General features: G+C 46.2%; 1 protein-coding gene across 1 annotated transcript; it reads left to right on the forward strand.

The window, feature by feature from the left end:
- Positions 1 to 9,261: 9,261 nt before the first annotated feature.
- On the forward strand, positions 9,262 to 120,082 carry KNG1 (kininogen 1). The gene is made up of 11 exons (XM_029617365.1): positions 9,262 to 9,566; positions 12,495 to 12,608; positions 17,109 to 17,196; positions 17,778 to 17,950; positions 22,080 to 22,187; positions 43,059 to 43,140; positions 76,674 to 76,825; positions 98,461 to 98,568; positions 112,343 to 112,378; positions 113,691 to 113,774; positions 119,342 to 120,082. The coding sequence occupies exons 1-11, from the start codon at positions 9,378 to 9,380 to the stop codon at positions 120,080 to 120,082; spliced, it is 1,875 nt and encodes a 624-aa protein (XP_029473225.1). The 5' UTR covers positions 9,262 to 9,377.
- Positions 120,083 to 120,774: the final 692 nt, after the last annotated feature.

Raw genomic sequence — 120,774 nt, forward strand, 5'->3', positions numbered from 1 at the left:
TAAGACTTACCTCCAACAGTTGAAGGGGTATTCCCAGGAGTTTGACAATATCGTCCATAATGAAACTGCCACTCGCTCCAGTATCAATGAGAGCAGTGGTGGTGAACGTGTGAGCCTTGATGCCCAGGGATACTGGAAGCAAAAGCTGAGGGCCAGAAACAATTGCGCCCAAGCTCGGGACCCCCGCTGGGCTCAGGCGTTGCAGTTTCCCGGACAGACCGGGCAGAACTGAAGACGATGTCCAGAGGTGCCACAGTAACGGCAAAGCCCTTCTTTTCTACGGCGGAGATGTTCTGTGGAAGACAACGTCCCGGTTCACCTCCATAGGTTCCACCGTGGAGGAAGGTGGTGGTGCTACGTTCCTTGCAGGAGTGCAGGGTGCACATGCAGGGCATACTGGAGAAGAGCGTGGAGTCTTTACTTCTAGGCATCTTTGCCGGAGACGATGATCGATCCTTCCGGCAAGGGAGATCAGGTCCTCTAGAGACATGGGAGTCTAACGGACGGAGAGCTCATCCTTTAGAACAGATGAGTGTCCATCTAGGAAGATGGCTTGCAGGCAATTCTCTTGGCACCCAAGTTCTGTGGCTAAGGTTCGGAACTCCACTGTGCATTCAGAGAGGGTCCTTGACCCTTGACGTATATTATGACTGGCGATAGCCATCCGACCAGGATCTCTAAAGGTCTGCTTGAAGAGAGCAATGAAGTCAGACATCTTGGAAAGGATGGGATCAGAACATTCCCATAAGGGAGAGGCCCATGCCAGAGCCTTCCCTTCCAACTGGGACAGGATGAAGGTGACCTTAGTGATCTCCTTCAAAAACAAGGAGAGTTGGAGAGCAAATTGCATAAAGCACTAAGGAAGCCACAGCAGGAGTGTGGATCCCCATTGTATCTAAGAGGTGCAGGAAGTGCCAGAGTTGCTCAAGGAAGCATAGTGGCCGGGAGGCCCACAGGATTGACCATAGCAGTCTCTAGTAGCTGGGAGCGTAGCTCCTCTACTGAAGAAGCCAGCATCTCAAGCACTTGGTGATGTTGCTGTACTGTAGCAGCAAGTCCTAGTAGGGCCCTGGAGGCGGGACACTCCGCCGAGTCCATGGCCTTGGCAACCTGTTGCACTCGGGTGTGGACCCTTATCCTGTGGTAGTACAGGGACTGTCCACAGGGGGCAGAGCACGGAAGGAGACAGAGGCAGTGTAGAGCTGCACCACTGGAAGCACGAGGTCCCCCCGGGAGGAGCCCGTAGGGACTCGAGCCACTTGGACTTAGGTGGGCCTCGCAGAGTCTCCTGGGAGAGTGCAAGTCCGGCGTGCCCACAGATGCTAGAGGAGTGCTATCGGGTTCGAAGCTGGAAACAGGTTGGAGGACAGCAAACCAGAATAGAGATGGTGATGACAAGACAAGGGACAGCGCCAGAATCAAGCAAGGTCAGGCAAGCAAGGTCAGAGTCCAGAAGTCAGTCCGAGGAATGGTCAATGAAGCAAGGGTCAAGATCCAGAGGTCAGGCAAGGTCGAAGAGCAAGCTGAGGTCTTTGGCAGGTGGCAGTCAAGCAGGCAGGTCAAGAACAAGCTGAGGTCTTGGGCAGGCGGCAGGCAGGCAGGTCAGGAACAAGCTGAGGTCTTGGGCAGGCGGCAGGCAGGCAGGCAGGTCAGGAACAAGCTGAAGTCTTTACCAGAAGGACAGTCCGAGATAAGACCGGGGAGACGAACAACGAACACTGGAACAAGCAGGGCTAGGAAGCAGGAACAAGCAGGAACGGTACTGGAACAGAAGGATCCTGGAACAAGACTAGGAACAAGCAAGCAGGAACACAAGCAAGGGCAATCTCAGGAACAAACCGACCCGATTGTCAAGGCAAGGAAGTGAGGCCAGGAATTTCCTTTTAACATGAGTTCAATCAGGGTGCGCCACGGAACTAGGCCCCGCCCTGGAACTTACATCAGTGGCTGGTCTGCGCGCGTATTCACGCGCGCAGGGGCGTGGTTAGTTGCTGTGACGCTGAAGCGTGGCATGAGGCCTGGCGTGCAGCCGAAGGCCTGGCGACCGCTGCCTTGGGACGCCGGGACCTAGCTGGACTTGCAAGGGCTTGTGGAAACCTGAAGGTGAACGGTCCCGTGCTCAGGACGACCGCGGGTGGGGTGCATAACAGCAATATTTTCAAATTGGTAGAGCATTTTCTTGAAGATTAAAGGGCAACCAGTCATAGCTTAATCAGTTTGGGAGTCATATATTCATATTTCCTACAACCTAGAATTAAACATACTGCAGAGTTCTGAATTTTTGGGAGCCCAACGCAAATAATATTGCAATAATCCAAGGTGGATAGCATAAGAGCTTGAATCACTTCTTAAATTCTCAGCAGAGAAAATATATTTAAGCCTACTGACTCACCACAATTTAATCACTGCCTTCATCTAACCCTTAAAAGTAAGAGAAGAGTTAAAGACTACACCTAAAGTTTTTTTTATTTAAGATACTTTTACCAATATACAAAGAATTAACTATGCATGGAAATACATGGATAATAATATAAAATAATAATAAAGAAAAAGTAACAAATATAAGTAATAGTAGAAGATGATCGGAAGGCTCATCTGCATACTGCTCCCAGAATCCCCCAGGTGAGGAGTCCAGAGGTCACCGCAAGCGATCCAGAGATTGAATTCCACAGCCCCAGCTTCCAGAGGCCCCATACCCTTTACAGTAGAAGAGGACTGGAAGGCTCATCTGCATACTGCTCCCAGAATCCCCCGGGAGAGGAGTCCAGAGGTCACCGCAAGTGAACCAGGGATTGAATTCCACAGCCCCAGCTTCCAAAGACCCTGCACCTTTTGCAGTAGAAGAGAACCAGAAGCGAATCTTAGACCCTTCAATAATTTGAGTGAAGATCAATTTAATGGTGGTTAAAAAGGATTGATAATTATAGCTTTGGAAAATTTTTGTACTTATAAAAGTTTGTAGAAAGGTGATATAGTGGGATATATTCTTTAGAGTTTGTGTGTGTCTGAGGTAATAAGCAAGCCAGTGATAGTTAATTCTAGTGTCTGTCTTTCCCACCCACTAGACCCTTGTTTAATCATCCCCTTGTAGGACACTAGCTGATTAATTGGTAAATTCACTTGTAAATATAAAGTACTCTAATTCCAACTCCCTTAGTATCCTAAACTTAACTAGTATATTAATTGGTAAATACACCTGTAAATTTAAAGTACTCTAATTCCAACTCCTTTAATATCCTAAACGTAACTAGGAACTCAATAAAATTAAGATTAAGGCAGCAGTCCAGCAGCAAGAGGGGGCTTTCCAGTCTTTTGCATTGAGTGTCACATGTATGATTTTTTACCCACCGGTGAGAGATTGTGGGGTAGATTTTTAAAAACGGCGCGTTCGCGTACTTTTGTTCGCGCTCCAGGCGCAAACAAAAGTACGCTGGATTTTAGTAGATACTCGCGTAGCCACGCGTATCTTCTAAAATCCAGGATCGGCGCGCAAGGCTGCCGATTTTGGGCAGCCGGCACGCGCCGAGCCGCGCAGCCTGCCTCCGTTCCCTCCGAGGCCGCTCCGAAATCGGAGCGGCCTCGGAGGGAACTCTCTTTCGCCCTCCCCTCACCTTCCCCTCCCTTCCTCTATCTAACCCACCCCCCCGGCCCTATCTAAACCACCCCCTACCTTTGTCCCGGAGGGAGACGTAAATCCACGCGCACCAACGGGCCGCTGGCGCGCCGAGACGCAACCGGGGGCGGTTCTGGAGGGCGTGGCCACGCCCCCAGACCGCCTTGGGCTGAAACCACGCCCCCCGGGCCCGCCCTCGAAACGCCGCGTCCCACCCCCAAAACGCTGCATCGATCGGCCACGCCCCCGACACGCCCCCGACAAAAAACCCCAGGACTTACGCGAGTCCCGGGGCTCTGCGCGCACCGGCAGGCCTATGGAAAATAGGCGCGCCGGCGCGCAAGGCCCTGCTCGCGTAAATCTGGGCGGATTTACGCGAGCAGGGCTTTTAAAATCCGCCGCTGTATGTGTGCACTTGGTGCAAAGAGCTCCTGGCTCTCAGGGAGCGAGTTCGATCTCTGGAGGCTAGAGTAGCAGACTTGGTGGAGCTGAAGCAGACAGAGAGGTACATTGATGAGACCTTCAGGGACATAGCAGCCAAGTCCCAACTTCAGACTGGCAACCCTGGTGCTGTCTTGGAGGAAGAATGTCTCATGATCGGAGAGCTTCAACCTGGTGCAGCAGGAAAGGATCCTGTAGCAAGGACCTGCTCTCCAGGTGGTGCATTGTCCTCTCGCACCGAGGATGTGTCTCCCAGGGCTACTGCCCAGGAGGAAAGGGTTAGATCAGCTGTCATAGTTGGTGATTCAATTATTAGAAATGTAGACAGCTGGGTGACTGGTGGGCATGAGGATCGCTTGGTAACATGCCTACCTGGTGCGAAGGAGCCGGACCTCATGCGTCACCTAGATTGAATTTTAGACAGTGCTGGGGAGGAGCCGACTGTTGTGGTACATGCGGGCACCAACGACATAGGAAAATGTGGGAGGGAGGCTCTGGAAGCCAAATTTAGGCTCTTAGGTAGAAAACTGAAATCCAGAACCTCCAGAGTAGCATTCTCTGAAATGATCCCTGTTCCACGTGCAGGTCCCCAGAGGCAGGCAGAACTCCAGAATCTCAGTGCATGGATGAGACAATGGTGCAAAAAAGAGGGATTCAGTTTTGTAAGGAACTGGGGAGCCTTTTGGGGAAGGGGGAGTCTTTTCCAAAGGGATGGGCTCCAACTTAACCAGGGTGGAACCAGGCTGCTGGCACTAACCTTTAAAAATGAGATAGAGCAGCCTTTAAACTAGAACAAAGGGGAAAGCTGACAGTCACTCGGCAGTGCATGGTTTGGAGGGAGGTATCTTCAAAGAATACTAATGACGTACAGTGAAATGCTAAGAGAAATTAGGAAAGCTAACCAAATTGTTTGTGCAGTAATAATGGGAGATTTCAATTACCCCAGTATTGACTGGGTAAATGTAACATCAGGACATGCTAGAGAGATAAAGTTCCTGGATGGAATAAATGACAGTTTTATGGAACAATTGGTTCAGGAACCAATGAGAGAGGGAACAATTTTAGAACTAATTCTCAGTGGAGCACAGGATTTGGTGAGAGAGGTAATGGTGATGGGGCCGCAAATTTGAATTAATGACTGGAAGGGGGACAGTAAGCAAATCCATGGATCTAGTAATCTTTCAAAAGGGAAACTTTGAGAAAATGAGAAAAATAGAAACAAACTGAAAGGAGCAGCTACAAAGGTAAAAAGTGTGCAAGAGGCGTAGACATTGTTAAAAAATATCATCATAAAGGTAGAGTCCAGATGTATTCCACATATTAAGAAAGGTGGAAGGAAGGCAAAATGATTACCAGCATGGTTAAAAGGTAAGGTAAAAGAGGCCATTTTAGCCTAAAGATCTTCATTCAAAAATTGGAAGAAGGATCCAACAAAAGAAAATAGGATAAAGCATAAGCATTGGCAAGTTAAATATAAGACATTGATAAGACAGGCTAAGAGAGAATTTGAAAAGAAGTTGGCCGTAGAGGCAAAAACTCACAGTAAAAATGTTTTAAAATATATCCAAAGCGGAAAGCCTGTGAGGGAGTCAGTTGGACCGTTAGATGATCAAAGGGTTAAAGGGGCACTTAGAAAAGATAAGGCCATCATGGAAAGATTACATAATTTCTTTGCTTCAATGTTTACTGAAGAGGATGTTGAGGAGATACTCATTCTGGAGAAAGTTTTCATGGGTAATGATTCAGATGGACCGAACCAAATCACAGTGAACCTAGAAGATGTGGTAGGCCTGATTGACAAACTAAAGAGTAGTAAATCACCTGGACCAGATGGTATACACCCCAGGGTTCTGAAGGAACTAAAAAATGAAATTTCAGATCTATTAGTAAAAATTTGTAACCTACCATTAAAATCATCCATTGTACCTGAAGACTGGAGGATAGCTAATGTAACCCTAATATTTAAAAAGGGCTCCAGGGGCGATCTGGGAAACTACAGCAAGGTTAGCCTGACTTCAGTGCCAGGAAAAATAGTGGAAAGTGTTCTAAATATCAAAATCACAGAACATACAGAAAGACATGTTTTAATGGAACAAATTCAGTATGGGTTTATCCAAGGCAAGTCTTGCCTCACAAATCTGCTTCACTTTTTTGAAGGGGTTAATAAACATGTAGATAAAGGTGAACAGGTAGATGTAGTGTATTTGGATGTTCAGAAGGCATTTGACAAAGTTCCTCATGAGAGGCCTCTAAGAAAAGTAAAAAGTCATGGGATAGATGGTGACGTCCTTTCATGGATTACAAACTGGTTAAAAGACAGGAAACAGAGAATAGGATTAAATGGAGGGGGGTGGGCAGTGGAGTGCCTCAGGGATCTGTACTGGGATCCGTGCTTTTCAATATAGTTACCACCCAGGAAAGAGATCTAGGCGTCATAGTGGATAATGCAGTGAAATCGTTGGCTCAGTGTACTGCGACAGTCAAAAAAGAAAACAGAATGGGGCAGATGCAAAAAAGGTGTGCTGAAAGCGGATGCTGAGTGTTCAACGCCTGCTTTTCTAATGCGCCCCCAGGCACCTCTCCTAGGGGTGCGATGCAGTATTTAAATTAGGGCTCGTGATGTCAAGGAGGTACTAGGGGCAATTGCGTGCCCCTAGCGCCTCCTTGAAAGCATGTGCCAGAGAGAGGTCCGCTGTCCACGGCTGTCTGCTGGTTAAGAAAACCAACGCTGAATTTATCAGCATCTGTTTTCCTAACCGACGCACATCCACGAGTTAGGAAGTGGACACTGATGAATTCAGCATCTATTTTCCAAACGTGATTGTTGGCACCCGTGTCTGACCAATCACCTTTCAGAAGGCTGTCCTGAAAGGGGATTGGTCTTTTCACTGACATTTGTCAGTGAAAAAGAACAATGGGCAATAAGTGAAGGAGTAAATCAATTAATATTAAGTGCCCGACACTTTAATATTGATTTATTCACTCCTTATGGTGTCGGCAGTCAAGTTCAGAAAATGGACGCTGAATTTATTAGGGTCCGTTTTCCTAACCAATGGATGTGCACCACTTAGGAAAACCGATGTCGAATTTATAGATGTTGGGGATCAAACAGCTCCCCTATGAGAAAACACTAAAGAGGTTAAGGCTGTCAGCTTGGAAAAGAGACGGCTGAGGGGGGATATGATAGAGGTGTTTAAAATCATGAGAAGTCTTGAACGGGTAAATGTGAATCGGTTATTTATTCTTTTGGATAAAAGAAGGACTAGGGGGCACTTTCCAAGCTGAAAAGTCCTAACCTCTTTAGTCTTTCCTCATAGGGGAGCTGTTCCATTCCCCTTATCATTTTGGTAGCCCTTCTCTGTACCTTCTCCATTGCAATTATATCTTTTTTGAGATGCGACGACCAGAATTGTACACAGTATTCAAGGTGCGGTCTCACCATGGAGCGATACAGGGGCATTATGATATTTTCCGTTTTATTCACCATTCCCTTTCAAATAATTCCCAACATTCTGTTTGCTTTTTTGACTGCCGCAGCACACTGAATCGATGATTTCAATGTGTTATCCACTATGATGCCTAGATCTCTTTCTTGGGTTGTAGCACCTAATATGGAACCCAACATTGTGTAACTATATTTAAAACTTATCAGAAAAAATTCTTTTTCCCTAAATGCACAATTAAACTCTGGAATTTGTTGACAGAGAACGTGCTTAGTGCAGTTAGTGTAGATGGTTTTAAAAAAGATTTGGATAAGTTCTTGGAGGAGAAGCCTATTACCTGCTATTAATCAAGTTGACTTAGAAAATAGCCACTGCTATTACTAGCATCAGTAGCATGGGATAGACTTAGTTTTTTTGGTTACTTGCCAGGTACTTGTAGCCTGGATTGGCCATTGTTGGAAACAGGATACTGGGCTTGATGGGCCCTTGGTCTGACCCAGAATGGCAATTTGTTATGTTCTTATGTAGATTTTTACAATGTACTCTCGCCCTAGCAACTAAGTAGAGAGTGCATCAAGCTAGGGCGAGAATACATTGTACAAATCTCATCTTTGTTTCCCTTTCCTCACTCCAAATCACATCAAAGTTTCACTGATGTGTACTATGCTGTTCGTACCTCTGACTGTGCATGTGAAACTGCCCTCAAAACCCTAGACCACCACCAAAACCTCACCTCGATTTACTAGTTGACCGTCCTCCAGTGGTATAAATAGTTGACTAATACATATGCTATCCAAGAGCTTCTCTCTCTCTTTCTCTCACTCTCTCCCTCTCCCCACAATATTAAACACTTCTCTCCTTTGACTGCATTTTCAAAATTTGTATACACATCTCACAATGCATTAGTTATTGCTGGCATTACTGCCCTAACGCGATTTGATAAAGGACTCTGTGAATTTGGAAATTGTACTCCTAGCAGAAAATGAGTGTGCAAATAACTGAAGTGAGAAAATCAACCAGCTTCTCAAGCATTGCATTTGCTCCCTTCTGATAAGAAAGTCCATTATTTATTATAAGCATGCAGGGAACAGTAGAGAGTAATAATGAAATTAGGTTAAAACAGGCAAGATTTCAGTATTTCACCTGCTGATAGTGACAAGCTAAGCCATTAAGTAGCATATGAAACCATCTCATGGAAAGGCATCTTTTTACAATGTGGTGAAAGCCAGAATAAGAAAGCACCACCTTTCCACCTGAATTCCCCAACCACAGGGAGACATGTGGAGTGGCCCAATGTCACATCTGAGAGTCAGTGACAGAGGGGAAATCTCAAACTCAGGCCTGTCCTAAATCCTAGCCCAACGCTCCCAACAGTCAAAAATGAATGAATCATAATCATGAACAGCATTGTGAGGGAAGAACTAATCTAGTTAAATAGGTCTCCTGTACTCTGTGCTTGGACATGAGAATAAGAGACACAAACATCAGAAATCAGGAGCAAAACAAAGGTTTCAGAAAATGCCCTGTGTTCTATTGCCCTCCACCCTTTAGTTTTTCCATGTTCTGCTTGTTTAGGGAGGCAGTTATCAATGTGCAAATGTTTGCTGGTTCTTGTTTTCTCCACATCCAGATGGATGACCTTCACATTCACATGGTGTCGTCAAAAAAAGTCCATTTGTATAAACTTACTGGACTATTTGCACTTGCTGCAACAGGATAAACAGCCTGACCTGGCTCACCCACCTCTCCAGGGCATCGCTTTGTTTACTCTGCTGCAATTTGTAAAACAGGAAAGTTTTATTAAGCCACTGTCGCCACCTGCCTCTTTCACTTGTGTTGGGGTACCCCCCACCACCATTTTGTGGGACTTAAACCTAATTATGAAGCTTTTAGCTGTGCTGCTGCTTTGCTCCCAGCTTTTCTCCAGTAGAGCGGACCCACTTCTAACTGAAGATGCCAGCTGCAGTGACCCCATCATATTTCATGCAGTGAACATGGCGCTGAGAAGCTACAATGCAGAGAAGAAGAACAGCAACCAGTTTGCTCTGTATCAGATTACAGATGCTAAGGTAAGTGAGTAAAATGGAGGCATAGCTTGAAAGTCGGAATGACTTAGGGCAGAGATTCCCAAAACCGGGGTCCGGACCCCAATAAGTCTTGAAGGACTTGCAGGCAGGTTAAGAGTAACTCTCTACTGTGCTCAGTCAACCATGTAAATTAAAAAGCAAAAGAAGGACAGTGAGACAGGAACGGGTACCTTATTGCAGAAACTCAGTGTCACATTCACAGCCATAAAGAGTGGAAAAATATTACAGCCTGGTTTGGATTTTGAAGGTATTTTAATTTGAGGTGGATCCTGGGAATTTGTTGTCACTCAAAAAGTGGGTCCTGATTTCTAGGAAGTTCCCTATAGACACAAAACTAGGGTGAAAATTTTACAGAGAAAGAACACGATATGGGTCTTGTTACAGGTTCTAACTGGTTGGGAGAAAATGTTGATAGGTGATTACGGGTTCAATGCCACATTGTGACAGCATACTTAGTATATGTCTGTCCACTACAGATTACATTGTTATGTTCGTGGATCTTGTAAAGCACAAATCTCTGATAATGGAAAGTCCACATACATGAGTGGTATCATAACTATTGCTTCTTTAATATAATTGTTTAGTATTCCCAGCTTTCTTACTAAAGTTTTCACCTAATGGTCATTTTGGGGTTTATTACCTTGATCAGTAGCATAGTTTGGGTTTGGGGGATTTCTTTTCATGCCCAGAACTGTCAATTGGTGATCACAGGGCCAATGCATAACTGATACTAGGTCAACTTGGAAAACCAACCACCTGAGGAATGAATATCAGCACCATGAATTTTTTTTTCCACATTTTCTGTAGGAATTCATTGCTTTTCTGCTTTTTCAGCAGATGTGAGGTTTTCAAGGAGCTACTGAAAGATTTTGGGGCTACTTCTAATAAATATATTTGCAACATTAAGCATCTTTCAAATAATTTAAAACATTAGTGGTGTTACCTACCCTACTTTAGGGTTCTCTGATGGATATAATATTTTTAATTTAAGATATTTTGTACTGTTTGAAGCTGTTTTTAGGCTGCAATATTGCAGAAACTTATTTCAGAAGAAAAATTAGACTTCTATCCCAGACAGCAAATATCCAAGAGCTACAGGATAGCTGCATCTGACAGCAGCTGCCATTCTTCCTGTGATGGGAACATGTGAACCTTTCCCAGCTCTAATTTGCACCTTAAATGCTCCTTGACCGACATTTTTAAATTCATGATGATATTATTTGCATTTATTTTGAATGCATTGACTGTAGCATCATCACTGAGGTCTAGAAACAGCAGGTCCATTTAATACTAATTCTTTTAGTAAATTACTCAAATACAACCATGCCTTTAGTATAAATATTTCTGTTAAAAACATATACATTCTTTTCAATGAACAGTTTTAAACATAAAAATATATCAATTCAAGATCTATGGAAAACACTTCAGATTATGAATTTGTATCTCTAAATATAATTATATAGAGAGGTAATGTACTAACTCACAGACGTTCCTGTGAATTTGTTCATACACAAGTTTTCTACTCAAATATATGAGCTGGGTAGAAACTTGTTTGTGAACCTGAGCTCCCGGAATGGCCAAAAACAGATAACTAAATCTTACTGAGGTGGCGCTATCGCTTTGTTGTGGCAGAAACCAACCTGTAAATGCATCTTCGCACACCAGTTTTTATTGAATTCCGAGTCATCGAGCCGCTTTGCGTGATATTGTATCACAAGAGCTCATTGACTCAGAATTTTAGTAAACTGTTGCATTTAGCAAATTACCCATGAAAGTTTACTGTGTGCCAGGGGGCCATTTTACGATTTATTTTGAAACCAGCCCTACGTGTGTTAAAACATGCTTTAAAAAAAACCTGAAATGCTGGTGGCTTTCTGCCTTTCAGGTCATTTTGCGTGCTTTAACGTGTGTAGGCCCCCAACTGGAAAACAAATCGCAGCTTAGTATATCATCCTCTTTGAACCTCAAGGAGGGCAAGATCAGAGTTTGTTTTTTGAAAAATTATAAACAAAGTAAAACAAAACCCTTAACATGTGTGTGACTGTATAGGACGTCCAGCTCAGCTGCTGAAAACCAGGGATGGGAAGGTTCCATTCCTCTCATGCGCTTATCTACAGCTGCAAGGGGAATATTCTTGAATTTCATGGTCTCAGTTGGAAAGTAAAGTACAGCTTTCTCAAAATATCTTCCATTAGCTTCCAAAACCATAGCTAAAGATTTGATCATTTTATGTCTAGGACGGTGAGTTACATTCTTTCTCTGAACAATGTTCAAATTCTCTATTCACCTGATCTATGAATTTGGAGATACCATTGCGTTGCTGTATATAAGGAGCTGATTATTTTAGTATCAGCTGTTACCTAGTGCTATCTACTTTAACATTTGTTTGACATCAGAATGGCAGAAAAATCGTCCTGTATTACTTGTAACCATGCTTCTCAATTGTGGGGGCCACTGAAAATGTATTTCTTTCGTTTCCTTTCAAATGCATGTAGGGCTTTCCACTAAAATGTTTTGTATTTACATGGCAGCTTTGTGAGTACTCTGCACCCAATATTTATACATAATTCTGCATAAATATCCTGACACTTACACAACACTACCCATATTGATCCCAAAGAAAGTCGGCTAGTCTACAATGGGAAAATTATCCATTAGTGACCTTGCACACCAGCTTTCACACCGCTACACAAAACACTTAAAATCTGTATTAAAGGAATTGAATTCCAGAAAGCTCTGTCTGTGTGCTCAAGATACAAATAGAGGAGATAGTATTATTAATTTGCAGTTAATCAAGAAATAAAAATAATAATGCTAATTCAAATAAATTTGACATAAAAATGCCAGTTTTTTTACCTCAGCTGATGATGTGCAGCTTTTTTAATTCACTATCCTCCCCTTTTTCCACAGGCTACAGTTGGCAATGATACATACTTTGTGAGCTACAAGGTATTTGAAACCTCATGTGAAGCCCAGAGTAACAAATCGTGGCAAGAATGTGATTATAAACCAGAGTCTGAGGCTGTAAGTTTTGACTTCTCTAAAAGCACCTTTTTATCAACAGCACCCATTAAGAAACTTGGTCACAGATGTGATACAAAATCATGAAAGCACTTGAATGGATAAATGTGAATTGGTTATTCACTCTTTCTGATAATAGAAGGACTGGGGACACTCCATGAATTATCAAGTAGCACATTTAAAACAAATCTGAGAAAATTATTTTTCACTCAATGCACAATTAAGCTCTGGAATTCATTGCCAGAAGATGTGGTGAAGGCAGTTAGTGTAGCTGGGTTTAAAAAAGGTTTGGAAAAGTTCCTTGAGGAGAAGTCCATAAACTGTTATGAATTAATATGGACAGCCACTGCTTGTTGCCGGCTTTAGTAGCCTGGGATTTATTTTTTGTTTGGGTACTTGCTAGGTACTTGTGACTTGGATGGGCCACTGTTGGAAACAGGATACGAGGCTTGATGGACCCTTGGTCTAACCCAGTATGGCATATCTTATGTTCTTGTGCTTTTTATTAGCATGTGACATAACAGTGCTGACCTAGTAGCAGCTCTGACATGCAAGAGACTTGAGTTTGATCCTTGGTTGCGGATCCTGCTCCTTAGGCAGATGACTTCAGTTTTCTGCTTATCCTCACTTCTTCTCTCTTATCTCCCCCCCCCCCCCCCCCCCTTCTCGTGAGCTCCATTTATCAGGCAAACTGCTCTGTGTCCTTCTCTTCCACTGCTGATGTCAGACTTTGCACGTAATACTTTGCTGTACTATATACCTGGAAAAGCCTTCCCAAGCTGATGCATCACGTCTCCTCTCTGGCTATATTCTAGTCCTGCCTAAAGCCTCACCTTTTGAACATTGCTTTTCAATCTTAATCCCTGGTTTTTTCCTAAACTTGGCCGTCTCAGTTTTAACTGTGATCATTATAATAAATACATTTCAAGAAATCCCTTATTTGCTTTGTCTGCGTGTCTTGATTCAATTCTAAGCTCCATGGATCAGAGATAATGCTGTGTACATCTAGTGGTGCTACAGAAATGATAAGTAATGGCAATAGAATAGAGGGTAGGAGCACTGGAGAGGTAGTCATTCCAGCTCTTGGGAGGGAAAGAGCCTTGGCCATCACACAACAGTGGCATCTACTGGCCAAGTTCAGGGTACGGCACACTGAGTCCCAGAGGGAATCATTTTAACACAACAGATGTAGCAAATGATGTCACAGCCAGTGCACGTGGACCACGGAGTGATGTACAAAACACAGACATCTGCTTTCATTTTTATTATTCATAAAATGGAGAAAGAAAAAAATTTAGAAATTTTGACACATTGGTGCCAAAATGGAGAGGCAGAAGCGTTGTGATATGAAACCTACAGAAGAATAAACACGTAGAGCGGAATGCTCAAACTGCCCACATGGCAGTATAATCTATGTGTATCTTACCTAGTATTTTCACATGTAAATTTCTTTAAAAATCCTCGGGTAATTGGCCAAGCATGTGCACACATTCACTGGCATAAAGTCACATGTCCTTTTCAGAGGGCACAACATATACACACACACTTCCGTGCACATTTTTTAAAAAATCAGAGAGTGCATGCATATGTGCTGGCTCCACTCCCGACTCTGCCCCTTCTCCTCATCACGCATGGAACTAAGTTATGGGTGCACTTTTAGAACTGCCAGGGCTTTGAAAATTACCCACATAAAGTATAGAACATCCTTTCTGTTGTGACCTGTGTGTGTAGGAAACCTGTGTAAAATGTAAAAGGCACTTTTTTCCAGCACAGATGAATAAATGAGATATTTGAACAGAACCAAGCAAAACCCTGAGATTAACTTGTGCTATAAATGGAATGACTGGGGTGCATAGCACTATCCAGAACACCAAACCAGCATGTCGGCAATGTCATGCACAGTTTCTACAGAAAAGAATGGCTGTATCTTACAATTGACTACAGTCAACGACAAATGTTTGCTATGGAAATCTATTTAGGACACATTTGACTAGGAGAATATCTGACTTTATAAATAGTGTAAAAAAAACCCTCAGATTTGATACCTTCCAGATGGTTTATCATTTTGAAGGTTATAAAGTGCCCTGATACTGCTTCTGTAGCAAAATGTTGGCCATGTCTGCTTTTGTTCCAGCGCGTTTCTTTGTTACTCTCCAGTTCCTGCAGTTTGTTTATTTATTTATTTATTTATTTATTTATTTATTTATTTATTTATTTTTATATACCGAAAGTTCCTGTATAAAATACATATCACTCCGGTTCACAGGTAACTGAAATAACTACCGCCGAGTGGCGGTTTACAAGGAACATATCAAACGAATTTATATGGAATTACATGAAACATATTAAACGATTTATATGGAGTTACGTGAAACATAACAAACGATTGATCTATAATAGGTAGATAACAAACTAAGTTCAACTTTGAATACATAAATTAAATTAAGCAAATAATAAATAAGGCAGATAAACATTACATTGATGCTATAGGACAGGAGGGTAGATTATTTCTTGATCTTAGCTCTCTGGAAATGCTTGTAGGAAGAGCCAAGTCTTGAGTTTCACTTTAAAAGTGGTATGGCATGGCTCAAGGCGGAGGTCTGGTGGTAGCGAGTTCCAGAGTGACGGGCCCGCTGTGGATAGGGCGTGTTTTCTCAGGGAGGATTTTGCGGGTTGGGTGGTCAATCTGTTTTGGTATGCTCTTCTCGTCGGCTTTTTAGACGTGTGTAGTTGGAGCTGGAAGGTTAAGTTAAGTGGGGAGATGTTATGTAGGGCCTTATGAATCATCATGCTGCTTTTGAATTGAATCCTGTATTTAATGGGAAGCCAATGGAGGTGCTGTAGGATCGGGGTAATGTGGTCTTTTTTTTTGGTGTTGGTGAGAATTCTTGCTGTGGCATTCAGGACCATCTGGAGTTTAGACATAATGCAGAGGTAAAGTGATTTGTTTAAAAACTTTTTTTTTGTTTACTTGAAGTCTGTTTTGAACATTCACCTGAAGATTTATATAGCATATTTAAGGAGATTTTTTGACCAGTGATTGAGAGCTTGGTAAATGTTTACACTTTGTGCTCTTTCCTGAAGTTATTTTTTTCTCTTTCTTTGGGTGATCTGTATATATTTTAAATAAGAATTTTGTCTGAATTAATGTATAATATTACCAAGACATTCTTTCCTTTTAATCCCTCGTATGAGCTCCTCTAAACGTGTGATTTCTTTCTCGTGGAATATTTAACTTCCAGCTTTGGTGATGCATTATAATTGCCAAGGACACTTTTTATTATTTCTTCCATAAGCCAAAGTAGAAAAAACCCAACAAGGCTTGATTCAGTAACAATACATTCCAGGTGCACATTTTTAATGTTTACCTCTCCACTTAATGGGGATAAAATACTGCTCTCCATCGGTAGAATTTCCATCTCCGGAACAGGTTGAGAACTTATCACTGGGATTGTTTACACCAGTTCATTTCCATTGTGAATCTCCAGGCTAGCTCTCAGTTACACATAAGGCCTCACTCTTATTACCCCAGGAACATGTGGCATGCAAGTTTGGGAAAGAGCCACCCGGAGATGGGGTGGGGGGGGATGGAGGGATGATGCTGGAAAGAAACCACAGTAGATCAGGGCTTCCCACAACCAGTCAATCAGGATATCCACAATATATCTCATGCATATTCATGGTGGCTATCCTGAAAACATGACTACCTGTAGGGCAGGTCAGGATAGGTTTGGGAAGTCCCGCATTAGATGATCTTTGGGATTCTTTTATGGGGAGTACAACTTGTATCTAGATTGCCTATCATGTAATATATATCTTTCTCTTACAATTAAAATTACATTTCCAGGCTAGCACAGCCCAATAGCTCACGGAAGTGCTCTGCATTGTTTTGTGGAGGACTTGACTCAGGTTTTCCATTCTCCAAGCCAGCCAGAACTATGGCTGCTGAGGGAGCAACATTCAGAGATCCTGGAAGGAGGAAGCTCCAGTCATTGCACAACAGTGACACCTAGTGGCCGAACAGGGCCCACATGCCAGAATACAGAGAAAGCCCTTTTGCATCGTCCCCTGTCTGAGGATTGTCGTTGCAATGACCAGGTCAAATGAATTGAAAGAGGAATATAAAATAGGGCAGGGAAAAAAAATTTGAGTTGTTGCAAATTAAGTTGTTGCCCAATGGAAGATGGTTCCAAATGAGCTGGAAGCTCAAATGGATCAAGAGGTAACTTTCAGATCCAGAAAAAAAAAAATTAAAGGTCTGTCCGTGCCTCCTACCTTGCACGTTGCCTGGTTTTAGGACACAGCATGTATTTCATTAACTCAAAATTTCACATACAACCCATTCAGTTTCTTTTTGTTATTAAATAGGGGATTGGGTTTGACAGAAATGCATACAGAAGGCATATATCGTTGGTAACTATGAAATGGCTATCTTCAATGCCTTAATTAGTGATTGACACAATAAATACAATAAACATAAGATGTTTTGCTTTGTCTTTCTAGCAAAGAGGCCAGTGTACAGCCCAGGTTTACATCAATAAACCTGAGAAAATTGACAATATTCTCCATCAGGACTGCAATATTATCCCAGGTACTGTATGCAAGAATGTAACGAGGAAAACCCACACAGCAAATAATTACAAAACATTACAGCTATAAGAATCAAGGAGCATTTTTTTTAACGTTTCTATTTCTTTTCTGTTTCACCATTAATAGTATTATAATAGCAACAATTTTCATATCAATAGTATCTCAATACAATCTACATGAAAGGCTTGCAGTGTATTGTATCACCTGGAGTAAATAAATAATTTTCAAAGGAAGTGGGGATAAGGAACTTTGTTAATACTGCTAGATTTGGAAAACTGGCACTTGCTCAGAGTCACTAGACAGAGAATCAGTAGCAGATGGGAGACTTACACTGACATCTTCATTACTAGTGCTCCGTAGCAAGGATTATAGGCAGCAACGGTAGAAAAAACTAAAAAGAATTTATCAAGAGTCACCGGCTCTTATCCCAATATATGATTAATGCTCTATTCCCAGCTCACTACCAAATAAAGCCAAAGACTTGTTTTCACATCTTGTTAAACCATTTTGTCCACTAGGATCAGAAAACTCAGAATTGGGAACACTGACACCGTTTCAGTATTGTTTTTGTTTTTCTTTCAGCTGAAAGCCCTGTGGTCATCGCACACACACCGTGTCTCGGATGTCCACAGAGCATTCCAGTCAACAGTTCAGACCTTCTGGTGCCTTTGAGATCTGCCGTTCAGAAATTCAATAATGAGAGCGAACACCCCTTTCTTTTTGAGTTTGGAGAGATAAACAATGCTACCAGGCAGGTTTGTATTTCACACTTAATTTAGCCTTGCAGCTCCAGGGGGAGAGCGGGGGTAAGACCACCAGCATGTGAATACATTGCACTGCATTGCCGTAAAAGTTACCCCCAAAGGTAGCCAAATCGGGAGAACAACTTATTTACAACTTATTTACAAATACTTTTCTCTGAGTCTCAGAGTCAAAATATAGCAGGAAACAGAAGGGTCCAGAAGCAATAAAAAGCTGAATTAACTTTCCACTGAGTTTTAGTTTAACTGACGATGTCACACCACATGTTGAGAAGAAGAAATTTTGTTTTCCAGTGGTGGGCTTTGTGTCTTCAATCATGGTTTATTTTCTTAAATAAAAAACGAACTGGTCAGTTAACCCTGTTCTGCCTCTGCCTTTAAGGAGGCCGAAATTCAGCTCCAGTTAGCTGTTTACATTCTGACTTAGCCGGCTACATGGTGCTGTACTAACATTCGGTCACGAACACCGGCTGAAGAGCCCATGGAATTGGGCTGTGGGAGACTTTCCATGCAAGAGCGCTGGCGGCGAATAAAGGAGGGACTCTGTTTTAACTGCGGCATGGCGAGCCATCAAATAGCCACATGCCCGGCGCGACCGGGAAACTCCTGGGCCCTAAGACCTGAAGGAGGTCTCATCCTGGGCCTAACCTCACCTGCACCTCCACTAACCCTACCAGTGGCGCTAACGTCTGCGGCCGGTGAATTCCACATGTTAGCTCTGGTAGACTCTGGCGCCGGCGGCAATTTCATTATGAAGAGCCTGGTGGAGCACTTGAAGATTCCACAGGTCCGTGTTCCAGCTCCATTGGTCATCTCCTCGATCCAAGGTAATCCCCTCCCGGGACATGTGACACACATCACGGAACCCGTCCAGTTGAGGGTTGGACTCCTCCACCGTGAGCGGATGCCCTTCCATATCTTGGAGCATTCCATACACCCTGTCGTCTTGGGCCTCCCCTGGCTCCAGGAACACGGTCCCCAGTTCGTGTTCCTGGAAAACCTTGCAGCTATCCCACTGGGGGCCAAATTGTCACGGCAATTGCCTCCAATCGGTGATTCCAGTCTCATGCTCCACCGCCCTCACCAGCCTTCAGGGCCTGCCGGCCTCCTATGCTTCGTACGTGGATGTCTTCTCCAAGCAAAAGGCCGAGATAACTTCCGCCTCATCGGCCATTTGATTGTGCCATCAACCTCCTCCCTGGCACTGAGCCTCCTGGGGACGCACCTATGCCATTTCGCCTGCGGAGACGCAAGCCATGACTCAATATATCAAAGAGAATCTGGAAAGGGGCTTCATTCATAAGTCAACGTCCCCAGGGGGGCTGGGTTCTTCTTCGTTGGGAAGAAGGACGGAACCCTTCGCCCTTGCATCGACTACCGGGGCCTGAATGCAATAACGGTCAAGGACCGGTACCCCTTGCCCCTCATCTCCGAGCTCTTCGATCATCTGCTAGGTGCAAGGGTCTTCATCAAGTTGGATCTCTGAGGGGCCTATAATCTGATTCGCATCAAGGAGGGTGACGCATAGAAGATGGCCTTCAACACCCGAGACGGCCACTATGAGTATCTAGTGATGCCGTTCAGGCTCTGTAATGCCCCAGCGATGTTTCAGAACACCATGAACGAGATATTCCGCAACCTCTTGTATCGGTGTGTGGTCGTGTACCTGGATGACATTTTGATTTTCTCAGATTCCCTGACCATGCACCATCAGCACGTCGTCTAGGTACTACAACGTTTAAGGGAAAACAGACTATGCGAAACTCAAAAAGTGCCTTTTTGAGCGGGAGTCCCTGCCCTTCCTGGGGTATATTGTCTCCAGTGAGGGATTCCATATGGACCCCCAGAAGCTAAAAGCCATTTGGGAATGGCCACAACCGTCCGGACTGAAGGCACTCCAAAGGTTTTTGGGTTTCGCCAATTATTACCGATCCTTTATTCCCCACTATGCGTCCATTGTTGACCCAATGACAGTCTTGACCCGGAAAGGTGCGGACCCCAAAAATTGGCCTCTGGGAGTGAAGGCCACCTTCCTCAGACTCAAAGAGGCATTCCTGCAACAGCCGTGCCTTCGCCATCCGGATCCGCAACGGCCGTTCGTCATTGAAGTGGACGCATCCTCAGAAGGCATAGGGGCCGTTCTGAGCCAGACTTCGAAACACCACAAGCTACATCCGTGTGCTTTCCTCTCTCGCCAGTTCTCTCCAGCAGAGCGGAACTACGCCATTGGCGAAAAGGAGCTCCTAGCCATTAAAGTGGCCCTAGAAGAATGGCGTCCGTGGCTAGAAGGGGCACAACACCAGTTTATGGTCTACACGGACCATAAAAATCTTGAGTACCTGCATCGAGAACAGCGACTCACTCCTCGACAGGCACGTTGGGCGTTATTCTTCACCCGCTTCAACTTTGTCCTATGCTATAGACCAGCCGGGAAGAATCTTAAGGCCGACGCCTTGTCCCGTGTCTTCGAGACTACAGAAACATCAGAGGATCCCCAGTTCATCTTCGAGCCATCACGTGTCCTGCTGACGCCACCACGGCCATCCCTCCTGGGAAAACTCTGGTTCTGCTGCACCTGTGAAAACAAGTCCTGGCGTGGGCTCATGACTCCCATTGCTCCGGTCATCCGGGACAATATCGGACATTACAAAAACCCTTCGCCGATACTACTGGTGGCCTAAGGTCAACAAGGATGTCCGATCTTATGTAGAGTCCTGCCAGTCATGTGCCCGTCATTAGAGGATTCCAGGTTCGACACCAGGTTTGCTTCAGCCACTACCCGCTCCCTCAGAACCATGGACCCATCTTGCGACGGACTTCGTGGTCGATCTGCCGTCATCCAGTGGGAACACTGTCATATGGGTGGTCATTGATCGGTTTAGCAAAATGGCACACTTCATGCCCCTTCCAGGGTTGCCGTCCGCACCACAGTTGGCCCAGCTGTTCGTCCAGCACATTTTTAGACTGTATGGTTTACCCAGAAGCATCCTCTCGGACCGAGGCCCACAATTCACTGCCAGATTCTGGAGAGCCCTCTGCCAGAAGTTCGACGTCACCCTGGACTACACTTCTGCTTATCACCCTCAGACTGCTTATCACCCTCAGCCGCCCGACGCCTCCTTGCGGCGTCAGGCGGCTTCCCCCGCGGGCTGGGAATCCAAGATGGCCGTCACCATCTTAGGCGCGAGGCCGCGCCTCCTTTCTGAATTTAAAGGGACCTCGTCCCTTTAAGTGCCTGCACTGTTTCCAATGAGCCAGAGCAGAGGAAGTATTTAAGGAGACTTCCTTTGCTCATTCCTTGACTTGGCAACAGCTTCCAGCATTGTTCGAGTCTGCTTGCTTCGGTGAGTCTTCTTTTGCTTTGGATCCTTGCTTCCTGGTTCCTGTCTCATCTCATTGATTCCTTGGTTCCTGACTTCGGATTGGCAAGCGGTGATTCCTGGTGTATGACTTCGGACTGGCAAGCGGCGATCCCTTGGTGTGTGATCTCGGACTGGTAAGCGACGACCCTCTGGCACTTGACCTTGGACTTCTTCTGGACCATCGTGTCCAAGGGCCCACCTAAGTCCCAGCGGCCCGGGTGCCTACGGGCTTCTCCTGTGGGGACCGCGGGCTTCCAGAGGCGAAGATCCAGTTGGCTTCTCCGATGTCTTGACTCTTCGTCTTCACCACAGTTGCCTCAGTCTCCAGTGCCGAGGGTCAGCCGGTCACATCTTCTGTCTTGCTTCGCCACCCGACGGGAGACCCTAAGGATCCTCCTAAGGTATACCATCCTCCCGTCGGCCCAAGGGTTCACTAGCCTGAGCATAACAACAGAGATCCGTGGGTGTAACATCTTAACAATTCTAGTCTGAAGAAGGAGTAAACTTATATAAATCAGCAATAGGAGCAAACAAGATAAAAATGCAGAATAGGTCTAAACTTGGAATAAATCAACAATAGTTAAGAATATGAGGTAAAACTAGGCAAGAATATAAAGTAAGAATACGAAACATCTCAGGAAAACAATAAGTGTTGCAGCATGTTCAGACATTCATATAAGGTGCCAAGTAATATATGCAATCGGTTTAGAACTTCAGGGAGTCCTAATGAAAATTATATGAATTTTATCTTTTTTTTTTAGGTGGTGGCTGGATGGATATATGTAATTGATTATTTAGTCAAGGAAACAAATTGCTCCAAGAATGACTTTCTGGAATTAAATCCATTCTGCAAGCACCAGGAGAATGGTGTAAGTGATATTTGTGAAGAAATGACTTAGACTGGTTATAATGTTGTTTTTATCATTGCTGTTAGCTGTAATTTGAAGCATGGCCTGTGTCACAGAGACTACGTGCCCACATATTTAACACACCAGTGTAGCAAAAGAGCCTGATTAAAATGGGAGCAGAGGAGGTTCACCAACCCAAAGATAAACACCGTCCATGGCAGGGGTAACCACATTGAGTCAAAACAATCACTTTGCCCCATTAGTTCTCTGACAAGTCACTTTTTCAAGCCAACTGTATCCTATGGGCCATATTTAAGGCATGGGCAGCAAGGACTGAATGAAATTCAACTCTCTTCCTCTAGGATTTATTCCTGTATGTCAGGGGTTGCCAACTCCGGTCCTTGAGAGACACAGACAGGTCTGGTTTTCAGGAAATCCTCAATGAATATGCATGAGATAGATTTCCATACAATGGAGAAAATGCATGCAAATCTATCTCTTGTATATTCATTGTGGATATCCTGAAAACCTGACCTGTTTGTGACTCTTGAGAACTAAAGTTGGTCACGCCTGCTCTATGATTTTTCACACTTCTGAATTTCACAGATCAGAGACCTCCATTACAGTGCTTCCCAAACTTGTCCTGGGGATCCCACAGCCAGTCGGGTTTTCAGGATATCCACAATAGTATGCATGAGATAAAATTGCATATACTGAGTTTCCATGATATGTAAATTTATCTCGTGCATATTCATTGTAGATATCCTGAAAACCGACTAGCTGTGCGCTCCCCAGCATAGGTTTGGAAAGTCCTGCTCTGTTAACAAACAGTGATAATAAGTTTCTTGATTGCATGGAGGCTATGATTTCTGCATATATTTTCTCCATAACCCTGCAGATGAAATTAGATTACAATAGCAATACCAGCATACAAAACCCCCCAGATATTTCAGTCAGCAAATAAAAGTAAACACAATCCTTAAAATCCCCCTTTATCATTCTTTTTTTTTTTTTTAAATCATTTTTACTTATGCAGCATACTCAATTATATTCCAAGAACAGAACTTGAATAAGAAATGAAGCATGCATAATCAGAAAGGAAATAAAAATCTAAACATAAAGCTTCCTTATAGCCCTCAAAACATATGGAGTGAGGGGACTACAAAAAGCATTGTGCATTCGTTTGAAACAAAATGGAAAATTTTAACAAAATTTCCCATTTTGTTTCAATGTTTTTAAAATGAAACAAAAGAAAAATGAACGAAATTTCATATATTTTCATTTCTTTTGTTATGCTGCCACAGAAAAAACGAACCACTCCCGGTCTCTCCGAATTCTTTTCTCACTTTGAGGTTCTTCATAGGGCAGGAATAAACTTGGCTGAGGCCAGCACTATTTTTTAATTTCATCTGTACATAACTATGCTGGCCTAGGCCTAGCCAATGCCATTTTGTAAGGCAAGATTAAAAATGGTGCTGGCACCATTTTGCATGGAATAAATTAAAAATGCCGCTAGCCTTTGTCCACTGGCACCATTTTTTTTATCGTAGTACTGGCAGGGCAAGAGCAACCAGGGATTTAGGGCGGAGGATTCAGATATTGCTCCTGCTTCCATGGTAAAAGGATTCAGGGGTTGAGGGGAATCATGAGGAAGGACTGGGAGACGCTTTTTTGGGACATTTTGGGGCTGACATTTTGTTTTATTCTGCTTTTTTGTAGAACTTTTACATTTTAAATAAACAAAAAGACACACAAAACAACAAACATTCAGTGATAGCCATATAAATCAAGCTGGGTAAATCTGGTCAGAGAATATCTTTCCTAAAGTTATCTGGATAACTTTATACGGATAACTCTAACCAGATATATTCATCAGAGGGATAGCCATGTTAATCTTGTGTAGCAAAAATGACAGGAGTTAGGAGGCACTTTGTAGACTAATTTATTGAGGCATGAACTTTCTATGACAGAGTCCACTTCATCTGACGAAGAGGACTGTCCTTGAAAGCTCATGCTTCAATAAATTGGTTAATCTATAAGGTGCCACCCACCTCCCGTCATTTTCAGGTATATTCGGCAGAACATTAAACTGGATTATTTCTGCTGAATATCTAGTTAAAGTCATCCAGATAGCTTTACCCAGATAACCTTCTCATTCATCGCTTCGATGAATTCTGACCTCACTACTTTTAGCACTGAACAACACTATCTGTATGGAAGTTGAGGAATACAATATTTTTAAATAAATAAGATATTTATAGGTCTAACTAGTTCATTTATTCTGCAGTTGCAGCGTATTTGAAAATGCTACAAAAGTTATAAATGCACACAATTCTAGACGCAGCTATTGTAGGAAGCTACCAGCTGTACCCAGGGCAGATTTCCCAATAGGCAGATTAAGTAACTTCATAGCGGTGATCAACATGGGGGTGGGGGACCCACAAGAGGTATGCTTCAGTGGCTGCTCCTGTGTAACTGTGTCATTATTTAGGGCCGGCTGACATGTCATCACATGGGTGGTGTTGGGGACTCCCTCAGAGTTGGCTGTGACTTCAGAAGGGGACTTCCCCTGGTAGGCTGCAAATTCAGAAAGGGGCAGTTGGCTGTCCAAATGCCTATGAGTGGCCAGGAGATTAAAGCCACTTCTGGCTGTGCCTCATAGTCTTGAAAATAGCTGGCTCCTTAACTGTAGAATGAGGCATGGTTCTCTACTCCCCAAGTGAAGAGAGTTAAATGAAGAGTGTACTCTCTCAAGTGTGTTTTGTCAATAGGTTCCCAATTGTGCCATGCATTTGCTCAGGGGGTGGACAACTCCAGACCTTAAGAGCCACCGACAGGTCTGGTTTTCAGGATATTAATAATGAATATGCATGAGATAGATTTACATACAGTGGAGGCAGCACGTGCAAATCTACCTCATGCATATTCATTGTGGATATCCTCCAAACCAGACCTGTTTGGGGCTCTACAGGACTGTAGCTGGCCACTGCTACATTTGCTCAGTAGCTTTTCAGGTATTCCCCAGACACTACTATATTTACCAGTATCCTAAATCATGCGGGAATTGTTTAGTAGGAGGGACAAATAGTGAGATAGAACATTTGCAATCATGTCTTTAACAACTGATACCTCGGAGGGGAGGGGAAGTGACATCATGGGCTAAGATGGATGCCTGACCCATAAGCTCTGCATAAACATTAAAATAAGCAGTTTGCAGGAAAGTTGAGAGCCCATACCCCTGGGAAATCAGTGCCTAAATAGCTGAGCTAATATGTCAAGAAGAAAGAAAGCAGCTGAAATAAAAAGTTACTTTGCAGCAACTGCGACCTCGAGAGTGGCCTGGGTAATGAATCCCTCCCTCTTGCTCGTCGGAGGAGAGTGAACATGCATGCACAGAAAGCATGGAAGGGGAGAGTTCTGCACGCGAAGAGATGACAGCCTGGTTCAAAGAACTTAAGAGAGATGTTGCATCAATTAAGAATGAGATGCTGGAGGCTATAAGCGAATTAAGGGGAGAAGTGAATGAAACTGACTCTCGCATGGACGAGGCAGAGCAGCACATGGAGGATCAGGCTGCCAGAGTCCAAGAGCTGCAAAAGGAAACAAGTGCACTGAGAGAAGTGAAAGAGGAGGTTTGTGACAAGGTGGTGTTACTTGCGCCAACCGCGGCAGACCCGCATCCTAGCCCCCTCACCTCTTTCAAGCTAATCCTGGTCCCGGTCCCATGTCTCTAGTGGCAGTAGACCGCTGGCTCCGTCCTCGGGCTGCTCCTGGTGCCACCAGCTTAGCTACAGACTCTGCAACCTCTGGACCCTTCTCAGCTCCTGGTGCTCCGAGTCGGGCCTCTCCGTGTGGCCGGCGGAGAGACGCTGCTCCTCGGTGATGCGCCTCTCCCTAGGCGCGAGCGCACATCACTGAGTCTTAAGTAAGGCCCGCGGCGGGAAGAGAACCGTGGCCCCTGATGATATTAAAGGAGCACCGGTACTTAAGCCTGGGCTCCGCTCCCTAGCTATGCCTTTGCAACAGGTCTCCTCGCTTATCGAGCACTCGTTGCCTCCTCGTGTTCCTGGTTCCCAACTCTCCTGACTCCATTCCTGTTTCCTTGTTCCTGTGTTCCTGATCTTCAACCTTCCTTCGGATTGACTTCATGGTTTGACTCTGCATTGCCTACTTCGTTGCCTTTCTCCAGCCCCGAACCTCTGCATTACCTGACTACTTCGTTGCCTCTCTCCAGCCCCAGACCTCTGCATTGCCTGACTACTTCATTGCTTCTTTCCAGCCCTGGACATCTGCATTGCCTGACTACTCTATTGCTTCTCTCCAGCCCTGGACCTCTGCATTGCCTGACTACTCTGTTGCTACTCTCCAGCCCTGATCACTGCATTGTTCGACTAAGCCTTGACTCTCTCCTCGTCCAGACCTCAGCCTGCTTGCCACTACTCTCTGTTTGCCGCCAGCCCTGAACCTAGCCTGCTCTACGATGCTCCTTCAGTCTACATCCTGGAATTGGCCAATTCAGGTTTTGGCCTGCTCTTGCTCGGGCATCCCCTGTCTGATTTTGATCCTATTGGTGCCCGGGTTCCCAGGACTCTGCCTCATCCAGTATAGACTGTTACTCCTCCCTGTTGCTGCCTCCAGGCTGAATTCGATCATCCATCAATGACTACATACAGAGGCCACCTAAGTCCAGCCAGCCCTGGCACCCAAAAGCTCAATCCGCGGGGAACGAGGGCTGGTATTGGTGAAGCGCCAGCCGGCCTCTGTCCTTCAGCCCTCTCTGCCTGTCAATGGTGGGGACCCGTAGGACCCTTCCTACAGGTAGCACCAATCCCACCTTGGCCCAAGGGTCAACCTCCGGCGCAACAGATTGCAAAGGCCATGGACTTGGTGGAGCCACGTGCCCTCCAGGCCATTCCTGGCCTGGCTTCAAAGGTACAAGACCAGCAGCAGTTTCTGAAGGCTCTGTCCGCCTCACTAGAGCATCTGCACTTACGACTAGATGCCATGTCTATTACTCCAGTTCCAGTGAAGGCTTCCTCTTCATCACAACCGTCCACTTCCACTCCCAGAGCTTTATTAGCCCTGCCAGCAGCGCCTCATTTCAACGGAGTCTCTAAATTGTGTAGAGAGTTTATTAACCAATGCTACATGCAGTTCGCTCCTCAGCCCTTCATCTTTCAAGATGATCTGACAAAAGTCACCTTCATTTTGTCTCGCCTAGAAGGGAAGGCGCTGGCGTGGGCTTCTCCCTTATGGGAGCAATCGGCTTCCCTCCTACAGGAATTGTCTCGGCTCGTGACTGTATTCCGGCGAACCTTTGATGACCCTGGGCGGCATGCTGTGGCAAGCACCAATTTGCTACATCTGTGTCAAGGACAAAGAAGCATCTTCGATTATACCATCAAATTCTGGACCTTAGCGTCTTTACTCGCTTGGCAAGAGGACTGCCTGCAAGCGATTTATTTGGATGGACTCTCCTTGCAGCTGAAGGATGAATTGGCCGCTTGGGAGCTCCCTTCCTCTCTCGAGGATCTTATTGATCTAGCAGGCCGAATTGATCATCGTCTCCAAGAGCATCACCAGGAGAACCGGATTCCCAGTAAACTCTCTCGGGTTCGCTCCCATTCGCCACCTAATACCAACCCTACCACTGGTTGGACTTCTGTGGTGGCCAAGATGAATGAATCTATGCATTGGATCATGGGTGGCTGTCCCCGGAAGAGCGCCTCCGGAGGAGACAAACAGGCCTGTGTCTGTACTGCAGAGCACCCAGTCATCATCTACAGACTTGCCCCGTCCGTCCGGGAAACTTCCTGGCCTAAGTTCAGTGGGGATCCTGAACTTGGGTGCAACATCTCTGGCCCCCCAATTATCTGTACCTGTTACCTTAATCTGGGACTCTCGATCATTTCCTGTTCTTGTTCTGGTGGATACCGGAGCAAGAGGTAATTTTATCCTCAAGGACCCTAGTTCAACTTTTAGGAATCAAAACCCGACCTCTCAAGACTTCCTTGTGCATTGCTTCAATTTATGGAGAACCATTACCCGGCTGAATCTCCTATTCTACCGAGCCAGTTCAACTTTGTACTGGTGCTCTTCACTCCGAAGAAATCAAACTTTTAGTACTGGAGAAATCCATCCACCTGGTAGTTCTGGGACTACCTTGGCTACAATGTCACCCCCCCCCCCCCCCCACACACACACACCCACACACACACACAATTTGACTGGGGTTCACTTCAGTTGATGGAATGGGGCTCCACCTGCCATCAGACTTGTCTACGTAAAGTTACATCACCACCTGTGGTTTCCCTGGTGACTATTTCTTCAGGTATACCTGCCCCCAATGCAGATTTTGAGGACGTATTCTCAAAGCAAAAGGCGGACCTCCTACCACCTCTTCAGAGGTTTGATTTTCCTATCGACCTTCTACCTGGAACCATGCCTCCCCGAGGGCGTATTTATCCTCTGTCTCTTTCCGAGACCAAGGCCATGACAGAATACATCCAGGAGAACCTTGCGAAGGGGTGCATTCACCCCTCTACCTCTCTCCATGGTGCAGGGTTCTTCTTCGTTATGAAGAAAGACGGATCCTTAAGACAGTGTATCAATTACCACAGTCTAAATGCAATTACTCGCAAGGACAAATATCTGCTGCCCTTGATTTCAGAATTATTCGATCGACTACATGGGATTTCAATCTTCACCAAGTTGGACTTACGCGGAGCCTATAACTTGGTGCATCTGCCCTGACGATATTTAGAAGACCACTTTCAACATCAGAGACGGGCACTACAAATATTTAGTGATGCCTCTTGGCCTTTGTAACGCACCCGCAGTATTCGAGCGTATGATTAATGAAATCTTCAGAGATCTCCTATACGTCAAAGTTGTAGTATACCTGGATGACATTCTTGTCTTTTCCAAAGACCTGCCCACGCACTGCACCGACATCCGAACCGTACTTCAGCACCTCCATGAGAACCATCTGTTCGCAAAACTAGATAAGTGCCTGTTTGAAAAATTCAGCCTACACATTTTGGGGTATATAATCTCCCAGCAAGGATTTTCAATGGATCCCGTGAAACTCAAAGGAATCCAGGACTGGCCTCAACCCATGGGCCTGAAGGCCCTTCAACGATTCTTAGGATTCACGAATTACTACCGTCACTTTATACCATGTTACTCCACTCTGGCAGCTCCTCTTACAGTGCTAATCTGTAAGATCCAAGATACACGAAACTGGACCCCAGAAGCTATTTCAGCCTTTCATCACCTCAAAACGTCTTTTCTAACTGGGTCTTGTCTCTACCACCCAGACTCTAACCGCCCCTTCCTGGTTGAGGTAGATGCCTCCGCTATTGGGGCTGGGGCGATCCTAAGCCAATGCTCCACCTCTGGATCTGTGGTCCCGTGTTCCTTCTACTCATGCAAATTCTGCTCAGTGGAACAAAATTACAGCATTGGAGACCGCGAGCTCCTCGCCATCAAGCTGGCGCTAGAGGAATGGCGCCCTTGGCTAGAGGGCGCTCAACACAAGTTCACCGTATTCACAGATCACAAAAATCTAGAACACTTGAGCCAAGCCCAATGCCTCAATGCCCATCAAACCTGATGGGCTCTATTCTTCTCCAGATTTAACTTCGAGCTTCGCTATCACTCAGCTGAGAAGAATCTCCAGGCAGATGCCCTAACACATTCTTTTGAACCAGAAGATATTCCGGAAGAACCCGGTCATGTTATTGACCCAACCTGCATTGTCCTATCAGCTACTCACCCAGTTCCTACTGGGAAGACTGTTGTGCCCCGTCGACTCCGCGAAAGAATCCTCCGGTGGGCACATGACTCTAAGTTCTCTGGCCATCCAGGGTGAGCGCAAACCTTAGCACTGCTCCAGCAGTTCTTCTGGCCCACTATGGTCTCTGATGCTAAAGTGTACATCAATTCCTACAGCACTTGCGCTCAACAAAAACCCCCGGTTGGATGACCCTGGGGTTTACTCCAACCACTTCCAGCTCCCGAAGAACCATGGACACATCTCTCCACGGATTTCATCATGAATCTGCCACCATCTAAAGGCCACATGGTCATATGGGTTACTATTGATAGATTTTCCAAAATGGCCCATTTTGTTCCACTACCGGTCCTACCATCTGCTCCTGAACTGGCACGCCTGTTTTTTTGACATATCTTCCAACTACATGGTTTACCCAAGGACATTGTCTCTGACAGGGCCTACAATTTGTTGCCTGATACTGGAGCACCCTTTGTAGCAAGTTTGGCATAAGCATCAGCTTAACAATAGCATATAAATTCCTCAAACCAATGGACAAGCTGAGCATACGAATCGCTCTTTGAAATCATTCCTCTGCGCATATATATATGACCATCAAGAAAATTGGTCCGAACTTCTTCCTTGGTTGGAGTTTTCCCACAACTCTCATGTCACTGCTGCCACAAGTATGTTGCCTTTTTCTATCGTCTATGGGAAGCAACCACAACCACCGCTGCCCATAACATTATCAGTGCCTTCTCCTGCTGCGCAAGCCACTGCCGATGCCCTCAAGGCACTTTGGAACCAGACAAATCTTCGCTTACGCCAAGCCGCTTCCCGGGCCAAGAGTTCTGCTGACAGCCATCAACGCTCGGCCCTGATCACTGCATTGTTTGACTAAGCCTTGACTCTCTCCTCATCCAGACTTTAGCCTGCTTGCCACTACTCTCTGTTTGCCGCCAGCCCTGAACCCAGCCTGCTCTACGATGCTCCTTCAGTCTACATCCTGGACTTGGCCAATTCAGGCTTCGGCCTGCTCTTGCTCGGGCACCCCCTGACTGACTTTGTTCCTGTTAGCGCCTGGGTTCCCAGGCTCTGCCTCATTCAGTGTAGACTGTTACTCCTCCCTGTTGCTGCCTCCGGGCTGACTTCGATCATCCCATCGACAACTACAGACAGAGGCTACCTAAGTCCAGACAGCCCCAGCACCCAAAGGCTCAATCTGCAGGGAACGAGGGCTGGTATTGGTGAAGCGCCATCCGGCCTCTGTCCTTCAGCCCTCTCTGCCTGCCAATGGAGGGGACCCATAGGACCCTATCCCACCTTAGCCCAAGGGTCCACTTCCGGCGCAACAGGTAGCCAAATTAGAGGAACAAGTGTGCAGAAATAACATGGATATTAGAGAGGTCCCTTAAACGCAGAACTATGATAATGTTGCTGAGGTGATACAGCAGATTTACAAGGCCTTGCTGACCAGCGAAGGAGGTATGGAGGAGGAGGAACCTGCAACACATATTGAAAGGGCTCACCAGTTTGGGAGGGCCCAGGTGACAGATTCTCCCCGTGGATATAATCGTATGCTTCAGGGAATTGCTGAAAGATGATAGAGTTTTATCACATAAAGGTTTGATCCAGTGGTATTGGCATCAAGTGCGGAGGAGGGGGGAAGCACTGTGGGGTGCGTATATATTTCGGAAAATGTTAAAAGCTGTTATATGCGACACTTATAAAGTTGTGGAAGGTAGATATTTGATTCTTAATATTTCTCTGGGTGGCGCTAGGACTATTGTTGTAAATCTGTGTGCTCCGAATATTGAGCAAGGACAGTTCTATGAGAAGCTGGCTGAGCAAATTTCATTAAATGCTAAAGCCCCTTTAATTGTAGGGGGGGATTTCAATCTCACAATAAGACCAAATTTGGATACTTCGTCATCTCTGGGGGTAACAATGAAGAAACAGAAAAGCAAATTGCTGCATACAATAAAGCAACTGAATCTCATAGTTATATGGTGGGTACAGAATGCCAGTTCAAGAGATTATATTCTACTCACATCCACATGGGACATATTCCCAGACTGATTATTTTTTTGTTGAGAACACCTTGATGGGAGAGGTCCGGGGAGTAGGGATTGAGTATTGTCCTTAGTCGGATCATGTCCTGGGGTGGTTAAAAATGGGAGACGTCCCTTCAGGATAGGAAAACTCCATGGAAACTCAATGATGCTTTGTTAAGGGATGGAAAATCACAAAGAAGGTGGAGGAGGCATTATGAGAATATTAAGAACTTAATCAAAATAGGGAAGTATACTCTAGCATGCTCTGGGATGGATTTAAGGCTGTACTTCGAGGCAAGTTGATATCTTGGTCTACCTGGGAAAAGAAGGAACGGAGAAGATGTGTTGAGATACTGCTTGACCAAATTAGGCAATCAGTGGCATAACATAAGAAAATGGGATCACAAAAAGTTTGGCAGCAATTAGATAAAGCAAAGAGGGAATTGAAAGATTGCCAAGTTGATTTCATTTCTCATAAACTTATGTTAGTGAAACAAGATCAATAAGCCATAAGGCTTCAAAATTGTTGCACAATCACAAATTATACACATTCAGGATGGAGAGAGAAAGCTGGTATATACCCCAGGGGAGATAATGGAGAGATTTTGGCAATATTATCAGGAGTTTTATTTGGCTGATACTGACATAAGAGAGGAGGCTATTGTAGGATAACTGTCAGAAATACAGCTTCTATCCTGGATCCTGCTCAACAGCAGAGGATGGAAAGGGAAATTTCTACTTTAGAAATTTTGCAAGCTATTAAATCACTGAAAATTGATAAGGCTCTGGGATTGAATGACTTTACAGCCAGTTTCTATAGGAAGTTTGGGAATATTTTGGCAGATCCATTAAAGGAAAGGCTCATTATTGAGCAGTGATGAGATTGCTCCATCTATGAAAGAGGTGTGTTGCACTCCTGCTCGTGGGCCCAGCTGCTGTTCCCTCACATTTACCTTTGTGGCCTAGGCCGCCGCCATCGCTGCTGATGCCGTCTTCTCGGCCCAGGCCGCCTTTGTTCCCTCACAGCCTGGAAGCCGTCCTGAAGCCTCGTTCCCGCGGTGCGGAGCTGCGGCACCATTCCTATCTCCATGGCTGGGGCCGCTGACGTCATCCTCCTCGACTCGGCCAGGAGGTTGCATCCCTGGTGTCCTCTTCATGGCTGGAGCTGCCCTCTGTCCTCTGAGCGCAGCTCGGAGGCCTCCTCCCACATCGAGGTTTGCCCTGAGGCCCGGCTTCCTTCTGCTCCAGCTCCTGCATCTTCAGCATCAGGGACGTCACTGTCCAGGGTCCTGCCCAGTTTCCCCTAGGGGCAGGCCCACGTTTTCCTGCCTGATTTAAAGGGCACACGGCCGGATCTACCCCGGGCCCCTCCTGCAAGCTCCTTGCTAACTCGTAGTTGGTATAGTGAAGGGAGTTTAAATATCCGGAGACAGTGACGTCATGCGGAGGGGACGCCCCCGAGGTTCCCACCATGATGCACGTAAAAGGAGGGTTAGCGAGCACGCACGTGCCCTAGGTAATCCCAGGAGGAAAATGGCGAATGCAATCGCCCATGCCGGTCCAGGGACGCCGGAGAGGTCAGCGTGTGGAAGCGGAGGCAGCCATCTTACCCAGTGGAGCTGAATTAGGCAGGAGAAAGGTGAGCAACAGAGGGTGCAGCCATCTGCGACTGACGGGCACAACAGTATCCCCCTTCCAGGGGGTTTTGTTTTCCGAAGATGGGTCTGATGGAAACGTCGGATCATGTCTTTGTGAAGGATATTGACAGCGGGCTCTCAGGAGTTCTCCTCTAGTCTGTATCCTTTCCAGGAGATAAGATACTTCCAATGTTTACCTCTTCTGCGAACATCCAGGATGTCATCAACTGTATACGCGATATCCTCCTCAGCATCAAGCGACGCTGATTATGGAGTTTTGTTGGAAAACTCAGAAAGGATGAGCGGTTTCAGCAGTGCCACATGTGTATCTTCATGGATGGAGGTAATTTTAAACTGTATGTCAATGTTCCCAGATGTCGGAGAATGGAGAATGGTCCGATGTATCATGGTGCGAAGCGTGTGGAGGGTAACTTGAGGCGAAGGAATTTCTTACTGAGCCATACCTTGTCTCCTGGCTAGAATTGAGTTGCCTTTCTGTAATGAGCATCGTAAGTCTTCTTGGCTCTTTGTCCTGCATTTGTCTCCAAAGTTGTTGCAACTCTATTGCATGGTTTGGGCTGCTGGAGAAGCTACAGACAGTGGCAGAGGTAATGGAGGTAATGATTGGCGACCATACACAATTTGAAATGGGGTAGACCCCGTAGCAGAAGCAGGATACAAGTTTAGGGCGAACTCAACCTAGGGAAGTAAATCTGCCCAGTCGCTTTGTCTTGAATTCACATATGAGCGTAAGAATTGTTTAAGCGTCCGATTCATTCTCTCCAACTGTCCATTGGATTGCGGGTGATAGGCCGAAGTTAGATCCAACAAAATGTCAAATTTTGGTCAAAGCGCTCTCCAGAACTTGGCAGTGAACTGTACTCCTCTATCCAATAGGATATGTTTGGGCATGCCATGGAGACGGAAGATGTGTTTCACGAATAATTTAGCCAGTTCAGCAGCGGATGGTAATTCCGGGAGTGCCACAAAGTGTGCCATTTTCGAGAAGCAGTCAACGGTCACCCATATTTATTTATTTATTTATTTAAGAGTTTTTATATACCGTCATTAAGTTATTCACCATCATAACGGTTTACAATAGGGCACCAGTAAAAAATATATTGGTCGTACATTACATAGGTGGTGCCAGTAGTATTCGGTAACAATAAGGCGTTTATTAGGGGGTTTAAGTGTTTCATAGCAGTATGTCCTGAAGGTTGCCTACAGTTAAAAAAAATGTTGAAATAATTCAGTAAGGATTTATAAAATTAGGCATTTAGTGCTTTATTCCGCATAACTTTTACTTCAAATCCCGCATCAGTTTTCTTTCTTGAAGGCTTGTATGTAAAGCCAGGTTTTGAGCTGTGTTTTGAAAAGTTTATGATTGCTCTGGGGTCTAAGGTCAAGGGGCATGGAGTTCCATAATATGGGACCGGCTAGAGACAGAGCTCGCTCCCTTACTTGGGTCAGTCTTGCGGTTTTCACAGAAGGGATGGGAAGGAGTGCTCTGTTTGCTGACCTTAGATTTCTGTGTGGGACATGTACTCTAAGTGCTGTGTTCAGCCATTCTGCTTTATTGTCATGGATAAGTTTGTGTATTAGGCATAGTACTTTGAACTGTATTCTTTGTTCTATGGGAAGCCAATGTAGGGTGGCGAGTGTATCTGTTATGTGATCTCTTTTTTTTTTCCAGTGAGAATTCTTGCAGCAGCATTTTGTAAAATCTGTAGAGGTCTTACTGTAGTGTTAGGTAGGCCTAGTAGTAAGGCATTACAATAGTCTGTGCTGGCGAAAATCAGCGATTGAAGCACAGTCCGGAAATGTGGTAATGATAGTAATAGTTTGAGTTTTCTTAGTATCATTAGTTTAGCATATCCTTCCTTAACCTTTATTGATACGTGTTGTTTGAGGCTTAGTTCATTGTCAATTATTACTCCGAGATTGCGAACTTTATTTGCTAAGTCAATTTGTTGGTTGTTATTGAGAAATATTGGGGTTTGTGTGATGTTCATGCTTTTCCTTTCTAAGTGTATAAATTCGGTTTTATCAATGTTGATTATTAGCTCCATTTGGTTTAGAAGTTGTTTTATTATTTCAAGGTACATTATGGCTAAGCCTATTGTTTTTTCCATAGTTTCATCAATTGGTAAGATTAACTGGATGTCGTCAGCGTAGATGTAGTGTATGATTCCAAGTCCAGCGAGGAGATGGCATAGTGGCAGAAGATATATGTTAAACAGCGTGGCAGATAGTGCTGATCCTTGTGGGACTCCAGTTTTCAGGGTAATCTTGTCGGATAGTCGTGTTGTTCCCTCCAGAGGGTGGCAAATCGCCCATGAAGTTAGTTGCAATGTGTGTCCATGGTTCCTCAGGTACTGGCAGTGAATGGAGGAGGCCCCAGGGGCATTCGGCAGGAGGTTTCTGTCTTGCGCAGGTAGCACAGGAAGCTACATATGCTTGGGCATCTTCCTTCATAGTAGGCCACCAATAAAAGTGTTGGAGATGGCTAATGTGCGGCTTTGTCCGGGGTGGCCGGCCAGACGGGAGTCATGTGCCCATCTTATAGTTTTTTCCTCATACCCCGAACCACCACCGTTTTACCAGCGCGGACCACATGAGTGGCTACCAGAACCACTTTCTCTGGACTGATGATGTGGCGAGGTTCGTCGGGCACATCCTCAGGAGAAAAGGAGTGTGAAAGAGCATCTGTCTGGACATTCTTCTCTGCAGGGCGGTATTTGAGAAGAAAGTCAAATCGGTTGAAAAATAATGACCACCTGGCCTGCCGGTGATTAAGACATTGTGCATGTCATAGATATTCCAGGTTTTTATGATCTGTATACACCATTATTTTGAACTGCGCACCTTCCAACCATGGATGCCACTCCTCGAAGGCTAGCTTTATAGCTAACAATTCTTTATCTCCAATTCCATAATTCCTCTCAGCTGGAGAGAAGAGCTGAGAGAAGAATGAGCAGGGATGGAGAACATTGACATCACTGTATTGACTCAGCTCTGCTCCCACACCGACGTTGGAGGTGTCGACTTTGACGATGAATGGGCGACGAGGATCGGGATGGCGAAGACAAGCTTTCTTTTGGAAGGCCTCTTTGAGAGTTTGAAAGGCCGCTACAGCCTCTGGAAACCATTGAGATGGATTGGCCCCTTTTCTAGTCATGGCAATGAGTGGTGCCATTAAGGTGGAGTAATGTTTGATGAATGTACGGTAGTAGTACATGAAACCAAGAAAGCAGCGTAGTGCTTTTAACCCTGTAGGTTGAGGCCACTCTTGGATGCTTTTCATCTTTTGGGGATCCATCTGAAAGCCATCTTTGGAGACAATATAGCCAAGAAAAAGCACAGATTCCTGATGAAAAGCATTCTTCTCGAGCTTCACGTAGAGGTGTTGTCTCATAGTCTTTGAAGTACCTTTACCATATCTGCTTGGTGCATCTGTAGGTCTTGAGAGAAGATCAGGATGTCATCTAAATATACCACCATGCACTGGTACAGTAAATCTCGTAGAATGTCATTCATCATATTTTGAAACACCGCTGGTGCTTTGCACAAGCCGAAGGGCATGACTAAGTACTCAAAGTGTCCATCACAGGTGTTAAAGGCTGTTTCCACTCATCCCCATGACGGATTCGGACCAGGTTGTAGGCCCCTTTTAGATCCAGCTTGGTAAAGATCTTGGCCCCCTGGAGTCTGTCAAACAACTCGGTTATCAGCGGTAAAGGGTAGCAATCCTTGATGGTGATTTCGTTGAGACCTCTGTAATCAATACAAGGGCGAAGGGAACCATCCTTCTTTCCAACAAAAAAAATCCAGCACCTGCCGGGGACTTGGAAGGTCTGATGAACCCTTTTTGTAGGTTTTCTTGGATATGGGCCAACATGGCCTCAGTCTCTGATAACGAAAGGGGGTATACCCTTCCCTTGTGAGGTTCTGAGTTGAGCTTTAGATTAATCGCACAATCAAAGGTTCTATGTGGAGGTAAAACATCTGCTGCTTGTTTGGAAAAGACGTCCTGGAATGACACGTATTGCGGTGGTAGGCCAGGTAGCGATGGAATGGTAGGCATACATGGCAAAGGTGTAACTCTTGATAGACATCGGTTATGATAGCCAGATCCCCACTGCGAAAGCTCCAGTATAGCCCAGTTAAACTGGGGCACGTGTTCTTGTAGCAGGCCAGGCCGAGTACAATGTGGTGAATGGCTTTTCTAAGGACTAGGAAGGAGATGGTCTCAGTGTATAAGGCCCCAGTGCGAAGGCATATGGGCTGCATAATAAGGGAGATTTCTCCTGGTAGAGGTTCACCATGTATTGAAGACAGCAGTAATGGAGTAGCCGTAGGCTTAGTGGGAATTCGCAGGTGCTCTACTAATCTTTTTAGAATAAAATTCCCTCCGGCACCAGAATCTACTAGTGTGAGCGTCTGAAACTCAAGGCTCCTGGAGATGAGAGAGACAGGGAGAGATAATGGAGGAGAAGGTGTAGTCAGACCTAGGAAGAGTCCTCCAGCGGATCCTAGGTCTGCATGTTTCCCGGACAGATAGGACAAATCTGGACAGCGTGGCCGGATTGGCCGCAATACATGCAGAGGCCCATGTGTTTGCGATAGCATCTCTCCTTAGTGGTTAAGTGACTGCGGCCTAGCTGCATAGGTTCGTCCTCTTCACTGAGTGCAGAAGGTTGGGTAGAAGCTCTATGCATGGCTTTAGGATGGGTACCTCCCGAGGCATGCTTCTTGGGGCTCTTTGCTTCCTGGGTCCAATCACGTATCCAGCTATCAACTCTCCCAGCTAAATCAATGAGAGATTCCAGGGTGTCTGGCAAATCACAAGCCACTAGTTCATCCTTTATACGGGAGTTGAGGCCCTCTAAGAATATAGCACGTAGGCATCCCAAGTCCCAGTGGAGTTCAGGTGATAGTGTTTTAAATTCAATAACATAGTCCAGTAAAGGCTTTCTCGTTGAAGGTGCAGAAAAGTAGACCCCGCTAAGGTCTGACGAGTTGGGTCATCAAACACAGACTTGAAAAGGGTTAGGTCACTTAGAACAGGATTGTTGTGTTCCCAGAAAGGTGAAGCCCAGGCCAGAGCTCTTCCATCGAGTAGCGATAGGATATATGTAGTCTTGGAAACAGCATTGGGAAATACATTTAGTTGCAATGAGAAGTGCATACAGCACTGATTAAGAAAGCCCCTACACATCAGGGCATCACTAGAAAAGCATGTAGGAGCTGGTAGAGGCACAGTGGTTCGAACTGCAACCACTTGAGGAGAGGTGTCTTTATTTGAAGCCGTAGGTGTGCTCAAACGGGCATTCAACTGGTTGAAGGCGACGGCTAGTGTCTAATGTGATTTTTGTTGCTTGGTGATCTGTTGGACCAGGCCAGGAATGGCCTGTCAGGCTGAGAGCTGAGCCGGATCCATGGGGTTAGCAATCTGTTGGGCCCCTGGTTGCAGCAAGAGATGGCTCCTCCCACAATGCTCTGCCCTGTGGGGACTTGTAGTGATAGGCTGGCTCTAGTAGTAATGGACACAGAGGGGCGGATTTTAAAAGGAGCGCGAATAGCCTACTTTTGTTTGCGCTCCAGGCACAAACAAAAGTACGCTGGATTTTAGTAGATACGCGCGGAGCCGCGCGTATCTGCTAAAAACCTGGATCGGCGCGCGCAAGGCTATGGATTTTGTATAGCCGGCGCACGCCGAGCCGCGCAGCCTACCCCCGTTCCCTCCAAGGCCGCTCCGAAATCGGAGCGGCCTCGGAGGGAACTTTCCTTTGCCCTCCCCTCACCTTCCCCTCCCTTCCCCTACCTAACCCACCCGCCCAGCCCTGTCTAAACCCCCCCCTTACCTTTGTTGGGGGATTTACGCCTCCCAGAGGGAGGCGTAAATCCCCGCGCGCCAGCGGGCCTCTTGCGCGCCGGGCCGCGACCTGGGGGCGGGTACGGAGGGCGCGGCCATGCCCCTGGACCGCCCCGGGCCGTAGCCACGCCCCCGTACCGCCCCCAAAACAATGCCGACACGCCCCCGAAACGCCGCGACGACCGGGCCCGCCCCCCGACACGCCCCCGACACGCCCCCCTCGGAGAACCCCGGGACTTACGCGAGTCCCGGGGCTCTGCGCGCGCCGGTAGGCCTATGCAAAATAGGCTTCCCGGCGCGCAGGGCCCTGCTCGCCTAAATCTGCCCGGTTTTGGGCGGATTTAGGCGAGCAGGGCTCTGAAAATCCGCCCCAGAGGAAATAGAGTCTTTATTATATAGCAACAATGAAAGTAACCCGAGGAGGAAGCAGTGATCCTTAGCCAGAAGAGGAGGGTCTCAGATAGTGTAGTTCAGACTGTACATAGTAGCATAGGAAATGCAGTGGTGGAATCTCACCAGGTCCTGAGAAGGCGATGGGTCCGATAGTGGTCCGCAGAGCGGGGTAGGCTGAGAACCCAGTCACAGATAGAATGCCTGAGAGGGTAGATCCGGTAGTGGTCTGCGATGCGGGGTAGGCCGAGAATCTACTCCATGGGTGGCGAGACAGAGGCAGAGACAGACTAAAGAACAGAAGTACTCAAGAGGCTTGAGGCTGTTGTAGAAAGGAACCCCCGTGGAGCGGAGGTCCGGGACTAGACAAGGCCCCTGAGGAGTGGGTATCTTAGGCGTCTTTGCTGGAAACAAGTTAACCCCGAAGGGTAGAAAGGAGCGAGGCAAGGCACCCGAGGAGCGGGTACCTAAGTCGTCCTGGAGCAAGAAGTCAGAGTGGCGAGCATCTGAGAACAAGATGAAATCAGCAGGAAAGGAATCCTTGCTAACTCGTAGCTGGTATAGCGAAGGGAGTTTAAATATCCGGAGACAGTGACATCATGTGGAGGAGAAGCCCCTGAGGTTCCCGCCATGACGCAAGTAAAAAGAGGGTCAGCGGGCACGTGCGCATGCCCTAGGTAATTCCAGGAGGAAAATGGCGAACGCAATCGCCCATGCTGGTCCGGGGACGCCGGAGAGGTCGGTGTGTGGAAGCGGAGGCAGCCATCTTACCCACTGGAGTTGAATTAGGCAGGAGAAAGGTGAGCAACAGAGGGTGCAGTCGTCTGCGACCGACGGGCGCAACACTCCTTAGCTGTGAGACTTCCTGAGCTTGCCTCGCTCCCCTCGTGGTCCACAACCAGCCATGTAGGGCGCATTGGGGACAGTGTGGTCCACAACCAGACTTGGGCTGTGTAAGGCGCCTGAGGGGCATTGCTCACCTTTGTCTGAGTCTACGTTCCAAGTCTCCACATCTGGTGATCTAGGTGATCACGCAACTTAAGAATTTCTGACCTAGTACTGTATTGTATTTTTCCTGTAAAAGAAGGATCAGTTCATATACGCAATGAGATGCTGGTGATCAGTTTGTCAGAGAAATGGCATCCAGCATCTCCCAAGAATACTTATCTGGCTCAATAAAAAATTATGCTTTCTACAAAATCTAAGTGTTCTTGTACCCATGGAGAAGCATCTTAAGCGTGTTTGGTGCATTACAGTGGGAAAAAGATCTGCATGAGGAATTAGAAAAGGAAGTTTGGAAAGATATATGTGCATTGGTGGTTAAGTCGCCCCCTCTATACATTTGATGGAAAATACATTGAAGGTATACTATAGATGGTATCTCATTCCTCACAAATTACATAAAAAGTACCATGGGACATATATGGTAGGGGTGTGGAGGGATTGTTTCATTTTGGAAGGCGGTTTAAAAGTATATACAATGATTGACAGGGCAGAGTTTAAGGTAGGATCCTCTGCTGTACCTTTTTAATGTAGCTATTGAAGAAGCCCCACCTGATGTGAATAAATTGATCCCCCAAGTTCTTAATGCTACCAGATATACTATTGCGGCTAACTGGAATAAACTGCTTGCTCCAACATTGGCACAAGTGTATAAACGATTGGAGGAGTTCCACAGGATGGAGAATCTCACTGCAATTAGGAAAAACAAGCTGAACATTTTTACAGCCATTTAGAAATCATTTGAGGACTGGCAGATCTAAACAAGGAGCTGGGATTGGGATTGGATAAGGATGGGAAGAGAAGGGAGGGGAAAACTGAGGAAGGAGAAATTTGCTGTGTAATAAGTAATCCTGTGGATTTTGCAGGAAATTCATGATCTGTTTTGCTTTGTTGGTGGCATGTACGTTGCCATTGTTTATATTCCTCAATAAACTATTAATGGAAAAAAAATGATACCTCTCCAGCAGAGAAAATTTAAGTTTCATGTCTGCTGTCTGTCGGGTCTGGCTGGAGTCAAATACAAAGGTGGGGAAGGCAACTGTCACTAGAGTAACAGATTCACTATCCATAAGGAACAGTGATGAGGGCTTGCCAGAAAGAAGGTGTCCCTGACTGACAAGGGTTCCTGGTGCTCTTTGGCATGCCATATGGAATAGGCATTTAAAGAAGGAAAAATTTGAAATTATTTAAAATTCTGATACAAAGAAATTAATTTGAATCCTGCGCTTTAGGAACTAGTTTGCTCGGGTGAATGAAAAACAAGAACCAAAAGTCAGTTGGATTTATTTCAGTGCTTGGAAATGTTGCACATATGTTTTGGGGTTTTGTTTTGTTTTTTCATTTCTGCTGTATCTACACCCTCAGCACATGAGTGAAAGCTCGTGTCTTAAATACATATTTTTAAATAAATACATACATTTTCTTCTCCACGAGTTCTGACCCATGGCTTGCTAAGAGATGACTTTACCTCAGTCCCTAACTCCTTAGAGAAGAATGTGGCCTAAAATGTTACTACCTTCGGTAAGGCAAAGTCTAAGGAATACTCTCACGGGAAGACTGAAATCTATTCACATTTTGCCCAGGTGAAATAGCGATAATATAGATGGCAGTAGCATTTTATTAAAAAAAAGGGTAACATCAGGGCCACTTTCACTTCAGCTGCAATGTGGAAAAGCAAGCAATGGTGGTCGGTGTCCAGGCATAAAATCACCACTGGTAAGTGGAGATGCCCCTATCTGTGACCAGGGAAATCTGTGTCTTGTAGGGATGTGCACACTCATTTTTTTCATTTTTGGTTCATCCATTCATTTTTCAAGGGAAGAGAGGGTTTGCTTTGCATTTTCAGGTTCTTTAATTTTTTTGAGTTTATTCGTTTTCTGTAAATAATGTGAACTATTTGCCAAAAATGAAAACAGATAAAAATTGTGTGTCCCTTCATTTTCAGTTCATGTGAAATGAAACAAAAATGGGCTAGTTCATCCCATTTTACCCATTTGTTTGAAACAAATACACATCCCTATAGTCTTGTGCTGACCCGTCTTTTCTGAAATCTTCTCCCTTCCTATTACTCCTCTGTCTGAAATCAGACTTGAAGCTTGGAATATTCCCTAATCCTATTCAGAAAGAAATGATCATTCTTTCTTCTCATCTATTTTACAGGTCTTTGATATCTGTAAGGCAAAAGTGTTTATAAATATTTGGAATGCCATTATTGATGTTCAACAGACATGCATTATAACAGGTAAGGGGTAACAACATGTAACCCTCCCCTCCTTTGGGAAAGGGATCATACTAACATGCTCTGCTGAGCGCTGACCCGCTTGTAGCAGGAATGGGGATACAGGTTTGGAGAACAGGGGACAGGATTCAACCTGTAAGGCCACTAAGAGGTTTCCATTCACAGTCCACAAAAATAATCCAGTCCACACCAAAAGTGCTGAATTCCAAACAGAAGGAAAATTTCAGCTTGTAAAAAAAAAAAAAAAATCAAAGATAGGATACAGCCCTGGAGCAAAAAAAAAAAAAAAAAATCCAACAGTCCTTTAACACTCCCGAGAAAGGCCCCACAAGACCTCACCAAGTATAAGAAAAGAATCCTTTTCAGGTTTCCACTGTTACTCTCTAGTGACTTTTTGGCTGAAAGGTAGTCCAAGAGGAGGTTGATAGCTCCTGTTGCAACTAGAGAGGGATTTTTTGGAGTATTGTTTGGGGAAAGGGGGGATAGATTTGAAACACCCAATGATCTATTGTTATCAAAGATTATGCATTAATGAAATATTGGATTCTTCCCCCTACAGTTCTAACCAGGGATTCTGTTTGACAGTATAGTCAGAAATTTTGTTTAAATTGGGATTGAGAGATCTGCAAAGATTTGGTTTGTATTCTCTCTGACATGCTGCATAGACTGCTGTTTATGTTGCTGTTGAGGGGACAAGATAATTGAAAAGGATAAGGTTAATACTGAATCCTTGACTAGAAACATTGGGGTAGATTTTCCACATGGACGCACACACATCGCACCAGATTTTATAATCCGCGCACGTATGTGCCGGCGTCACGCGCAAGGGGGGGGGATTTTTGCAATTTCCGTGCAGTGACGCATCCCGGCCTTCCCTAGTTCCCTACCCCCCTACCTAACCTTCCTTCCCCTTCCCCTCTCCTCTCCACTCCCTAAACCCTACCTTTTTCTTTTTTTCTTCTTTATTTTGCAAATTACTTCCGCTCCTGAGCGGAAGTAAGATGTGCGTGCCAGCAGCCAGTCTCCTTCTTTAAATGCGGTGGAGCGCACTGTTAACCCGCATTTGGACACACGTTTTTGACGCGCTAGCTTTTCCCCTTATTCAGTAAGGGGTAATAGCACGCCGAAAACGCGCATCCAACCAAGCTGCGTGTCCAGCCAAGCTGCACATTTTACTTTCAGAAATTAGCGCCTACCCAAAGGTAGGCGTTAATTTCTCTCGGCACCGGGAAAGTGCACAGAAAAGCAGTAAAAACTGCTTTTCTGTACACCCTCCAACTTAATATCATGGCGATATTAAGACGGAGGTCCCAAAAGTTACAAACAGTTAAAAATTTTAAAAACAAAAATTTTAAATGGGCCCGAGGCTCACGGGTTGAAAACCGGATGCTCAATTTTGCCGGCGTCCGGTTTCCGAACCCGTGGCTGTCAGCGGGTTTGAGTATCGATGCCGGCAAAATTGAGCGTCGGCTGTCAAACTCGCTGACAGCCGCCGCTCCTGTCCAAAAAGAGGCGCTAGGGACGCGCTAGTGTCCCTAGCGCGTCCCTAGCACATCTTTTTACCACGGGCCCTAATTTAAATAAATTAATTTACTGAATCGCGCACACAGGGGAGTGGCCTGTGCTTGCACTGGGAGAGCACCGGGAGAGCTCTCCCGCGATTTTTACTGTATCGGCCTGTCAAATAGTTACTACTGATGTTCTGGAAGATGTCCCATAAGCCTCATGTATAGGGACCTTCATTTTCAGTTTTTATTTTTACAAATTTTCCCAGGCATTTATCTAGGTTTATTATGACAAGAACAAAAATAGGAGAAAATCAGTGGAAAAATGTAACTCATTATTTTTCTGAGTAAAAATAGATATATAAAAGCCTGGAAAATAAAAAGTCATTAAGCAGATTCTTCCACTCAGCAGCATCTCTATTTCTACCCCATCTCCTGTCTAGCATGTCCCTTTCTTTACTCACATCCCCAACCAGAATCTCCTTCTTCCCCTCATTTGCACAACATTCCTCCTTACTAGTTGTGGCTCCAGATATCTCCTTTCTCCTTTGGCAGCAGTTTACTGGGGTTATTTACTCTCTCAGATAATAGAAGGACCAGGGGGCACTCCATGAAGTTAGCAAGTAGCTCATTTAAAACAAATCGAAAAAAAAATCTTTTTCACTCAGCGCATAGTTAAGCTCTGGAATTCATTGCCAGAGGATGTGGTTATAACAGTTATTGTAACTGGGTTTAAAAAAGGTATGGATAAGTTCCTAGAGGAAAAATCCATAAACTGCTATTACGGTAATTAACAAGCAATAGTAGCTTGTGATCTATCTAATGTCTGGATACTTGCCAGGTACTTGTGACTTGGATTGGCCACTGTTGGAAACAGGATACTGAGCTTGATGGACCCTTGGCCTGACCCAGTATGGCATTTCTTATCTTCTTATTTATGTTCTTCTGCACTCTGCAGCACTGCACTTCTTTTTAGTGGAGCCAGGGAGCCTGCCAGGAAGTGTTTCTGGTGGGCAGGGTCCACTTCAAATACAGCATTGGCGGTACGAAGCAGTAGCTACTTTGGCTGTTTGGTGGAGGGGAAGTGGGACTTGAAACAGCACAAGAGCGGCACTGGAGGGCAAAGTGCTTTCGCTGGGGGGGGGGAGGGGGGCCAGACTTGAAACACTGCAGGTGTTTTGGCCTGTACTGGCTGGAGGCCTTGAGATGCTGTGGAGCTGCTCTTTAATCAACTTAAAATTAGGGTGAAAATTGGTTAAATCCAATTGTTACTTTTGGAAAAACCCGGGAATTTATGGGTGAAAATTTATTTAAAGTGAAAACTCATATATTGATCTGATTAGGTACTTACTACATTCTTCAGCTTCCTGGAGAGTTGGTTCAAAATGTTGTTTGAAATCTGATAGAAGATCTTGAGTTATATTTTGTAGTTTCTGTAGTAAGAATACATGTACTGTACCAAGTATAATTAATGTGCAGCATGGGATAAACACCGTGGATCCCTAAAGCTGGAGGTGGATTGAAGATTAGGGGATATGGGTGTTACGGCCGCTGGCCACAGCAGTCCGCGGCCAGTTTCCTGTCTGCGGCGTCGGACCACCCCCAGGGCTCCCACTGTCATGGCTGCCGGCCGCGGCGATCCGCAACCGGGGCCGACTGCTCACCCGCAGCGTCGGGGCACTTCAGGGGTTCTTGCGGGAGTGGACAGCCTCCTGCGGCACTCCCCTCGCGGCTGTTGCCACTGCTGAGGCCTGGACGCATGGCCTCTTCCAGCCGGGCTGACTCCTCCCCCTCCAAAGTGGCATAGAGCCGCACGCGCAGCTGAAGAGGAAATTTAAAGGAGCCATGACAGGAAGTTGTCATGGCTCCTCCTGGGGACTCCTCCTCGAGTTCCTGTATTTAAGGCAAGGTCTGCTCCTCAGACCTTGCCTTGGTATTGAGGCTCCTGGTTATCTGGATCCTGAGTCCGTGCTCTTGGTTCCCGCTCCTGATTTGGTTCCTGTTCTTCGACCTGCTCCTGCTCTCCCCCTTTGTTGGACTGACTCTTGGCATCTGATTTGGACCAGCTTCCGTTCTTCTCTTGGCTCGACCCTGGACCGGCTTCTGACCCTTCTCCTGGCCCGCTCTTGGACTGGCTTCGGATCACTCTCCTGATTTGCTCCTAGACTGGCTTTGGATCTTTCTCCTGACTTATCCCTGGACTGGTTCTCGACCCCTCTCCTGGATTCGACCATTAGACCGGCCCCTGACCATTCTTCAGCTTCGACTTCGGGACTGCCGTCTGGAAACCCACGACCTGCAGGAGGCGCCTGCAACCAGACCTATCTTCAGTCTTCAGTGAGTCTCCTAAGTCCCAGCGGCCCAGGTCCCTACGGGCTCCTCCTGGGGGGACCGCGAGCTTCCAGGGCGAAGTCTTCGTTCAGCTGCTGATCCACCAGGTCTTGCCCTCCGATGGTAGGAACCTAAGAGGGTTGGTTCTCTCTTTGGTAACTCTATCCTACCTCGGAACAAGGGTCCACCTTCTGATTCGTAACAATATGGGGATAACCTGCAAGGAGTGGCAGCTACTACCCCTAATAGAAGGCATGGGGATTACTACCCGTACCCTTAACCAATTAGCTTACATGATTAAGAACATAAGAAATTGCCATGCTGGATCAGACCAAGGGTCCATCATGTCAGCATGGAAGAGTAGCCTAGTGGTTAGAGCAGTGGGCTATAAAGCAGGAGACCAAGGTTTGAGTCGTGTTGTTGGTTCTTGTGACCTTGGGCAAGTCACTTTACCCTCCATTGCTTCAGGTAAAAACTTACATTATAAGCCCTCTGGGGATAGGGAAATACCTACAGTACCTGAATGTAATCCGCTGTGAAATCTAAATAAAAAAAAGCCCAGCATCCTGTTTCCAACAGAGGCCAAACCAGGCCACAAGAATCTAGCAAGGTTCAACAGGTGAGGGGGATTGGATTCAGACTACAGCCAGTGTTGGGCTATGACTTTTATGGTTCGGAGTACTGATACGCAGACATTAGTGATAAAGCACAGGCCTGCTTCTATGGCCAAGTCCAAAAGCAAAGCACATTCAAACAGCATTGTCTGATTTAATAAAAAGGCAGCTCACCCTCTAAAAATGTTGCTAACAGTAATTTTGTTATGGGTTTGACAGTTGCTTGTTTTTTGTTTGTTTTTTTTGCCAAAATACTTTTTATTTCGGAGATAGGCAACAAAACCAGTTTCAAATTGTTACGTAGCGGGATGTTTTAATGTGCCCTTGGGCCTTAGCCCGACCCCAGACGGATCCAGGACCGAACCGAGGGTTGACAACGTGTTCCAGCATGGCAGACAGTCTTACCCTCTGCCAGGCTGCAAGCTCCCAAGGCCAACAACATGATGTTGGAAGTTGAATGGTTCTCCGACCATTCTGAGCCCTTTCGGACCTGTCGCTTAGATCAGCATGGAGCAGCAGGCCTGGCCTGAGGACGAGGGCAGACGGGCCTTGACACGAAGACATGACACCAAGGTTATTGAAGACATGACACCAGGGCTGATGCGAAGACATCACGGACCAGGGTCGATGCGACGGCATCCCGGACCAGGGTCGATGCGACGACATCAGAGACATGACGAGGAACTTGATGAAGTCCAGACGAGAAGAGAAGCTGGGCAGGAGGACATTGGCACTGTCTCTCAGGGCGCCCTACTCAGCCCACCTTCACGGGCAGACCCAATGTGCTGGTCGTGAACCACCCTGTCCCACTGCGCACCCTACACAGCCCAAGGAGGCTGGTCATGGACCACGCGGAGAGCGGGACGAGCGCAGGGAAGAATCCAGTCAAGGTGGGACTCTGATGACGGAGCCAGATGTCATCCAAAGCACCACAAAGGCTGGCAGGACATGACGGCTCAGGAGCACAGGAACGAATTCCACCTGCAGGCCACTCCAAGCTCAGGAAAGACGTCATCCGAGAGACCAAGGCCTGACAGGACCAGAAGGCTCAGGAGCACTGAAGCGAACACCAAGAAGGGCAGGACACCAGGAGGCGAAACACCAGGAGACAAAACACCAGGACACCTGGACGAGGACCTCAGGCACGAAGACATGGCATGACGAGAAACAGACGAGACGAGGAACTCCATGGAGAAGATAGAAGACCTGATGGAACTCTGGCAGGCAGGAGCCTCCAGAGTGAAGTAACTCCGATGCAAGGCAAGGAACAATGGCAAGACCAGCCCTTTTACAGGGCTCAAGCAGGAAATCAGTCACTAGGTGGGGCCCAGGGCATATCCGGCCGTGGGCCCTTTAAATTCTGCAGAGAGGCGTGGCCGCGCGCCTAGAGGAAGGAAGCTGGTTGTGCAGGACCGTGGACAGCGGCCTGCACAGCGTCGACGTCGCGAAGAAGCAGGGCCGCCCCAATGAAGGCAGCGGCTCCAGCCGCTGCAGGAGGCCCCGGGGGTGGCTCCAGCTGCTAATCCAGGCCGGGGCTTGCGGCCTCTGGTTGCGAATATGTCGTGGACGTCGGGGGCTGCTCCGGCCGCGAAGAGAGACATGAAGCGTGGCGTCCGGGCCGCGAAAGGAAATCAAGTCCGTGGCTCCAACCGCGGTGAAGACAAAGCACAGGGGCGGCCTCCGGGCTGTAGAAGAAGGAATGTTCGTGGCTCCAGCCGCATGGAAGGCCCGACAAAGGTGGCATAATGTCGCGTCGGGAACGGAGCAAGACAGCAGAAATGAGGTGCAAGGTTCATAACACAAATGCTTCCACAAAAAGCCAGCAAAGCATAATATTACAGACCACATAAACAATAACATCAGTACATGAAATTACTTGATGCATCCCTCCTTTTCTATTATCTTCTGTGAACCCCCACCCTCCCCACTCCTCTTATTGAACATAGACAACAACCAAAACCAGCAGACACACTACCCATTCATCCCATTCACACCACCCAGCAAACATCCCCCACCCCTCCCACCCTCTCCATTAGCGCAGGAGGAATCAAATACACAAACGGTGCCAGAAGAACACACTATTATGTCCATGAAGGCGAATAGCCCAGTGCTGTCAGGTGACTCTGAATATCTGCTGTCAATAAGGTGAAGCAAATGGCCCATATATCGCAGTATTCCTTACCCATCTTTCAGCGCCCTTCTTTTAAGTCCATCCACTCCATCTGCATAGAGAAAGCTATCCGGTGGTACCAGGCTACTAGCTATGGAGGCTCAATCCAAGTATCCATAATTGTGCGACAAGTGAGTAAAATAACTATTCGTCCAAACCTGTCTTTTGAGAGGGAATACTTTTGTAGGGAGCCTTTTAATCTGGCCAGAAGTAGCGTACCAGGTGGTTGAAGCGGGGCCTCCGTACATCTTGAAATAAATTCCAACACTGCATCCCAGTACGCCTTCAAACTGGAGCACAGGAGCAATCGATGGGATAAAGTTCCCACGGTTTGATTACACATGATACAGAGCATAGAGGGCAGCCGGCCCATTTTGTAGCGCCGGACGTCATCGCAGATGGCATGATGTAGTATCTTAAACTGTAACTCCCTGAGGGTGTGATCAGGAATATGGGTGTATATGGACTTGAAACATGCAAGAACATAACCCGGCGTTACTACCTCAGTCCACGCTGAAGTCCAATAGGACGCTAGCTGGTCAATATGTGAAAATTGGCAAAGGCGTTTACTTAAGTCCCTCCACCCTTTAATTGAGTTGCGGGTTAGGTCCGCATCAAACACTTTTTGCGCAAACTTGGATTCCAGCCCATGATGTTCAGCCATCCAGGAGAAGGTCTGGAGGTAATGCCGGACTTGTAGGTAAGCAAAGAAATGTGTACGTGGAAATTGGTAAAGCCACATTAAGTTGTCAAAGGATTGGATATGTGGTTGCTTTTGATCATACAGATGATAAATGAAAGGTAATCCCTGTTGTCTCCAAGTAGCAAAAATTCCACTGCATGCCCGGCCAGGTAGGAAATCTTTGTTTCCCTGCAGCGGTAGCAGAGGACAGGGCAGCCCAGGCAGTTTTTCTTGAGAACAGAGCCAGGATCAGGCCTTACGACATGGATTGATAAAGTGTTTAGGAATATCCAAAGTCTGTAAAGTCTGCAGCGCGCCTGTATAAGAAACACAGGGGACCAAGGCCAGGGCCGACGGAACCACTAGGCAAGCTAGGCCTGTGCCTAGGGCACCGACAGTTAGGGGGCGCCGCCGCCGCTTCAGGCGGCAGAATTTTGAAAGGGCAAAAGGTGCCCCTTCAAAATTCTGCGCCCCCCCACCCCCTGTTGTGCCACCCTCCCGACACCCCCCTGATAGTCCAGTGGAGGGCCCGGGAGCGATCTGCCACTCCCAGGGCCTGGGCTGCCACTAACCAAAATGATGCCGGTGGCCTTTAGCCCCTACCATGTGACAGGGGCCAACCAATGGCACCGGTAGCCCCTGTCACATGGTAGGGGCTGAAGGACACCGGCGCCATTTTAGTTACTGGCAGCCGACGGCCCAGGAACGGCAGATTGCTCCCGGGCCCCCCGCTGGACCACCAGGTGATTTTTATGAGTTTTGTGGGGGCTTGGGAGGGTGGGGGACTGAGGGAGTGGCAGCATGTGGTCCTCACCACTAGACATGGGGCTGCAACCGGGGGCGGAGCTGGGGGCAGCACAACGGGGGGGGGGGGGGGGGGGGGCGCAAGGCTGAAGGTGCCTAGGGCACCCAATTCCCTTGCACCGGCCCTGACCAAGGCGCCATCATATAAAACAGTAGGCCTTCTTCGCAGTACGCATATTTACCAGTCAACCACTCCCCCACAAAGCATAGTTGACACACTACATTGTATATTCGAAAATCAGGAAGCCCCCAACCCTCCGGTCTCCCTAGTATTTTGAAGTATTTGATATTGGATGCGCGCCTGGTGCCCTACCCATAAAAAGTTTTGAAAAATTGAGCGCAACCATATCAGGTCTTTAATGGGCAGCCAACAGGGGAGCATGTGCACCTTATATAGCAACTTGGGGGCTATAACCATTTTTAACAGCACCCCCCCCGCCCAAAAAGAGACAAGGGGAGCGATTGCCAAGTCACCAACTGTGCCTTAATATCCGCCAAAGTTTGTCTGATATTGAGGGCATAAAGATCTTTCAGGACTCGGGTATCCAAATCCCCAAGTATTTTAATTTTCCTGGGGCCAATGTAAAAGGGAATTCTCCCTGCCAAGTAGCTGGCAATTGCGGGTCAAATGCCAAAGCCTCCGATTTAGAAAAATGAATGCGGAGCCCTGCAATTTCATGAAATTGCATAAAGGTGCCGATAATCACTGGGATACTATGACGCGGCCGCCCTACAAACAGTAACAGATCATCAGCAAATAGAACAAGCTTCAGCTGGCGACCGCCAATACTCAGCCCCCAAAAATCAGCATCAAGACGAAGCTTCATAGCTAAAGGTTCTAGGGCGAGAACGAAAAGGAGAGGGGATAGTGGGCAGCCCTGGTGAACCCCGCAATGCAGCGAGAAAGGAGCAGACAGAGACCCATTTATCAAAAGCCTTGCACTTGGGTTGCCATATAGAGCCTGTAACCAGGTAACAAAGTGCCCAGAAAACCCACAACCCTGTAGAACTCAGGACAGAGAATCAAAAGCTTTTTTTGCGTCCAAGTTGAGAATTAGGGCCTCTGTCTGCGGGTGATAACTCAGGCCTGCTATCAGCCGGCGTACATTTTTTACCCCCTGACGACCCCTGACAAAACCTATCTGATCAGGGTGTACCAATGAGGGTAATATTATACTTAGTTGAGCCGCCAAAACAGCCGACAGTATCTTTATATTTATGTATTTATTTATAGCTCTTATATACTGAAGTTCGTATGTACATCACATCGGTTTACAATTAACAGATAGCAAGGATGACCGGGAAAGAGTGTTACGATCCTGCCCGCGAGGAGCGCGAGCAGGCCCTTACCTTCACGCGGCTAGTCGAGCCGCCGACGCTGCTGCCGCTGCTGCGGTCCCCCCGTGGTGTCCGGGCTCCTCCCCGGCTGCCTTTTCCTCCGTGCAGCGGGGCCGACCCAACGCGAGCTCTCCCTCGCGGCCGGGAACCCCGCTGTCTGTCCGGGCTCTCCCCGATGTGCCTCTGCCTTCCCGGGGTCCTCAGCCGGCAGGGAGGGCGTCCCTGCCGGTGCCCGTGCTGCAGTCCGGGTCCTCGCCCGGCAGGGAGGCCGTCCCTGCCGGTGCCTGCAGCCTACTCAGCCTCTGCAGCCAGCCTTACCTTCTCTCCTGCTTCTGACTTCCCGGCTGGAAGCCGCTCCAGCAGCCTGCCACTTCTCCAGCTTCAGGGCAGGGCTGCCCCCATGCTTGCCTGGCTTCCATGGGTCCTCCACGTGGCTGAGGACACCACCAGCTTCCAGCACCAGCTCTCCAGCTTCCTTAGGCGCGGGCGCGCGCCTCTCGTCTATTCTTCAAGGGCCAGCCAGGTGTGGCCCCTGCTGGCTCCTCCCTGGGCGTTGTCCACCGCAGCTCTACAAAGGGATTCAACGTTCAGTCTGTCTTTGCCTTCGCAAGGAGTTGGTCACTCCTGAGATCCTCGTTCCAGGAGCTGCCTTGTATTCCAGCCTTCTGCAAGGTCCAGTGTTCCATGTTCTCTGTCGGAGTTCCTTGTCCAGTTGTTCCAGTCCTGATGTTTCCAGTTGTTCCAGTCCTGATGTTTGCTTGTTCCTGTTCCTGCCTTGAGGTCTGATTTCTAATCCGGTATCCATGGTCCAGCCCAGATAATACAAGCCTTGTACCTTGATCCTGAAACTCGCCTGAAAGCTAAGTATCTTGCTCTTGAATCTCTTGAAAGCTAGCACCTTGATCCTGTGTCCTCCAATGTCCTGGTACCTCGCGGCAAGCCACGCCGTGGTCCGTGACCAGCCCCCGGGGCGGGCTGATTAGGGCCATCTGTGATGCAAGCCATGTACCTCGTTTCTAACCCTCTGAGAAGTCCTTGTTCCTGACCCTGTTACCTGCCTTGGCTGCCGGTGTGCAGCAATCCTGCTTTGGCTGCCGGTGTGCGGCAATCCTGCTTTGGCTGCCGGTGTGCAGCAACCTGCTTCTTTCCTGTTGCCTTGATGTCGGTGCCTGATCCAGTTCCTAATCCAGTCCCAGATGTTCTGCCCTTTGTCTTCGTCTGGCTCCTGAGCCTTCTGGCCTGTTGGGCCCTGGAGTGGCCAACAGGTGGGATTCGTCCCTGTGCTTTGGAGCTTCCCTTCCTGCCAGCCGATGGGGCTTTGGATGTCAGTATCCCAGCATCGGAGTTCGTTTCGCCTGGATCTCTCCTGCATTCTCCTGTTCTCACCGTGGTCCGTGACCTGCCCTCCAAGGCAGTGTTGGGGACGCGTGGGTCAGGGTGGCCCTTGACTCAGTCCCAGGAGTGGTCTGAGCAGGGTGCCCTGAGGGTCTATGCCCATGTCTTCCTTCAGCCCTTGTTCCTGAGTCTACATCTGCACCTTCAGTACCTCGCTTCTGAATCTATCTCTGCATCTTCAGTACCTTGCTTCTGAGTCTACGTCAGCACGTCCTGTACCTTGCTTCTGAGTCTACGTCTGCACTCCCAGTACCCTGCTTCTGAGTCTACGTCTGCACTTCCAGTACCCTGCTTCTGAGTCTCGTCTGAATCTATGTTCCAGTCTTCGCTGTCCTGGCCTCCGTCCGGCCTGCCGCTTCGTGCCGTACCCTGCGGCAGGTCCGAAAGGGCTGGGAACGGTCGGAGGACTGTTCACAAGACCAACATTGCGTTGTTGGGTCTTCCGAAGCGTGCAGGTCCGGAGGAGGGCCTGTCGCCTGGTCATCACTCCAGTCTTGCTTCCGTCCAACCCACGCGTCCATGCCACGCCTCCCGCGGCCCTCTTCGGAATCCTCTGGGGTCGAGCCGCGGCCCAAGGACACACATCTCTCGGGAAGTGGGATCGCTCTCCGAGCGCTCCGCAACAAAGAGATGAGAAGTAAGTTACATAAAACAATATAATCAGGATGCATCCAACAATATAAAGAGGAGAGTTAAAGTCTTAGTGTTTAGAAAAGATAAGAGATAAAGGGGAGAAAAAAGATAGGGCAAGGAACCTGAAACAGTAAAACAGTAAATTACAAAATTAAAATTAACAGCAAGATATATATCTACATTGATGAGAGATATGGGACGGTATAAGCCTACCTCCTGAGGGTCTTTACTTTTTTTTGGAAGAAGAACTATGGTAGACCTATTCCCTAAGTGATTAATAATTTTCTCATCAAGGGAAGTATTAAAGTAGGACGCCAGTGTGGGCAGGATGGAGAATCTCAATATCCTATAGAATTCCGAGCTTATACCGTCAGGCCCTGCTGCCTTCCCAAGCTTTAAGCCCTGAATAATAGCATAGATTTCACTATCTTTTATAGGGGAGTTCAGGGCCTCTAAACGGTCTGCAGAAATTTTTGGCCAAGGGAGGCCCTGAAAAAACTGGGAAGCAGTTTCAGGGTTACTGGGATTACTACTATACAATGTTCGATAGTAATCAAGAAAACTCACAGCGATTTCATCCCAAGAGGACTGATACACTCCCCTTCAGCCCCTAATGCTCATAATAACAGATTTGGGATCACAGGTCCGCACCAAATTAGCCAAAAGTTTACTCGGTCGGTGACAATATTTATATAGTTTATACTTATAGTATCGTAACTGCCTTTTGATGTAATAACAAATTCAATGTCTCCCTAATTCGATTTACCTCACGTTTAGAGGAGTCTGACATGTCCTGGATGTGGCATGATTGGGCATCTCTTAACTCAGTAGTGAGGCGCAGTACCTCCGCATTATGCTGTCTATTGCGTTTAGCCACATACGCAATGATATCACCCCTTAGCACCACCTTCCCCGCTTCCCATAGGATCCGTGGGGTGGTATCGGATGTGGAGTGGAAACAGATGGAGTCATCCGAGTGTCCTTTCAAGTATGTTTGAAAGGTCTTATCAAGTATAAGGTCAGGTGGCATGCGCCACGAGGCTGCGGCCTTAGGACCTCTTCCTATTTCTAGTGTAATCGAAACTGGGGCACGGTCCGATACTGAAATGGTGCCAATAGTGGCTGTTTTAGCCTGGAGAAAAAGTGAGTCAGGGATTAAAAGATAATCTAAGCGTGAGTAGGAGCCGAGGGGGTTAGAGAAAAATGTATAATCCCTTTCTCCAGGATGTAAAGCGTGCCACACATCCAGAAGACGTAGCTCCTGACATATAAAGTTTACACCCCTCTGCTGATCCCTAGGCTCTACCATCTTAGGGGGGTGACAGTCCTCCTGTTTATTCATGACAGTGTTGAAATCCCCTCCCACTACTAACATGTAGTCAGTCAAATTGAGTAACCAACCCACCAGCGAGGTAAATAAACTATGCTGATAATCATTAGGGGCATATATATATTGCAGAATGCAAATTTTTGCTGGTGCAGCCGCCCTAAAGCAATAACGTAACGGCTTTCCACATCCTGCCAAAGCTTTCCAGCTGAAATGGCAACTGCTTGTGAAATAATATTGCCCCCCCACCCCCCACCTCCTAGTTGAATAAGAAGAGAAATAACATTGGCCCACCCATTCCCATTTTAGCTTTGCATGTTCTACAGTAGACAAGTGTGTTTCTTGGAGAAATACCACTTGGGAATGTAGCCACTGAAAAAGCGTAAGCAGTTTTTTCCTTTTAATTGGGGATGAGATGCCATTAGTATTGAGTGAGGTAATTTTTACAGTAGCCATGTCAGCCAAACAGCACATGGATAAGATTATCCCCAAAGTCCACCATCTCATAGTCCCCCAGCCTGGGCCATGAGAAACATTCAGTAAATCTCTTAGTACCTGCAGTAACACTGATAAACAGTGTGTCTTCAAATCTCGATGATCCCCCCCCCCCCGTCCCCCCTCTCCCTTCCCCTCAGCAGCCATCCACACCCCATGCTCACCCATACATACCACATATATACCATTAACCACTGAAACCACATACACCCACACTCCAAGAGGCTCAGAGAAACCCCACCACCACCTTAGAAAGGCGACGGTGCGGAGACTCCCCCCCCCCCCCCCCCCCCCCCCCAGTACCATCTATTAGGACCAATAAAATGAGTATATTTGTGTCAATCCTCTCTACATTACAAATAGGCAACCTGCTCAATGCCAAAGAAAATTTGAATTAAGCAAAGGGACTTGTGAGGCCATATAGAAGCGAATCTGCAGGTAATAACTTAACACATAGAGCAGAAACACTTTTAAACTTAAACTAGAAGTTATCACATGAAACCAAATCACTGTGTAACAGAATAATACAGTGACAACAAAACCTTTCCTGGGTAGTCCCCTTCAGCACCATTAAATATGGGAATAGTGCATAGAACTGTGGCTATCCCAGGCTATCTGTTGCAAACTCAAGAAAGCAGGGAAGCCATCAGGTGCTGTTTGCAGGCTCCAAAGAAGAGAGAAAGCCAGCTGCTTCCTCCTTGGTAGAAAAGAAGAATGTTTTATTATTGTGATGCACTCTCAGTTTAGCTGGGAACAGAAGTGCAAATGAGATACCACGTTTGTGAAGCTCTGTGCAGGCTGGTGACATGGCCTTTCGCTGGGCTGCAACCGCAGCAGAAAAATCATTAAACAACAGAATCTCCTTTCCCTGGTACTCCAGACCCAGCTGCTGCCTGTACACCTGCATAAGCTGCATTTTATGGGACCAGTTCAGGATCCGGACCATGACCGGTCTGGGACGACTATTAGCCTATTGCTGGAGGCCCACTCGGTGAGCCCTCTCACAACAAATTGAATTGGTTGGTGTTGCACCCGTCAGTCGCAGTCGGCTGCGCCCTCTGTTGCTCACCTCTCTTCTGCCTGATTCTGCTCCATGGGGTAAGATGGCTGCCTCCACTTCAGCATGCCGACATCTCCGGTGTCCCTGGACCGGCATGTGCGATTGCGTTTGCCATTTTCCTCCTGGGATCACCTAAGGCACGTGCGCGCGCGCACTGGCCCTCCTTTTACGTGCGTCATGGCAGGAACCTCGGGGGCGTCCCCTCTGCATGATGTCACTACCTACGGATATTTAAACTCCTTTCACAAACCCTTCTACGAGTTAGCAAGGATTCCCTTCCTGCTGATTTCGCCTCGCCACAGACGCTTGCTGCGCTGTATTCCTGCTTCAGATGACTTAGGAACCCACACCTCTGGCGCCTTGCCTCGCTCCGTACCTACCCTTCGGGGTTGACTTGCTTCCAGCTAGAACACCTGGAGGTACCGCACCTCAGGGGCCTTGTCTAGTCCCGGACCTCCGTTCCACAGAGGTTCCTCTCTACTACTGCCTTCAGCTCAGAGTGAGTACTCCTGCTCTCCAGCCTGTCTCTGTTCTGTCTCACCATCTAAAGTTGGATACACAGCGTACCCTGCTCTGCAGACCACTACCGGATCCTTCCTAAGCCTGGTGAGAAACCATCTCCCCGCTGCCTATGCTACAGTGGACTACATCATCTGGGACCCTCCTCCTCCATGCTGAGGCCCTTCACCCACTCCTCGGGTTCCATTCATCACTTGCAGCATAATAAAGACTTTCTATTTACTCTGTGTCTGTCTACTGAGAGCCAGCCTCTCGCAACAAGTCCCCACAGCGCTCTGCCCTGTGGGAGGAGCCATCTCTTTTTGCGACCAAGGGCCCACAATTCCCACCAAATTATAATAGATTGCTACCTTGTTTTTGCTCCCTGTTTAATGTAACTTTACCTTCTACTTAGTTGTTAATTGGTTTCCCCTGTTCTAATGTAAACCGGTACGATAAGACCTTGTCTTGAGTATCGGTATAGTAAAAAGAATTTAAATAAATAAATAAATAAATAAATAAATACCTCCATGGACCCGGCTCAGCTTTCAGCCCTACAGGCCATTCCTGGCCTGGCTCAGTGGATCACCGAGCAACAGAAGTCTCTGGAGACACTAGCCATCGCCTTCAATCAGCTGAACTCCAGACTGAGCACTACTGTTACTTCAGACAAAGACGCTTCCTCCCAAGTGGTTACTGTTCAAACCACTGTGACTCTACCAGCCCCTATACGCTTTTCTGGTGATGCCCTGATGTGCAGAGGCTTCCTTAATCAGTGCTGTATGCACTTTTCGTTACAACCGAATTACTTTCCTAATGCTGTTTCCAAGACTATATATATCCTATTGCTACTTGATGGAAGAGCCCTGGCCTGGGCTTCACACCTCTGGGAATGCAATGATGCAGTCCTGAGCGACCTAACTGGGTTCCTGACTCTCTTCAATTCTGTGTTTGACGACCCAGCCTGCCAGACTACAGCAGGATCTACTCTTCTACATCTTCAACAAGGTAGTAAACCTGTCCCGGACTACGTTATTGAATTTAAGACAGTCTTCAGAACTCCATTGGGACCTGGGATGCCTACGTGCAATATTCCTGGAGGGTCTCAACTCCCATATAAAGGATGAACTAGTGGCTCGCAATTTGCCAGATACCCTGGAATCTCTCATTGACCTAGCCAGGGAAGTCAATCACCAGATACGTGATTGGACCCAGGAGGCAAAGAGTCCCAAGAAGCACACCTCGGGAGGCATCCACCCTCGAACCATGCATTCGGCCTCTACCCAACCTTCTGCACCCAGTGAAGAGGATGAATCAATGCAGCTAGGCCGCAGCCAATTAACCGCTAAAGAGAGGTGCTATCATAAACGGATGGGCCTCTGCATGTACTGCGGTCAATCCGTCCATACTGTCCAAACCTGACCTATTTGTCCGGGAAACATACAGACCTAGGATCCACTGGAGGACTCTTCCTAGGTCTTACTACACTCTCTCCTCCACTATCTCTCCCTGTCTCTCTAATATCTGGGAGTCTCGAGTTCCAGACACTTGCACTCGTGGATTCGGGTGCTGGAGGGAATTTTATTCTGAAAAGATTAGTAGAGCACCTACAGATTCCCACTACACCCACGACTACTCCACTACTGCTGTCTTCAATACATGGTGAGCCTCTACCAGGAGAGGTCTCCCTTACTACACAGCCCATATGCTTACGAACTTAGACTATCTCCTTCCTGGTTCTCAATAAAGCCATTCATCCAGTTGTGCTCGGCTTATCCTGACTACAAGAACACACACCCCAGTTTAACTGGGCTACGTTGAAACTTTCCCAGTGGGGATCTGGATGTCATGATCATTGTCTATCGAGAGTTATACCTTTACCATGCATGCCTACCATTCTATCTCTACATTCCATCTCTACCGGGCCTACCGCCTCAGTACGCGTCCTTTCAGGACATCTTTTCCAAACAAGCAGCAGATGTACTACCACCACATAAAACCTTTGACTGTGCAATTAACCTGAAGCCTAACTCGAAGCCTCCCAAGGGAAGGGTATACCCCCTCTCCTTATCCAAGACAGAAGCCATGTTGGCCTATATCCAGGAAAACCTGCAGAAAGGTTTCATCAGACGTTCCAAATCCCCAGCTGGTGCAGGGTTTTGTTTTTTTTTTTTTGTTGGAAAGAAGGATGGATCCCTTTGCCCTTGTATTGATTACAGAGGTCTCAACGAGATCACCATAAAAGATCGCTATCCGCTGATCCGCTATCCGCTATCCGCTGATATCAGAACTATTCGACAGACTCCAGGGGGCCAAGATCTTTACCAAGCTGGATCTGAAAAGGGCCTTCAATTTGGTTTGAATCTATCACGGAGATGAGTGGAAAACAGCCTTTAACACCCATGACGGACACTTTGAGTACTTAGTCATACCCTTCGGCTTATGCAATGCACTAGCGATATTTCAAAATATGATGAATGAAATTCTGCAAGACCTGCTATATCAATGCATGGAGGTATATTTAGATGACATCTTAATCTTCTCTCAAGACCTCCAGATGCATCAAGCTGATGTGGTAAAGGTACTACGAAGACTACGAGACAACCTCCTCTCTGCAAAACTCGAGAAGTGCGCCTTTCATCAGGAATCCGTGCCTTTTCTTGGTTATATTGTTTCCAAAGAAGGATTCCAGATGGACCCTCAGAAGACTAAAAGCATCCAAGACTGTCCTCAACCTATGGGATTAAAAGTACTACGCCACTTTCTCGGCTTCACAAATTACTATCGTACGTTCATAAAAAATTACTCCACCTTAACTGCGCCACTCACTGCTATGACTAGGAAAGGAGCCAATCCATCTCAGTGGTCTCCAGAAGCGGTAGCAGCCTTTCAGACCCTCAAGGAGGCCTTCCTAAAACAACCTTGTCTTCGACCACCCCGATCCTCATCGCCCATTCATCATCGAAGTCGACGCCTCCAACGTCGGCGTGGGATCCATACTAAGCCAACACAGCGATACCAACACACTTCATCCCTGCACATTTTTCTCTCGACACTTTTCTCCGGCTGAGAGGAATTATGGAATTGGAGATAAAGAGCTGCTAGCTATTAAGCTAGCCTTTGAGGAGTGGCATCCATGGTTGGAAGGAGCTCAACACCAAATAATGGTGTATACAGACCACAAGAACCTGGAATATCTACGACATGCACAGCGACTTAACTATTGGCAGGCCAGATGGTCATTATTTTTCAACTGATTCAATTTTCTGCTCAAATACCGTCCTGCGGAGAAGAATGTCCGGGCAGATGCGCTTTCACACTCCTTTCTACCAGAGGATGTGCCCGATGAACCTCGCCACATTATCAACCCAGAGAAAGTGGTTCTGGCAGTCACTCATGCAGTCCCTGCTAGTAAAACTGTGGTTCCTCAGAATATGAGGAAGAAATTACTAAAGTGGGCACATGACTCTCATTTGGCCAGTCACCCCGGACAAGCCCGCACCCTAGCCATGCTGCAACACTTCTATTGGTGGCCCTCGAAGAAGGCAGATGTCCAAGTTTCCTGCGCTACCTGCGCGAGACAGAAACCTCCTGCTGGACGTCCTTGGGGCCTTCTTCAACCCTTGCCAATGCCTGAAGAACCATGGACACACATCGCAACCGACTTCATGGTGGATTTGCCACTCTCCAATGGGAACAACACAATATGGGTGACCATCGATCGCTTCTCAAAAATGGCACACTTCGTGACATTACCGGGGCTACCATCCGCCACTGAACTGGCCAAACTATTCGTGAGACACATCTTCCGTCTGATTGGCATGCCCAAACATATCCTAATGGATAGAGGTGTCCAATTCACTGCTAAATTCTGGAGAGCACTTTGCCGGAAATTTGATATCGCCTTGGATTTAACTTCAGCCTATCCACAATCCAATGGACAGACGGAGAGAATGAATCAGACACTCAAACAATTCATACGTTCGTATGTAAACTCATAAGAACATAAGAACATAAGAACATGCCATACTGGGTCAGACCAAGGGTCCATCAAGCCCAGCATCCTGTTTCCAACAGTGGCCAATCCAGGTCATAAGAACCTGGCAAGTACCCAAAAACTAAGTCTATTTCATGTTACCGTTGCTAGTAATAGCGGTGGTTATTATCTAAGTCAACTTAATTAATAGCAGGTAAATGACTTCTCCTCCAAGAACGTATCCAATCCTTTTTTAAACACAGCTATACTAACTGCACTAACTACATCCTCTGGCAACAAATTCCAGAGTATAATTGTGCGTTGGGTGAAAAAGAACTTTCTCCGATTAGTTTTAAATGTGCCACATGCTAACTTTATGGAGTGCCCCCTAGTCTTTCTATTATCCGAAAGAATAAAAATCCGATTCACATCTACCTGTTTTAGACCTCTCATGATTTTAATCACGTCTATCATATCCCCCCTCAGCCGTCTCTTCTCCAAGCTGAAAAGTCCTAACCTCTTTAGTCTTTCCTCATAGGGGAGCTGTTCCATTCCCTTTATCATTTTGGTCGCCCTTCTCTGAACCTTCTCCATCGCAATTATATCTTTTTTGGGTTGCGGCGACCAGAATTGTACACAGTATTCAAGGTGTGGTCTCACCATGGAGCGATACAGAGGCATTATGACATTTTCCGTTTTATTCACCATTCCCTTTCTAATAATTCCCAACATTCTGTTTGCTTTTTTTTTTTTTTACACATTTTTATTGATTTTATAGAAAATTCAAACGTAAACAACATTTTGCATATTTAAACTTCAAATAACATCAGTATTGCCATGTAGGTGGTACTTAGTAACAGAAACACACAAGGATTCCAACAAATGAGACTACTGAAAAGTAAATGAAATAACTAGGATGAATAGCGTCATTTGAAGCATTTGAGTCATTTGAATCATTTGAGTCATTTGAATCTTCTCTTTTCTCCCCCCCTGTCCCCCCCAACTGTATCTTCTTTTCGATCTACATCTACATCTGCATGTACATGTTCTCACTTTGCATCCCGTAAAGACAACACTTTAAATTTTGAAGCAACATATATTAATAGAGAATTAACTAAAATTAGATTGACTTAAGTTGACTCAAGTTAACCTAGTAAATGCCAAAAAGTATGATATAATAAAGTACGATGCTAGGGTATTTCAAAATCCCCAAAGAATATACACAGCCCACAGACTGAGATGGCTTGCTCATACTTAAACAATACCTTGTAACTAAGGGATGGCAGAGAGCAGATCAGGTACATAGGCTGAATAAATGCTGTGTATAGATTAGATAATTGCCATGAACATTTAGAAATTAAGTTGGGATATTCTTATGGAGGGGTATGAAGTCCCAAGCATTGTTCCTGATTCTCCGCAGGTTCCAGGCAACCAATATGTTGAACTACTCCAGTAGGTTGACTTTGAAGATAGGCAGACCATAGTTCCATTGTATTCTTTCGTTTCTGAGAACTCAAAGTTCTAGCGGTCATATGCTCAAACGTGGCTATCTGTAAAAGTTTCCTGTTCCAATGAGGAAGGCTTGGAGGTTCGGTAGATATCCAATTACTTACAATTATGTGTTTAGCAGTGATGCCCGTCTTATCTATGAATAGTTTTTGCGGGTGCGTTAAATTGAGGTAGGTGTAATTATTAAAACCAAACAACCATAACATAGGGTCAATCGGGAGGGTACAATTACACACCTGGGAGCAGTTACTTATAACATCCAGCCAAAACTTCTTGACCTTAATACATGTCCAAAAACAATGTAAATAATCCCCTTCTTCAATGTTACATTTCAGGCAAAGAGGAGATGTGGCAATCCCCATCTTAAAAGCCACAGTGCTAGTACAGTATAACTGCCAGATAAATTTGAATTGCAATTCCCTCATATTAGCATTTTCGGTTATTTTTCCACTTTTTAGTCAGTATTGCTTGATTTTTGTTGTTGTTAAGGAGATAGCTGGGTATTTAGACCACTTACTCAACACCTCCTCATACGCTGTGATGTTTAGATAAGAGTGCAAAAGTTTGGAAAAGACCGAACAGGAATATTTCACTGTCGGTCGAGAGCAAAACAGCACTTCCAGGAAGGGTTGATGACAAGAAGAAAGTGTATTCGGATGGGAGTGCAAAATATAGTGTCTAATTTGGAGGTATGTGTAAAAATCTTCCCTTGGAATGTGGTATTGGTCCTGTAACTCTTGAAAAAGGAACATCGTGTTTGATGTTCCGGAAAAGAGCTGTGACACCCTTACTAAACCTCTTTGGGCCCAGGCCTGAAATACTGATTGACCTCTACCTGGCAGGCATTGTGGATTACCACAGAGCTCTGTGAGGGTAGTTGAACTCTCTGGGATACCCAATTTGCCACATAGATAAGACCATGCCTGTCTGCTTGAGTTGAGGATTAAATATCCCTTACAGACCTGAGGGATTTGATGTGACTTTAATTGTAAAAGGGTCGGCAGTGAGTAATGGCTTAGCCAACTTCGGATGGATGCTGAAGGAGAGAAGTATTCTGTGCCTAATGTCCAATCTCTGATATGTCTCATCATGCAAACTAAGTTATAGTCACGAAAATTGAGACACGCTAGTCCTCCGTTAACTGGACGAAGCTGCAGGAACCTCAAAGCAAGCAGTGATTTTTCCCCATGTCATATGAATTTCCATAGATTTTTGTTTATTGAGCCCAAGTCCCGACCCTTTAACCAGATTGGGAGCATTTGGAGAAGGTATAACCACCTAGGGAGTTCTACCATCTTAAATAAATGTATCCTCCCTGTTAAGGAAAGAGGGAGAGAAAGCCAATTTGTGACTCGTTTTTCCATTTTTTGGAGCATTGGTTTTACATTTATGTCATAGATGGCAGTGATAGAACTAGGGATAGAAACTCCCAAGTATTTAATTTGCTTATTAGCCCATTTAAGGGGGAAAGCTGAAACCCAAGAGGTATGCAAGTCCCCATAAATTTCTAAGGCTTCCGATTTGTCCGCATTAATTTTTAGACCAGAAAAAGTACCATACCATTTCTGATAGTTCAGAACTTTGGGTAACGATTCTTGTGGATGTGTTAAGTAAATGAGAATGTCATCGGCAAAGGCTGCCACTTTGAACGTGGGGCCCACCTGTGTGAGACCTGTGATTGATGTATCATTAAAGATAATGCGTAGCAGAGGGTCTATTGCCATAATATATAATAGAGGGGATAGCGGACATCCTTGCCGGACCCCTCTTTGTGGTGTGAAGGCTTGAGAGGCATGTCCATTCGCTAGTATGTGGGAGGATGGTGAGTGATAAAGAAGGGAGATATATGTGATGAGATTACCTTGGAGACCATACCTCCCCAAAACTGAGAAGAGATATCCCCATGAAACCCGATCGAAAGCTTTCTCGGAGTCAAAGCTCACTGCCATGGATGGAATTTTGTACTTCTGACAGTAAGCGATGGCGGTAACCAATTTGGCTATGTGCGAACTAGCCAATCTCCCCTTAACAAACCCAACTTGATGTGGGGAAATCAAAGAGGGCAGTACTACACTAAGTCTTTTTGCTAGAATATTGGCAAGTAGTTTTAATAACGAAATTGGTCTGTAAGAAGCTGGTAAAGTATGATCCTTTCCTGGTTTGGGCAGTATAGTTATGTATGCCTGATTAAACAACGTTGGAAATTCCCATTTTACTAGTGCGCCTTGGTAAAATGAGCACAGCGCCTCAGTGGAGTTATCACCCAAAATCTTATAGTAATCATAGGTGAAACCATCTGGTCCCGGGGCTTTACCCGATTTACATGCTTTGATTGCTGTAAGAACTTCAGATTCTGTGATGGGTGAATTCAGGAAATTTAATTGTGATGGGGAAATTTGTGGAATGTCAAGATTATCAAAGAAGGAGGCTTCTTCGGTATTCCCCCCTATTCTATCTTCAGTATATAGGGTCTCATAAAATTGTTTTAACACTTCACAGATATCATTCCCTTTAACCGCCCAAGTCCCTTGTGGTGATTTCAGCTTTTCTATGTATGTTTTACTGTGTCTCAGTTTTAGTTTCGCCAATAGTTTCCCTGACTTATTTCCATATTTAAAGTAGGTATGCTCCTTGAACTGGTAGTCTTTCAGGGATTTTTGGTGTAAGTACGATTGTAGAGAACTGAGAACTACATAATATTGATTAAAATTGGCCGGTGTCGGGTGTCTGATCAAATCTTCTTTGGCCTTTTTAAAATCAGCATCTAACGAAATGATCTTTGCATGGAGAAGTTTATTTCTGCTCCTCACATAGGAAATAATTTCTCCCCTCATGACCGCTTTACCGGTTTCCCAAAATAAATTAGAGTCATTCTTGTGTTGTTCATTTAATTCTTGATATTGAGCCCACTTATTTTGTAAATATTGCTGAAAGGGAATGTCATTTTTCAAATAAGCAGGGAAACGCCACCAAGAATGTGGTGGCAGTTTATCCTCCCAGTTAAGATCTACCCATATTAGGGCGTGATCAGAGACCCCTGCTGATCCTATGGTTGCTGAGGCAATCAGATGGAAAAGTGATGTGGAGCCTAAGATATAATCAATCCTAGAGAGAGTGCCATGTGCTTTGGAGACATGCGTGTAATCGCGGGGATCACTATTGAGAACTCTCCAAAAATCCAAAAGTTGGAGGTCCTGGCATAACTGACTAATACTCGATTTGGGAGACTTCCGGGCAGTATTCCTTATGGGGGAAGAACGATCCACTAAAGAATCATGAACACAGTTGAAATCCCCCATGATGAATGCCCCCCCCCCCCCCCTTCCCATGAGCCAGTAACAGGTTAGCCAATGATGTAAAGAATTTAGGGTCTGGGGTATTTGGACCGTAAATATTACATATGGTAACCTCTTTCCCATTTAGCTTGCCTATAATGATGATGTATCTGCCTTCTGGATCAGATAATTCAGATATTAATTGAAAGGAAATGCTTTTATGTAAAAGGATAGCCACCCCTGCTTTCTTCCCCACAGCAGGTGAGAAGAAAGTGGCGCCCACCCAATCTTTCTGTAGTTTTGCACTTTCATGGGCAGTGAGATGGGTTTCCTGCAAGCAGGCATTGTGTACCTTAGACCTTTTAAGGAAAGTTAGCACTTTTGTACGCTTTATGGGGCTGCCTAGGCCATTCACATTCAGACTTGCTAATCGCAATGTCATTTAGAAAATTTTATGGTATTTAATATTTTGTTCCCTTGTACTAGGTATAAGGGCTTGCAGGCTCCCCAGCCTAAGCCTGCAAGTCTAACATCTGGGGCACTCACTAGCATGTTAATTACTCCTGAAGTAAAAATGTTGTCAGCTTGAGATACAACTACATAATTCAATGTGCAGCATAGTAGATAACAAAGAGAGAAATTTCCCACACCCGTTTTACACTTCTTCCCCCCCCCCCCCCCACCCCATAATCTAACTCAAGTAAAGTGTCTCCTAACTCAAGTAAAGTGTCTCCTACGGTTAGGAGATTGCCGGGGTACGTTTATAATGCGATGTGACCCCTCCCTCCCGAACCAGCAACAAGAACGAGTAACAGCATAATAATAAAAATACAAAACCCAATAACTTTTTAGAATGGCTAGTCAGAGAAAACGAAAATTTTTTCAAACTTGAAGTGGATCCTATTCTCCTGAATTTCCCCGCAGCAGGGTTTTCTGATTTTAGTGAATTTTAGGCCTTCCGCATTCAGTTAGGTAGATGGCGGTGTTATTTTGGAAATGAAAAGGCTCATGCGGGTGAACCACCCCCGTCTCGCCACCACCTGAATTAAGTGATAAGATGGCAGTAGAGTACCGACGACGGTAACAGAAGGTTTCAGTCTGCTTAGGGATAGGCAAAAGAGCTCAGCTCCAAACAATGATGTAAGGAGGAAAACTGGAGCGGTCCAAAATTCAGGAACTGTAGTGCGCTATTTGAGAGATTTATAGACTTCCTCTTGTATTAAAATAAAGGGTATGTTTATCCCATGGACTGCGGGAAGGCTCTCGTCAGCCCACTGTGTATTAATGTCTCTAAGTCGTACAAAGTCTGCCGTCTAGCCACACAGCTCGAAGCGCACATTAACGAACACAAAACGTGGGCAGCCTAAGTATCAATGGTGGATGTTCAGGCCTTGTTACCAGCAATGGTAAAAAGGGAACCAGAATATGAACTCAGTCTTTGGTCAGTTCTGATGCAAACAATTTGGCGGATTCCACTTCAGTGAACTGGGTTCCTTCCCTTCATATCTGATTTTCAAGACTGCGGGATAAGCCAACTGAAAGCGTATGTTGCTTTTATATAGTTCAGTGCATAGCGGGCTGAACAACTTTCTCTTCTGCACTAGTTGAGTGGAAAAGTCCTGGAAAATGCGTATCTCCGAATTTTGGTAGGATATCTTCTGTTTTTGCCGGTAGTGTTGCTTATGTGCCCAGCTCATAATTTTAGCAATTACTACACGGGGTCGGCGATCTCCATCTATTTTTCTCCCTAAACTGTGCGCTCGTTCAATATGCAAGGGTTCAGGCAAGTCATGCAAGTCCAGCGTGTCTCGAAGCCATGTTTCTAAAAATCTTTCTAAGTTCTGCTCTCCCGCATTCTCTGGAAAACCTGTGAGGCGAATATTGTTCCTTCTCGCCCTCTTCTCTAAATCATCAATCTTTTCTGATTGGGCCTCTGTTAATTTTTCCAAACTAGAAATTTTGTTAGTTAGCATAGCTCGTTCGTCTTCTAGTGCGGAAACGCGGTTTTCCACGAGGTCCAGCCTCGGGTGTAGCTCAGTGAGCGCTTCTTTAACTTCTTGAAATTGAGCTGATAACTTAGTGAATCTAGTGTCCAGCGCTAACACCACCGCATTAGTAACACTCACGGTTAGATCTTCTTTAGTGCTGGGAACTGGAGTTGAGGCCGGCGAAGCCGTAAGGCTGACAGGGTCCGCCATTTTGGGGCCAACACCGGTTGTTTTCTCCTTGTCTCGTTTTGCTCCCTTGACGGGCATTGTGTTCGCCAATTTCAGCATGAAATTGTCTATGGACATGGAAGATGAGGTTTCCGAAATTTTGAGAGGTTTTTAGCTTCTGGGCACGAGCGATTGTTGCCAATTCGGGAGAGCGGGACACAGAGCTTAAGCAGAAACGTCCGCTCAGCTGCACCGCATCACGTGATCCCCCTCTGTTTGCTTTTTTGACTGCCACAGCACACTGAACCGACGATTTCAATGTGTTATCCACTATGACACCTAGATCACTTTCTTGGGTAATAGCACCTAATATGGAACCTAACATTGTGTAACTATAGCATGGGTTATTTTTCCCTATGCATCACCTTGCACTTGTCCACATTAAATTTCATCTGCCATTTTGATGCCCAATTTTCCAGCCTCACAAGGTCTTCCTGCAATTTATTACAATCTGCTTGTGATTTAACTACTCTGAACAATTTTGTATCATCTGCAAATTTGATTACCTCACTTGTCATATTTCTTTCCAGATCATTTATAAATATATTGAAAAGTAAGGGTCCCAATACAGATCCCTGAGGCACTCCACTGCCCACACCCTTCCACTGAGAAAATTGTCCATTTAATCCTACTCTCTGTTTCCTGTCTTTTAGCCAGTTTGTAATCCACGAAAGGACATCACCACCTATCCCACGACTTTATTTTTCCTAGAAGCCTCTCACGAGGAACTTTGTCAAATGTCTTCTGAAAATCCAAATACACTACATCTACAGGTTCACCTTTATCCACATGTTTATTAACTCCTTCAAAAAAGTGAAGCAGATTTGTGAGGCAAGACTTGCCTTGGGTAAAGCCATGCTGACTTTGTTCCATTAAACCATGTCTTTCTATATGTTCTGTGATTTTGATGTTTCGAATACTTTCCACTATTTTTCCTGGCACTGAAGTCAGGCTAACCGCTCTGTAGTTTCCCGGATCGCCCCTGGAGCCCTTTTTAAATATGGGGGTTACATTAGCTATCCTCCAGTCTTTAGGTACAATGGATGATTTTAATGACAGGTTACAAATTTTTATTAATAGGTCTGAAATTTCATTTTTTAGATCCTTCAGAACTCTGGAGTGTTTACCATCCGGTCCAGGTGATTTACTACTCTTAAGTTTGTCAATCAGGTCTACCACATCTTCTAGGTTCACCGTGATTTGGTTCAGTCCATCTCAATCATTACCCATGAAAACCTTCTCCAGTACAGGTACCTCTCCAACATCCTCTTCAGTAAACACCGAAGAAAAGAAATCATTTAATCTTTCAACGATGGCCTTATCTTCTCTAAGTGCCCCTTTAACCCCTCGATCATCTAACAGTTCAACTGACTTCCTCACAGACTTTCTGCTTCGGATATATTTAAAAACGTTTTTACTGTGAGTTTTTGCCTCTCAGGCCAACTTCTTTTCAAATTCTCTCTTAGCCTGTCTTATCAATGTCTTACATTTAACTTGCCAATGTTTATACATTATCCTATTTTCTTCTGTTGGATCCTTCTTCCAATTTTTGAATGAAGATCTTTTGGCTAAAATAGCTTCTTTCACCTCCCCTTTTAACCATGCCGGTAATCGTTTTGCCTTCTTTCCACCTTTCTTAATGTGTAGAATACATCTGGATTGTGCTTCTAGGATGGTATTTTTAAGAATGACCACGCCTCTTGCACACTTTTTACTTTTGTAGCTGCTCCTTTCAGTTTTTTTCTATTTTTCTCATTTTATCAAAGTTTTCCTTTTGAAAGTTTAGCACGAGAGTCTTGGGTTTGCTTACTGTCCCCCTTCCAGTCATTAAATCAAATTTGATCATATTATGATCACTATTGCCAAGCGGCCCCACCACCGATACCTCTCTCACCAAATCCAGTTCTCCACTGAGAATTAGATCTAAAATTGCTCCCTCTCTCGTCAGTTCCTGAACCAATTGCTTCATAAAGCTATCATTTATTCCATCCAGGAACTTTATCCCTCTAGCTTGTCCCGATGATACATTTACCCCGTCAATATTGGGGTAATTGAAGTCTCCCATTATTACCGCACTACCAATTTGGTTAGCTTCCCTAATTTCTCTTAGCATTTCACTGTCACTCTCACCATCTTGACCAGGTGGAAGGTAGTATACTCCTATCACTATAGTCTTCCCTGACACACAAGGGATTTCTACCCATAAAGATTCAATTGTGCATTTAGTCTCGTACAGGATGTTTATCCTGTTGGACTCTATGCCATGCTGGACATAAAGCACCACACTGCCTCCTGGGTGCTCCTCTCTGTCATTGCGATATAGTTTGTACCCCCGGTATAGCACTGTCCCATTGGTTGACCTCCTTCCACCATGTCTCTGAGATGCCAATTAAGTCTATGTCATCATTCACTGTTAAACAAAGCGACTGGGCAGAATTACTTCCCTGGGCTGAGTTTGCCCTGAACTCTCATCCCGCGTCTGCCACTGGATCCACTCCATTTCAAATTGTATGGTTACCAGCCGTTACTTCCATTACCTCTGCCTCTCTCTGTAGCTTCTCCAATGGCCCAAATTACCGCAGTGGAGTTGCAACATCTGTGGAGACAAACAAAGACTTACTGCTCAAAGCCGGTCAGAGAGCCAAGAAAACCTATGACGCTCATCACAGAGAGGCGCCTCAATTTCAGCCCGGAGATAAAGTATGGCTAAGTATGAGATTCCTTCACCTCAAACTACCCTCTGCGCATTTTGCACCACGTTATGTCGGACCCTTCTCCATTCTCAGACATTTGGGACCATTGACATATAGTTTGAGATTACCACCGTCCATGAAGATTCATAATGCCTTCCATGTGGCACTCTTGAAGCTGCTAATCCTTTCCGAGTTCTCATCTAAAACCTGTGTACCTCTGTACCTCTGGATACTGAAGAGGATATCACTTATACTGTAGATGACATCCTGGATGTGCGCAAAAGAGGTAAACATTGGGATATCTAATCTCATGGGAAGGATATGGACCGGAGGAGAACTCCTGGAAGCCCGCTGAAAACATACTTGACAAAGACATGATTCGATGTTTCCATCAGACGCATCCTAGGAAACTGAAACTCCCTGGGAGGGGCCCTAAGATGGGGGGTACTGTTGCACCTGTCGGTCGCAGATGGCTGTGCCCTCTTTTGCTCACCTCTCTTCTGCCTGATTCTGCTCCATGGGGTAAGATGGCTGCCTCTGCTTCAGCACGCTGACCTCTCTGGCGTCCCCGGACTGGCATGGGTGATTGCGTTCGCCATTTTCCTCCTGGGATCACCTAGAGCACGCGCGTGCACACTGGCCCTCATTTTACGTGTGACATGGCGGGAACGTCAGGGACATCACTACCTACGGATATTTAAACTCCTTTCATGAACCCTTCTACGAGTTAGCAAGGATTCCCTTCCTGCTGAATTTGCCTCGTCACAGACGCTTGTTGCGCTGTATTCCTGCTTCGGACGACTTAGGTACCCACTCCTCTGGGGCCTTGCCTCGCTTCGTACCTACCCTTCGGAGTTGACTTGCTTCCAGCTAGGATGCTTGGAGTTACCCACTCCTCAGGGGCCTTGTCTCATCCCGGATCTCCATTCCACAAAGGTTCCTCTCTACTATTGCCTTCAGCTCAGAGTGAGTACTCCTGCTCTCCAGCCTGTCTCTGTTCTCTCTCACCATCTACAGTTGGATTCATGGCGTACCCCGCTCTGCGGACCATTACCAGATCCAGCTCTCTCTGGCCTACGATCTGTGAGGGATTCACGGCGTACCTCACTCTGCAAACACTACCGGATCCAGCTCTCTCTGGCCTACCATCTATGAGGGATTCACGGATATCCCACTCTGCGGACCACTACCAGATCCTTCCTAAGCCTGGTGAGAAACCACCTCCGCGCTGCCTACACTACAGAGTACAGACGGACTACATCATCTGGGACCCTTCTCCTCCGTGCTGAGGCCCTTCACCCGCTCCTCGGGTTCCATTCATCACTTGCAGCATAATAAAGACTTTCTATTTACTCTGTGTCTATCTACTCAGAGCCAGCCTCTCACAACAAGTCCACACAGGGCTCTGCCCTGTGGGAGGAGCCATTTCTTATTGCGACCAAGGGCCCACAATTCCCACCAAATTATAACAGCTGGCAGGGTTAACCCCAGAGTGCCAAGCAGCCAGTTTTCCACAAAATCATACAGCTCCTTCTCAGTCACTGATTCTGGCAACCCCACAATTTTAATGTTATTCCTCCGATTATGATTTTCTTGATCTTCTAGCTTGTCCACCAGGAAAGCCTGCTGATCCCTTAATTCTAACACTTGCCTGCTGGTAGTAGCTAGCTGGTCTTCTTGCTCAGACATGAGGAGCTCCACATAATCCAGCTGCTTTGCATGTCCCTCCATGGATGTTTTTACATCTTCCATTGCTGTCTGCAATTTAAGGAGCCTGCCATCAAGAGCCAAGGAGATCCTTTTAGAAATTTGTTGCAGCACCTCCGCTGAGATGGAAGCGAGCTGGCCCGCGTTGTCCGACCCGGTCGCCATATTGGATGCCCGGGTGCATCGTGGTTTGGTAGGCCTGGCACTTCTCTGGCGCATAGCACCGCTCCTGAGCCTAAACAATGGCCCAAAACGTGGAGTTCCAGGCACCCACGCCAAAAGCTATCAGGAACTATAAAAATATCCCAAAATCGCCCCGAGTAAGAGGAGGATTAATGCCGATGAAACGGAGGGGGGGGGGGGGCTGCAGAGCAGCAGAGTCAAGCTCCCAGTCCCGATGATGTCATCCCGGAAGTCCGACAGTTGCTTGTTTTTAACTGTTAATATTATTACACTTAACCTAAGAATTGGGGGTAACCCGCACAGAGTGGCAGTTAGTTACTATTCTTGAAACATGGGGGTAACGTGCATGAGGTGGCAGTTACCACCATAATAATCTTGTTGGGCAGGTTGGATAGACCAGATGGTCTTTTTCTGTCATCATTACTATGTTACTGTGTTACTTGGAACTTAACATAGCTGACTGGAAATCTTTCTCTGTTATCCAACAAGGCAAGATCCTTGCCAGGAGGAATATTAAAATGAGCTTTAGATCTTTTTGTCATCTTTAAAGCTGATTCCACCACCAATGACTATTTGGGGAAATCTGACTTTTTGATTGCTTGGACAAGACTGAATCTTATATTTGAAACCTAGTTTTCTTGAGACTGGTAGCATTGATAAAGGTGACTGTCCTATTCTGGTCTGGAATTCCTGTAGTATCCTATGTATTGGTACTGCTACAACCTGCTTTAGAGATTCAATACATTTTAGTAAGTTAAATATATCTTCTCTGGGTACATGGGAAAAGGAATCTCCTTTGCCATCTTTTGACCTAAGGAAGGTTATGTCATATCCTCAGAAGGGGATGTATTCATTGGAGAATGAGGAGATAGATCTGATGGTAGTCTAGTAGGGTCTTCATTATCAGATTGAAATAATGAAGACTTATAAAAAGGATTCAGACCCTTCTGGTGAATTAGACAGTACTATGGGAGTTTCCTCCAATGTTGTTCTCTCCCTAGAGGAGCATGAGTCATGGGACTTAGTTTGTGCCATGTCTTTTCTGAACTGATAGGAAAGTATAGTGGATTGACTTTCTGACTTAGACGTCATTGATTCTAAGATGGTAGACATCTGTTCTATTGGTAAAGGTGGTGGTATATCAGTAAAATAATTAGTTTTACAAATTCTATCTATATCTTTTTCACTATGGGATGGTTTTCAGCTACAGGAAACACCATAGAAGAAATATCTGATGCCAAATCAAAATGGCAATAATAATGGAGAGCTTATGTCCTATTTTGATCTCTTCCATATTGAGAATACAGCCTCAGTGCCAATAGTTTGCACTAAAGATGGCACCATGCCTTTGTTTGTGGATGGTGGCAATAATTTTTCTGCGCCTATGAGGGTTTCCGTAGACAGAAATTGTCTCTGCACTGATGTGCTGTCTGTCTACATGACGTGTATCTTCTTCGGTACTGAAGCACTCCATTTAGCACCATCATTCTTAGAGGATGCCTACAATGAAATTTGGCAGAGTCATGGTGCTGATCAAGAAAACAATGCGCCTTTCTTGCTTTAGGTGATGGCTTCAGTGCCAAAGCATGTTTCACCTTAACTGCTGAAGTGGAAGCTTGATGAGACCCTAGAAAGTAGGGATGTGAATCGTTTTTTGACGATTTAAAATATCGTCCGATATATTTTAAATCGTCCAAAATCGTTAGGGCCACGATACAATAACAATTCCCCCGATTTATCGTCAAAAAATCATAAATCGGGGGAGGGGAAGGGGGAGGGCGCGAAAACCGGCACACTAAAACACCCTAAAACCCACCCCCAACCCTTTAAATTAAATCCCCCACCCTCCAGACCCCCCCCCAATGCCTTAAATTACCTGGGGGTCCAGCGGGGGTCCGGAATGGCCTCCTGAAATCGAATCGTGTTGTCTTCAGCCGGCGCCATTTTGTGCCGCCATTTTGCAAAATGGTGGCGCAAAATGGCGCTGGCCATAGACCAACACGATTCGACTGCAGGAGGTCGTTCCGGACCCCCGCTGGACTTTTGGCAAGTCTTGTGGGGGTCAGGAGGCCCTCCCAAGCTGGCCAAAAGTCCCTGGGGGTCCAGCGGGGGTCCGGGAGCGATCTCCTGCCGCGAATCGTTTTTCCGTACGGAAAATGGCGCTGGCCATACGCGTATGGCCGGCGTTTGGCCGAATCATTTTTCCGTACGGAAAAACGATTTGCGGCAGGAGATTGCTCTCAGACCCCCGCTGGACCCCCAGGGACTTTTGGCCAGCTTGGGGGGGCCTCCTGACCCCCACAAGACTTGCCAAAAGTCCAGCGGGGGTCCGGAACGACCTCCTGCAGTCGAATCGTGTTGGTCTATGGCCGGCGCCATTTTGCGCCGCCATTTTGCAAAATGGCGGCACAAAATGGCGCCGGCTGAAGACAACACGATTCGATTTCAGGAGGCCGTTCCGGACCCCCGCTGGACCCCCAGGTAATTTAAGGCATTTGGGGGGGTTCGGGAGGGTGGGGGATTTAATTTAAAGGGTCGGGGTGGGTTTTAGGGTGTTTTAGTGTGCCGGCTCACGATTTTAACGATTTTCACGATACTTTAAACACCCAAACGGCAACAATACGATTCCCTCCCCCTCCCAGCCGAAATCGATCGTTAAGACGATCGAGAACACAATTCACATCTCTACTAGAAAGTATCTCAATGTATGGGTTCTTTATCTTCTAGCCCCTGGGGAGCACAGGCTGCACAGGAACATTGTTGAATGGCCCCCAAATACCGTACACGCTGGTCATGCTGGTCTGATGATGAGCAACAGGAAAGCTTCTTGAATACTGGTCTTCTGTCAGCTATTTTGAAGAAAACTGGGCTGAGGATCATTGTCATAGAGGATAGAAAAATGGGGGATACAAATAAATGCCTACTTGCTCTTTCCATGCTATATCTCTATGATACAGTGATGCCCACTGCTATTTGTAGCAGTATCAAAAAGCTTATTACACCCACAATTGACATTTATACCTAACACTAGATATGTTAATGCCTCATCATGGCAAAATCTCAAGTCAAATATTTTCTTTTGTACCTGGGTTCACGAGATGAGTTTGCAATTGTTTTTCTTTCAGGTGACCTGCTTTGCCCTGACTGCACTGTCCCAGTGGACACTGACAGCCAAGACCTTGAAGAGCCTATGAGATATGCAATTGAAAAGTTTAACTCGGAATTCAAGCACAACTACTATTACAATCTTGAATATCTACAAAAAGCCAAAACACAGGTTCATATCTCATTTTATATTCATGTTTTAATTAATGCAGTTTACAATAATTTTTCCCTTTCTTTTAGGAATATATTTATTACCGATGCACCTGATACTTTTGAACTCCACACCACATGATTAAAAAGCATCTGGGGCCAGACTGGTGGCTCTGTGAGGAGCACTGTATGCTGCCATGTAGAGGAACTGAGTTTGGTCTCGTACCGAGTCTTCCACTCCCTGGGCTCACTGAGGTCCATGATACTGCAGAGGCAGCGTTCACGGGTTCCCAGAGAGGGTAGGAGTTTCAGCTGATGAACAGCAGCAGCAACAATTCATGACTGGGGTTGCAGGGGATAGGAGCTCTGATTCACGTTCCCAGTTGTAAGACTATCATGATAATGGCTTGACTGGAGTTAGTGGGACAGAATATGAACAGAGGAGAAAGCTCTGGGAAGTTGCAAATAAAGCTTCAGGGTGCCAAACAGAGGCCAATTCTGATTGAACTAAAGGTAATTGCTGAATCAAAACTAGGAATAAAATATCCAAAGTATTATATGGTTAACCAGTAAAGTTTAATGCTTGTTGTGTGCCTAGCTCTAGTATTTTATAAGCCTCTTTATGCAGGACTTTTGCAATATACAAGAATGAGTGAGCCCAAAGCCATCATTTTACAAGAGAGATAGGAGGCTGTGTATAGGGACTTCAGTCATTAGAAAGCTCGATTCAGAGTTTTCCAGAGAATTAAATCTTGATATAAGCCATATCACTCATGGTTCACATCAGCCCTTTGGTGAATATTTCAAAAGGCAAAAAAAAAAAATCCATTTGTTCTCAAAAGTAGCAAGGGACAGAAATACTAAATGGATTCTCTCACAAAGAGGTCTATTTCAAGCTGATTTACACAAGTATAAAGTGTTTTATTCATGTAAATCAGCCATCTGAAAATTGGACTCCCTCATTGCGGCTAAAAGTCCGTGCATTGGGGTAATGATAACCCTGGAGCGCCTCTATTGATGCCCCTTTGCATCAATAGAGATGTCTGTATACACGGACCACAAAATGTATGCATGCTGCTGTTGCGGTCCTGGCCGCGAGCACCGCGGCTAGGTCCTTACTTCCTTGTTCCCAGACCTGCTCCCACCTCCGGAGCCCTGTCTTGCGGCCTGTTTGGCGGCGTCCCCGCTGCGGCTGCGCCGCCGCGAAGGTGCCTGAGGACGCCCTGCTCCTAGGTGCGCACGCGCGCCACTTGGGTGCCTTTCTAGCCCGTTTCCCGCCAGTGGTGACTCCGCCCAGTTCCTGACGTCAGACGCCGCGGCCTTGATAAGCCGGCCGCGGCCATCCAGTCCTCGCCTTGCAACGGGTTAGCTTCCCGGTTTCCTGTTGCGCTGTGCCCCGGAGTGACTCGCTTCGTTTCGTCGCTCCGTTCCTGCTACAGTACCTGCTTGGTTCCTGTCTGCTTGCTACGGTACCTGCTTGGTTCTAGTAACCGAGTCTTGCTACAGTTCCTGCCTGTTTCCAGTACCCGAGTCTTGCTACAGCTCCAGCCTGGTTCCAGTACCTGAGTCTCGCTACAGTTCCTGCCTGGTTCCAGAACCCGAACCCAGTTACAGTATTGTTACTGTCCTAGTCTGGTTCCAGTTACCTGTCCTGATCCACAACCCGCCTAAGTCCCAGCGGCCGGGCCCCTACAGGCTCCCCCGGGGGGGCTTTGGCTTCCAAGGGTGAAGCCACCTAAGTCCCAGTGGTTGGGCTCCTACGGGCTCCTCCCGGGAGAGTGCCAGCTTCCAGGGTGAAGAGCATCTACATCCTGCCTGAACATCTGCCTCCCAGCCTGCTATTCATTAGAGACATTGACCATCTATTCCCAGCCTCCAGCAGGTCGGCCCAAGGGTCCACTAAACTGAGACTCCCACAACAGATTGCAAGGCCATGGATTCGGCAGATGCACCCGCTCCCTCAGATCTGCCCGGTATGGCCCAGCAGATGCTACAGCACCAGAGCTGCATTGATACTTTGGCAGCCACGGTGGATTGGCTATCCTCGCGCCTGGAGTCCTTGCCTCCCGCTGGCAGGGCCCCCGAGGATCACGGCTCTTCGGTGACTCAGTTACCGGCACCCTCCCACTACGCGGCTTCCTGAACCAATGTTTTGTACGGTTCTCCTTGTTGCCTCAGCAGTTTCCCTCGGATGTGGTGAAAGTGGCATATATCCTGTCCTTGCTCGATGGGAAAGCCTTGATATGGGCTTCTCCCCTTTGGGAAAACACTGATTCTTCGCTAACGGATTTACAACTATTCATCACGAACTTTCGCCAGGACTTTGATGAGCCCGCCCGAGTAGCCACGGCTATGTCTGATCTGCTGCAACTTCGTCAGGGGGCTCGCTCCTTGGCAGATTACACAATGGAGTTTCGGACTTTAGCCCAGGAAGTAGGTTGGCAAGAAATTTTAGAACAGTATTACAGGCCCTGATATTTACAGGACTAGACTACTGCAACGCAATGTTACTGGGCTTGCCAAAAAGTACTTTACGACCTTTGCAGATTTTACAAAATACCGCCGCACGTATATTAACGAATACAAGAAAGAGGGACCATATCACTCCAATTTTGAAAGAATTACATTGGCTCCCGATTGAACAGAGGGTAATCTTTAAAACTTTATGTATTATCCACAAGATTCTGTATGGAGAAGGGACAGACTGGCTGATCGCAGCAATAAGATTACACATCCCACAACGTAATTTGAGATCATCAAACAAAGGTCTCCTCTTGATTCCGAATATTAAATCTGACCACTTATGCGAAGTCAGGGAGCGAGCGCTATCAATCGCGGGCCCCAAATACTGGAATGAAATGCCCACTAACCTGAGACTACAGCAAGACAAGAAGAAATTTAAGAAAGATCTGAAAACATGGTTATTCCAGCGACCATTTGATGTGGAATAAATAGCAGGGTTCCCACGAAAGCAAGTAGAATCTCTTGAAGGGCAGCACCTCTATTTTATTTTATTCTACTTTTAATTCTACTTTTAATCATCTTAACCATATCTGTAAGTTATAATTTTATACTCTCAGGTTTTATAATTCATATTTAGATGGCATTTTAGAAGTTTTAATTAATAATTTACTGTCTTTTAGCGAATTTTATATTTATGAGAAATTGTAATCTTTCCTTTCTCGCTATATTAATGTAATGTAGAAATTGTGAACCGTAGAGATGGACTTTGTCTAATCAACGGTATATAAAAACTGTTTAAATAAATAAATAAATAAAACAAGATGGTAGTCTTAAGGCCATCTTCCTGGAAGACCTCTCCAGATGCATTAAGGATGAGATTGCGGCTCGAGATCTGCCGGAGGACCTCAACGCCTTGATTGAGATGGCTGCTCGCATTGACCGCCGCCTACAGCAACGGGCCAAGGAGCAGTGCTCCTCTTGCCACAGTCCGGCTCGTGGGCCGAGACCTGCGCCCTCTCCTAAGAGTTCTCGTCCAGACGCTCCCACCTGCGAACCCATGCAGCTGGGACGGGCCCCGCTTTCTGCTGAAGAAAGACAACGTCGCCGTTCGTTGAAGTTGTGTTTATATTGTGGCCAGAAGGGCCACTTCTTGGCATGCTGCCAGGAGCATGTGGAAAACACCAAAGCCTAGGAGGTCGGGAGGAGCTTCTCCTAGGCTGTGCTACAGCTCCTCAATGTACAGTCCCTGTTACTCTGGAATACCCCGGAGGATCCTTTCAGACGATGGCGTTCCTGGATTCTGGGGCCGGAGGTAATTTCATCCTGCACGACCTAGTCTCCAAGTTGCGGATTCCTACGCATAGACGGGAGGTCCCGTTACGAATTACCTCTATCCAGGGGACACTCCTTCCTGGTCCCATCCAGATGTCCACGGCACCCATTACGGTCCGCACCGGGGCGATCCATTCGGAGGAGATAGCCTTCCTAGTGCTGGATAAGGCTGTCCACCCTGTGGTGCTTGGGTTGCCGTGGTTACAGAAACACTCGCCCACGATTCAGTTGGATATGCTACAGATTGTTAAATGGAGTCCCTTCTGCCTAGCTAATTGTATGAAAGTGCCTAAGACTCCCGCACTTCCGTTGATGCACTCTGCCGTGGGTCCCCCTGCACCTTATGAGAACTTGACGGATGTATTCTCCAAGACCAAGGCGGAGATCCTTCCGCAGCATCGTCCGTATGACTGTGCTATTGACTTGCTACCTGGTACTATGCCCCCTCGAGGAAGGGTTTATCCCTTATCTATACCTGAGACCCGGGCCATGTCCGAGTACATTGCAGAGAATTTGTCCAGGGGGTTTCTCTGCCCGTCCAAGTCACCTCCAGGGGCAGGCTTCTTTTTTGTCAGCAAGAAAGACGGCTCACTGAGGCTGTGTATAGACTATCGAGGCCTAAATTCGATTACCAAGTGAGACCGCTACCCACTCCCGTTAATCCCGGAGCTCCTTGATCAGCTTCAAGGAGCGAAGATTTTCACAAAGTTGGACTTACGGGGAGCATACAATTTGGTCAGAATCCATCCCGGAGATGAGTGTTAGAACGCATTTAATACCCGAGATAGGCATTACGAGTACCTCGTGATGCCTTTCGGCTTATGTAATGCCCCGGCGGTGTTCCAGCACCTGATGAATGAGGTGTTACGGAACCTTCTGAACACCTGCGTAATTGTTTACCTCGACGACATGTTAGTCTACTCCCAGGACCTACCGTCACACCGTCAGCATGTCCGTCAAGTGCTCCAGATACTTAGGGAGCATGGCCTGAACGCGAAACTGGAAAAGTGCAGTTTTGAGAAGTCCTCCCTGTCGTTCCTAGGCTACATAGTCTCTGCAGCAGGCTTTCAAATGGATCCTGAGAAAGTGGCGGCTATTAAGAATTGGCCCCGGCCGAGGGGTCTTTAAGCGTTGCAACGCTTCCTCGGCTTCTCCAATTTCTACCGTCACTTTATTCCCCATTACTCTCGTATTGTGGCTCCGTTAACTGCCCTCACCCGAAAGGGGGCTAACGCGGTGGATTGGCCAACTTCTGCCTGCCAAGCTTTTGAGGCCCTCAAAGGGGCCTTATTAGACACCTGCCTTCGTCATCCGGGTCCCAGCCGGCCCTTCGTGGTGGAGGTTGATGCCTCCAATGTGGCCATAGGGGCCGTACTGAGCCAGTACTCTGATTCTGGACAGCTGTTTCCCTGTTCATATTTCTCAAGGAAATTCTCCCCGGCAGAGAGCAACTACTGTTTTGGTGACAAAGAGTTGCTAGCCGTGAAACTTGCCCTGGAGGAATGGAAACAGTGGTTGGAGGGAGCCAACCATCCGATTACAATCTATACCGATCACAAAAACCTAGCATTCTTGAAGCAAGCCCAACGCCTGAATCCAAGACAAGCCCAGTGGTCGCTGTTTTTTGATCGGTTTGACTTTACCTTACGCTACCGACCCAGCTCTAAGAACGTTCGAGCTGACGCGCTTTCGCGCTCTTCTGAGGTCGAAGAGACTCCTGACACACCTCAGTATATCTTGGACCCTGTGAAAGTAAGTCTTGCTGCAACCTTGGTGTCCTCCCAAAGGAAGACCGTCGTTCTGCATCGCTCCCGGAGAGCAGTTCTCGCTTGGGCCCATGACTCCCTCACTGGGGGCCATGCTGGTTGGAAAGGGACTTTGGACTTAAACCGTTTCTACTGGTGGCCAACAGTGAGACAGGACGTCCGAGCTTTTGTGGGCTCATGCCCTACTTGTGCTGTTCAAAAGCCGCTCATCGGGAAGCACAGGGGCTTGTTGCAACCATTGCCTATCCCGGTGGAGCCTTGGACACACATCTCCACTGATTTCTTCGTGGATCTTCCTGCCTCTGAAGGTAATTCGGTCATCTGGGTAACCGTGGACCGATTTTCCAAGATGGCACACTTTGTTCCCTTGCCAAAATTACCTTCTGCCCCGGACCTGGCTAGCCTGTTCACTCACCATATCTTTAGACTTCACGGTCTCCCACAGGATATAGTCTCCGATCGAGGACTACAGTTTACAGCTCGCTATTGGAAAGCCCTATGCAAGCGCTTCAATGTGCAACTTAGTCTTTCGTCTGCGTTCCATCCTCAGAGTAATGGGCAAACGGAACAACCAATCGAACCCTGAAGACTTTTCTCCGTGCCTTTGTGAACGAACGACAAGATAATTGGGCCAAGTTACTCCTGTGGGCGGAGTTCTCGTATAATAATCACACGGATGCTGCTACTGGAAGTTCGCCGTTCCACGTTGTTTATGGGAAGCAACTTCGACCGCCCCTACCTTCACCTGAACCTAGTGCACTCCCGGCAGTGCAACTCTCAATCCGCCAGCTTCGGTCCTTGTGGATCTCTACCCAGGAAAAGATCCGTAAGGCCGCCCTGTCCGCCAAGGAGTGGGCGGATAGGCATCTTCAGCCAGCACCTATCTTCCTCCCAGAAGACCGTGTCTGGCTTAGCACCAGAAATCTACAGCTACGTATTCCGTCTCGAAGACTAGCTCCGAAATTCTGTGGGCCCTTTCGAGTCGCCGAACGAGTGGGAGCAGTCTCATACTGTCTACGCCTACCCTCCTCCATGCACATACATGATGTATTCATGTATGTGCATCCACTTAAAACTTCACTTAGTAAAAGAGCGCTTTCCACCGCCGGACCTAAACTCTGGAACTCTCTCCCTCCTGACCTGAGATTGGAACAATCGACACCCACCTTTAAAAAGAGACTCAAGACATGGTTGTTTAATCAAGCATTCTCCTAATCCCAATAACTATTCGGAACTTTTCAACAATCGACCTCAGGCCCGACACAGTCAATTCCGAAAATATATTCTCCTATTTTATATTGTATTTAAATTGTACTCTCCTTGCTCCGTTGAAGTTATTTATTGCTTTCATTAAGTTATTTTATTTATTTCCAAGTTCAATCTTCCCTGTTCTCTGTAAGACATTATTCTATATACTGTCAATTTTATTGTTATAATGTAAACCGAATTGATTAGTAACTTTGTTACTAGAACTTCGGTATATAAAACTGTTAAATAAATAAATAAATAAATAAATAAATAAATGTGTCATTACTGAAGCCTCTTGTGTTGTCCAGATACCACTCCCGGGCTCCTGAACCCTCGGACCCTTCAGTACCGGATGAGGTTACGTATCAAGTACATGAGGTTTTGGATGTCCGGTTCCACCAACGCCAATGGGAATACTTGCTTGCCTGGGAGGGTTGCGGACCCGAGGATAACTCTTGGGAACCGGCCCGTAATATCCTCGACAAGGACTTATTACGGTAGTTCCATCTGGAGCACCCAAGTAAACCTGGACCGGCTAAGAGGGGGCGTAAGAGGGGAGGTACTGTTGCAGTCCTGGCCGCGAGCACCGCGGCCAGGCCCTTACCTCCTTCTTCCCGGACCTGCTCCCGCCTCCGGAGCCCTGGCTTGCGGCCTGTTTGGCGGTGTCCCCGCTGGGGCTGCGCCGCCGCGAAGGTGCCTGAGGTTGCCCTGCTCCTAGGCGCGCGAGCGCGCCACTTGGGCACCTTTCTAGCCCATTTCCCGCCAGTGGTGACTCCGCCCAGTTCTTGACGTCAGACGTCGCAGCCTTGATAAGCCGGCCGCGGCCATCCAGTCCTTGCCTTGCAACGGGTTAGCTTCCTGGTTTCCTGTTGCGCTGTGCCCCGGAGTGACTCGCTTCATTTCGTCACTCCATTCCTGCTGCAGTACCAGCTTGGTTCCTGCCTGCCTGCTACAGTACCTGCTTGGTTCCTGTCTGCTTGCTATGGTACCTGCTTGGTTCCAGTACCCGAGTCTTGCTACAGTTCCTGCCTGGTTCCAGTACCTGAGTCCTGCTACAGTTCCTGCCTGGTTCCACTACCCGAGTCTTGCTACAGTTCCTGCCTGGTTCCAGTACCCGAGTCCTGCTACAGTTCCTGCCTGGTTCCAGTACCTGAGTCCTGCTATAGTTCCTGCCTGGTTCCAGAACCCGAACCCAGTTACAATATTGTTACTGTCCTAGTCTGGTTCCAGTTACCTGTCCTGATCCACAACCCGCCTAAGTCCCAGCGGCCGGGCCCCTACAGGCTCCTCCCGGGGGGGGGGCTTCGGCTTCCAAGGGTGAAGCCACCTAAGTCCCAGCGGTTGGGCTCCTACGGGCTCCTCCCGGGGGAGCACCAGCTTCCAGGGTGAAGAGCATCTACGTCCCGCCTGAACATCTGCCTCCTGGCCTGCTATTCATATCATTAGAGACATTGACCATCTATTCCCAGTCTCCAGCAGGTCAGCCCAAGGGTCCACTAAACTGAGACTCCCACAACATGCCGCAGAGAAAAAATATTCCAACTTTTCTAGTTATGCACACATAGGCTTTGAATATTGACCTCTATTTTTACACTTATCCTTAAATACATATGTTGAATAGCACTATGAACAGCATGCGCACAATATCAGCTTGAGTAATCAAACATCCTGTTTGTTTGCAACCGTGTCTTCTCACCTCTTGTGTTGCTCTGCTCCCCTCTCTGGGCCTGCTCGTTGCTAGCCTCTACCGCCGCACATCTCAATGTTCCTCGTGGCGGCCGGGACGCCACTGCCACCCACGCTGACCCCGGGCCTTCCTGGGTGCACGCACGTGCCACAGGCCCTCTTTTGAAGATGCTAAGGTGGGAACCTCAGGGGCATCCCTGACTGATGACATCACTGGGTCACGGTTCTTAAGCACTGCTTTCGCCCCTTTCTAGCCGACTTGGCAACGAGTTCCATCGCTACTCTACTTGCTCCAGTCTCCTCGGACCTGTGGTGACTATCTCGGACCCTCCTTGGACTCTGAATCCTGGCTCAGGTACCCGCTCCTCGGGGGCCTGCGTGCGCTCTCTCCTGAGACCTGGTCTCCTGGCTTCCCCCACTCTTCAGGCTAGCCCTGAGCCTTCCAGGAGTCTCTCCTGCCGGCTTCCCCGCTCCTCGGGGTTGTCCCTGGGAACACTCTCACCACTTGGGAGACCTATCTCCGTGCTTTCCCGCTCCTCGGGGCAGCGCCTACGTTCTACACCAGTGACTGTCTATGCCTCCCCACTCCTCGGGGCAGTGCCTACGTTCTACACCAGTGACTGTCTATGCCTCCCCACTCCTCGGGGCATGCCTACGTTTTACACCAGAGACTGTCTGAGCTTCCCTGCTCCTCAGGGCAGTGCCTACGTTCTACACCAGTGACTGTCTATGCCTCCCCACTCCTCGGGGCATGCCTACGTTTTACACCAGAGACTGTCTGAGCTTCCCTGCTCCTCGGGGCATGCCTATGTTCTACACCAGAGACTGTGCTACCCCACTCCTCGGGGCAGTGCCTGCATTCTACACCAGTGATTGCCGGTGCTTCCATGCTCCTCGGAGCTGTGCCTTCATCTACTTCAGTGATGGTACCCATACCTTCCCCGCTTCTCGGGGTTGCTTATGTCATCACCTGGAGACCCGACTTGGGCTACCCCGCTCCATGGGTTAGCCTACGTCATCACATCAGTACCTTTCTCGCTATGTAGCTCCACCCCTCGGGGTTGCCTCAGCAGTATACTTCCTGCACTTCTTGCCTCGCGCTCCCGCACCTCGGGCCTGCCTAGCGCCACCTGCTCGGAGGTCTCAGCCAGGTACTGCTCTCCAGTCCAACCTGTGTACTGTGGGGTTCATCAGTGCTGTGTCTCTCACCTCGCTCCTCGGGACCTCCCCACAGACTCTTTCCCAGACCTCCTGCTGCACCTGACTTCGCCTCTCGATGGTGTGGACCTGTGGGGCTCCTCCCCTCAAGTGGTAACAACTCTCACCTCGGGCCAATGGTCCACGAAATCCACAAACCATAACACATCCACTTCAATATTATTCTAGTGTCCGGAGATTTATGATATATTGGAGGAATATGGAAGTGAACGTTTGGTTACAGGGAGTTTTATGATATATTGGAGGAATATGGAAGTGAACGTTTGGTTACAGGGAGTTTTATGATTCATCGGAGGAATACTGAACATTGAAGTATACACCTGGTTACGATGGAATAATATTGAAGTGGATATTTGGCTACATTGGAGGAATACAACTACAGCATGGCAGTATTTTAATGGCATTTGCCAATGGAAGGTGACTGAGATCATTTTGGAAAGCATATTGTGAGCCACAGCTTTGGGAAAGAGATTTGAATAACATTGGAATGTTTGAAATATTGAACATTTAGACATAGTGGTCCATAGCCATGATTTCAATCATTGGAGCATGGAAAATTGTTCTCACTGGTGTTTATAATACAAGTCTCAGTTAGTGGACAGTCCTCCTGGTCTTGAAAATATGATTGTTACACTCCATAAGTTACCGTATCAGCCAGTTCGGAACTATTCAATAACTGCCAAAGTCTAGCTAATGATAATAATACCAGAGATCTCCTGTAATCATTGCACACATGCTGTGATTAGTAACATTTAGGAAGATTATTATATTTAATTATTAGAAGAAATATAATTTATTGAATGAATGAGGTGTATGTGTGTTATGGATGTTAGGGAATTTGTATGTTTTTATGTATTGGGATAGTGTGAAAAATGTTATGGTCTCAATTGAACTTTGCTATAACATTTTTAACAAAATCATTTTTGAAATGTGATACATGATGTGATATTATGAATATATTAGATATTAAATTTTGTATTTAAATTCATAGATTGCGTTTATTGAAACTGTTCGTTTCACATAGTAGTGTGGTGTTTCGACTCTATATTGAACATATTGTGTCCGTCGGTCGCAGACGGCTGCGCCCTCTCTGCCTTACCTCTTTTCTCTCTCTTCCTACTCCTCTGGGAAAGATGGCTGCCTCCGCTTCTGTTTGCTGTTCTCTCCGGCGTCCCCAGACCGGCATGGGCGATTGCGTTCGCCATGTTCCTGAGGGCTCCTAGGGCACGCGCTCGCTGCCTCTCCTTTTGAATACGTCATGGCGGGAACCTCGGGGGCATCCCCACTGCATGACATCACTACCTCCGAGTACTTAACCAACGAGTTCCAACTATGCTACGAGTTAGCAAGGATTCCGGTCCAGCTAATTTCGACCTTCCGTGAGACACTTCTCGGCGTACCTACTCTCGCTTCAGGATGCTCTGGATACCCGCTCCTCAGGGGCCTTCCGCTCCTGCCTACCCTCCATGGTTACCTTGCTCTAAGAAGATTCCTGGAACACCCGCCCTTCGGGGATTCTACTCTCTTCTGCTTCTTCCCAGGTACCTGCTCAGAAGGACACCTAGGTAATTGCTCCTCGAGGGCCTTTCTGCTCCTGCCAATGCCCGGTACCAATGCCTGAACTCCAGCTTGGTGCTGGCCTACCTCACTACCTTCTTCTTGTGGAAGCTATACCCTCGACAGGATATCGGCCTAATGAGTACCTCTGCCTTGGTCTCTCTGCTTGTGTCACCACCACAGATTCTCGGCGTACTCCGTTTGTGGACCACTACCGGATCTGTCACCTCATCTTCTCATCAGAAAGGGTTCTCGGCATACTCCGCTCTGCAGACCACTACTGGACCCTCCATCATCAGCATCGGGTGAGATCTACCCTGCATCTTAGCAGTGCAAACTGAACCTACATCTTCAGAGACTACTCCACTTACCATCCTACTGCTGTACAATAAAGCTTCCTTTCCTTGTGTTCGCTTTACTCCAGAGTCTAGCCTATTGCTGTGGTTCCCCATGGGGCCCCTCCCTGTGGGAGGAGTCATCACCACAGCAACCAGGGGTCCACAACAGATTGCTAATTCCATGGACCCGGCTCAGCTCCCAGCGGATCACTGAGCAACAGAAGTCTTTGGAAAATCTGGCCGCCACGTCAATCAGTTGGATGCCCGACTGAATAATCCGACAGTTCCAGATAAAGAATCTTCATCTCCCATGGTTACTGTCAAGACTATAATGTCTCTCTCTACTCCTACACGCTTCTCTGGGGATGCACAGATGTATAGGGTTTTATTAATCAATGTAGTATGCATTTCTCCTTGCAACCCAACTTCTTCCCTACTGCTATTGCTAAGACTACCTACATCCTATCGTTACTCGATGGGAGAGCCCTAGCCTGGGCTTCACTGCTTTGGGAACGCGGTGACCCTATTCTGAATAATTTGACCGGCTTCCTGACCCTCTTCAAGCCAGTATTTGATGACCCATCTGTTATGTTCGATGCAGACCTTGAGCATGTGTTATGATCTCCTCCTCCAGAGGGGAGGAGTTAGCAATCTGTTGTCGCTCACCCCACCAGGAGGGCAGAGTTAGCAAACTGTTCTGCTTTTCTCCTGAAAGGGGGAGGAGTAGCAATCTGTCATGATCTGCTCCTCCAGAGGGGAGGAGTTAGCTATCTATAGTGCTGACCCCCGCCAGGAGGGCAGAGTTAGTAATCTGTTAGCGAACTGCTGTTAGATGCTCTTGTAAGGGAAGGAGGTAGCAATCTGTTATGGATCAACTCCCCAGGGAAGAGGAGTTGGCAATCTGTTCTATGACACTCTTCTGAGGAGAGGAGCTAACAATAGGTATATTGTACTTTGCTACTGAGATAGCAATCTATCATGCCTCCGCTACGGAGTAGTAATCTGTTATATATATAGGCAGCTGGCAAGTCCCATAGAAAGAGAAGGTAGCTATCTATATAATACTTCCGTAAGCGGTGTTAGTGGTCAGTAGTGGTTGACTCCCACATAGTAGTGAAGGAATGACCACTTGGAGGAAATGGTGAATCCCTGGGCCGATGGCAGATGACAGCGCCCCCAGGAGGAGATCCTGAGAGGAACCACCGGCTAGGCTAGAATATGAAGTAAACACAAATAGTTCTTTATTAAGCTGGAAGCTGGACCACCAGTGGTGGCAGTAGTGAGTCGAGGTGTCCGGTAGGGCTGAAGTCCTTCTGATACTGGAATATAATCTCTGGGTCGCTGAGCTGTAGAGAGACTAGAAGTAGTGAGTAGACGGGGTATACTGGATACAAGATGGTACATCCCCAATAGTCGATGTCTGCAATGGTCTCTATGCCACAGAGAGTCTTCAGTATATTCAGGAACAGGAGCCATAGGCGTGCACTGGTTCCTCTAAACAGTCTGTAATAAGAACTCACAATAGCTGTATATGAAATGGCTTCTAGAGTAGAAGAGAGTCTGTAAAGGATTCTAGGAACATGGGCCCTCGTGGAGCGAGTACCGGTTCCTATCTGCAATCTTGCCAATATAACTCTCGATCACCGTACCTGTGATAACGTCTTGGATGGAAGGGAGTCTTCAGAGCTATAGGAATGTAGGCGCTCGTGGAGCGAGTACCAATTCCTATCTGCAATCTTGCCAATATAACTCTCAATCTCCGTACCTGCGATAACGTCTTGGACGGAAGGGAGTCTTCAGAGCTATAGGAATGTAGGCCCTTGTGGAGCGAGTACTGATTCCTATTTACAATAGAACTCACTGTGTTCACATCTGCGATCGCTTCCAGGCAATGAGGAGTCTTCTGAGTATTCCGCAATCTGAAATCAAGAAGAGAGAGCGGAGCCCCCGTGGAGCGGGTACTCCTAGTAAGTTTGAAAAGGCTGAGCAGTGGAGAAGGATTCCCCTTGCTGATTCGGATCGTTGTTGCAAGTATCGTGGACTGCCGAAGCAAGTCCTGTTGGAGTTCCTTGCTAACTTGTTAGAGGTTAGCAAACAAAGACCTTTTAAAGTGAAAATGGATGACGTCACTACGGGGGGACGCCCCCGAGGTTCACGTCCTAGGAGACAGAAAGCAGGAAGTATCAGAACCGTGGAGAGCGGCCATGCTGCCGCTGACGTGGACACTGAAACATGCAGGAAGTTGGGCCTCAGGGCAGGTCCCAAAGTCAGAGGCGGCTCTCAAGCAGTGGAAGGCAGGCTAGGGAGCAGCTCCACACCACAAGAGAGCCCGAAGACCACAACCTCCGGGCTGAGAGGCCGAAGAGAACGTCTGCGGCACTCCCTGCCACAAGAGGGTCCTGATAGTCGCGGCTCCATGCCGCACTGAAGATTAAAGTCCACGGCTCCTGCCACAAAGGTCGGCGGCTCCTGCACTACGGAGGTAAGCACCTGCTCGCCGCTAAGCCCGCGAACAGGAGCACAACACCAGCTCATCAGACTGTTGCTAGATCCACCCTGCTACACTTTCAGCAAAGTAACAAGCCCTTACCATACTATGTGATTGAATTTAAAACTTTAGCATCCGAACTCCATTGGGACTTAGAATTTTTGCATGCTATTTTTCTGGAGGGTCTCAACTCCTGACTGAAGGATGACTTGGTGGCTCGTGATTTGCCTGATACCCTAGAGACCCTCATGGAACTGGCTGGTAGAATCAACCGCCGCATTCGAGATCGGACTCAAGAGGCTAAGAGTCCCAAGAAGCACGTCACAGGAGGTAACCATCCTAAACCCTTCCACATAGCACCTACTCTGCAAACTTCACCCAGTGAAGAGGATGAGCCTATGCAACTAGGCTGCAATCATTTAACCTCAAAAGAGAGACGTTTCCGCAAATGCATGGGGTTATGCATGTTCTGTGGGCAATCAGGCCATGCCGTCCAGACGTCCCATCTGTCCGGGAAACATGCAGACCTAGGATCCGCGGGAGGACTATTCCTAAGTCTAACTACACCCACTCCTCCACTATCCCTTCCTGTCTCGCTTATCTGCGAAAGCCTTGAATTTCAGACACTTGCTCTCGTAGACTCCGGAGCTGGAGGGAACTTTATTTTAAAACGCCTGGTGGAACATCTGCGAATTCTTATTACACCCATGGCCACGCCATTGCTGCTATCCTCTATCCATGGAGAATCACTTCCTGGAGAGGTCTCGCTTACCACACAGGCCATAGGTCTGCACACCGGAGCCCTTCACTCGGAGACCATCTCTTTCCTTGTACTTGAAAAAGCCATGCATCCAGTGGTGCTCGGTTTACCCTGGCTTCAGGACCACATGTTACAGTTTAACTGGGCGACATTGGAACTATCTCGATGGGGACCTCGCTGCCATGGCAGATGTCTCTCTACGGTTTCTCCTGTGTCCTGTATGCCCACTACACCATCACTGCCTGGTTTACCACCTCAATATGCATCATTTCAGGATGTGTTCTCGAAACAAGCAGCAGACGTGTTACCACCTCACAGAGTGTTTGATTGTGCTATTAATCTGAAGCCCAACTCAGAGCCTCCCAAGGGAAGGGTATACCCCCTCTCGGCAGCAGAGACTAAGGCTATATCAGCTTACATACAAGAAAATCTCCAAAAGGGGTTCATCAGACCCTCTAAGTCCCCGGCCGGCACGGGATATTTCTTCGTTGAAAAGAAAGATGGCTCCCTTCGCCCTTGCACTGACTATAGAGGTCTTAATGAAATTACTATCAATGATCGTTATCCTTTACCACTAATATCAGAGTTATTCGACAGGCCTCAGGGGGCCAAGATCTTCTCTAAATTAGATCTCAAGGGGGCCTACAACCTGGTTCGCATCCGTTCCAGAGACGAGTGGAAAACAGCTTTTAACACTTGCGATGGACACTTCGAGTATCTCGTCATGCCCTTCGGCTTGAGCAATACACCAGCAGTGTTTCAAAATATGATGAATGACATCCTGTGTGACCTTCTGTATCAGTGTGTAGTGGTGTACCTAAATGGCATCCTGATCTTCTCTCAAGATTTACAGATACACCTTGCCCTCGGCTGCCGGTATTCAAAATGGCGCCGATAGCCTTTGACCTACTATGTCACAGGGGCTACCGGTGCCATTGGTCAGCCCCTGTCACATGGTAGGAGCAATGGTCCATTGCTCAATTGTCAGAGCAATGGACAGAGTAGGTCAAAGGCACCGGTAGCCCCTGTGACATAGTAGGTCAAAGGCTATCGGCGCCATTTTGAATACCGGCAGCTGAGGGCGTGAGTGCAGGAGATGGCTCCCGGACCCCCCACTGGACCACCAGGGAGTTTTGGTAAGTCTTGGAGGTCAGGAGGGTGGGGGGTTGTAGTTAATTCAATTTTAGCCAGGAAACGAATAAGAATTAACGCATGAACGTATCGGGGGCCTCTTTGCCGAATGCAACGTATCTTCCCCCCGATGAATACGAATCCTGAATGCAACGTATGGCGTCCCTCTGCACATCCCTAGTTGATCTACCACCTGCAGATGGAAACAATACAATTTGGGTCACCGTTGATCGCTTCTCTAAAATGGCACATTTTGTGGCTCTGCCAGGGTTACCGTCTGCTGCCGAACTAGCAAGGCTTTTTGTCAAACACATTTTTTGTCTCCATGGGATACCCAAACACATTTTGTCTGACAGAGGTGTCCAATTTACCGCAAAATTCTGGAGAGCACTTTGTCAGAAATTTGACATTTCACTGGACTTAACCTCTGCCTATCACCCCTAATCCAATGGGCAAACCGAAAGAATGAACAGAACGCTTAAACAGTTCTTACGATCCTACGTAAACACAAGACAAAGTGACTGGGCAGAGTTTGCCATCAATTCACATCCTGCCACAGCTACAGGATCCACTCCTTTCCAAGTCGTTTATGGTCGTCAACCACTACCTCCTCTACCACTACCTTTGTCTGTGGCCTCTCCAGCAGCTCAAACCACTGCAGCTGACCTACAACAGCTCTGGAAACAAACCAAGGAACTGATCCTTAAAGCAGGCCAAAAGGCCAAGAAGATCTATGATGCCCACCACAGGAAGGCACCTCAATTTATTTTTTTTAATTCTTTATTTATGATTATATAACATCTTACAAGAAAATATCATTTGCTACTTTACAAACCAAAACATTCTTCTACTTCTTATTATTCCCAGGAAATTATAATAAAATAAAGTAACAAAAGAACAATAAGCATTATCCTAATTTTACAGGCATGTAATGGGGAGTCAAGATCTAATGAGAACAATCCATTAACAAAGAAATAAAAAGTAAAAGGCAAATCAAGGAGGTCATTGTAACATTACTTATTATCCTGAGCTTACTGGGGGTCATTAACCTTTGATCCATAATTATCTAGAAAATAACGTAATTGAGAAACCTCAAAAATACATAACGATTATTATTAATATTTAGAACACATTTGCATGGAAATCTGATGGAAATTCTAGCTCCTGTCTTGCCTCTTGACATAATTCAAGCATTTTCTTTCTACGAATTTGCGTAACTTTTGTGAGGTCCGGATAGACCCAAATTTTTGCCCCATATACAATTTTTGTCTGTTACGAAGAAACAACTTCAAGATATAATCTCTATCTGTAGAGAACACAAAGGAAACTAATAAAGTTCCATGAGAGTCTATTTGTTCCTCTAGTGAGGTTTCCAAAAATGCTGTAAGCTCTAATTCATTCCTCTGAGGTGAATTAACCGCTAGAGATGTGAATCGTGTGCCAGATCGTCTTAACGATCAGATTCGGCTGGGGGGGGGGGGGGGAATCTGATCGTTAAGATATGTGAATTGGAATCGTTTCCGATTCCAATTCACATCGCTAATTTTTTTTTTTAGGGAGGCCTGCGCCGCTAAAAAAAAATCCCACCGACCCTTTAAATCGACCCCCCACCCTCCCGACCCCCCAAAACCTTTTAACATTACCTGGTGGTCCAGGGGGGCCTCGGGGGACGATTTCCCGTTCCCAGGCATCAGCTGCGCTAAAAATAAAATGGCGCCGATGCCCCTTTGCCCTTACCATGTGACAGGGTATCCGTGCCATTGGCCGGCCCCTGTCACATGGTAGGAGCACTGGATGGCCGGCACCAGGAGGGTGGGGGAGGCTAAGGGGGGTCGATTTAAAGGGTCGGGTGGGGGTTTTTTTTATCGGGCCATCGGCGCCATTTTAATTAGTGGCAGCCAAAATAGCACCGATGGCCCGAGAGCGGGAGATCGCGCCGGGACCCCCCCATTGGACCACCAGGTAATTTAACATTTTGGGGGGGTTCGGGAGGGTGGGGGAGGGTAAGGAATTGGTTTTAAAGGGTCGGGGTGGATTTAGGGGTTGTTTTGGTGTGCCGGTTTTCCCGCCCTCCCCCAAATAATTCCCGTGCCCTATTTAACGATTTAGGACGATTTATGACGATAAATCGGGGGCATTTGCATTGTATCGTGCACTCTGACGATTTAGAACGATTTTAAAATTATCTGACGATAATTTTAATCATTCAAAAACGATTCACATCCCTATTAACCGCTGGTACCTGCTCCTGAGTATTCTTAGACAGGTAATATATATTAGAAATTGGCGGAACAGCTTCTTGAGGAATTTGAAGTATCTCCATAATATATTTTTTAAATTGATCTTTCAGAGAAATCATTTTTACATGGGGAAAGTTCAATACCCTTAGATTTAAATATCTTTGGGCATTTTCCATATTTTCAATTTTTTTTAGAAGTAATAAGATCACTCTGAATCAATTTTGTCTGTACTTCTTGTACTGATGTAATCTTTGAATCCAATTCTTGTATTTTCACTCCATGCTGTGTTACCACTGGTTCTAATTGTTGTATACTTTTTTTTGAGTCCATAATTACCCAAGTAAGAGACGCTATCGATTTATCTAATATCATCAGAGCATTCCACACAGCTTCAAGTGTAATTTCTTGAGGTTTAATCAGTTTAGTTCCCATGTTAATGCTTACCCCACTCTCACGACAAACCTCAATGATCTTTTCAGATTCATTTGTCGAGTCCATCCCCCTCTTTTGGGTAGTATTCAAGGCACACGCTCCCAGGAAAGCCAAATCCTCCATTTTGGCAATCTCCTCCGTTGTAACGTTCTCTGGGTTCGCCGCGTTTCTGCCGGACACCTCCGCATTCAAACCTCCAACAGCTGCCGCTGCCTTTAGACTTCCTACAGCCCTTTCCTGGCTTGGAGGCCACCCTTGTGTTAGATAGTTAGTGCGGGTCGGTGGGGGAGGGGTCTCAGGAGCGCCAGGGCTCAACGATGTCTGCGCGTCCAGAGTTGCCAAGGTATGTTCTCTACTCGGCTGCTCAGCGGACTTCCCCTCCGGCGTCGATACATGAGTCGGTGAAAAGAAGCCCTCGATTGTTGTCTGGATAGGCACAGGTAAGGCTGGTACAGCGGATTCCAGACGAATCCGTGCCTTCCTTTTAGTATGCGGCATGGAAAAATCGAGGTAATAAAAGTATATCAGAGAGCCATCTTGCACCGACCTCTCCTTACGGCGCCATCTCGACTTCACCCTGGCACCTCAATTTAAACCTGGAGATAAGGTCTGGTTGAGTACCAAATTTCTCCATCTCAAACTACCCTCGGCACGTTTTGCACCTTGTTACGTCGGACCCTTAACCATCCTCCATCGACTAGGGAGTTTGATGTATAGCCTGAACCTACCTCCATCCATGAAAATACACGCCTTCCATGTGGCTCTGCTAAAGCCCCTTTTACTCTCTGAGTTTTCCAGAAAGACTTTGGAACCAACGAATCTTGATGCAGAAGAACATATTGAGTACTAAGTTGATGATATCCTGGATGTTTGCAAGACAGGCAAGACATGAGAGTACTTTATTTCCTGGGAGGGATACAGACCTGAGGAGAATTCCTGGGAACCGCTTGTCAACATCATCGACAAGGACATGATCCATCGCTTCCATCAGACGCATCCTCGAAAGCCCAAACCCCCTGGAAGGAGGCCTGGAGGGGGACCTTTGAAGGGGGGTACTGTTGCGTCCGTCGGTCGCAGATGGCTGCGCCCTCTCTGCCTTATCTCTTTTCTCACTCTTCCTACTCCTCTGGGAAAGATGACTGCCTCCGCTTCTGTTTGCCATTCTCTCTGGCGTCCCCGGACCGGTATGGGTGATTGTGTTCGCCATGTTCCTGAGGCCTCCTAGGGCGCGTGCACTGCCTCTCCTTTTGAATATGTCATGGCGGGAACCTCGGGGACGTCCCCACCGCATGGTGTCACTACCTCCGGGTACTTAACCACCAAGTTCCAATTATGCTACGAGTTAGCAAGGATTCCGGTCCAGCTAATTTCAACCTTCCATGAGATGCTTCTTGGCGTACCTACTCTCGCTCCAGGACACTCTGGGTACCCGCTCCTCAGAGGCCTTTCACTCCTGCCTACCCTCCGGGGTTACCTAGCAGTAAGAAGGTTCCTGGAACACCCGCCCCTCGGGGGTTCTACTCTCTTCTGCTTTTTCCCAGGTTCCTGCTCAGAAGGACGCCTAGGTACTCACTCCTCGAGGGCCTTTCTGCTCCTGCCAACGTCTGGTATCTGTGCCTGAACGCCAGCTTGGCGCTGACCTACCTCGCTACCTTCTTCTTGTGGAAGTTATATCCTCGACAGGATATTGGCCTAGTGAGTACCTCTGCCTTGGTCTCTCTGCTTGTGTCACCACCACCACAGATTCTCAGCGTACTCCGCTTGCGGACCACTACCCGATCTGTCATCAGAAAGGGTTCTTGGCGTACTCCGCTCTGCGGACTACTACTGGACCCTCCATCATCAGCATCGGGTGAGATCTACCCTGCATCTCAGCAGTGCAGACTGAACCTACATCTTCGGAGACTACTCTGTGGCCAGAGGGAGGACTGCCATTCTCCGCTTACCATCCTACTGCTGTACAATAAAGCTTCCTTTCCTTGTGTTCACTTTGCTCCAGAGTCTAGCCTATTGCTGTGGTTTCCAACAGGGCCCCTCCCCGTGGGAGGAGTCATCACCGCAGCAACCAGAGGTCCACAACTATGCCACAAACACAACAGAACAATGTGGGGTGGTCAGGGTAGTTTTGTTCAAACTCTGACAATTGAGCAAACTGAAACCACTGCTTCCCTCCACTGATTTCAAATCTGCTGTACAATCTTTAGTATTAAATTATATTAAATATTCCAATTCAATTTACCCTGGCCTACCAGCTTCCACTATCAAAGTTCTCCAAATGCAGCAAAATGCAGTGGCTCACATTATTTTTGTTATCATACTTAGAGATTACACCTGTCCTCTTTTCCCTACATTGGCTCTTGGTTCACTTCTGTATCATATTTAAAGTGCTAACTCTAATACTTAAAGCCCTCAGCTCTAAAGCTCCTGAGGCCATCAGTTCTTTGCTTAAAATGTATTGGCCCTCTGGTCTGCAAGCAAAAATCTGTTAGATGATTCCTTAGTAAAACTGGCACATTTATGTGAGACCAGAGAATATACTTTCTCTGTGGCTGGTGCATCATAGTCTTTAGTCTTTAAGAAATGAGATGCTTTCCACCTTCAAGAAAAGCCTGAAAACTCATTTATTTAAGCAGGCTTATGAATAACTCCCAGAGCTGAAATATGGTACCAGGTGGTACCGTATTTCAGCTTGTTGTTATGTCTAATTGTCTAAGTTTTATTATTTTATATTGTCTCATGTTTTTTATGTACTAGTTATTACGTTTTATAGTTTACTATTGTTTATATACTAGTTATGTTTTATATTTTATCATTCTGTTTTATGTTTTGATTCTTATGTATGTTTTAACTTGCACACTGCATAGACCTTTGGATGTGTGGTTTATAAAGTCATAAATAATCTGATTCACAAAGCAACTGAAATTTACCTAGTCTCCTCTGCATCCCTCACCTAAAAAGAAAACAAAACAAAACAAACTCATCTGATTTGACTATTCAGGAGGTTCCTGGAACAAAATATCAGTTCACACTTCAAATGAAGGAAACAGACTGTGCCAAGGATCTCCATGAAACCTTGCATGAAGACTGTAAGTTTAAAGACAATGGGGTAAGTGACCAGAGTGATGAGTAACATGCATCTTTTACTTGTTCCAAAACCATGTTAGCATCAGGGTTGAGTGTGGTCCATATGCATTTATTGTACCATTGTTTCAGTTCCAGTAACCTAAAACTAATAGCCACTTCCACCATACTGATTTTATTGTTTTTCATTTTACAGAATACTACAACTAATTCTAATTCTAGCCATGCTTTTTCTTATGCAAAAAAACCCCCAATGTAATCTTTTCGGGATTTACAATGTTAAAAAAAGATCTATCTGAACAATCCAGTTGACCAATTATGCCATTTTCAGTGTCTAGATACATGAATGCACATTGTGAGAGAAAAAGTGATTCAGGACTTTAATGGGGATGCCGTTCAAATTGCCATCAAAAGAGATAATCAGAAACAGCTAAAGACAAGGGTATCACCAGAACTGAAGTTTTTGCAGAACTCAAGGTTTACAAGTGTGGGCATTATGGCCAGCCCACCCACCCTCTATTTCTATCCTATGTGGGTCTTCAGGGAAGTGGCTACTGAGCCCTTTAATTTCTTACAACACTCTGTATCTCCTGTCTCTTCACTCTCTCCCTACTCTGGGGCAGCTACTTTATACAACAGTTAATCTCTCAAGCTACTGAAGAGCAAGTATGTAAATAGACTTCCACCTAGGTATTTCTAAACCTTTAAGGAGCTGAGAGCAGGGGGGATAAATCATTGCCTGGCAAAAGTAAACAGAAAGACTTGATGGGCTCAAACTTTTACATGTCTAGTCCAAGGGCAGTAGTTCTTCCCCAGTCAAGTTAGCCCCCCTTAAGGCGCAGAGAATCATAGTCTGGCAATGATTCCATGACCTATACCTCTAAGGGGCTGTCTCAGATGGGACATAACCTTGCTGCCAGAGGTGGAGGTCTGAACCAAATGTGAAGTGGCACAGGCCCCACCTATGGCTATGCCACTGGCTAAAGATGGTATCATCCACATGTAGAATAACTAGTCTCTCTCTTATTTATTTATTTATTTATTTATTTCGGATTTTTATATACCGGCATTCGAGACCGCAGTCACATCATGCTGGTTCACATAAAACAGGGGTGCATAGTAAAACATTAACTAGAACAATGGTGCGGAAAAGGCAGTTACATGTAACAAGGTGACTAGAACTTGGCGAAGAAGGAAGAGAAAGGACAGGTTATTAATTCAAAAAAGGCTAACGATAGTAGATGGAGATGAGGGATGACGTTGAGGTGTTAAATCAATTGGAGTCCGGGAATGCTTGTAAGAATATCCAGGTCTTTAGTCTTTTTTTGAAGGTTGAGATGCATGGTTCCAGTCTGAGATTAGGGGGGATGGAGTTCCATAACGGTGGACTGGCTGTAGAGAACGCCCGATCTCTTAGCGTGCTGTGTCTGGTAGATTTGGACAGCGGTACCTGTAGTGATCCCTTGTATGCATCTCTTGTCGGTCTTGACGATTTATGTAGTCGGAGAGGGATCTGTAGGTCAATGGGAGCCAGTCGGTGGATGTTTTTGTATGTGGTAAGAATGGCCTTGTATATTATTCTAAAGTGGATAGGTAACCAGTGGAGGCTCTTTAAGATGGGGGTTATGTGATCCCTTCTCCTGGTATTTGTCAGTATTCGAGCAGCTGCATTTTGCACCATCTGAAGCGGTTTGGTGTAAGAAGCGGGAAGGCCAAGTAGGATGGTGTTACAATAGTCTAATTTTGAGAATATGATTACTTGCAGAATGGTTCTGAAGTCTTGGGCGTGGAAAAGAGGTCTAGTTCTTTTCAGCACTTGTAGTTGGTAGAAACAGTCTTTGGTGGTTTTGTTGATAGTGGCTTTGAAATTCAGGCGATTATCAATTAGGACTCCTAGGTCTCTCACTTGTGTGATTGTTGGCGTGGCTTGCTGTGTAGAGGTGATGGTGCTGTTCTCTGGGGCGATGAGCAGGAGTTCAGTTTTGCAGGAATTTAGTACCAGGTTTAGGCTGGTGAGAAGGAGTTTAATTTTTTGGAGGCATGTATCCCAGTAAGCCAGAGTTTTTGCGAGGGAATCCTTGATGGGGATCAGGACCTGGATATCATCCGCGTAGAGGAAATGTTTTAGGTTGAGGTCGGTGAGAAGTTGGCATAACGGTAGAAGGTATATGATAAATAAAGTAGGAGACAGGGAGGACCCCTGTGGGACTCCTACTGATGAGGGGTGTTGTAAGGATTCTTTGTTCTGTATCTTGACCTTGTATCCTCTATTGCTGAGAAAGGATATGAACCAAGAGAGTGCTGTGCCTGATATACCTATGGAGGCTAACTGGTTAATGAGTATGGAATGATTAATGGTGTCAAAGGCTGACGAAAGGTCCAGTAGGATCAGTAGGAAGGCTTGTCCTTTATCAAGGCCCAGGATGAGGTAATCTGTCATGGAAATGAGGAGGGACTCCGTGCTTAGTGTTTTGCGGAATCCGTATTGTGATGGGAATAGGAGATTGTTTTCTTCAATGTAGTTTGAGAGTCGGGTGTTCACCAATTTCTCCATGATCTTGGCTATGAAGGGGAGGTTGGCGATCGGTCGGTAGTTGTTTGGGTCATTAGGATCCAGATTTGGTTTCTTGAGTAGTGGTTTGAGAGAGGCCAGTTTGAGGCCATCTGGGTAAGATCCTTGTGTTATTGAGCAATTTATGATGTCTGACAGGGATTTGGAGATGGAGTCAGGAATTGATAGAAGCAGTTTCGTGGGGATGTGATCAGATGGGTGAGAGGATGGTTTCATTTTCCGAAGAATACCTTGGATCTCGATGGAGGAAGTGAGTTCCAGTTCTTCTAAGCGAGTATTGTTGAAGGAGGTCTGAGGTGGGGTTGATGGAGAGACGGTGTTTGGAGGGAGCTGAGTTAGAAGTTTGCTGATTTTGTTGCTGAAAAATAGTGCTAGTTCTTCCGCTTTAGATTTGGCTTGGTTGTGAGCAATTTCTGAAGGGTTTATTTGTGTAAGGTTGGAAACGTAGCTAAAGAGGGCTTTAGCGTCAAAGACTAGGTCGTGGATCTTGGATGCGTAATAGTTCCTCTTGGATCTTAGAGTGTTGGATTTATATTGATGAAGAGTTGATTTGTAGATAGATAGAGTGATGGTGCATGGGTTTTTACGCCATTTAGCCTCATTTTGTCTTAGCAGTAGTTTAAGTTTTCGTAGCTCTAGGGTAAACTACGGTTGTCTTTTGGAGGAATTTGGGTGAGGTTTTTTTGTTGTTAGAGGGCATAGCTTGTTGGCAATAGATTCCGTGATGTTGTTCCAAGATTGAAGAGCTGAGTTCGGATTGGTGAAGTCTACTTGGGGGAGATGTGTTGATAAGTGATTGCTAAGATCTTCTATGGAGCATGTTTTCCTGTAAGTGAAGCAGGGAGAGGGTATGCGAGATGGACTGATATCTTTTATTGAGAATGAAGTTGTTATGAGGGAGTGATCTGACCAAGGGACCTTCGTGCAACTGGGGTGCTGAACAGGTTTGATTGCAGTGTTGACGAAGATGAGGTCTAACGTGTGGCCGGCTTTGTGTGTGGGTTTGTTAACTAGTTGAGTGAAACCTAAAGCAGAGAATGCTGTGAGTAAGGCTTCGCAGTTGGGTGATAGTATGGAGTTGTCGACGTGCAAGTTGAAATCTCCTAAGATTATAGCAGGGGCGTCCAGCTTGATAAGGGAGGTGGTTAGTTCGACCAGAGGAGAGGGGTCTGTTTCCAGGACACCTGGAGGAGCGTAGACAAGTAAAATTTGGAGTTTGTCTGATGAGAAGAAGCCGATTTCGAGTTTAGAGTCAGAATTGGTGGAGTGCTGAGTGAATCTGAGGTCCTTTTTTGTAGCTAGGAGGATTCCTCCTCCTTTTTTTTTCCCCTGGCATGGGATGGAGAAGAAGTCGTATGTCACTGTGGGTAGTTGGTTAATTATTGCAGTGTCTGACGGTTTGAGCCAGGTCTCAGTAATTGAGCATATATCCGGCTTCACATCGATGAGATAGTCGTTTAGTATTACTGATTTCTTTGTTAGGGATTGTGCATTGAATAAGGTTAATGAGAATAGTGTGAGGCCTAGCAGTTGGGTGATGGGAGTGATCATGATTGGGGAGAGGGATTTAAGGTTGTGGAGATGGGCCTGTCGAGTTGAATTTCCTTTGGGAGGTGGACAATGTGGGAGGATTGGGATTGGGAAAGATGGAGACATTCTGAGAAGGCTGTAGCAGGCGAGGGATGTCGGCCGGTAAGAGTAGGGAGTTTGCTATCCTTAAGGGGGCAGGGTGATTTAAGACATTGTTTGCTGTCCGGTCTAGCCAAATGCTTGGGAGAATTCGTAGATGACGAAGACACGTTGCAGAGGGATACAGTCTGTCCAGTCCACAGTCCTCAGGGGCGGGCCCCTTTGTCGCGCTCCTTCGGCGCGCAACGCCTAGACGGATGGGGCTTAAGGTCTGCCGGGCTGACCCTGATTGGGTCGAAGGGCTTCCCGTGGGCGGGCCTTGTTGCGGTAGGCTGCCTTTCTTTTTTGCAGGTTTTTGTCTTATTTTGGAGGAATCGAGCGCGGCTGGCGCTGGGGCCTCCCCAGAGTAGAAGGCGGGCACTGACCTGACCTTCCCCCGGCGGGGCTTGGGCGCTGGTCGCGCAGGTCTTCAGTCGCGGGCCGGGGACGGCGAAGAAAGGGAGATGGCGCCTCGGAGCGCGAAGATTTGAAGGTCCGCCGGGCTGACCCTGATTGGGTCGAAGGGCTTCCCGTGGGCGGGCCTTGTCGCGGTAGGCTGCCTTTCTTTTTTGCAGGTTTTTGTCTTATTTTGGAGGAATCGAGCGCGGCTGGCGCTGGGGCCTCCCCGGAGTGGAAGGTGGGCACTGACCTGACCTTCCCCCGGCGGGGCTTGGGCGCCGGTCGCACAGGTCTTCAGTCGCGGGCCGGGGACGGCGAAGAAAGGGAGATGGCGCCTCGGAGCGCGAAGATTTGAAGGTCCGCCGGGCTGACCCTGATTGGGGCGAAGGGCTTCCCGTGGGCGGGCCTTGTCGCGGTAGGCTGCCTTTCTTTTTTGCAGGTTTTTGTCTTATTTTTGAGGAATCAAGTGCGGCTGGCGCTCTCTTCCTCTTGCTCGCATTCACTCTCCCTCTCGGTGCTGGTGTTGAGTTCCTAGCCAAAATTCTTGCATCTTAACACTTCCTATTTATTAAAAAAAAGATAGGGCAGTGGATTTCAACTCAGTCCTTGGGGACTACTTGGCCAGGCTGGTTTAAAGCATTTCCAAATTGAATATGCATGAGATATATTTGCATACAAATACATATACAGATGTCTCATTTATTTATTTATTTATTTATTTATTTAACATTTTTTATATACCGAAATTCTAGCAACAATGTTGCTAATCATTTCGGTTTACATATAACATTGGAGTGACTTAAAATGCGAGTCTTACATGGAACAGGAAAATGAACTTGGAGACAATTGAATAAATACTAATAACAAATAACATTAAAACAAAAACAGTAGTAATAGACATGTTATATACAGGCGATTAAAATGAATCAGTTATGAATCAGTTATGAATCAGTCTCATGCATATTCATTCTAGGTAGCCTACAAACCAGACTGGCTGAATGATCCCTGAAGACTAGGTTGAGAACTACTGCCCTAGAGCCGCAGATAATCAGGACAGTTTCTGAAAAAGAAGCAGTTTGATTACCGTAAACAGTGTGTTCCGTAGATAGCAGGATGAATCAGCCATGCTATTTGGGTGATGTCATCACGGCGGTGCCCCATGGACATCTGTCTCCAAGTCCCACACGAAGTGCGAGCCCAGTCTCTTCAGTCTCTTCAGTTTGTTAGAAAGCTAGATATAAAAGTAAATGGCATTTGGAATAGGATACAGGAGGGAGGGTACGCATAGCTAATTCATCCAGCTATGTATGGAAAACACTGGTTACGGTAAACAAACTGCTTCTTTTCCGTCGATAAGCAAGCTGAATTAGCCATGCTGTTTGGGAATCCCAAGCTTAAACAAGAATACCCTTATAGTGAGGGAGGCTTGAGATTTTACAAAATGTCAACGCCATCTGGTTTTTTTTTTTATCCCATGGACATGTATCTTCCACCAAGCACATTTGATAATACTGCTTTTCCCAAAATACTATCTGAAGCTGACAGTTGATCTAGGCAGTAATGTGCAGTAAAAGTATGTATTGATGACCAAGTAGCTGCTTTACAAATGGCTTCTATGGAGACATTATGGAGATGTGCCATAGAGGATGCTGTGGCTTGCACCTGATCAGCGCTGACAGGAGTAGATAAGGGTTGTTATGCTGAAGAGTGACTAAATTGAATGAAATTTGTGATCCAGCTGGAAATTGATCTCTTTGAAACTGCTTTTCCTAATGAGTTAGGTTGAACGAGACGAACAGCTGTGAAGCTCAGCGGTGAGGTTGAGTTCTTTGTATATAGAAACATAGAAACATAGAAATGACGGCAGAAGACCAAATGGCCCATCCAGTCTGCCCAGCAAGCTTTCACACTTATTTTTTCTCATACTTATCTGTTTCTCTTGGCCCTTATTAGTAACTTTTTGGTTCTAGTTACCTTCCATCCCCGCCATTGATGTAGAGAGCAGTGCTGGAGCTGCATCAAAGTGAAGTATCAAGCTTAATTGGTTAGGGATAGTAACCGCAGCAATAAGCAAGCTACGCCCATGCTTATTTGTTTACCCAGCCCGTGCAATTCATTTCTTGTTGGTTGTTGTCTGAATATAAATCTTCTTTTCTTCATTCCCCCTGCCGCTGAAGCAGTGAGCTGCGCTGGATATGTATTCCAAGTGAAGTATCAGGCTTAATTGATTTGGGGTAGTAACCACCGCAATAATCAAGCTACGCCCATGCTTATTTGTTTACCCAGACTATGCTATTCAGTCCTTGATGGTTGTTGTCTGAATGTAAATCCTCTTATCTTCATTCCCCCCTGCTGTTGAAGCAATGAGCTGCGCTGGATATGCATTGAAAGTGAAGTATCGGGCTTATTTGGTTTGGGGTAGTAACCGCCGCAACAAGCAAGCTACTCCCCTGCTTATTTGTGAATGCAAATCGTTTTTTTCCACATTTCCTCTTGCCATTGAAACATAGACCGTGTGTAGGTTTATTGAATAAGGGTATTAATCACTAGGTAGTAGCTGTCATTCCCGTAAGCCACCCCCATACCTCTTCTCTTCTTTCACATCCTCTAGACTTTATGGATCCACAGTGTTTATCCCACGCCCCTTTGAAATCCTTTACAGTTTTGTTCTTCACCATTTTCTCTGGAAGGGTGTTCCAGGCATCCACCACCCTCTCCATGAAGAAATACTTCCTAATATTGGTTCTGAGTCTTCCTCCCTGGAGTTTCAAATCATGACCCCTGGTTCTGCTGATTTTTTTCCAATGGAAAAGGTTTGTCATTGACTTTGGATCATTAAACCTTTCAATTATCCGAAAGTCTGTATCATATTTCCCCTGCTCCTCCTTTCCTCCAGGGTGTACATATTTAGATTCTTCAGTCTCTCCTCATAAGTCATTTGATGAAGACCATCCACCTTTTTGGTCACCCTTCTCTGGACCGCTTCCATCCTGTCTCTGTCCCTTCGGAGATACGGTCTCCAGAACTGAGCACAGTACTCCAGGTGAGGCCTCACCAAGGACCTGTACAAGGGGATAATCACTTCCCTTTTATTACTCAATATTCCTCTCTCTATGCAGCCCAGCATTTTTCTGGCTTTAGCCAACTTCAGATCATTAGACACTATCACTCCATGGTCTCTCTCCTGCTCCGTGCACATCAGCCCTTCACCCCCCATCGAGTACATTTCTTTTGGATTTCCATACGCCATATGCATGAATCTGCACTTCTTGGCATTGAATCTCAGCTGCCATATCTTCGACCAGTCTTCCAGCTTCCTTAAATCCCATCTCATTCTCTCCTTCCGGTGTGTCCACTCTGTTGCAGATCTTAGTATCATCCGCAAATAGACAAACCTTACCTTCTACCCTGTCCGCGATGTCGCTCACAAAGATATTGAACAGGACCGGTCCCAACACCGACCCTTGCAGCACTCTGCTCATCACCGCTCTTTCTTCCGAGTAAGTTCCATTTACCATCACACATTGTCTTCTGTCCTTCAACCAGTTTGCTATCCAGGTCACCACCTTGGCACTCACTCCCAAGCTTCTCATTTTATTCACAAGCCTCCTGTGCAGGACCATATCAAAAGCTTTGCTAAAATCCAGGTAGACGACATCGAGCATTCTTCCTTGATCCAATTCCTTAGTCACCCAATCAAAAAAGTTGATCAGATTCATCTGACAGGACCTTCCCTTGGTGAAACCATGCTGCCTCTGGTCCAGCAATTCTGCTGCTTGTAGATAGTTCACTATTCTTTCCTTCAGCAGCTCTTTTACAGTCCAAAGTATGGAGCATAGATTCCCTTTTGTTCTTGTGAGGTTTAGGGAAGAAGATAAATAAAGAGATGTCTTGATTAATATCAAAATCTGAAACTACTTTCAGTAGAAACTTGGGATGAGTTCTGAGAACTACTTTGTCGTGGTAAAATTGTAGGTAGGGGAAAAAAGTGAACTAATGCCTGTAGCTCACTGACTCTTTGGGCCAAGGTGATTGTTATCAGAAAAACCACTTTCCAAGTGAGAAATTTGAGATGGCTAGAATATAGTGGTTCGAAAGGGGCTTTCCTCAGAGCTGATAAAACCACATTCAAATCCCAAGGTACTTCCAGTAGATTTAGAAGTCCTTTCATAAAACGTGAGACCAACGGGTGAGAAGCTATTTTTTTATTCTTTCATGATGCCACAATAGCACTTAGATGAACCCAAATTGATGATATTACTAATCCTATTTTAGATAGATGTAGTAGGTAGGAAAGGATTTCTGACGGTTTAGAGCAGAAAGAGCTAATGCTGTTGCGGTCCTGGTTGCAGGCTTTGCGACTGGGCCCTTACCTTCTCCTTCGGGGCTTCAGTTCTGGGATCCGCGGCTCGGGCCGCCACTCCCAGGCCTGGGAGACCGGCGGCGTTTGCTGTGCTCGGTCGGGCCTGCTGTGCTCAACCACTCCCCTCCTAGGTGCCCACGTGCACGACGCAGCCCAATTTAAAGGGCTTTTCCCGTTGTGCTTCGTTCCAGCTCCGGTTCCGCAGTTCCAGTTCCGGATCTTCATCGCCTGTTCCAGTTCTCGATTCAGTTCCAGTTCTGGATCTTCATCTTCTGTTCCAGTTCTCGCTTCAGTTCCAGTTCCGGATCTTCATCTTCAGCTCCTGCCCGGAGCCTCTTCTCCTGTTCCTGGTATTGCCTCTCTGGTTCTGACTCCTGCCTGCCTCCGACTCTCCGTGCCTGCTGCCCGCCTTGACCTTGGACCGTCTCCTTCAGCTCGTCTCCTCGCCTAAGTCCCAATGGCCCGGTTCCTCACGGGCTTCTCCCTGGGGGACCTCAGGTCTCCAGGGTGAAACCTTCTTCATCGATCTAAGTCCCAGCGGCTTGGATTCTCACGGGCTCCTCCCGGGGGAACTCCGGCTTCCAGGGTGAAGATCTCTGCTTCCTGCTCGCCAGTGTCCACCTCCCAGCCTGCTTCATCGTTACGGAGACTCCTCCTCTCTTCTCCTTCACACTCCATCAGGCCGGCCCAAGGGTTCACCACTATACCCGCAACAAATGCTTCGAATTTGGCACCAGTTGGCATACTGTTCCATTAAAAGAGTAATTACGTCTGGTTGATGGTTTTCTAGTTGCTGTTATAATTTCTGATATCTGGAGGTAGTGTTAATGATTGTAAAGCTTCCCATTCAACATCCAAGCTGTGAGATGGAGGGATGAGTGGAGAGGGTGTAGAAGAGATCCTTTCTCCTGAGTCAGGAGATCTAGGGTTTTGACTTGGATCTAAGGGTTCAGTCTTGGAGTACTGAACTAGATAAGCAAGCAAGGTTATCTCGGCCATGCTGGAGCTATGAGAATCATATGGGCTCTGCCTGTTATCATTTTCTGTACTGTTTTTGAGTTGAGAGGAACTGGAGGAAACGCGTAAAGGAGACCCATTGACCATAACATTAGGAAGGCATCTTGTGTTGTCCTGAGACAGCTTGGGCGTTCGGAACAAAATTGAGGAACTTTCCATTTTTCTTCTGTGGCAAAGAGATCTATGCAAGGTTGACCCCAGTGAAGAAAGATTATGCTTGTTACTGATGGGCTGAGAGACCATTCGTGGGGATGAAACAGTCTGCGGAGCCGGTCAGCTAAGGTGTTTGCTATTCCTGATAAGTATGTGGCTCTTACGGTTATTGAGTTGTTTAGGGCCCATTCCCAGATCCACACTGCTTCCTTGCAAAGGATCCAGGAACCTGACCCTCCTTGCTTGTTTACATAAAACATGGCAACTTGATTGTCCATGTGAATCATGGCTGTATGTCCTTGTATGAGATGTGTAAAGGTCATTAAGGCATGCCTCTAAGTTCCAAAAGATTTATTCTATAAAAAAGTTCTTTTTTTGACCATTGACCTTGAGTCTTGTAATGGAGTAGGTGAGCCCCCCCCCCCCCCCCCCAATCTTGTGTTGAAGCATCCGTGGTTAGTATGAGATTGTGGGTTGGATCCTGAAGGGGTGATCTCATGGTTAGCATTTCCAGATTTAGCCACCAAAGAATCTCTTTCTTCATGGAGTTTGATATGGTTATTTGAGAGGACATCAGTTGCAGATATTGTGTCCATTGTGCTTTTAGTCCCCATTGAAGACGGCGCATGTGCAGATGAGTGTGAGTGTGAGGCTGCTGCCATGTGACCGAATAATACTAACACTTGATGAGCCGAGATCTTTGAATTGAGGAGCAAGTCCTTGCAGAAGTGGTGAAGACTATTCATCCTTTCTTGTGGAAGAAAGACTTGAGATTGGATCTAGTCTAGTCTGGTTTCTATGAATTGTAAGACTTGAGTCAGTTTGAGCACCAATTTCTCGTAGTTTATGAGAAAACCTAGAGACTCCAGGCAGGAGATTGTGGATTTTAGATGCTGACAGAGAGACATCTGGTCAGGAGATACTATCAGCCAATCGTCAAGGTAGGGGAAAAAGGCTGATCCCCTGATGCTTTAGGTGAGCCACAGCCACTACTAGACATTTGGTGAAGACTCTGGGAGCCGAGGACAGACCAAAGAGTAGAACTTTGTTGACCTGGAAGCAAAGGAATCGCCAACAGAAGGGGTGTATAGGGATGTGTGTAAATATCCTTGAGATCTAAAGAGCACATCCAGTCATTCTGTATGAAAGGGAGTTTGAGAAATGTCATCTTGAATTTCTCTCTCTGAATATACTTGCTTAGTGAGCGTAGATCCAGGATCGGATGGAGACCCCCCGAGCATTTGGGAATGAGGAAGTATTGTGAATAGTAACCCATGTCTATCTGGTTCCTGGGTACCAGTTGATGGAATTCTGACAAAGAAGAGATTGTATTTCTTGATTCAGTAGAGATGACTGAGCATTTTGTAAGTGGGGTACAAGATGCAGATGAGGTGGGTGGGAAAGGAAATTCAGTTGGTAACCCTCATGTACAATGTGAAGGACCCTTTGGTCTGTGGTGATCTGATTCCATTGTGTGGCAAAAGATTTTATTCTGCCTCCTACTGGAAGGAGCTGTGGCTCAGCCTTTTTTAAAAAGACAATGGGGTTTTTTGAACTGAGGGTTGGGATGGTTTTTGTTGTTTCCTTTCTCTCGTTCGGTTTCTGGATGGAGTTGGTAGAGTTTGAGTGCGAGTTTGTTGGAAAGATTGATATGGTTGCTGCCTATAAGGTGGGAAGTATTTGAACGTTTTCCTCTGGTTATAATATGATTTTCTGTATTGTTGATAATAGTGTTTAGAAGTGTTAGTGTTGGAAATCGCTGAAAGTGATTGAACAGCCACATTCTGTTCTTTTAATTGCGCTACAGTATTTTGAGGTTTTCACTGAATAAGTTGTCGAGGAGACATGGAAGATTGGTCAGTTTTTCATGTACATCTTCTCTTATTGAACTAGAGTATAGGCAGGCCGTTCAACATGCCACTATGGCCGTGGCAGATGTTCATGAGGATGTTTTGAAAGATTCGTATACTGCTCTAAGGAGATGTCTTAAGCCTCCCTGTGGGTCGCAGAATGGTTGAGGGATGATTGGTTGACCTGCTTCAGATCGTAAAAATGGTTTTAGAAGCTGTAAGATCTCGTAAAGGTACTGCACCATATAAAATTGGTGCTGTTGAATCCTCAAAGCTAGCATAGCACTTTGAAAGGTTTTCTTGGCATAGTCATCCAGGATTTTATATTCTTTGGAGGATTAGAAGTGTGAAGTCTTGATTTTTTGGCCCTTTTCATGGCAGATTCCACTACGACGGATTGGTGAGGAAGCTGTATGTGGATGTCTTCTGAAGTCTGAATTTTAAGTCTAATTTTCTGGATACTGATAGAATTGATTGAGGAGTTTCCCACATTTTGGATAGGACTGAGTCTAGTTATGAGATGGAAGAGCTAATGGCTCTGCTGGTACATCTAGTATATTTAGTAAGCCAAACACCTCCTGGCATGGGTTGGGAATTTTTTGAATCTCTACTCCCAGAAGGTTGCCCATTTTTTTCTACAATTCTTGAATAGGTGAGATCTTCCAGAGGAGATGAGTGGTCCGGAGGTTCCTCTGGGGCATCAAAGGAGATTCCCATTGGGCTGTTTGATGAACAGTAATCTCATAGAGAACCTTGTCCACTGGACTGTGGAGAGGAAGGGACTGTATGTGGATGGTATTCCCTGGTCGGTGATTGTCACTCCTCAGGGGAAGAAACTGCAGACTGTGTATGGGTATCCCTGTGAACTGGAACACGAAGGTGAATCTTGAGGCTGTGACATAGAAAATAAATCTTTAATAATGAAGGAGATCTTGTCTATCGCCCTTTGTGATCTAATGGCTTGTGTGTCAGGTTCCTTGTGGTGATGTTTTTTATGAGGAATCATTGGGTGTTTTCCAGACTCCTTGGTCAGGTACAACCTTTAAGTGTGAACGGGTTGATCTTCCAGATCTTAAAGACTTGGTGTCCATTGATGACACTGATCTTGAGCTGATCTGTATAGGAGGTGGTGACACCCAGGGAGGCCGAGAAAGGATATCCTGGAAAAGGACAGACAAGAGTATTGGAGATTTGTCTTTTAGGAAATTACTTTTTTGAGTAGTATGATGTATTTTAGAGAGAACAGCAGGTCTAAAAGGACTACTTTGTGTCAAAAAACCTGACTTGGATGGTGTCAGCTTTGTGGATGTGTTGTGTATTGATGGAAGCGTCGATGCTTCATTTGATGAATGCACCTGAGCTTTGTGCGCTGAGTGGCATGGCGATGCATTGTGTAGTGATGAATGCTTCATTGCATCATGCGCTGATGAGCGCATCATAGGATCTTGCCTCGATGATCACTTTGGTGTGTCGTGAGTCGATGAGTGCATCAAAGCTATGAACGTTGATGAACTCTTCGGTGTGTCGTGCGCCAATGAGTGTATGGGAGCTTCATGTATCGATAAATGCTTCGGTGCGTCATGCACCGATAAGCATTTTGATTGCAATGCCTGCTGATGTTTGCATGGTGCCAAAGTTCCGACGACTCACCTAACAGACTTTTTTCAGTTCTGTGTTTTTTAGGTGCTGAGGCGACCTGTACTACTTGAGGGGACTGGTGTTTTTACCTCTTGGTTCCTCAGATGAAGCTCGTCTGACCACTTCTTTTTTGATTTAGGTCCCGGGGAGGACTGAACTGAGAGCCTCGAAGAAGGTACATAGCTCCCCAACGAGGAGGCTCCTTCTCTTTCACGGAGCACAGCAATCTTCGCCACTCTTTGCCTCTTAGCTCTAGGAGACATGCGGCCACAATCCTTACATTTGGCCTAGTCATGGTCTGAGCCAAGGCAAATATAACAATAATTGTGGTTGTCAGTGACGGACAACATGTGTCCGCAGTGACAATATTTGAACACCTTTTTTTGGGGGTGGACATTGTAGCACTGAAGTGAAAAGTGCAGTTTGGGATGTCGCAGCCATGATTGATAAGCGAGAGACAGAAAAAGCAGAGGTGAAGAGACACTGGAGAGGTATAGACATCCGTGCCTGAGCGCAAAAAAAAAAAACCAAACTGAAGAGACCGGGATCGAGCTTCGTGCAGGAAATGCCACACATGCGCAGCAAATCAAAAACTTTGACTTGGAGACTCAGATGTCTGTGGGGCGCTGCCGTGATGATGTCACCCAAACAGCATGGCTAATTCAGCTTGCTTATCGATGGAAAAAAAAGACACCCCAGATAAGGGTTGTTTTTGGCACCCCACCTCTTCCTTTACAGGCTCGCATGTTCACAGACTGATTAAAAGGCGTGGCATGGCACTCCCAGCTAGGTGCCCCAGGCAATCACCCTTCTCTCCTATCCCTTGCGAGGTTCTTAGATGTCAGCTCTGAAGACAAAATCAAATTGCATTCTAAAACAGCTTTGCATAATTTGTCATATAATTTGCTATTTTAAACAGACTCAATCATAAGCTTACTATGCTGCAATGCACCCTCAATGTACCTAAACTATGCAGCTGTCTTCCCCCACCCTGCAGCTGATTCTTCCTTTAAAATGAAATAGGTCATCACCTAGAGTTCCAAAATGGAGGAGGTGGCAGAAGAGGCTACTGGGAATGAGGAGTTGGGGAAAAACAGGGGGCTGCGTGGAGTAGAGAATATTTATTCTCGGTTCCAGGAGTAATTTTATCAGTTTTCTTTAGTGTTTGTACAGCAAAATTGCCAAAATGTCAGCAAATAGCAGATTTTATGTACTTTACTGTCCACATGATTTCACTTATCTGTTACCTGCTAAACAAATTCCTGAAATGCATAAATGTGGAGGAACGCTGAAGATTATTTCAGGAATATATGGTGAGAAGAGAGTGCACATAATATTGTGTATTAGGCGTAAGGCACGAGAGAGTATAACTTTGTAACATTTTTTTAGTTCATCCACATAACTGGGACTAAATTTATTTCATTTTTAAATTTCTGAATGATGTTAATAAATCTATATGTGAACTCTATATGTTTTTTTTCTTACAGGACAAACAATATTGCTCAGTTATGATTCACATAATGCCGGGGAAGGAGATAGATTCAAAAATTAACTGTATTACCCTCGATACGGTACGAACTAACTTTTTTTTCAATAACACTATATTTCTGAATTGTTCAGTGAGATGGCATAGTCTTATGTTCTAACATACCTTGTGAAGGCATCTTACAACAAAGGTTTTGTGTGGAAGAGATCCTCCTAAGGCAGAGATGGACAAACTATGCTTCATGGGCTATATCCGAGCCCAATCTCCCCAACCTCTGCTCAACAGACTTTCAGACTCCCCCCATCCCCATCCAAGGTGGTCCTCAGTCCCAAAAATTTGCGCAACCCTTCCTAAGTTCCTGAACATTAACTGCTATCAGGGCGTGTCCTTTCCATCCTGGTTGAAGTTTACTAGGGATGGATGAAACCAGACCCATTGCAAGTTAAAATTATACTAAACCTGTTCAAACAAACAATTTAAAACATTCTATAAAAATCCATTTCATATGAAATGTTCCCAAATATAAATGACACAGGTATCTTAGCTATTCATAATAGTTTCTACATAAATAAAATGTTTAAAATATATCCGTTCTTGCTATTTTTTGGGCATTATTTAATGCCTATTTGACTGGCATGGAATCCTTGTGTATATCAATCTCTGAACTCAGCTGCTAACAGGGACAATCACCCACCCGCTGCCGCTCCCCACCCCCATCTCTCCCTCTATTTTGACAGTTCTGTTTCATAGAATACCTTTACTGTCAGCTGATAAGCCCTCTTTTTCTCTCTTTACTGCTAGCTGTCTCTCTGGAAGTATGTGAATCCATAGCACCATGTGCAAAAGCTTAAGTAAATCTATGATAGATGCATTATTTTTGCATATGACTGAAAATAACAGTTTTATGTATCTAGAAAAAAATTCAGGTGTGTTAGGCATCTAGTGCAGCATGCCATGCAAACTATGCAGGAATTCAAACTTTGAAAATAATAGGAAAGTCTTAAGTTGAAAATGCAACAACAAACACTAGAGTGGTCAGTCATTAACTCCCAAAAATAGCCCCTTCATCAACTTAAAATAGAGCTGCAATTTGCACTTTAAAAATATGCAGGCCGATGCAATACAGTGTGCTCAGCCGAGTGCACTATTTAACCTGTGGTTGGATGCGCGTTTTGGATGCATGCTGATGAGGCTATTAGCTATTCTACCTCAATTATACATAAAAATGTGCACCCAACACTTTTCTGCTTTTCTGTTCCTTTTTTCTGTTCCTATGACTTAATTTCGTTGCAATATTAAGTTGCGATATTAAGTCGGAGGAACCAAAATAGGAGACTTTAAAAAAAAAAAAAAAAAGCGTGCCTGCAGTCAGGTTAGGAAAATGGATACTCAATTAACAAGCGTCCATTTTCCTAACCCATGGCTGTGCACAGATTAGGAAAATGGATGCTCATAAAATTGAGCGTCCATTTTCCTACTCAGTTGACAGCCATCTCTCCTGGTCGCCCGCTGCCAAGGAGGTGTTAGGGATGCGCAGTTTCCCCTAGCACCTCCTTTTTACCGTGGCACCCTATTTAAATATTAAATTGGGTTCCCAGGAGAGGTGGATTGGAGCATGTTAAGGGAGCAGGCGCTCAATCACGAGCACCCTTTTAACGCAGTGCAACAATGGAAAAACAGAAATATCAAACAATAAAATAAAAAAACATAACACATCAATCATAATAGTAAAATCAAACTAATAAAAAGAATAAATATTTCAAAACAGCTGGCAAATAGAATAAAAGTCTTATAATTAGTCATAAAAATGTTTAAAGAGTTTAATAAAATTAATACAAAATTTCAAAAGATTAATTGGGGGAAGGGGGCTGCACGCAGACTTTATCCACTCTCTCTCATATACACACACACACATACGCAAACATATGTTCATTCTCATACGCACATGCTTACTCTTTTCTCCCTCCAGAATGCATAAGCGGCAGCAGCTTTCACCTTCAGCCCACAGAGCTGACTGGACTCCACTTCCTACCTCCCAGGGCAGACATTAATCCAACTTCTTCTAGCTGTGGTGACTGCACCTTCTTTGTCCCACCCACGCAGGCCCATGTGACACAACATCCTCTTCTGTGCCCAGACAGAAGGAAAGAACAAAGAGTCACAATTGTCGCAGTCTTGACATTGCTGTGCCACCCTCCAAAACTGTGGTGCACTAGGTGGCTGCCTAGTTCCTCCACTAGCCCTGCACTATCTCCCGCTCAACCCCACCCTTTCCCTCTTACTTCCCTCTCCCACCTCACTCACACTCTTTCCCCTTTCCTCTTATTCATATCTCCCCCTCTCTTTCCTCCCCTCATACCCTCTCCTATCCTCTCACTCAACCCCTTCCCTCCCCTCTCATTCATTCACACCCATCTCTCCCCTCCTCTCCATCCCATCTCACTGACTTATCCCACCCCCTCCCCTCTCTCACTCACTGACTCCTCCAGTCCCATCCCTTCTCCACACATACACACATAGAAACAAGACATCAGAAAAAGACTATATGGCCAACTAGTCTGAGAACTTTCTCATTCTCTTTCTCACTCACTGACCTCTTCCAAATCCATTCCTTCTCCACAAATATACATATTCTCATTCTTCTCTTCCCTCACACCCCACCCACCCATTGGGTCTTCTTCTATCCAGTGGGCAAATCACCATCCTATGCTGCCATGGGGTCCTCTTCCTGCTTGTGGGGGATGAGTCATCATTTGGTGGCACCACTGTCACAGCAGCTGGGATCTTATTTCTGGCTGCAGGCCTACTCCTAGGTGGGCCACCCCATTCTGACACTTATGCAATGTTGCCAACTCTTACTTGAAGAAAGTCACTAGATCCACTATGAAAACTCTCCAGATTGGGTAAAAAGTAGCTAAAACCATGTTGTTGCACAGTGGCAACAGCATAGCTGGTGAGCCTATGATTGTGAGGCTAGAGGAATGGCTCACACTTACTCTCTTGCTCTCAGAAACTGACACACACATACTGGCATTCTCTCAGTTACACACACTTTCTGAGACATGCTCAGACACTCTGACATTAAATACTGACAAACATCATGTAAACGGAAACTTTTAATATTTTAGTTTACAAAGTGAGTAGAGACCTCAAACATATTGTTCTTAGTGAGTAGAGACCTTATATATATTTGGTGGAGATAACTTGATATTAACTCACACTAATTACCGATAGCTCTTGCTTCGTGTATCCTGTAATTCTACAGGTACATTAATTCACCATCTTTCAATTATATATAATCATGGGTCTCACTCCTTGTGGGTCTCGCTCACAAATTGTTTGGTGGGTCTCACTAATTTTTTCTTTTTTTTCCTTTTTTCCTTTTTAACAATGAGCAAATATAGCAAGTTTATTTCTTGTATTTTTGAAATTCTATCTGTTATTGCTAAGTGTTACTTTAAGCAATATATACTGTATTGCACAAAGTTTTCACACTACTTTTTTTTTTTTTTTTTTAAAGTCCAAATATTTCCCCGCTAGCAATTTTGCCGCTGGCAACTTGTATATTCTTTAGCGTTGAGCAACATATATGCTTCCACTTTTTTGAGGGTTCAAACACTTTCCCGCTGGACACCTGCTCTTCCACTTTGTTGAAAGTTAAGAGTTCAAACATTTTCCCACTGGCAATTTATATATTGCCTTCCCACTGGCAGATTTTTGCCAGCAACTGAGCAGCGCTTTAGCGCTACTTATTCAAAGTTCGAATATTTTCCCGCTGACAATTTATATGCGCTGTGCGGTAGCACTAAAGCACTGCTCAGTTGCTGACAAAAATCTGCCAGCGGGAAAGCAATATATAAATTGCCAGTGGGAAAGTGTTTTAACTTTCAACAAAGTGGAAGAGCATATGTCCAGCGGGAAAGTGTTTGAACCCTCAAAAAAGTGGAAGCATATATGTTGTTCAACGCTAAAGAACATACAAGTTGCCAGCAGCAAAATTGCTAGCGGGGAAATATTTGGACTTTTTTTTTTTAAAAGCAGTGTCAAAACGCTGTGCAATACAGTATATATTGCTTAAAGTAGCACTTAGCAATTGCAGATAGAATGTCAAAAATACAAGAAATATGCTTGCTATATTTGCTCATTGTTAAAAAGGAAAAAAAAAGAAAAAATTAGTGAGTGAGACCCACCAAAAAATTTGTGAGCGAGACCCACTAGGAGTGGGACCCATGATTATATATAATTGAAAGATGGTGAATCAATGTACCTGTAGAATTACAGGATACACGAAGCAAGAGCTATCAGTAATTAGTGTGAGTTAATATCAAGTTATCTCCACTAAATATATATGAGGTCTCTACTCACTTTGTAAACTAAAATATTAAAAGTTTCCATTTACATGATGTTTGTCAGTATTTAATGTTGATTAATTGCATCATATGAAGCAGTTCTATTGATAATATGTGTCAGACACTCTGACATACACGCACACACACACATATGCTTCTACTGCTGCTCATATGCTCACTTAGCAAGTATCCCCTCTTCAGGGCTGGTTTACGAAGGGCCCCACATCATCATTATATAGAGTTCCTACTCTTGTTGCCTTCCCTTACCCATCCTACAGCAGCCACCTTTACACTTCCTCCTCCTTCTTCAGGTACTCACTGTCTCCATTTGCACTATCAATGGCCCACTGCACTGCCCTTTTCTGAGATAAGCCCAGCCAACTCACACAGAGGCCTGACCAGCAGGGCACAGAACTTCCCCTGACTCCCAGCAGCCAAAAAAAGATTACTGATGATAAAACATAGCCCTCACCTTGTCTTCTTCTGCTGTTGTCAGCCTGTCATCAAGTGATTACAAAGTTGCAGATGCTGCTTTTTTTTTTCTGCTGGCAGAGATTTGTTCTCCTTCCAACAGAGAGAGCTCATCTGTATTGTCATCAGATTCCCCAAGGTGGAGGGAGGAGAGGGGAGAGACTGAATCAGCAGATCCTAAGAAGTGAGGGGGCAGCAGGACCAGCAAGCATGGCACTCTAGCCATAGGTCTCCCTCTCTTGCATCACTCTAGCCAAAAGAGGTCTCACTCACTTACACTCTTGCTGGAAGAGATCTTACTCTCTATACTCCCTTTCAGTACTCTAGCCAGAGGCGATCTCACTCTCTTGCTCTTTAGACAGAGGTTCTCACTCATTTTCACTCTTGCCAGAAGAGATCTCACTCTCTTGTACTCTCCTGCAGCACTCTAGCCAAAAGAGGTCTCACTCCTCACTCTCTTGTGATCTCTAGTCAGAGGAGGTCTCACTCTCTTATACTTTTCAGCTTCAGGATGGAAATGTACAAGGGGAGGGGGGAGCAGTTGTTGCCAGAGGTAGCCTGAATTTTGGGAGGGGTGGTGCCCATGGCCCCTGTGGCCCCCTTTCTGAACCTATGCATCTATATTGCTTGGATTTTATGACTGTTTTACCCTCAGTATTACTGCCTTTGACCTAATCTTGTTACTTCCATTTTTAAAACAGTGTGGTACGCAATCTGCAGTTTGTAACCCAAAGCAATATTTTGAGGTCTTGTCCAAAGATCACTTGTGTACAATGATCTTGTGTACAGAATTGATAATGTGATCACAATTATGTCTCATATCTAATTTTAGAGATCGAGAACTGTTATACCAGGCCTTTCCCCTTTTCGATCTGTGAAAGGAAATATAGAAGTTGGAAATTCAGGATTATCTTTAAGAAAACGTTGGGTTGGACAAGGTCTTGGACTAGGACCTATGCCTGGACAAAATCAGGGACATGGTCATGGGCATGAACATGGCCGTGGCCATGGACATGGTAATGGACATCAGCATGAGAAAAAACAAAAGAAGGACAAAAAGGACAAAAAGGACAAAGACAAACGAAAGGATGACAAAAAGAAGGGCGAGTCTTCTGAAGAATCTGAAGAATCTGGTCCTGTGAAACCACAGATAGTTACAACGTTAGTTCCTTCTTCTGTTACATCAAAACTAGAAGAATCCACACCTACTCCTGATCCAGTTACAAAACAGCCAGATGTGGTAACAGCTATATCAATCTCCGTTGTTTTTATTGATGATGAAAGTACAACTATGCCACCTACAGAAGACATTGTGGCAGTTATTCCTGATCTTCCTTTGGAACCAGAGAGTCCTCTTCTAAATCTTCCAGATGAGTTTTCACTGGATCTCCCAGCACCTGTTTTGCCACTGTGCCCTGGAAACTTATGGAAGGCTGCAGCACCTCTTAACAATAATCCAAAGATACATAATGGCCCAGCAGAAACAAGTCCAGTAATTGAAAAAAATGAGTCTGTTGACTCAGCCACACCTGCCACGCCTGGAACATTCAGTGATGCAGACCTCCTGCCTTAGGGGTAGATTTTCAGACGAGTGCGAATAGCCTACTTTTGTTTGCGCTCCAGGCGCAAACAAAAGTATGCTGGATTTTAGTAGATACGCGCGTAGTCGCGCGTATCGGCTAAAATCCTGGATCGGCGCGCGCAAGGCTATCGATTTCGTATAGCCTGCGCGCGCCGAGCCGCGCAGCCTACCCCCGTTCCCTCCTAGGCCGCTCCGAAATCGGAGCGGCCTAGAAGGGAACTTTCCTTTGCCCTCCCCTCACCTTCCCCTCCCTTCCCCTACCTAACCCACCCGCCCGGCCCTGTCCGCCGGGCCGCGACCTGGGGGCGGGTACGGAGGGCGCGGCCACGCCCCCGGGTCGTAGCCACGCCCCCGTACCCGCCCCCAAAACGCTGCCCACACGCCCCCGAAACGCCGCGACGACTGGGCCCGCCCCCCGACACGCCCCCGACACGCCCCCCTCCGAGAACCCCGGGACTTACGCGAGTCCCGGGGCTCTGCGCGCGCCGGGAGGCCTATGTAAAATAGGCTTCCCGGCGCGCAGGGCCCTGCTCGCGTAAATCCGCCCGGTTTTGGGCGGATTTACGCGAGCAGGGCTCTGAAAATCCGCCCCTTAATTTTTAAACCATTACCTAATAAACTTCAGACTGTAAAATGTGCTTTTCTGAACTGTTTGAAGTCTCAGATTTCTCATTGATATGAGA

This window comes from Rhinatrema bivittatum, chromosome 9 (genome assembly GCF_901001135.1).
Source record: "Rhinatrema bivittatum chromosome 9, aRhiBiv1.1, whole genome shotgun sequence".
Lineage (NCBI taxonomy): Eukaryota > Metazoa > Chordata > Amphibia > Gymnophiona > Rhinatrematidae > Rhinatrema > Rhinatrema bivittatum.

Bases quoted from the DNA above. Each gene is read 5' to 3' on its own strand.
- KNG1 (XM_029617365.1), top strand. From the start codon at position 9,378: ATGAAGCTTTTAGCTGTGCTGCTGCTTTGCTCCCAGCTTTTCTCCAGT. The intron at 43,141-76,673 runs GTAAGGGGTAAC...TTTTTCTTTCAG, and splicing joins ACAGACATGCATTATAACAG to GTGACCTGCTTTGCCCTGAC. The intron at 98,569-112,342 runs GTAAGTGACCAG...TTTTTGATTTAG, and splicing joins GTAAGTTTAAAGACAATGGG to GTCCCGGGGAGGACTGAACT.